This window comes from Labeo rohita, chromosome 24 (genome assembly GCF_022985175.1).
Source record: "Labeo rohita strain BAU-BD-2019 chromosome 24, IGBB_LRoh.1.0, whole genome shotgun sequence".
In the NCBI taxonomy this organism is placed as follows: Eukaryota; Metazoa; Chordata; class Actinopteri; order Cypriniformes; family Cyprinidae; genus Labeo; species Labeo rohita.
The window spans coordinates 17,983,796-18,127,974 of record NC_066892.1 but is presented as its reverse complement, the minus strand read 5'-3'; the positions used below and the strand labels follow the sequence as shown (position 1 = coordinate 18,127,974).

The 144,179-nt window shown below is 34.6% G+C and overlaps 6 protein-coding genes and 1 long non-coding RNA gene across 18 annotated transcripts; 3 read left to right on the top strand and 4 right to left on the bottom strand.

The window, feature by feature from the left end:
* Nucleotides 1-24,451: 24,451 nt before the first annotated feature.
* On the top strand, nt 24,452-29,246 carry ngdn (neuroguidin, EIF4E binding protein). Its single transcript, XM_051098805.1, has 11 exons — nt 24,452-24,540; nt 24,767-24,826; nt 24,944-25,015; nt 25,114-25,251; nt 26,097-26,181; nt 26,279-26,331; nt 27,718-27,832; nt 27,953-28,127; nt 28,270-28,411; nt 28,569-28,629; nt 28,713-29,246. The coding sequence occupies exons 1-11, from the start codon at nt 24,517-24,519 to the stop codon at nt 28,730-28,732; spliced, it is 945 nt and encodes a 314-aa protein (XP_050954762.1). The 5' UTR covers nt 24,452-24,516; the 3' UTR covers nt 28,733-29,246.
* Nucleotides 29,247-33,951: 4,705 nt separating this feature from the next.
* Nucleotides 33,952-44,546, bottom strand: pabpn1 (poly(A) binding protein, nuclear 1). 4 transcript variants are annotated; one of them, XM_051098272.1, is made up of 7 exons: nt 44,069-44,546; nt 42,570-42,678; nt 42,201-42,268; nt 42,004-42,110; nt 38,978-39,065; nt 38,391-38,542; nt 33,952-34,616 (listed from the first exon to the last, which is right to left on the bottom strand). In XM_051098272.1, the coding sequence occupies exons 1-7, from the start codon at nt 44,201-44,203 to the stop codon at nt 34,421-34,423; spliced, it is 855 nt and encodes a 284-aa protein (XP_050954229.1). In that variant the 5' UTR covers nt 44,204-44,546; the 3' UTR covers nt 33,952-34,420. The 4 variants fall into 4 exon arrangements, with proteins under 4 accessions (XP_050954229.1, XP_050954232.1, XP_050954233.1 ...); XM_051098275.1 differs by lacking the exon at nt 44,069-44,546 and adding an exon at nt 43,671-43,834; XM_051098276.1 differs by lacking the exon at nt 44,069-44,546 and adding an exon at nt 43,461-43,634.
* Nucleotides 44,547-46,786: 2,240 nt separating this feature from the next.
* On the bottom strand, nt 46,787-59,210 carry zfhx2 (zinc finger homeobox 2). 2 transcript variants are annotated; one of them, XM_051098124.1, is made up of 5 exons: nt 59,062-59,210; nt 56,374-56,532; nt 56,148-56,208; nt 50,199-54,232; nt 46,787-48,702 (listed from the first exon to the last, which is right to left on the bottom strand). In XM_051098124.1, exons 1-5 carry the CDS (start codon nt 59,065-59,067, stop codon nt 48,328-48,330), a joined length of 4,635 nt encoding a protein of 1,544 aa, XP_050954081.1. In that variant the 5' UTR covers nt 59,068-59,210; the 3' UTR covers nt 46,787-48,327. The 2 variants fall into 2 exon arrangements, with proteins under 2 accessions (XP_050954081.1, XP_050954082.1); XM_051098125.1 differs by lacking the exon at nt 59,062-59,210 and adding an exon at nt 58,691-58,795.
* A 1,810-nt stretch (nt 59,211-61,020) lies between these two features.
* thtpa (thiamine triphosphatase) lies at nt 61,021-65,443 on the top strand. 5 transcript variants are annotated; one of them, XM_051097592.1, is made up of 4 exons: nt 61,021-61,096; nt 61,461-61,536; nt 63,254-63,742; nt 65,095-65,443. In XM_051097592.1, exons 2-4 carry the CDS (start codon nt 61,467-61,469, stop codon nt 65,193-65,195), a joined length of 660 nt encoding a protein of 219 aa, XP_050953549.1. In that variant the 5' UTR covers nt 61,021-61,096; nt 61,461-61,466; the 3' UTR covers nt 65,196-65,443. The 5 variants fall into 5 exon arrangements, with proteins under 5 accessions (XP_050953549.1, XP_050953545.1, XP_050953547.1 ...); XM_051097588.1 differs by having other exon boundaries at nt 63,203-63,742; nt 65,095-65,441; XM_051097590.1 differs by lacking the exon at nt 61,021-61,096 and adding an exon at nt 61,103-61,307 and having other exon boundaries at nt 63,203-63,742; nt 65,095-65,441.
* On the bottom strand, nt 61,682-63,381 carry LOC127155415 (uncharacterized). 3 transcript variants are annotated; one of them, XR_007825596.1, is made up of 4 exons: nt 63,235-63,381; nt 62,673-62,787; nt 62,018-62,150; nt 61,682-61,889 (listed from the first exon to the last, which is right to left on the bottom strand). It is a non-coding gene; the product is annotated as an uncharacterized LOC127155415 (long non-coding RNA). The 3 variants fall into 3 exon arrangements; XR_007825597.1 differs by lacking the exon at nt 62,018-62,150; XR_007825595.1 differs by lacking the exons at nt 61,682-61,889; nt 62,018-62,150 and adding an exon at nt 62,248-62,393.
* A 12,229-nt stretch (nt 65,444-77,672) lies between the features above and the next one.
* On the bottom strand, nt 77,673-123,920 carry jph1a (junctophilin 1a). Its single transcript, XM_051098406.1, has 6 exons — nt 123,251-123,920; nt 120,892-121,654; nt 96,831-96,949; nt 82,179-82,867; nt 81,994-82,090; nt 77,673-78,918 (listed from the first exon to the last, which is right to left on the bottom strand). Exons 1-5 carry the CDS (start codon nt 123,627-123,629, stop codon nt 82,010-82,012), a joined length of 2,031 nt encoding a protein of 676 aa, XP_050954363.1. The 5' UTR covers nt 123,630-123,920; the 3' UTR covers nt 77,673-78,918; nt 81,994-82,009.
* Nucleotides 123,921-127,992: 4,072 nt separating this feature from the next.
* Nucleotides 127,993-137,041, top strand: gdap1 (ganglioside induced differentiation associated protein 1). 2 transcript variants are annotated; one of them, XM_051097527.1, is made up of 6 exons: nt 127,993-128,344; nt 128,742-128,934; nt 130,377-130,550; nt 133,331-133,425; nt 133,644-133,758; nt 136,489-137,041. In XM_051097527.1, the coding sequence occupies exons 1-6, from the start codon at nt 128,186-128,188 to the stop codon at nt 136,836-136,838; spliced, it is 1,086 nt and encodes a 361-aa protein (XP_050953484.1). In that variant the 5' UTR covers nt 127,993-128,185; the 3' UTR covers nt 136,839-137,041. The 2 variants fall into 2 exon arrangements, with proteins under 2 accessions (XP_050953484.1, XP_050953483.1); XM_051097526.1 differs by having other exon boundaries at nt 127,995-128,344; nt 136,486-137,041.
* Nucleotides 137,042-144,179: the final 7,138 nt, after the last annotated feature.

Here is a 144,179-nt window from a genome sequence, read left to right as displayed (position 1 = left end):
ACATTTTTTAGAGTGTAGATGAACATCACAGAGATACAATTTTATCTTTTTGTTAATATTTAAATTAGTTTTCGTTTTTTATTAAAGTCTTAATATTCAATTTGTTGTGCTTTTCTCATATGTCTTATATATACATATAAGATATTTATATTTATATATATATATATTTTTTTTTTTTTCTCTCTCTCTATATACTGTCGTTTTTATTCATTTTTTATTTGAGTTTTAGGTATGTTAGTTTATCAAGTTAAACTTAATGAAACTGAGAACCGTTGTCTCTCAAGTGTTTTTTATTTTATAAAGTTTATTTTATTTAAAGTTTATTGTCAACTGATCAATTAGAAAATGTCTATTAGAAATTAGAAAATAATTTCTGAAAGTATAGAGAAGAAATTGCAAACAACTGTTTCTATATGCATTGCTAAATCTGAAAAAAAAAAATATAGGTAGACGTTTGTGTGTGTAATTTATTTTTATTAAATATGAAAATTAATAAACTCTTTATTATTTTTTTTATTTATTATTTTATTTTATTTTAGCACAAGCCTTGTGCTTTTTGTTAGCAAATTCTCACTAAAATAAATAAATCAGTAAATATTTTGACATATATTAACATTACATATCCATCTATTTATTGTATATATATATATATGTATATATAGTGTGCGTAATTTTTCAAAATAAATATGAACATTAATAAACACTTTATTATTTTTTATTTTATTACCAGCCAAGTGCTTTTATTGTTTCTTAGTAAATTCTCACTAAAACAAATAAATCAGTAAATATTTTGACATACATTAACATTACATATCCATCTATATATTGTATATATATAATAGATAGACGTGTGTAATTTATTTTTTTAATAAATATGAACATTAATAAACACCTTTATTTATTTTATTATTTTATTTTATCTCAAGCCTTGTGCTTTTTGTTACCAAATTCTCACTAAAATAAATAAATCAGTAAATATTTTGATATACATTAACATTACATATCCATCTATTATATATATATCTATTACATCTATTATATATATATATATATAATAGATAGACGTGTGCATAATAATAAATATGAACATTAATAAACACCTTTATTTTATTTTATTTTATTTTATTTTATTTTATTTTATTTCAAGCCAAGTGGTTTTAAGGTTTGTTAGCAAATTCTCACTAAAATGAATTAGTAAATATTTTGACATACATTAATATTACATTTTTATTTTATTTTATTTTCCACCACCCAAGTGCTTTTTTATGGTTTGTTAGCACATTCTCACTACACTTTTTTTTTTCTCTCACATTAATGAAAACATATCTCACAATGTTGTGAACCAGGCCCAAAGCTCATTAAATTTTTCCACTTCTCTTCTACTTGCCTGTTAGGAGAGAAGTTATTGTACTGGGAAAGCAGCCATTAGTTGAGCGTCATGCAGTAAATCTAGAATCCATGAACTATTTGTGTTCTTGTCCAAATGAGGTCATCGCTCTCTGTGTGTGCAGCTCTCAATAGCCGCTCTGCAGGGTAGAGTGAAATATTGCAGATGATGATGGTAGTAATTATTGGTGATTTTCCCAGGCCCTATCTGTCATTAAGCAGAACTGCATCATCTTCTAACTGAGGAGAGACAGACGATCGCTCCTCAGAAACATCTCGCTGATTATTGGCCAGATTCACTGTTCAAACTGTTAAGTCACATGGGGGTCACAAGAGGTAAGATCATACATCTGAAGACACAATTGTGCACAAAAACATACTTTAGGAACACTTTACAGTAAGTTTCCATTTGTTAACATTAGTTTTGCAACATTAGGTAAATTAACATTTTAATACATTATTAAAATAGTTAAATAAAAAGTATCTGTTAAGATTATTTAATGGAACCTGAGCTAACATGATGTTTTATTTTATTTTTATTGAATAACGTTAACAAAAAATAATAAATACTGTAATAAATATGCTGCTCATTGTTAGTTAATTTTAGTTAATGCATTAACTAATGTTAACTAATAGAACATTACTGTTAAGTGTTGCCAACAGTTCATATGTACTGTGTCATAAGAATATGCTAACAAACCATAAAAAGCACTTGGCTGGTGAATAAAATAAAATAAAATAAAATAAAATAAGGTGTTTTATTATTTTTTGATATTTATTAAAAATACACTACACACACGTCTATCTATATATGTACAATAAATAGGTAGATATGAAATATATACAATAATAGTTTATATGTAACACGTAGTGAGAATATGCTAACAGCCCCATGAAATGCATTTGGCTGGTGAATAAAAAATAAAAAATAAATAAATAAGTAAAAAAAAATAAAATAATAAAGGTGTTTATTTATTTTCATATTTATTAAAGAATAAATTACACACGTCTATCTAATATATAGTGTAGAGAGAATATGCTAACAAGCCATAAAAAGCACTTGGCTGGTAAATTAAAATAAAATAAAATAAAATAAAATAAAATAAAATAAAATAAAATCACATTTATTTATTTCACATTTATTCAAAAATAAATTACATACACATCTATCTAATATATATGTACAATAAATAAACAGATATGTAATATATACAATAATATAAATTGTTTATATGTACCGTTTAGTGAGAATATGCTAACAAACAATAAAAAGCTTTTGGAAAATAAAATAAAATAAAATAAAATAAAATAAAATAAAATAAAATAAAATAAAATAAAATAAAATAAAATAAAATAAAGGTGTTTATTTATTTTCATATTTATTCAAAACTAAATTACACACACGTCTATCTAACATATATGTACAATAAATAAATAGATATGTAATATATACAATAATATAAACTGTTTATATGTACTGTTTAGTGAGAATATGCTAACAAACCATAGAAAGCATTTGGAAAATAAAATAAAATAAAATAAAATAAAGGTGTTTACTTTCATATTTATTAAAACATAAAATACATAATAATAAAATAAAAAAACATATATATATATATATAAATAATAAAAAAGTGTTTATATGTTTTCTTATTCTTTTTTTTTATTTTTTAACTTTTTACTTATTTATTGTTTACAAATTATATATATATATATATATATATATATAACATTTAACATATTTAACATATAAAAGATGTTTTCTATGGTAGATCTAATTAATAATCAGCAGGTGATACGTAGTAAAAAAAAAAAAAAAAGTCAGATATTTTTCCTAATATCTGACTATGAAAGAGTCACTTGAGCAGGAATTCTGCGGTTATGAACCTGTACCGCAGAGTCCATTTGCTCTCTAAAACTTTCAGCTCTTTCCCAACATTCACATCACCTCATTGTAAGTTGTGTATTCATCAGTCATTGTGTCATAATTGCAGTGTATCTGTCTCCAATTCATGGCCTTTAACCACAATAATAAGCTCCCCAGGTGAGTCCATGTCCACCAAAAGACAGTTGAGACATTATTAAGATGTCTTTGTCTGTTGCTTTTGAACCTTTGTGACCAGCGGGTCCATGTGAACTGTCCGTGATAGCCCTCCTCTCACGCAGGCCATATACCCCAGTGACCTATTAGATGATGTACTGTCCGGTGAAGTACCTGTTCACAGCCCTCACCTCAATAACACTATAATGATGGACGCCTGATGGGTAATTGCTCCTGTTGTTGCCCTTGAAGCCTTTCTGCAGGTGTGACACAAGTAGCCAAATGAGGTTGCACTTCAGGGTTAGTTAGCGCTGCTGTGAGCCTTTAGCCCTTAGCGGTGGGGAAGACTGACAGGGGACATTATCATCAGCAGTGGTCAGTAGGTGTGAAAGAGTTAACCTAACCACTTTAGGACAGCCATTTCAAATATAGGATCAAATACACAACTACAAAACATGAAGACACATATTACAGTATATACACACTTTCCAGCTCAGACACAATCATGCATACTATTTTTTTTTGTTTTGTGGTAGTTGTTTATGAGTCTTTTGTATGTCCTGAACAGTTAAACTGCCTGCTGTTCTTCAGAAAAATCCTTCAGGTCCCACAAATTCTTTGTTTTTTCAGCATTTTTGTGTAGTTGTACCCTTTCCAACAATGATTGTGTGATTTTGAGATCCATCTTTTCACATTGAGGACAACTGAGGGACTCATATGCAACTATTATAGACGTTTCAAACGCTCACTGATTCTTTCAGAAGGAAACACAATGCATTAAAAGCCGGGGGGGTGAAAACTTTTGAACAGAATGAAGATGTGTACATTTTTCTTATTCTGAAGCATCAGTTAGCATTTTAAACTTCTGTAATAGTTGCGTATGAGTCTCTCACTTGTCCTCAGTGTGAAAAGACGGATCTCAAAATCATACACTCATTGTTGGAAAGGGTTCAAATACACAAAAATGCTGAAAAACCAAAGAATATGTGGGACCTGAAGGATTTTTCAGAAGAAAAGTGCACAGTTTAACTGTTCAAGACAAACAAGGGACTCATGAACAACTATCACCAAAAAAAAAAAAAAAAAAAAAAAAAAAAAAAAAACACAGCTGTGGTTCATTCAGGTGACAACACAGTATTAAGAATCAAGTGTATGTAAACTTTTGAACCGGGGCATTTTTATAAATTCAGCTATTATTTTCTCTTGTGGTCTATATGTAAACATCTTTTGTATGAAATATCGTATTCAGGTCAGTACTAAATGAAAAATAACATGCATTATGTATGACCCCTCTTATTTTGGTAAAATAATTAACATTTTGCAGATTCTGCAAGGTGTATGTAAAACTTTGACCTCAACTGAATTTTATATAATTTTCTAAAAATATACTTATTTTATCAACATTTATTACCAGAATTAGCGGACACAAAGTTTAATATTGTACTTAATTAAATTTTCTAAAAATAGACTTGTTTTATCAACATTTATCATCAGAATTAATGGACAAAGTTTAATGTTGTACTTTATTTTAGTTATTAAAAATAGACTTATTTATCAACAGTTATTATCAGAATTAGTTGGAAAAATATTAGTTGATTGGTTTATTTAAATAAGTATTATAGAAATACAGATATATATTAATTTAAAAGTGTAATAATATAATATAATACAAATTAATAAAAACACTGATTTGTATTTTTTTTATTTTTTAAACCTTCTATTAACATTTTAGAATTATCATATCAGAATGTCTTCTATCAACATGTATTATCAGAAATATGAATATGCTATAATATGCTATAATATGCTATAATATGCTATAATAATATAATATAATATAATATAATATAATATAATATAATATAATATAATATAATATAATATAATAATCCAGATTATAATAGCATTAAACACTGATTTGTATGTTGTTTTATCATTTTTTAAATAGATATATAATAATATAATGTGCTATATTATAATATGCTATAATGTGCTATAATAATATAATATAATATAATATAATATAATATAATATAATAATCCAGATTATAATAGCATTAAACACTGATTTGTATGTTATGCTTTATCATTTTTTAAATAGATATATAATAATATAATATGCTATAATATAACACAATATAATATGCTATAATTAATATAATATGTAATATAATATGTAATATAATAATCCAGATTATAATAGAATTAAACACTGATTTGTATGTTTTGTTTTATCATTTTTAAATAGATATATAATAATCTAATCTAATCTAATCTAATATAATATAATATAATATTTTCTCTGAAATATTGACATTGTATTTTAAGTAAAATATGTTTAAAACAAAGCAAAACTGTATTGTGCATTTAAAAAAAAAAAAGAAAGAAAAAAAAAGAAAGAAAGACATCCAGGCAAGTATGTTGTTACACAGGTAGTTAAGAAAACTACTTTTTGAGTTTAGTAAGTATCCTTATTGGATTTTCCTTTTTAGAAGTTGTCTAATTTTCGACAGCTTTGTCCTACAGCGCATTAGCATGTCTTCATTTTATAGCATTGTGGCCCTGGTGATGATCAGCTATTGATTAGGATGAGGGCTAAAGCTAAACTGTACCTCCCACTAATCATGAGCTGACCCAGTGGATTCAATCCCCTCTCCCATGAGAGTCCACCAAGGTCCCGCAATCCTGCCATTCCTCCCAATCCACGTCATTAAGGCGTGAATCATGAAAGGGTCTGGTCCAGCACTACATCTTTATTTACTGAGGCCGGTGACATTTTATTCTTTACAACCCTTTATGGCTCAACTTGTATTATACCTTATTATAGTATCGCCACTAATAACCAAAGAAAATATTTGACTTTGTACCTCTCTGGAACAATTTTATGTGCTACCATGGTGAGTATTTAGTCTAAATAAGTCGGACATTTTCTCCATTTTGCGTTAGATTAGTCTTAATCTGTCAGATTATCCAGCCCTGTATGCGTATGCATACATGCAACTGAGAAGAGCGTGGATGTTCATGCATAACCAGGGAGGCTGATCAGACTGGGATGGGGCTCAGGTACACCCTCGATCCATTACCTCTCATAGATCTGTTAGTTTGTCTGATGGCCTGATCACTTGATCAATACCACATAACCTCAGATGTTTTATTTTGGTATGCTCTTCTGGTGTTAGTAATATAAACACAGAGCAAAAAGAAACGTGTTGATTTGTTTTATTAGGGATCAGGAACAGATGCATGGCCAGCTAATCATCGGCCCATTGGGCCGCAGCAGAATCCCCACATGGGCCTTTTACACGACCAAACCCAGACATCAGGTCAGATCAATAAGATCCTCGGCAGTGCTTACCATGCCTCTTCTTTGGCTCGCTCATCTCTCTCTCTCTCACACAGACACACACACACACACACACATCTTGAGTTCATTGAATTCTTCCACTGTTTGGAAAACAGATACTACAGCACTGTAAATATAGCCTTATACATGATGAGATATCAATAACACATTGAGTTGAGTTGTCACACTCAAAAGATGAATGAGACCATTAGAAGCTGTTAATAGTGTGTAGGCAAGAAAAAACAAAAACTAACTGAGCTTCACGCTTTGTGGTGATCTCAATGAGCTCAACTAAATTAGCTGCTTCTACTACATGGCTGCGTCCCGTTTCAATGTAAAAATGCATCTTGGTTCAAATTTGTATGACTCTCTTTCCACAGAGCATACAAGAGGACATTTTTAAAAACGTTGGGAACCAAACAGTGACCCTTGACCCCCCAAAAAGCCGTTTTCTGAAAATATCTTCTTTTATGTCTCACAGAAGAAAATTAAGTCATACAGGTTTAAAACGACATGAGGGTAATTATGTAAATTATTTTATTTTCATTTGTTTTTTTTTTTGTTTTTTTTTTATATTAAAAATAACTTTTGAATGCATTTAAAGGCATTCTGTGGTGGCATGAAAAGACATTAAGGTCAATCATAGCTTTTTTTATCCTAAATACATATATTGTCATAAATCTTTTTGCACAATTTGAAAATAATTTGTATCATTTGATCAATAAAAATACTTTTGTCCCCTTGGTATATTGTAAATATGATTTTTTCGAGGTTGTAAAGATTATTGGAGTTACAAGAAAATACTATTTCAGTCTTTTTATTATGAATTTCATGTTTAATTCAGTGTCACTTTCCATTTCTTTGTAGTTATTTGTGAAATTTATTAGCAATTTGATTAATTAAAAAAATGTAAGTAATTTTTCTTTTCACTGTAAAAGTACACTAACTTTATTCATTTTTTTATTTGAAGAAAAATGTTGGCCTTGGTGGATTTTATACAACAATTTGTATAAAATCTCTATATCAATACTTGATATATATATATATATATATATTAATATTTCGTATTTTATGTTTACTGATTTTATGTTTACTTTATGTTTACACAAAAAAGAACAACATAATACAACAGTATATAGAGGAAAAACTAATAATAATAAATAAAGGAAATAAAAATATATTATTATTATTATTATTATTATTATTATTATTATTATTATTATCATCATCCTTATTATAAAAGAAAAGACCATTTACACACACACACAAATAAATAATTTAGTATTAATTAATTCATTAAATTATTTTACTCTATAGTATTTTACTGCTTGTATAGTTTATCATAGTTTTGTAGTTTTAAAAATGTATATATCATTGACAACATATTGTTGATATTTATTGATAATATATATTCACATTTTTAAAAATATTTGTATTTATGTTTACTGAGATGTCACAAAAAAGAACAACATAATACAACAGTATATAGAGGAAAAACTAATAATAATAAATAAAGGAAAAAAAATAATAAATTTAATACTTTTTAAATAAAAATAATAATGATAATAGTAATAATATTAATAATTATTATTATATTTTTATTATTATTATTACAGTTATTATTATTATTATTATTATTATTATTATTATTATAAAAGAAAAGGCCATTTACACACACACACAAAGAAATAATTTCAATAATTGAAATAACTTATAACTGAAATAATTTAAATTATGCACTTTGTAGCATCTTACTCCTTATTTAGATTATCAGAGTTTTGTAGTTTCAAAACTGTAATTTTTAAAAAATTATATATATGGTTGATAATATATTGTTGATATTTGTTGATTATATATATATATATATATATATATATATATATTTTGGATTTTATGTTCATTGTGATATCACAGAAAAGAACAACATAATACAACAGTATATAGAGAAAAACATAATAATAATAAAGGAAATAAAAATATATTAATAATAAAAACTATAAATAATTATAAATAAAATTATTTTTAATGTGTCCTTCATATAACAGAAAAAGTTTAAATCTGTTGAAAATCCACTGGAATTTTACATAATTCATCACTTAATTCATTTACAAACTTGAAACAAAAGTCTTGGCTGAGGAAGACTGACCAAACATTTCTTTGAGTTTGATGGATTTGTCCATTGAGGACCCGGTTTTATTTGTTAGTCTAACTTTGCTGTGGTCTGTTATTCATTTGTCAGCCAACTGTGCCTTTCCATTGATCCTCATACAATCATTGACAGGGAGCTTGGAGTGCTCAATCAGGAACCGCAGCTGAATGACAGTTTAACTTCTCCACATCCATTTGTTAAGCAGCATTTCCAGCTCATAATACTTGTGCCGCTCACAACATTGGCAAAGTGTGCCCTCCAAAACACGAATCACAATAGCCAGCCGCGACAATAGCCGCAAACGACAGCGCCTGTGTTTCGCGGGCGGCACATGGCTGTGGGTTTTCCGAGTGCCGTATACAAGTCCAAGCCATTGTGCTCGGGTTTCCTCTGTTTCTCCTCACACTGGCTGTCAGCCTGCTAATTGTGTCCCTTTCAGGGCTTTGTGGATCAGCACACTTCTGGAGGCCAGTGTGAAAAGAAGAAGGGGTGGGTGGGGGGCGAGGGGGACCCGGATCGGGTAAACTCTGGCCCCCCGAACGAGGGTCGGGCACGTGCGCTCCACAATGCAGCCTCCAGATTAGGGGCTGAACAAAAGCCGGGCGAACTGTAATTACACAGCAAACAGCTCTGAGGGTGAATGGGGGGACTGACACTGCTCCATTGGCAGCTGTGCTTCAAGCAGCCACTTACTGTAAGCAGGGGAGGAGAGGAGGTGGAGTGGACACACGCCGATGAGAGCTGCCCGCTCCATATGCCTCCCCTCCCCCTGCACAAACAAACACAAACACACTCAGCCTCATAAACAAGCACGTACAGTGAACAGGCTCCAAACGGCTCAGAAATGCTTCCGATTTGTATTATTTTAGCATTTAGTGCAATATTTTTAAGTGTAAAGTGGACTTCAGAATGTCTTAGTTGTTGGTTTGTCCTTCTGTAGTGCTGCATGAAGTTTGTATATTTGAATAAAACCTGAATGATCATGTTCGCCTGCATGATGTGATGATATGAAGAGCATCTTGAGCTTCCTTGGAAGCAAGAACATCTGACTGTCTGTACCAAAATTCACATGATCAGTGTCACAAATTAGAAATCATCTAAATGTAAAATAAAGAAATGAAAAATATTCAAAATCCTAGCCTTTTAGTTTGTTTACATGATTAAATGTATTTTTTTTTATTTCTTGTGCATCATTAAATATATTATTTTTAAAGATTTGTAAATATATATTTTTTAAAGTTTTTATTTCTCTCTCTATATTTTTCTTAAATAATAAAATATTATATTAGTATATTTTTATATTTTTATATTTTCGTGTTTTCCCTTTTCCCCTTACTTATTTAAATCCCTAATTATATATAAATGAAATTATAATTATATTATATATAAACTCTATATTTCTCTCACATCATAAAACCTTACATTAGTATATTTTTATAATTCTGTGATTTGTTTGCCATTTATTTATTTATTTCCTTAATGTATATACTTAATATATTATTGATTTATTTTATGTAAAATAAATAAATTCTTGTAAACCTATTCTTTCTGGTACATCCTAAAATATATTAATTAGTATATTTTTATATTTTCATGTCTTGTTTGCCATTTATTTATTTTTGCATATTTATTTATTTATTTATTTATTTTCTTTAATATATATACACATATATCCCTAATATATTTTTTCTCGTACATCCTAAAATATACTATAAACATAATAAATAGTATACTATACTTTAAAATATTTGTATATATCTTATATATATTCTCTATATTTCTTAAACCATAATACATTATATTTGTATATTTTTACATTTTCATATATCGTTTCTGCCCTTTCTTTTTCTTTCTTTCTTTCTTTTCTATAAAATTAATAAATTCTTGTAAAACCTAAAATATAATATAATATAAATATAATAAATAATACACTATACTTTTAAATATTTGTATATATCTTATAGATTTATTTCTCTTTTTCTCTATATTTCTTTTAAATCATAAAACATTTTATATATATTCTTGTACATCCTAAAATATTTTATTAATGTAGTTTTTAAATATTTTTAATAACTTATTTTAATATTTGTATATATCTTATATTTGTTATTTCTATTTTTCTTTATATTTCTCTTAAATCATAAAACATTATATTAGTTTTTATTTATTTATTTACTAAAACATTAATCAATTTTTTTTTATTCTATATCTTATTTCCCCCCTTCATATTGCTTCATTTATCTTTTTCTATATAGATTTTTCCTTTTAAATTTACAGTTTCAAATAAATAAAGACTTTTGGCATTTACTTACTTAATATTTATTTATTTATTTCCTAAAACATTCATCCATTTTTTAAAAATGTATATCTTATTTTCCTTCTTCATTCTGATTGATTTATCTTTTTCTTTACAAATTTTTCCTTTTAAATCCTAAAACATATAATTTATTTACAGGTTCAAATAAATAAAGACTTTTGGTTTTTACTGTATAGCTTTCTTATGCATACCACATAACTATATTTAAAAACACAAATCATTTGCAAAACGCATGAAACCATAAAGTCATCATTAATGCTAAAAAACTTAATGCTTGCATATGAACATGATAAAAAAATATATATTGCTGCAAAATAGAGCATGACATGGGCTTTTATACTTGCAGTATCTACAGAGCAGTATTTAACCAACTGTGAACTACAAAATGTCAATTACATTTTTCCTGCTGTGCAAGAAATTCATACGTTAGTCTGTGAAAGCATAATGTGATCAGTGACAGCTTTCTGTAACAGACTGTAAGCCCCCGGTTTTAATAGGTGTGACTAATGATGGCCTAATATTTCCTACTCAGCGCTAATTTGCAGAGGGTCTTAAGCCAGCACTAGAATCTGCTTAAGCTGGTGAAATAAGGGCTAAAGTTGCAGAGAGGTTAAAGACTAGAGATGAGGCAGCATGTTGGTTAGACGGCACTGAAGCACACTAGGGGAGCTATTGAAATGCAGCGCGACTGGCCGAGGCTAATTAACAGTAGGGTCCAATTTACAGTACAGGTGGAGCAATTAGAGAGATGGAGCCTGTAAGCAGAAACAGGGGTTTTAGGGCTCACAATAAGTCAGTATGGGGCAAATAAAACTGTGGACACATGACGGTGTCATTTAGGTAGATTGGTAATGTGGGTTTCTCTACGCAGGCTGCAAACACTATAAACCAAATGAGCAGCCATTAACTGAAGTGACAACATCAGTCAGTCTGGGAGAAAATCAAACACAAAGCCTGTAAAGAGGATTTTAGCATGTGAGGAGATTAAAATAGTATTTTAATTTTTAATCTGCCTAAATGTTGAAAATTACATTTTATTTGGCTATGGAGACTATTTATAAAAAGAATGATAAACATTAGTAAACATTTTGACATTTATTTACATTACATGTCTATTTATTGTACATGTACAAAAGATAGACGTGAGTGTAATTTATTTTTTAATCAACACGAAAATTAATAAAAACCTTTTTTATTGTTTTTTTTTTTATTTTATATTTGCTTTTTCATTTTATTTTATTTATTTTAATTTATTTTATATTTATTTTTTATTTTATTTATTTCCACCAGCTAAGTTCTACATATACACATATTTACACTATTATAACACTAATACATGACATAAAACAAGCTATTTATTTTAATGTGTGTATCTGATATTATATTCTATGCAAATAAATAAATAAATAAATAAATTCATTAATATTTTGTAGAAAAACTCAATTAGTTTATTAGTAAACATTTTGACATAAATTCATATTACATACCTATCCATCCATATATGAGCATATATAATAGATAATATAATAATATAATAATTATGAACATTAATAAATCAATAAATATTATATTAAATAAAATTCATATTATTTTATTTTATTTTATTTCCACCAGCTAAGTTCTACATATTTACACCATTATAACACAAATACACAACATAAAACAAGCTATTTATTGTAATGTGTGTATCTGATATTATATTAGATGCAAATAAATAAATAAATACATATTTTGTAGAAAAACTAAATGTATGTATCTATATATATATATTTGTAAATATTTTGACATACATTTATATTGCATGTCTATCTATTTGTGCATATATAATAGACAGATCTGTGTGTAATTTATTTTATAATAAACATGAAAATTAATCAATAAAAATTATATTAAATTAAATTAATATTTTTTATTTTATTTTTTTATTTTATTAAGTGCTACACATACATATATTTACACTATTATAATACAAATACATGACATAAAACAAGCTATTTATTTTAATGTGAGTATCTGATATTATATTAGATAAAAAAAAATATTATTTTGTAGAAAAACTAAAATACTGCATGTATCTATCTATCCATATATATCTGTAAACATTTGACATAAATTTATATTACATATATCTATTTATTGTGCTTATAATAAAAATGAAAATGAATAAAGGAATAAACATATTAAATACAATTAATAATAAATTAATTAATTTAATTTTGTTTTATTTTATTTATTTCTTTTCCACCAGCTAAGTGCTACATATACACATATTTACACTATTATAACTCAAATACATAACATAAAGCTATTTATTTAAATCTGTGTGTATCTAATATTATATTAGATACAAATAAATAAATAAATAAATATTTTATTGAAAAAATAAAATACTGTATGCATAAATATTTAAATATGTGTCTATATCTATCTATTTATCTATCTAATTTATTTTATTTTATTTTCATCTATTTATTTTTTTATTTATTCATTTCTGGAGTCAAAATTCATTATAGTCCACTTGTAAAATAACAAACTATCTATTAATTTCAACATTTAGCACTACATCATTTAATATTAACATCTTATTTGGATAATTACAAGATTAATGACAAATATTTTACTATTCTTTTAACTGAAAAAAAAAAAAAAACTGTAAATATGCCCCTAATTTGGGATTAAATAATTGCTAATAATGATTTATTAGGAATAGCCAAACAAATGACATTAAAAGCAACTCTGTCACACGATTAATGGATGGATCATCTAAACAGTCATCAGCGTTTTTGTTAAATTTTGCGTTGTTTCCTTATAGAGTGACAAGGGAAGTCCCTCATTCATTTTCATTAAGCTCAACTTTGGGTTTGACGATCAGATCAGCCCACACCCTCTCTCACATTGTCCAAAGTTCCTCAGGAGATGGACTTAAAGCCCAGCCTTCCCCACCTGATCCTGATCACCATGGCCTGAAGGCTCCATTGAAATAACTAGGCCTTTAAGACTCGCTACTTTAAGCTCCTCTAGAGCAATTAAGCATTCATGTGCGCGTAATTGGCATCCACGAATATGAAATGTTTGGTGGGCCCTTAAACACTGTTAGGATCTTTGGATGTCGCCCTTGTCAGACAAAGCCTGGAGGTGTTACCCCATTTCCATCTATTTAGAGTGCTGGGAAGAGGTTGAAACAGCCCTGTGTTTACAGTAAACTTTAGGGAAAAATGCTGAGTGCTACTGAACTGCTCTTCACCCACTTATTAGTGTCTCCCACCCCCATCTCCCTGCCAGCCATCAATAGCTGGAGACTTAATTAAACAAGCAGATGCAAGAGTGTCAATCATACGCCGAGACAAGATTGTAACAGTCTGATATGCAATGTTCTGCTGGGCATTTTGTTCCCCTGACATTACTGTAAGTTCTGGAGGAGAAATCACGTGAAAGAAATGCAGACGCAAACCATCGAGGTAATCCACCACAGAATACCACTGTATTTACACTTTTTATTAATTCCAATTTGTTATATTTTCTTTATGCATGAACCCTTTCGTTTGTTTTTTCATTTGATTAACCATCCATCCACTTATCTTTCTTTCTTGTTTCTTTCTTAATTCATTCATTCATTCATCCATTCATGTATCCATTTATCTATCCACTTATGTATTTATTCATTCATCCATCATCCATTCATTATTCATCTATCCATCTACTTACTTATTCATTCATCCATCCATCTATCTTCTGTTCATGTATACATCCACTTATTCATTCATTCATTCATCCATCCACTTATTTATTCATCCATTATCCGTTCATGTATCCATCAGTTCACTTATTTATTCATTCATCCATAATCCATGCATTCATGTATCCATCCATCCACTTATTATTTATGTATCCATCCATCCATCCATCCGTCTTCCATTCATGTACCCATCTCTCCATCCATCATCTATTCTTGTATCCATTTATCCATCCACTTTTTCATTTATTCATTAATTCATCCACCATCCATTCTTGTATCCATCTATCTATCCATTTATTTATTCATCCATCATTCATCCATTTGTGTATCCATCTATACACTTATTCATTCATTTATTTATTTATCCATCCATCTATTCATTCATCCATTTATTTATTTATTCATCCATCCATTCATGTATCCATCCTTCCACTTATTCATTCATCATCATTCATGTATCTATCCCTCCATCCATCCATTTATTTATTCATCCATCCATTCATGTATCCATCCTTCCACTTATTCATTCATCATCATTCATGTATCTATCCATCCATCCATCCATTTATTTATTCATCCATCATTCATCCATTCATCCATCCATCCATCCAGTCATCCATTTATTTATTCATTCATCCATCATTTATCCATCCATCCATCCACTTATTCGTTCATTCATTCATGCATCTATCATCCATTTATCCGTTCATGTATCATTCATCCATCCACTTATTCACGTATCCATCCATCTGCTTACTCTTAATTCATTCATTCATCCGTCCATCCACTTATTTATTCATCCATCCATCCATGTATCCATTCACATTATTCATTCATTCATCATCCATTTATCCAATATATGTATCCCTCCATCCGCTTATTCATTCATTTATCCATCATTCATCTATCATCCACTTATTAATTAATTAATTCATCATCCATCCATCCATTCATGCATCCATCTATGCACTTATTTATCTATCCATCCATCCACTTTTTTTCAATTATCATCAATCCAACCACTTATTTATCCATCCATCCATCCATCCACTTATTTATTCCTTCATTCATCCATCCAACCATTTATCCATCCATCCACTCATGTATTTATTCATTCATTCATCCATTACCCATTCATGTATCCAACCATTCACTTATTTATTCATTCATCCATCCATCCATCCACTTATTTATTCCTTCATTCATCCATCTATCCATTCATGCATGCATCCATCCATCCATCCACTTATTCATCCATTTACTTATTCATTCATCCATCACCCCTTTTTTTACATATGTATCCATCCATCCATCCATCCATCCATCCACTCATCCACTCATTCATTCATTAATCTAGCATCTATTTCTCCAACTCATGTATCCATTGATCTTTTCACCCATTTATTTATTTATTTATTTATTTATTTATTTATCTATTTATTGGAGTCATTCGATTTTGGTCAAAATTCGATATAGACTACTTGTAAAATGACATTAAAGGAACTTTATGCAATTTAAAGTATCTTAGTCACTTAAAAACTGATTATTAATATATAACTAAAAATGAAGAAAGAATTTAATATATAATTGAAAATCTGTTCATATACAGATAAACAAATATAAGTAAAACCTCTAAAATGTGTAGAGAAAAAAAGAAAAACAAAGAGTTTTATTTGTGATAAAATAGCTTGAAAAGGGACAAAATAACAAACAAATATTAACTCTCTGTTCTTTATCATTTATATGGGAAAGTGGTTAAAAAGCCAGAATTATGCATGAATTTTAAGCCTTAAATCAAAAGCCTCTTGTCGAAAAGAGAGAGCTCAATTCCCACATCTCCGCAGGATTTTGCTTTGCCTGCATGGTGTCTTTGTCGAAAGCAGTTGTATGTTATCTGAGTAACAGAAACAGCCCTGGTAATCCTTTATGTGGCAGGACGCATAACTGTTAAAACTCCCCTGATAGTCGGTGTGGGGGTGCGCAACGCTCCATTGTCATTGAGCAGCAGCTCACACTGTGTTACCATTGGATTCTTTGTAATGTGCCCTGAGTTTTTTGCATGTCCATGAGGCCAATCTGCTTGGATTGCTGCGCTTGGTAAGGGGCCTATAGGTTTTCAATGAGGTCTGTATTTCACTCACTTTCAACTGTTATACTCCCTGCTTATCTTTGTACTCGGTGTTAGTGTGTCGAGGAGAGGTGAAGGTGTGATGTTATTTTATTAAGAGTTCGACTAATTAGACCACATCTCTAAGAGTTTCATCCAGCTAATGATATTACCACCCAAGACTAATTTAAGACTTACTTAGACGGCACTAAAAAACATCCAATCAGATTGCAGAAAGAGACTCGAAAGCCTCAGAATGACTCGAAAGCCATTTACTGATGAGAGAGGGAGAATGAGCGAACTTTTTATTGCTTTCTTCCTTCTAATCCATAAGAATGGGAACAAACATGACAGCTGTTTAAGAGACAGATAATAATTACATTTTACAAGTGTTCTTACAGCAGCCACAAACATAGACGCAACAGTGTACGAGTGTATGTTCGGGAAAGGCTTTGTCTGAAACACATATGATTTCCTTTAAAGGTTACAGAGGCCCAGACACAGATTCATTAGTGATTCCTGTAAGGTCCATCATGTCAGGAGGGTTAACAGGAAGAGCGTCGGCCCTTAGGTACAGCAGCGGCTGCTCAAGGACACGCTGTTTTTCTCACATCGACACACATCTGTCTCTATCTGTTCTCACTTTGCACCTCTTTCAGCCTGATTCACATCTCATATTATTATTAACACCTTCTTGAATGTATTTGAGCCTCTCTCTTCTTTCATTATGGATGTAATTCTTTCAAGTACACACTCACAACATTTATCATACTGTTTGAAGTGTGCATATACATACATGATTCTTCTGTAACTTTGCTACTTTGCTACTTTAGATGAGGGATTCACTTTTAGTTGCTTATTGGTATGCATATTACTAGGATATTGACTGTTTATTTAGCAATTACTATTATTAAGCAAATATTAATACCTTATTCTACAAAGCCATATATATCCTTTAACCCTAACCAATAACTAAACATAACTACTACAACAACTACTAACTAAAAATAAGCAGCAAATTAGAAGTTCACTGAGGGAAAACTTTTAGGTGATTTTTAGGTGGGGATGCTCCCCAATCTAAAATGTTACAGATTCTTCTATTAGGAGAAAGGATTTGTAAAGAAATAACCATTTTATTTTGAATAAAGTGGATTATAATATCTTCAAACATGTTTATTACAGTTACATTTTCAGAATTACCTTATTTTGGCCTTGTTATCAAGCCAGGCTAAAATTTTTCCTTTATACTGACTAGACAATGGTTTAAAATTTGGAAAAATTGCCATTTTCCACTGTCAGTTGTCCACTATATACTCCATATAAGCCATTCTACAGAATTGGTTCAAAGCTAGAGTTGGAAATGTCTTAAAAAATGTCTTTTTCCACAAATTTTGTATGTATGCAAATTATATAATATGCAAGGTACACATTTCTAGTAATTGTGCAGTTAATTCTCCTGTTGTATTTTCAGAAAGTTTTGGAATATTTGTCCTCTCCCCAAATTTGTCACTACTGAAACACAGTTATATATAATTTAATAAGAAAGGTTACATTGACCTATTAAGATTTTGCTTACATTTTCCTTGTAAATATACAGTGCCCTCCAAAAGTTTGGAAACGCCCTAGAAAAGTGGGGTTTTGGACAATATTGGCATGAATCCTTTTTAATTTGTGATAATTTTGCACTGATAAGGGACAACACAAACTACGAAAACATATTTTATTACATAAACACTTTATACATAGAAAAAACATACATTTTCGATTCATCAAAATGTCAATTTTATTAACAGCAGCTATTACAGCTCTGCATAATCTGGGCCTAAATTCATTGTATTCTAAACTTAACTGGCAATCAGTTGTTGAAGCTATTAAGGTGTGCTGACCCAAACATCTTTTAAAAACCTGGGCCAAGTTTAAACCAGTAACCAGGCATCACAGCTGGGAAAGGGTCTTGTCTGACTTTGACATGTATATATTGCCATTATTATGTATTTAAAATGAAAATTATTATTGCTGGTCTTCAATGATAACGTCAAGTTACTTTAATGTATTTGCACCAAAAAATGATAAGGATTTATGCTGATATCGTCCAAAACCACACTTTGCCAGGGGTGTTTTCAAACTTTTGGAGGGCAGTGTATATTTTTTTATATTTTATTAGGAAATTTAACAACTACAATTTTAACAATATTTCAAGTGTGATTTATAAGATTTGTTGTATTTTAAATCCAAATTTTCTTTCCAAAGACAAAAAGTTGATCATACTGATTTCAAATTTAAGGATTCATTAGTTTGAATATACATTGAACCAAACACCATCATAATATCTTCAGTATACTTTATTTTGACACAACATCCCGTGTTTCAGCAGTGACTGCACATTTTTGATAGTGACAGTAATGCTTTGGCAGCGACCGCATCACATTACACAATTTTAACCAACATACTAAAATGCTTTAATATGTTTTTATTATTTCCCTCAATTAAATGATTGTGTTCCCTTTTGTCACCACTGAAACAATGAGGAATGTTTCACTTGTGGCTGTTATGGTAGTTACAATTTTATGGGATAACACCCAGTAAAAAACAAAGATATCACTACTGAAACTCCACCAAATGTTTTGGTCGTGGCAGTTTCGGTAGTGATAATTTTAGATACTTTTAAACCTAGCTCAAAGATGCTTATCACCACATGGTTAGCTAGCACTGTTCTGAACAGATGTACACAATATAAAAACTAAATTTAATGGAATAACTAAGTGTTTAGAAAAAATGGTGTTTGATAGTGACATTCCTTAAAGTTACACACAGATTGTTCATCCCTGGTGAAAAAAACAACATATGCTGGTAGGTATGTTTTGATGCTGGAATGCTGGTTAGGTAGGTTTTGATGCTGGTTTATGCTGGTCATGTTGCTGGTCAAGGACCAGCATGAACCAGCAAAGGACCAGCATAAACCAGCAAAGGACCAGCATAAACCAGCAAAGGACCAGCTTAAACCAGCATCAAAACCTACCTAACCAGCATCCCAGCATCAAAACATACGTACCAGCATATGCTGGTCTTTTCACCAGGGATACCACTGAACACATTGACCTCAAAATGATGGGGCCTATCTACATCTATACACACACATATTATTATTATATACTCACATTATACATACATTCATCATTCAATGTGCTTCTCTCTCTTTAATTATTAAAAAAAATGAATAATAAATTACATATATTAAAATTATATATCTGACAGACAGAATGACAATTTGAAGACAAGAAATGCAATGTTAATTTTAAAATATCTACATCATAAGTGTACCTTTGTTTCAAGTAATTATTTGAGAATTTAAAGGAGAAGTCCACTTCCAGAACAAAAAGTCTGTTCAAAAGTTTTCACCCAGGTTCTTAATGCATTGTTTTTTCCTTCTGGAGCATCAGTGAGCATTTGAACTTTCTGTAATAGTTGCATATGAGTCCCTCAGTTGTCCTCAGGGTGAAAAGATGGATCTCAAATGTGCTCAGCCCTTTGTAATCCGAGATGTTCATGTCTTTCTTTCTTCGGTCGTAAAGAAATTGTTTTTTGACATGTATATATTGCCATTATTATGTATTTAAAATGAAAATTATTATTGCTGGTCTTCAATGATAACGTCAAGTTACTTTAATGTATTTGCACCAAAAAATGATAAGGATTTATGCTGATATCGTCCAAAACCACACTTTGCCAGGGGTGTTTTCAAACTTTTGGAGGGCAGTGTATATTTTTTTATATTTTATTAGGAAATTTAACAACTACAATTTTAACAATATTTCAAGTGTGATTTATAAGATTTGTTGTATTTTAAATCCAAATTTTCTTTCCAAAGACAAAAAGTTGATCATACTGATTTCAAAAATATCTACATCATAAGTGTACCTTTGTTTCAAGTAATTATTTGAGAATTTAAAGGAGAAGTCCACTTCCAGAACAAAAAGTCTGTTCAAAAGTTTTCACCCAGGTTCTTAATGCATTGTTTTTTCCTTCTGGAGCATCAGTGAGCATTTGAACTTTCTGTAATAGTTGCATATGAGTCCCTCAGTTGTCCTCAGGGTGAAAAGATGGATCTCAAATGTGCTCAGCCCTTTGTAATCCGAGATGTTCATGTCTTTCTTTCTTCGGTCGTAAAGAAATTGTTTTTTGAGGAAAACATTTCAGCATTTTTCTCCATATAATGGACTGATATGGTGCCTCGATTTTGAACTTCCAAAATGCAGTTTAAATGCGGCTTCAAATGATCTCAAATGTGGTTGTAAACGATTCCAGTCGAGAAAGAAGGGTCTTATCTAGCGTAACATTCGGTTATTTTCATAAAAATAATACAGTTTATATGTTTTTAATGTCAAATGCTCATCTTGTCTTACTCTGCCTGGACTGTTTTTTACGGTTCATGACAGTTAGGGTATAAAAACTCCCATCTCATGTTCTCCCTCTACTTCAAAATTGTCCAATATCGCTGTTTTTGTTAAAGGTGTTTGATCTTCTTTGCATGTTCACTTTGCAAAGACTGGGGTCTGTACTTCTGCAGCAATGTAGGATGATTTTGAAATGATTTTTGAAGTTGAGGGAGAAAATATGATTGGAGTTTTTCGACATACCCTAACTGTCTTGAGTCAGAATACACAGAGTTCAGGAAGAGCAAGATCAGACAAGCCTTTGTGATTAAAAAGTATTTAAATTGTATTTTTTTAATGTAAATAACCGATCGTTATGCTAGATAAGACCCTTCTTCCTCGGCTGGGATCGTTTACAACCGCATTTGGGATCGTTTAAAGTCATTTAAACTGCATTTTGGAAGTTCAAACTCGGGGCACCATATCAGTCCATTATGTGGAGAAAAATCCTGAAATGTTTTCCTCAAAAAACATAATTTCTTTACGACTGAAGCAAGAAAGACATGAACATCTTGGATGACAAGGGGGTGAGTACATTATCTGTGAATCTTTGTTTTGGAAGTGGACTTCTCCTTTAAGAACAAACCCCATTATCTTTATCTGCATATTTTAATGCAGTTATAGTTATTTGAGCTAAATAACTATCTGGGCATGCATAAACTAGTCTCTGTGTTAAGATCTTGTCTTAAAAAACTAGCCTGACCAGCTTGCAATTAGCCAATGGGTAACCAGTCTTACTTTTTGCTGATTCAGCTGAGACTAATCCATGTTTTCATGCAACTACATTTAAAAAATATGACCAGTTTTAAAGAAAAAAATAGATGACTAACTTTTAAGACTAATCTAGACCTTTTATGCAACGGGCAGTTTACTTTTTGTTGTACTCACATTCATCACTGGTGTAATTCACTCTTTACCCGCGGACGCGCGGATGTTGGGAGATGTAATATGGAGTCATCCGCCATCTTCTGGTGAATGGCAAAACTGCAGAAAGTTTAAGAAAAGTCACAAATTTAAAATTGTGAATTAACAGCAGACAAATAGATATGTGCAATATGACCCTGCTGTATTTATATTTAAGGTTGTTTGGTTAGTTACCAGCTGAAAATGCCCCCAAAACCCTCTAACCCCGGTGAAAAAAACAGCTTATGCTGGTAGGTATGTTTTGATACTGGAATGCTGGTTAGGTAGGTTTTGGTGGTGGTTTAAGGTGGTCCTTTGCTGGTTTAAGCTGGTCCTTAGCTGGTTTAAGCTGGTCCTTTGCTGGTTTATGCTGGTCCTTTGCTGGTTTATGCTGGTCCTTAGCTGGTTTATGCTGGTCCTTTGCTGGTTTATGCTGGTCCTTAGCTGGTTTATGCTGGTCCTTAGCTGGTTTATGCTGGTCCTTTGCTGGTTTATGCTGGTCCTTTGCTGGTTTATGCTGGTCCTTTGCTGGTTTATGCTGGTCCTTAGCTGGTTTATGCTGGTCCTTTGCTGGTTTATGCTGGTCCTTTGCTGGTTTATGCTGGTCCTTTGCTGGTTTATGCTGGTCCTTTGCTGGTTTATGCTGGTCCTTAGCTGGTTTATGCTGGTCCTTTGCTGGTTTATGCTGGTCCTTAGCTGGTTTATGCTGGTCCTTAGCTGGTTTATGCTGGTCCTTTGCTGGTTTATGCTGGTCCTTAGCTGGTTTATGCTGGTCCTTTGCTGGTTTATGCTGGTCCTTAGCTGGTTTATGCTGGTCCTTTGCTGGTTTATGCTGGTCCTTAGCTGGTTTATGCTGGTCCTTTGCTGGTTTATGCTGCTGGTTCCTTTGCTGGTTTATGCTGGTCCTTTGCTGGTTTATGCTGGTCCTTAGCTGGTTTATGCTGGTCCTTTGCTGGTTTATGCTGGTCCTTTGCTGGTTTATGCTGGTCCTTTGCTGGTTTATGCTGGTCCTTAGCTGGTTTATGCTGGTCCTTTGCTGGTTTATGCTGGTCCTTAGCTGGTTTATGCTGGTCCTTAGCTGGTTTATGCTGGTCCTTAGCTGGTTTATGCTGGTCCTTAGCTGGTTTATGCTGGTCCTTAGCTGGTTTATGCTGGTCCTTAGCTGGTTTATGCTGGTCCTTTGCTGGTTTATGCTGGTCCTTTGCTGGTTTATGCTGGTCCTTTGCTGGTTTATGCTGGTCCTTAGCTGGTTTATGCTGGTCCTTAGCTGGTTTATGCTGGTCCTTTGCTGGTTTATGCTGCTCCTTTGCTGGTTTATGCTGGTCCTTTGCTGGTTTATGCTGGTCCTTAGCTGGTTTATGCTGGTCCTTAGCTGGTTTATGCTGGTCCTTAGCTGGTTTATGCTGGTCCATAGCTGGTTTATGCTGGTCCTTAGCTGGTTCATGCTGCTCCTTTGCTGGTTTATGCTGGTCCTTTGCTGGTTTATGCTGGTCCTTTGCTGGTTTATGCTGGTCCTTAGCTGGTTTATGCTGGTCCTTAGCTGGTTTATACTGCTCCTTTGCTGGTTTATGCGGGTCCTTAGCTGGTTTATGCTGGTCCTTTGCTGGTTTATGCTGGTCCTTGACCAGCAAAAACCAGCTAAGGACCAGCATAAACCAGCTTAAACCAGCATCAAAACCTACCTACCAGCATATGCTGTTTTTTTCACCAGGGAAAACCATAAACATATTAGCCTAAAACCAACAAGAAAAATGAAACACCGTAGGCAGGGTTAAGAATTCTAGCAGGAATGGTAAGCAAAACAATAGTGTTCATTTTTTTAATTTTTGGTATATTTTGATGTATGTCGTACTTACTTTATGTATGTTTTGGTTTGACTTTGTCTCAAACATAGGCGTTTTCCGTCCTTTTAAGTTACCTTTGTGTATGTAATACACTATATAATAATAGAATAGTCTACATAATAATTCAAGCATATTTCAGCACAAAATAGTTCTGTCAAACATGTTGACTTTTGCCTAAAGACATCTTTTTTTTTTTTAAATTGCGTGCTGTGAGTTTTGAACCTACGTGGCATCCGTATCAACTTGGTTAATTCAAGATGGCGGCCACCACAGTTGGAAACGTGAGTTGTTCTTTAACTAAATAAATTTGTCCTTAATAGAACCTAAACATAGATGTGTCGCGATGGAACTGATATATGATCGTGTTTTTAACATGTTGACTTGGAATTGTGTATTATTTCGCGGGTAAATGACCAGATATGGTGAAGGTGTACATTGGCTATCCTGATAGCCTTTATGATTTGTATTCTTTGCCAAATACTAAACTGATGTAGTTGTCTTTTGCAGAATATTATACACAACGACCTCCCTACTGCTGTGCATCTACTCAACAGTCTCACAGAACAGGTTTGTAGTGTCACAGAACCTGAATATTTTGCTTTAGATGATTTAGCACATCATAACATATGTATAATACAAAGATACGACAAGAAGTGATGGTGATTGAAACGGTGTTGTTTTTAGGTTGCTTCAGTAACAAGTCATATCCGGGACCTAATAAAGAAAGTCAGAGAGAAAGCCTATCAGACTTCTAAGGTAAAATTACTTTCATGATATCGTTTACATAATATATATAATAAATACAGTCACAATAATCAAACAAATGTATGACATTTCTCTTCTTTTGGCTCTAGGGTTTGTCTTTTCTCGACTTGAGATATCATCTGTTATTGTTTTACCTTCAAGACATCACTCATTTGATCAGTTTAAAGACAGAAGGAGAAAGTCTGAAGGACAACAGCGCCATCCACAGGCTGGTCACCATTAGGACGGTACGACGCAAACTTCAAGGCACAAAACACATTCAGAAATTAATTTTGGAGTAGATTTTTGGGGGTATTATTCCTGTAATTCATTCCTCAGTTTAATCAGTTTATTCTTTAAGTAAACAAGTTCTCACTCTTTAAAGTACTGGCTATTCTGGCATCAAATATATTAGTACCATAATACAATATAATACATGTTTAAGTAAATTTAAAGGGATAGTTCACCAAAAAATGAAAATTCTGTCATTAATTACTCACTCTCATGTCGTTTCAAACCTGTAAGACCTTAGTTCATCTTCAGAACACAAATTAGGATATTTTTGATTAAATCCGAGAGCTTTGTGACCCTTCATAGACAGCAACGCAGCTGACACATTCAAGGCCCAGAAAGGTAGTAAGGACATTGTTAAAATAGTCCATGTGACAACCGTAATTTTATGAAGCTACAAGAATGTGAACTTTGTCGCACGTTCTCTAGACTATTTTAATGATGTCCTTACTACCTTTCTTGGCCTTGAACATGTCAGTTGTGTTGCTGTCTATGCAGGGTCAGAAAGCTCTCGGATTTCATAAAAAAATATCTTAATTTGTGTTCCGAAGATGAACAAAGGTCTTACGGGTTTGGAACAACATGAGGCAGAATTTTCATTTTTAGGTGAACTATCTCTTTAACTTTATTTTAGCTGCAGTATTTTAGAAATAAACCTTGCCATTGTTATTTCTGACTTCATACATAATGTATATTTGATTAAATGTACGAATCAGGTCGCATCAGTTATAAATCAGTATACACCTTGTCACAGCAGGTTCCTTTAAATGCCTATGCTTAAGGAGATTATTTTGTTGTATAGGTTTTGGAGAAGATGCGTCCACTAGATCAAAAGCTGAAATATCAGATTGATAAATTAGTGCGGACGGCAGTAACGGGCAGCCTTGGTAAGTCTTTCATTATTACACTTTTTGTCAACTGATTGCGCACATTCAAAACACTCATCAACAAGTTTACTGACTTGATTGTTGGTGTTTCTTCCAGCTGAGAATGACCCTCTACACTTTCGTCCTAACCCTCAGAATCTGGTCAGCAAGGTAATGTCCTTGTTATGTAATATAACACATATTAATAGTGTACGTATGTGTCTATATGCGTAAAGCAAAATTCAGTAAATGTTTCTTGTAATGAAAATATTTAATTTTGTTCATAAAGTTGAGGTCAAAAGTTTACATAAACCTTACAGAATCTGCAAAAATGTTAATTATTTTACCAAAGTAAGAGGGATCATACAAAATGCATGTTATTTTTAATTTAGTACTGACCTGAATAAGATATTTCACATAAAATTTGTTTACATATAGTCTACAAGAGAAAATAATAGTTGAATTTATAAAAATGACCCAGTTCAACAGTTACATATGTTTGATTCTTAATACTGTGTTCTCATCTGAATGATCATGAGTTGTTCTTGAGTCCCTTGTTTGTCCCGAACAGTTAAACTGCCTGCAGTTCTTCAGAAAAATCTTTCAGGTCCCACAAATTCTTTGGTTTTTCAGCATTTTTGTGTATTTGAACCATTTCCAACAATGACTGTATGATTTTGAGATCCATCTTTTCACACTGAGGACAACATGAGAGACTCATGTGCAACTATTACAGAAGTTTCAAACGCTCACTGATGCGGCAAAAAAAAAAAAAAAACACGATGCATTAATAACTGGGGGGTTAAAACTTTTGGAATTTGAAGATCAGGCTAAATTTAACTTATTTTGTCTTTTGGGAAACATGTAAGCATCTTCTGTAGCTTTTGAAGGGCAGCACTAAATTAAAAACATATATGATATTTAGGCAAAATAAGAAAAATGTACACATCTTCATTTGGTTCAAAAGTTTTCATCCCCTGGTTCTTAATCCATCGTTTTCCTTCTGGAGCATCAGTGAGCATTTGAACCTTCTGTAACAGTTGCATATGAGTCTCTCAGTTGTCCTCACTGTGAAAAGATAGATCTCAAAATCATAGTCCTTGTTGGAAAGGGTTAAAATACACAAAAATGCTGAAAAACCAAAGAATCTGTGGGACCTAAAGGGTTTTTATGAACAACAGCAGGAAGTTTATCTGTGCAGGGCAAACAAGGGACTCATGAACAACTATCACTAAACAAAAAAACACAGCTGTGGATCATTCAGGTAACAACACGGTATTAAGAATAAAGCGTATGTAAACTTTTGAATGCAGTCATTTTTATAAATTCAACTATGCAACATCTTTTTAGTGAAATATCTTATTCAGGTCAGTACTAAATAAAAAATAGCATTCATTTTCTATGATCCCTCTTATTTTGGTAAAATAATTAACATTTAGCAAGTTCTGCAAGGTGTATGTAACCTTTTGACCTCAGATGTATTTTTAATACATTCTGGTTTTCATTCTTAAAGTGTATACAGTTTACCTAAAAATGCTGCTTTTCTTTCACACATAGCTGAGTGAATCTGAGAATTCAGATGATGAGAATGAAGAAGGAAAATCAAAGGGGGTAAAAGAGCCCTCAACCGGCAGAAAATATGTACCTCCTCGAATTGCTCCAATGCATTATGGTAAGTCTTCTGATTTTGCAGCAGTTAACTTTGGTTATTTCACTTTAGTATTTGGATGTTGAAATATATAATTGTATTAATAGTTAATACTCATCCCAAACCCTCCCTGTCCATGCATAGATGGAGACATGACAGACGCAGACCGGCAAAAGGAGCGGATTGACAAACAGAAGAAAGCGGCACTCCGCAGCTCTCTGATCCAGGAGCTCCAGCAGCAATACAGCGACGCTCCTGAAGAGATCAGAGACCGCAGAGACTTCCAGACTGAACGGGAAAGCAGAGAGGAGCTAAACAGGTACATAAGTTTATGGAATTGCTTTATTCTAGATATTCGAGTTTGAAGTTGTAGATTACAGTAAATCCAGTAGATTATTCAGTACATAAGCACTTGGTAATTTTTTTTCGCCTAATAATTTATGGAAATTATTTCATAAAAGGAAAAAGTATGAGGAGTCCATGATGGTGCGTCTCAGCACGCCACGTGCGAAGAGGAAAAGAGGAATAGTGGGAATGACATCACAGCTTGGTAACATCACACGATTCAGTGACATCACCGCTCTAACAGGGGGAGAAGCACAGGTGAGCTGGCCCATGGCATCATGGGTATTATGTATGTGTAAGAAGTTCCCGTTACCATTGTAGTGACAGTTTTTGTATATGTATTCCTGTAATAGAAAAAAAAATCTACCAAAAAAAATGAATGCATTTTATTTGAGTGCATTTTCTCTTTTAATAGGGTATTGATCATTCAAAACCCAAGAAAAAGAAGAAAATTATCAAGAAAGGCAAAAAGAAAAGTAAGCATTTGTTTTGTTATGTGAGTACTTTCAAAAATACAAATGCCCAGTGTTGTGTATTAACAGATGTTTTATCTTTTCAGTTTTCAGGAAGCGCAAGTAAACCACTGATGCCAAGGAGAGTTTAAGATGCATTTCTTTCCTTGAAATTAATCTTTCCTTGGGACCTTTTTTTCTTTCATGAACAAAAACGTGGAGCCTTATCTAAAAAGGTTAATCGCGGTGCCAATCTTGATTTGCATATGCATTAGGTTTCTAATAAAAAAAAGGTGACTGAGTGGCATGCCTAATTTTTCGCTGAAGTGTATTTAGTGGTAAAACATTCTTGTAAAAGTGGTAGTCATGAGGATTTTAAAGGAATAGTTCACCCAAAAATTAAAATTCTGTCATTAATTACTCGCCTTCATGTTGTTCCAAACACTGAGTTCATATTCTCAACACAAATTAAGATATTTTTGATGAAATCTGAGAGCTATCTGACCCTGCATAGACAGCAACGAACCATGTTTAAGGCCTTGAAAGGTAGTAAAGACATTGTTAAAATGTGACATCAGTGGTTCAACCTTAATGTTTGAAATTGAATAAAGTTGCTATTTTTGTTTTCTTTGCATGCAAAGCTTCATGTTCCAAAGATGAACAAAGGTCTTATGGGTTTGGAACAACATGAGGGTGAGTAATCAATAACAGAATTTTCAGTTTTGGGTGAACTATACCTTTAATATGGGTTCACTCGTCATTTAATATTTAATCATTTAATTGGATCTATTTTGCTCATGCTTCAAGTACTTCAATTCTAGATTATTAATGTTGAAATAAATTGACAAAATAAAATGATCATAATTTAGTCAGATTAAAATATTATTTTTTCCCATGCAGAGTCTACATCTGTTATATCCATTTTGATTGTATTTGGTGTTTTTTAATGATTTTCGTCCCATTTGGATCACAAGGTTGTAATACTAAATGCGGCAAACCTAATCAACCCATGGATTCCATGTAATTTTTGCTTGTTTTTTTGTTTTTGTTTTTTTAAGTATATTCCTTTTAAGATGAAGCATGGTTACCTGTGGCAAGCCAGAAAAAATACAAATCTATTTATATGTTAAAACTCCAGTATACAGGTTTTAAAGTACAGTTGAGGGATGACCTCAAAATCAGGAGATCACAGAACTGTTTTTTGCATAGGATTTGTTCAAAGTTTGATGTTTATTGATAACGGACAGTGTCTCAGTCTAAGTCTAACACTTCAAAGCTTACAGATACATTTTGAGAAAAAGGAACATATCAGGCCATACAATGCCTTATATTAATATTGGCACCCTTGGTAAATATGAGCAAAGGCAGCTGTGAAAATAAATCTGCATTGTTTATCCTTTTGATCTTTCATTACAAAAAATCACAAAACTCTAACCTTTCATTGAAGTAGAACAGAAGGTGGGGGGAAATATCATTATGAAATAAATGTTTTTTTCACAGATTCAGTTATTGCAACGTCCTTTTCCCAAGATATGTTTTTCTCCTATAATGCCTGATAAGTTTGGAGAACACCTGATGAGAGATCAGAGACCGTTCCCTCATACAGAATCTCTCTAGATCCTTCAGATTTCCAGCTCCATGTTGGTGCTTCTTCTCTTCAGTTCACCCCACTCAGTTTCTACTTGCATCAGATGAGGGAACTGGGACAGCCATGGCAGAGGCTTCATTTTGTGCTTAGGGAGATATTTTTGTGTTGATTTTGATTTTTGTTTAGGATCATCCCACCCACGATCCATTATAAAATCTCTTACAGAGACAGTCAGGTTTAGATTTTTCTCTGTTGGTATTTAATAAAATCTATGATGCCATATATCTAAACAAGATGTCCAGGACCTCTGGCAGAAAAATCAACCTCCAACATTAAAGATACAACAGTATATTTAACCGTGGACATGGGGTACTCTTTATCCCTGTTTGCAACAAACCCATCTGGTGCATCCCATCTGATGGCTTTGCTGCCAAAAAGCTTTTTTCGTTTGATCTGACCATAGAAGCCAATCCCGTTTTAATTTCTGGTCATTTCTGACAACTGAATATGCTGGAGTTTATTTTTGGATGAGGAAGGAGGATTTCTCTTGAAACTCTCTCGAACAACATCATGACATAGGGGCTGTCTGGTATTTTAGGCTTTCTGACCCCAAGTCTCAACTAATCTCTGCAATTCTCCAGCTGCTTGGAGAGTCTTTGGCTAGTCAAACTCTTCTCCTCACCGTGCATTAAGACGATACAGATACACTAGATGAATGGAACTTCTTTAATTATTGCCCTGATGGTGGAAATGGTTTTAATGTTTTAGCTATTTTTACATCTTTGATGGATGATTAAGGGAATTCGGTCTTTGTGTTCCTCATATTTACAGTAGTCAACATTTGAAGTGGATCAAAAAAATTCATCAGAGTTGCTCTAAGACAACAACGGGTTTTGTTTTGGTTTTAGGACAACTTTGATGAAAGGTTTTGTTCCACTTCAAATGTTGACTACTGTATAATCCTGTGGAACAGGAAGTCACGGCTGGTCAATTCCATGCTCAAGTCATCCTGGTGTGCTAAAATTTTTTTAAATATGAATGGGAATATTACATCATTATGGAAGCCCATTTCCACCACTAAATAAAACATTTCAAAAAAAGGTAGTTGAGACTTTTTATCTCACAATTCTGAGTTTTTCTCTGAATTGTGTGATGCAAACTCGCAATTCTAACCTTTTTTTCATCAGAATTATGATATAAACTCACAGTTACGAATTATAAAGTCAGAATTGCAAGATAAAACTCACAATTTTGACTTTTTTTCTAAGAATTACATGATATAAACTGGCAATTCCAAGTTATAAAGTCAAAATTGCAAGACAAACTCACAATTTTGAGAAATAAAGTGTGAGTTTATATCTCGTAATTGTGACTTTTTTTTTCTCAGAACTGCAATTTTATAACGGGCAATTGTGAGATATAAACTTGCAATTCTGAGTTAAAAAGTCCAATTTTGAGGGGGGGAAGGGAACTGATATTTTCTCAGAATTGAGAGTTTCTATCACATTTCTGAGAAAGGTCAGAATTGCAACATACAAACCCACAGCTGCGAGAACAAAAAAGGTAAAATTTTTTACTTTCTAGAAATTGTTTATATCATGCAATTCTGAGAAATAAAGTCAAAATTGCACTTTTTTTTATCATGTAATTCTGAGAAAAAGTCAGAATTGTGAGATATAAACACTTTATTTCTCAAAATTGTGAGTTTGTCTTGCAATTTTGCCGTTATAACTTGCAATTGTCAATTTATATTGTGTAATTTTTAGAAAAAAAGTCAAAATTGTGAGATAAAAAGTTGCAATTACTTTTGTCAGTGGTGGAAACAGGCTTCCATACTTATATTAGATATTTTACTTATAAGAACTTCTAGGGGGACCAATATTTGTGGCCAATATGCATTGGAGAACATTTATTTCATAATGAGATTTCCCCCCAGCTTCAATTGTTTCACTTCAATGAAAGGCTAGAATTTAGCGTTTTTTTTGAATGAAAGACCAAAAAGATAAACGATGCAGATTTATGTCCACAGCCACCTTTGCTCATATTTACCAAGGGGGCCAATATTAGTGGAGGGCACTGTATGCGTTTAGAGCAGCGGTTCTCAACGCTGGCCCGCAAGATCCATTTTCTTGCAGAGTTCATCTCCAACCCTAATCAAACGCACCTGAAGTTCATCAAGGTCTTCAGGATCACTGGAAAGTTACAGACAGGTGAGTTTGATCAAGGTTAGAGCTAAACTCTAAAGCTGAGAACCCTTGGTTTAGAGAAATAGATATTTGCTAAATTAGTTGTCACAGCACAAAATGTTAATTTTTTTTTGTTTGTTTGTTTGTTTAAAGGGAGTATGCATAATTATCTGGCTTTTGTCCTTTTTCAGAACATATCTTCTGTGTTTTATTTATTTATTTTTTGTATCATTCATGGTATAAGAATGATACCTTCCTATTTTTCCCAAAACCATGGGATCCTTGCATGGATGTGACAAATGGAGCAAAAATGACCGACTGAAAAGACCAGATAAACACTTAGCACACTTGGATTTTAAAGTCAGAATTCCAAGATAAAACTCACAATTTTGACTTTTCTTTCTAAGAATTACATGATATAAACTGGCAATTCCAAGTTATACAGTCAAAATTGCAAGACAAACTCGCAATTTTGAGAAAAAAAGTGTGAGTTTATATCTCGCAATTGTGACTTTTTTTCTCAGAATTGTGACTTTATAATGGGCAATTGTGAGATATAAACTTGCAATTCTGAGTTAAAAAGTCCAATTTTGAGGGGGGGGGGATTATATTTTCTCAGAATTGTGAGTTTCTCTCGCATTTCTGAGAAAGGTCAGAACTGCAACATACAAACCCACAGCTGGAAAAAAAAAAAAAAAAAAAAAAAAAAAAAAAAAAAAAGTCAGATTTCTCACTTTATTTCTCGAAATTGTTTATATCACGCAATTCTGAGAAATAAAGTCAAAATTGCACATTTTTAATCATGCAATTCTGAGAATAAAGTCAGAATTGTGAGATAAAAAGTCGCAATTACTTTTATTCTATATTCAGTGGTGGAAACAGGCTTCCAAGAACTTCTAGGGGTGCCAATAATTGTGGCTAACATGCATTGGAGAATATTTATTTCATAATGAGATTTCCCCCCAGCTTCAGTTTTTTCACTTCAATGAAAGGCTAGAATTTAGCAATTTTTTTTAATGAAAGACCAAAAAGATAAACGATGCATATTTATTTCCAAAGCCACCTTTGCTCATATTTACCAAGGGGGCCAATATCAGTGGAGGGCACTGTATGCATTTAGAGCAGGGGTTCTCAACTCTGGCACGCAAGATCCATTTTCCTGCAGAACTCATCTCCAACCCTAATCAAACACACCTGAAGTTCATCAAGGTCTTCAGGATCACTAGAAAGTTACAGACAGGTGAGTTTGAGCAAGGTTAGAGCTAAACTCTAAAGTTGAGAACCCTTGGTTTAGAGAAATAGATATTTGCTAAATTAGTTGTCACAGCGCAAAATGTTATTATTATTATTTTTTTTTAAAGGGGGTATGCATAATTATTTGGCTTTCGGCATTTTTCAGAACATATCTTTTGTGTTTTAATTTCTTTTTTTTTTGTATCATTCATGGCATAAGAATGATACCTTGCCCTAAGAATTTACCTTTCTATTTTTCCCACAACCATGGGATCCTTGCATGGAAGTGACAAAAGGAGCAAAAATGACCGACTAAAAAGACCAAAAAAACACTTTGCGTACTTTTTACACAATGTCTTTTATTTTTTTTCTAATTACAGACTCATGGGTTAAAAATAAAATAAAAAAAGGAAAACATCTTTTCTCTTTTCGTCCATACCCACTCCCCCATCTGAAAAAAGAAAACGAACAGAAACGAGAAACCCCTCTCCACACAAATCCCCCTCCCTCCCCCCGAAATAAAAGCTCCGAAGCCCTCAAGTAACCGATACCTGTAGCCCACGCGTTAGTGCTCCTTCGTGCCCTAACTGCACTGTGCACTGAGAAAGACAAGGCCCTAGAAGAACCCTCCCCTTCAAGCCGGTCCTGCCTCTCTCACTCACTCGCAATTTAAGCAGCCATTGCTCTATCGTGGCTCTGCCTTCACGATATATAAACTTGTGTGGTGGATGTGTGCCGTGTATGCCGTGTCTGTATGTCTGTGTTAACATGGGCCTGGTGCGTCTCAGTATATTCATGTTGGGAAAGCTCAGCGCTTGTTATTGTAATAAATGCCTCCCGCTGTGGGCCGGTGCTCGCCCTGTCCCCCTCCCCCGCCCCCCCACACGGAGAGGATGGGGTGAGTGTGCATAGCGGGAGCAGAAAGAGACAGAGACGCCGCCGAGACGGTAGGGGGCGCCGCGGCCACCGGAGGAGGGGTAGTCAGCCTCCACTGGTCCTGAAACCTGAAACGACAAGAAGTGGTCTAATATACAAAGAGAGAGAGCAAGAGAGACAGAAGGGGGGGAGAGGGGGGGATGGGGCAGGAGAAGCAGCACAGGAACAGGAAAAGATGGTCGGGAATGGCATATGGCAGCATGAGACGAAAAACAACTTTTAAAACACAAAAGAAAGATCTCAGAGCACATGCCATCTTACAATAGTCGCATGGTGTGGAAGATGATTCGAGAACAGTAAAACGTAAAAAAACAACAACGCCCAACTCTAAACCGCTGTCGGAATAACAGGTGGAGGAAGTAATCCGAGTGAGGGATGAACGGGAAAGAAACCAGCGCTGGGGGGGAAAAGGGATTCCAGAGAGCACAGACAAAATAATAGAGATAATATGATCTCAAATAGCACAACTTGGTGAAAACAACAACATTCTTGCTATTAAATTGTTCACATGTTCACGTTACAATCATTTAAAATAAAAACAAAAAGTTAACATTTTTTTTCTGTTTGCCGTTGAGCGCAAACATATAAGAGGGGCTGTTTGCTGAGAGAAAAATCACAGCCAGACAAAAGGACACACATCTGCAGCCTGAGATTACATCATCATCTTCTCAAATTTAAACAAATGCCACCAAATCTCCCCGACGGCCATATTGTACCTTACCAGGGCGATCGCAACACCTCCTCACACGCACGCGCACACACAATCGCACACTGCGGCCAGTCAGTCTGTCTTTCCAGGAGATGCTTTTCTCTTTTTTTTTTTTTTTTCTTTTTTTTTGTCTTTTTTTTTCTTCTTTTTTTCTTCCTTTTTTGAGAGGGGTCTTTTTTTCTTTTCTATAGGGATACGGGATGATAGTAAGGGGGGATTTCATAGGGGGGTGGGGAGGTATTAGTAAGGGGAGTACCACGATGTTGTTCGCCCTCGGCCCCTGGAAAAGAGAGAGAAAAAGAGGGTGAGTTCTTTTTTGTGGTTGGTTTAAGAAGACGGACACCAATTCAATTTTTGGGGGGTGTGAGTGTGTCAGTAATAGGGCCTTATGCACTCAGGTATACACATAATAATATGAAATGCAATGTATACCCCTCTTCTTCTGATAAGTAGTGATTAATGCAACCATGTAGAAATATAAAGGGAAGCTGAGGAAGATTCTCCAACAGCAGAATGTGTGTATGTGTGTGTTATGTTCAAGCTTTAGAAATGGTGTAGTGTCCAGTGTAGGGGACAGTGAAAGCACGCTCTCCCTCTTTCTCTCTCTCTGAACGGGGCGGCTCCTGTGGTCTCTGTAAAGGAGAGATCCTTGGGACATGAACCCTCCATGCACACACAGTTACAGTCGACGACGACACACAGCTCTCCACGTATGGACTGGGCCACACACACACACTCATATACACATCGATAAATGCAGGGGCATCCATTCAGGCAGCCAGAGGCGCTCTTCATTCACACAAACCCCCTCCAGGAACAGGCTGTATGGCACAGAATCCTCTGTGTAATCAGTTGAATACTAAGTCAATATCAGGCTGCAGGAATGAACCCTCCATTCTGGAAGTGAACATATTGTTAATCATGCGAGGGGGTGAAGATGAACCAAAATGGGCTTTTCTGAACCAAACTTGCCTGGGGTCAAACACACACTTGCCTTCAGTTAATCAGAGCTGAGCTTGATATCAGCTACAAACTCAACCTAGATTTTGTTTTACAGTCTAATAAAATGGAATCTATAATGACCTACTTAAACTTTTACAGTGCGTTAATCCAAGCTCCACTCCAACAAAAAAGTCAAAGTGTGGCAGCGCAAGATTCTGATTCATAATATGCTTTCACCCTACCAGATCTTTCAATATGTGAACCTGGACCACAAAACCAGTCATGAGGGTTCATTTTTTGAAATTGAGAAAGCTGTATCTTTCCACTGATGTATGTAGGGCCCTATGATTTCCACAATGCAGAAAACACGGACAGAATTGCGGAATTCAGTCATAAAAAACAGAGTTTACTGTATAACGCGGAATTGTGTGCGAATGGCGCAGACGTGCGGTTTTGTTTACTACACACATACTGAAGTGTGCGTGACGCTCGCTGAGATTTCAGCGTCTGCCGTCTCGCCAAATGAAGACATGAACACATGAACAACATTTTCAGAACTGCTCTAAAGTTTCTTCGTTAGTATTTTCACCATTTCTTTTGAGAAAAACTATCATCATATAAACACAGAAATGCGAAGGCATTCACAGCAACCACAAAAGTTTGGTTTAACTTGAAGACATATATTACTATTGCAACTACTATTACTAAAATTGTTAAAACTTTATTTTATTAAGTAATAATCACAATATTTATTTTGTTTTAATTTTAGTAACTTTGTTTGCCAAAAAATAAAGTTGTGTTTAATTTTCATTTGATTAAGAAATAAATTAATATTTTGTCTTCATTTGATAACCAAAAAAGCGCAAATATTATAAAAATACTGTAAAAATAAAATTTACCAAATTACATTGTTTTTATGCATTCAAATAATTAGACATGCTTAAACAAAATTTGGTAACAATAAAACAGAAGGTGAGAAAAAAAAAAAAATCATAGGGCGCCATGTAATTTTTGTTCAATAATAAATTGTTAAATTGTTTAAGTTTCATAATTTTAATTAATTAGACACTTTTTGGTTAATACAATGTAATTTAACCATAAAAAAAAAAAAAAAAAAAAAAAGTTCAGAAAATGTTTCTGAATGTTTTTTTTAAATGGTTAAATTACTTGGAAAAAGATTAAATAAAACTGAACTTGGGAAAAAAAAAAAAAAACTGATTTCATAGGGTCATACGTACGTTTTGTTAGGATAGGACAATATTTGGCTGACATACAATTATTTGAAAATCTAGAATCGGAGGTTGAATGCATTTAAAGTTGTCTAAATGAAGTTCTTAGCAATGCAATTACTAAAAAATAAAGTTTTGATATATTTATGGTATATTACAAAATATCGTCATGGAACATGACCTTTACTTAATATCCTAATGATTTTTGGCATAAAAGAAAAACTGATTATTCTGACCCATATTGTTGGCTACTGCTACAAATATACCTGTGCTACTTAAGACTGGTTTTGTGGTCCAGGGTTACATATAAAGAACAGGAAATATTCAAATCATCACCAAAACTATTAAACCCGACAGAAATTGAGTGCTAAATTTATCCAGAGGGCTTAACAGGATTTGGATTGTGTCCCAAAACAAGAAGAGAACCACAGGCCTGTTTAAAAATTACTTTGTTTTGAGACACAATGCACCTTCATAGTGGGAAGCAGATTGACTTCCACACCTCTGGTGAGTGCGAAGGCTCATTCCATGCTCAGAATCTTACACTGCAGGAGGGAAATGGACAGCGATGATGACGATGGCTGTGCATGTGTGTTTAATGGTTTTTCTTCCTCAGTTTTCCTTTTAACATGACGACACACAGGGGTTTGTACAGAGAGTGCAGACTACAAGTAAGAGTGGTGCAGTTCCTTCTCTCCTCACACCCAGAAGCAAGCATGCATGCATACATACAGATGTAGACTGTTATACAATTACAGATCAGAACAGAAAAAGGTAACAAGTAAAACTTATCTGAACAAAAAAGGGAAAGAAAATAAGCACTGACATTTACAAACACTTATTTTGGACTGTCCCCTGTCCCCCCACCCCAGTGCGTGCACACACTTTCACAGCGGCACTCTCTGTCAGGATGGAGCCTGTGTGTGTCACTATCAAACGTGCAAGGTTGGCACTCAGCTCACCTGAAGGCCCGTCCTCTGCCTCTGGGGGGTGTGTAGCCACTGTAGTAGCGCGCCCGGGACGAGAAGTTTCCTCCCCGTGAGCGGAAGCGGGCCCGAGGGAAACCGCGGTCTGTGGTGCTAATGCCAGGGCGATTTGTTCTCTTGGCCCCAACCTGTATAAACAGAAATTTGTGATTAAAATTTTAAAAGACTCCTAAAAGAATCAAACACTCTACTAGACAAAGTTTTTGAACAGTATGATTTTTTTTTTTTTTTTTTTCTCCTCAACCCACCAAGCCTGCATTTATTTGATCCGAAGTACAGCAAAAAAAAAAAAAAAAAAAAAATTTAAACGTTATTTCTATTTAAAATAATTGCTTTCCATGACTGAATATAATTTAAAATGTAATTTATTCCTGTGATTTTAAAGGTGAATTTTTAGCATCGTTACTCCAGTCACATGATCCTTCAGAAATCATTCTAATATTCTGAAGGATCATGTGACACTGAAGACTGTACCAATGATGCTGAAAAATTAGCTTTGATATTTTCAAATATATTTGATATATTTAAAACACAGTTATCAAGCTTGTAATGCCTCATCTCACCTTAATCTGCCTTCCTCTGAATAAAGACTCATCCAGTGCCATGGCTGTCCTAACAGACTCCTTGTCTGCGAACTCTATATATGCAAACCTGAAACGTGAAGAGGGCAATTGATCAAATGAGGGTAGGTGAGGTCAATTAAAAAGAACAGGAAGGCATCATACACTCAAACCGCTATGAATTATTTATTGTTGTAAGCAAATATATACACATATGCATGCATCAAAAAACGAAATATTCGTATTATTAAAAATGCATTAAGATATGAACAGAACACTGTGTTCAAAGTTGTGATTAAAGCACTGCATCAGAAGTTACCCCATGCAATGTGGCAAATTATTAATGGGAGCAGCTTGAAAATACTGTGCACCAGAATAGCACAAAAGCTGAAGAACAATCTCACACCTCAGTCTCAAGTGCACATATAAATAGTGTAAAATCATGCCACATAACTAAAGGCCATACTAATAACCGAAATGTGCCTATGGATACTGAGTGGCCATTCAAAAAGATCAGTTATTTTTGGTTATTTTCAAAACAAATTGACAATTTTATACTTTTTAACCTCAAATGCTAGTCTTGGCCTGTCTCTGCGATGCAATGCACATGCACAGTCTGTGTAATCCAGGTCAGTACAGTTAGGATATGTCAAAAACTCCTATCTTGTTTTCTTCTTTAACTACAAAATCGTCCTACATCGCTGTTTTGCCTTTTTTTTGTAAAGGACGTTTGATCTTCTTTGTATGTTCACTTTGTAAAACACTGGGTCAGTACTTCTGCAGTGAAATAGGACGATTTTGAAGTTGGGCAAGAAAATTAGATGACATACCGTAACTGTCTAAAACCCTAACATTTCCACATTTTTCTCCATTTAATGGACTGATATGGTGCCCTGATTTTGAACTTCCAGAAAACAGTTTAAATGCGGCTTCAAACGATCTCAAATGCGGTTGTAAACGATCCCAGCCGAGGAAAAAGGGTCTCATCTAGCGAAATGATCGGTTATTTTCATTAAAAAAATATATATATACAATTTAAATACTTTTTATTCTCAAATGCTCGTCTTGCCTTTCTCACCCCGAGTATTTTGGTTCAAGACAGTTAGAGTATGTCGAAAAACTCCGATTGTATTTTCTCGTTCAACTTAAAAAAATAATTTCAAAATCATTCTACGTCGCTGCAGAAGTACTGACCCAGTCTTTGCAAAGTGAACAAGAAAAAAAAAAAAAAAATCAAACACCCTTAACAAAACAGCGATATAGGACGATGTCGAAGTTGAGGGAGAACATGAGATGGGAGTTTTTCGACACACCCTAACTGTCATGAACCGGAACAAAAACATTCCAGACAGAGTAAGACAAGATGAGCCTTTGACATTAAAAAGTATATAAACTGTATTATTTTTATTAAAATAACCGATCGTTATGCTAGATAAGACCATTCTTTCCCGCCTGGGATCATTTACAATTGCATTTGGGATCGTTTGAAGCCACATTTAAACTGCATTTTGGAAGTTCAAAATCGGGGCACCATATCAGTCCATTAAAGGGAGAAAAAATGCAGAAATGTTTTCCCTCAAAAAACAATTCCTTTACAACTGAAAAAAGCCATGAACATCCTGGATGACAAGGGGGTGAGTACATTATATGTGAATCTTTGTTTTGGAAGTGGACTTCTCCTTTAATGGCTAAATAAAAAAAAAAATTTAACAGCAATTTATTAAAAGTTAAAACATTAAAAAAAATAAACAAAAAAAGTACAGCACTATTAAATGTTTTGTTTTTTCCCTTCAATTCAGTTTCATTTTTACCAAATTGTGTGCTTTCCAAAAATTTTCTGAATCCCATTTTAATGTTTTCTTTTTATTTTAATAATCAAAAGCATCTCTAACTGATTTTTTTTTTCCCCCAGAAGTACTGTGGTGTGTATTTAATTTTTTCTGGTAAATGTTCCTTACAAGTTATGCTTTAATAATTCTTATCACTACTAGTAGTACTATCATTACATCAATTAATATATCTTTTAAGTTAACCCAGACTTTTATTCTGATGGGTTACTGTAAAAATCTTAAAGTTTCTGTTTGTATATAATATGACGATAGTTTTGCTCCAAAGAAATGGTAAAATGTTAGCCTGGACCACAAAACCAGTCAAAGGGTACATTCTTTTTAAATATCACCAGAAGGTTAAATAAATAAGCTTTCCACTGATGTATGGTTTGTTAGGATAGGCCTATATTGGGCCGAGATACAACTATTTGAAAATCTGGAATCAGTGGATGCAAAAAAATAAAAAAAATAAAAACTTAAGAAATTCACCTTTAAAGCTGTCCAAATAAAATTCTTAGCAATGCATATTACTAATCAAAAATTAAGTTTTGATATAGCTACTATAGGAAATGTGTGATCCTTACTGAATACCCTTTGATTTTTTGGCATAAGAGAAAAATTGATAATATTAGCCCATACAATGTATTGTTGACTATTGCTTACAAAGTCCTACTTACGCCTAGTTTTGTGGTCCAGGCTCACAAAAACTCATGAAGTGACTCTCAAAGCAGTTCCAGAGATTGCTTATATATTAGATACTATATATTATTATTATTATTATATACTTATATATTGGGGTGGCAGATGCTAAAACATCACGAGCGTAACACACACTTGAGTATATGTGTAGTAAGCGAAACCACACATCTGCGCCATTCATTCACACGCAAAAAATGCAGGATTGACTTCAAAAAGTCATTTTGTGGTTTATATTCAGACACTAGTCCTGATCACATTTTTGATTAAAGTGGATTGACCTACTTTTGATCTACTCATTCAAAATTTGGAAAATTCCTAACATTCCACACTATACAGTCAATTCCATTTTTATGACTGGATTTTGCATTTTCCACTTTCCACATCACGGAAATAATAAGGCCCTACAGATGCTGCACAATGGCAAAGAAAATAAAACGCCCCAAATAAAGACGAATATTGTAGGTTAAGAGAGAAAAACAAATAGAGGAATGCATGAATTACCCTTTGGGGTGTCCTGTAAACTTGTCACACAAGATGGTGACTCTGTTTACGGAACCACAGCCATGGAAATGCGCCTCCAACTCCTCTGCCGTCGCACCATAATCCACCTGTGAAAGTCAAAATCGAATCAGCACCACTTCTAACGTCATTAAATATTATGCGACATTTAAAAGTAGGTATAAGATAATTGCCCGTACATTTCCAACGTAAATAGATCTCCCATCAGCTTCCATCTTCTCTTCAATGGACATAATGACAGGGCCAGCTGCAAAGAGAAAACACAGTATTCCTATGCAAGTCCGACACTCTCATCAATCACCATATGCAAGCATGTGATTTAGCACAGAAACCATTGTCTGCAAGCTTACTGCATAGCTTCACAGCTGAAATCTAGGTTGCGTTCTGTTTCTAGTCACATCTCAATTGACCTCAAATGGTCCAGTGCTAGTTATTCTTCTCCCTCTGATGCAGTCCTATTCATCAGCACTGTCTGTTCTGCAGTGCTCTCCTTTGAGCTCAGACTTGCCCGTTCGCCCTCCCTCATTCATTCATTTAGTCTCACTTACCAGGTGGAGGACTGAGATTCATCTGTTTCTCCACCTCGTTCTGTAGCTCCTTCAGTTTCTCTGCCTCCTCCTCCATCTCTCGCACCCGGGCTTTAATTGCCTCCAGCTCCTGAAAAGGCAAAGTGATGCACATGTATTTACTTCACCCACCACAAAAATGAGTATTTTGCATAACTACATAATTGATTGTGGTGTCCCTCATCGGCAGCCACACTGGATCTATATTGCATCAATATCATGTGTCGCTGCTAAACCCATTTTGAAATGCACAGCCGATTTCTTTCCCAGAATGCATGCTCATTCATTCTTCTCACCAGTGATCCTGGAGACAGCATGCACATGCACTTTCACACGTGATTGTGCACTGAGCTCTTTCAAAGCACCATTTATTATTGTCCAGTCAGCAAGACGCCCTAAGCATGATGCCATCCGTGCACGCATTGTTGTGCGCGAACGAACACACTTTTGGTGTGTGTTCACACGCACGCACACAAGTTTCAGCAGTGCTGCATTGCAGGGCAGTGGGAGTCGCACTGGATCGCGAGTAAAGTAACACAGCATGCATGTGATGGCCTCTTTCAAGCAGTCAAAACAAGCTTTAGCATGCATTTACAAACGATCAGATCCGCAACCAACGGTGGCTAATTGTTTAAACACTACAGATGATCATTGCATGATGAAATAAAGCAGACATGCATTCAGCATGCAAATGCATGACCTATTCTAGCTGCTACAATGTTAACGTGCATGGAGAGAAACGCACCAGCCCAGCCCTAATGCACCATCTCCATCACAAAAATCACAAACAAATGATGCAATACATCACAAGCGACATTTCATCAACGCACATCGAGTAAAATGATCACGGCGAAACAGATGTGCATTACATACAGTGCGCTTCGCCCACCGACAACTCTGTAGTTTTCCTTAATTCGATGCAAAATCGGAAAATAAACGCATCTCACGTCTCTTTTAACATGTGAAACACGTCGCATGAAGATTTAGTCCATTGCAGAGGCCAACGACAATCCCGCGCAGTTACCAACGCGACTTACTTTTGCACGCCACAAATATTACTGATCAGAAAAGAGGCGTGTTTACCGTGAGCCGTCTGCTTCTTTGCGGATGGACCCACACTGCTGCGGCTAATGGCGGCCTGTCCTACCCTCGCCCCTGTCTCTTACATCTCCCGTCTCGCATTTTTTGCGATGAAGATTTTTTTCCCCCGCTAGGTCGACAGATCTGGCGCAGAGGAACCCAGACCGATGTTGCGCCAACATGGCGGCCAGCAGCACGCATGTCACTCACTAATTCTACTGCACTGCGTGAGCCACAATGGCGGACAAACCGACCTGGCAAAACCGATTTCGCGTAAACACAAGTGTTCGCTTTTCGTATGAAATACGCAGATTTCTTTTAAATGGTGACGCTGGAGGTGAAAGCCTATGCTAAAAAATGAAACTAGTTGTTAAAGCGAGTATAATGCGTCCTTCACTCACCGGGTCTTCAATAGCGGCCTCTCCCTCGTCTAATCCCGGTTCTTCATCGCCGACGCCTGGGTCTTCAAGTTCTGAGTGTCCCGGATCTGAGTCCAGCAGAGATTCCTCTGCCAGTCCGTTACCAAACTCCGCCATCGCCTGATTCCCGGTGGTCCGACGCGCCTCGTGGCTGCACTACAGGCCGCGACTCTCACAGGGGGGAGCGAGAGAGAGGGGTAGGGGAGGGAATAAAAAAACGGCGGAAAACGCCGCTCACTAAAGTTAAAATGGGGAATAAAAGCCCGCCTCGCTTCTTCTGGAGCTCAAACGTGTCCTTCAGCGGGAAAAAAACTACACTGTTTACCCAAATATAAATAGCTTTCACTTCGTCAATATGTCGCACTTACTACTATTTACATTAGAAGACAAATTCAGAAAAGCAAATGTGTATTCTTCGCGAGGGCTCGTGTGTTCCAGAACAGAAATGGAAGCCGTAGGCGGGGATTCTGAGCACTGCAGGCACACCATCGACGGGTGATTGGACAATTGCTCACTTTGGACACGCCCCCTTAACGTATCGACAACGGGTATTGGTGTTCGCTGGGGATATTTCTCTGCGCTCACTGCTTAGACTTTACAACAGCGATTGTGATTGGATGAAAGCAGCGTCAATCACGGCTCGCGGACCACCTTTAGATTGAACGGTATTTGTATGGGATTATAGCTACTATGCAATGTTGCCATGTCCGCACAATATAATCCACGTGGACTTGTGTTTTACATAAAGTTTTATATTTAAACTTACTTCCAGAATACAGACCCATACTTAAGTTTCATAGTAACGTTACTTGGTCTAAATAGCACAATCAAGTATGACCAACCATTGAAGGCAGTTCAGTTGTCAAATATCAGGAATAAATTTATAAATGAAGTTGAATAAAGCATGGCCACTAAAATGTCTGTTATTAAATGTTACATACTATACAATTTCTTACTTGTGTGTGTGCACAGAAAAGACCATTTTAATCTTTAATTTAGATGATCAGTAGCTGTAGATGGTCTGTATGTGAGATATTTTAATATATATTTATTTTAATGTACACTATCAGTCAAAAGTGTTCCTAATGTTTTTTTAAAGAAGTCTCTTTTGCTCATCAAGCATGCATTTTTTGATAAAAAATAAAGCAAACGTAATATTGTGAAATATTTTTACTATTTAAATAACCGCTTTCTATTTGAATATATTTTAAAATGTAATTTATTTCTGTTATCAAAGCTAAATTTTCAGCATCATTTCTCGTCTTTAGTCTCACGTGATCCTTCAGAAATCATTCTAATATGCTGATTTGCTGCTCAAGAAACATTCATTATTATTATCAATATTTAAAACAGTTGAGTAGATTTTGTCAGGATCCTTTGATGAATAGATCTGAAGATCAGCATTTATCTGATATAAAAACATTTTACACTATATCATTCAAAAGCTTGGAGTCAGTATAATTATTGTTTTATTTATATATATTTAATTATATATATATATATATATATATATATATATATATATATATATATATATATATATATATTAGAAATTAATACTTTAAAAAGCAGTTATTTTCAATAGTTAAAAGATTTCAAAATTTTACTGTTTTTGCTGTATTTTGAATCAAATAAATGCAGGCTTGGTAAGCAGAAGAGACTTCTTAAAAAAAACATTAAAAAAACTTTCGACTGATAGTACACATATTTAAAGTACATTTTTATAATGCAATGTACTCTTGGTCTAAGATATGATTAATGCAAGAGTCACTTAATTAGGGCTAGTTTTTCAAGTAAGATCTGGCAACATTCCTATGCATGGAGAAATTCCTAAATCTTTAATATAACTTTACCCTGAGGCAATTAAATTTGTGCATATTTGTCTTAACCACAGTGTGACAGGAATATTGATATCTTCAACAAGTAGGCCTACTTTTTCAGTATTTTTTAATTTTGCCTGCCACATCAAGCAACATATAAAGCTCACGCAGTGTTGGATGACACAAGATATATGCTAAAAAATATATGATCAATTAAAATATTAATATGTCTACATAAACAATAAGGGTAATTTACATAATGAAGAGAAACATCAATACATGAACTTCAGTTTATTTGTTTTCTGCATAAGAAAAAAGGAGAACCAACACAAAATGAAGGTACAAGTGAGGGGAAAACAAGCTTAATCAATATTCTATTTTTTCATAACAAGACTGCCACCATTATCGTTCAATATTCATATCAACGACATCTCTAAGTCTGAGATGCCATTAAAACCGTTATGAATCAATAATAATCAAAAGTGATGAAAGTACTGAAAAATAGTAAGTAGTACAGTTATAACAAGTGATAATCAAGTGTCAATGAAAAAGTGAAAAGATAATATAAAAGCATTTCTCCATAGTCTACCTATATACTCTGAACAGTGCAACACCGTGCGATCCCACGTCCTGTAGCACTGCACTACAACCCAGTCCATGTTCATTTCATGAGAGCTACAACTTGACGCTAAGTTGAAGAAAAACAACTTGTATTTGCTGGGATATATATTTCGAAAACAAAACGTTCAAGTGTTCCGAGCCGAGTTGTCTGAAAAGCATTTATCCGTAGCTCATGCTTAAACCCTGGACTAGTTCAAAGTGTCAAGGCATGGGAGCTCCATTTGCGGTTTGCATTGCGAACACTTCCAATCAAGATTGCTTTTTGGTTTCTTTAATGAGACAAAGCAAAAAGTAGAATAACTTTGGAATATCATTTTTCTTAATATAGTTCATTAAAAAAATCTTTTTTAGTTTTGCATTTTGTTAAAGTATTAATAGTATCAATAATATTATACAAAATAAACCAAAAAGGAAAATCGTCTTTAGTATTTCATGTCCTTCAAATCACACCTCCTGCTGCCCTGATGAGTAGTTTCCAGGTCCACTAAAGCACCCTGTCTTCTCTCCTGGTGGGTTTTACGAAAAAATACTTGAATCTACTCAGTATGAGCACTCAACAACACAAAATGATGCTTAATGAAAGAACAAGAAAAAAAGATGACAACTCTCTCCCATAATTCTAAAAGGCTTTTGCTTTTATCATAAATAAATGACTTTTGTGTTTAATTAATATCCACAAGCTGGGGTTACTCCCTAAAAATTCAAACCGAAAAGTTTATCAGAGGGTACAAGGTATGTCATTTCGATGTTCCACAAATCCATATAAAATCGTGTACAGACTTGACTTTGGCTTCGTGCACAGCGGCTAGGTCTGATCCATATATTTTTTTTTTGTTGTCTGTGTTTAACTATGTGCAATGCAAACCCTTTAAAAATAACATTAAAAGCTGATTAATACTTCATTATAGTTTGACATACAGTTCACCATACAACAAAATTAGGTTTATTTTGCGGAACACGAAACCTTAAAAAAACATGTCTGAGACTTTTAAAAGGGTCAAAGTGCTGTATGATGACCATCTGACATCTTTCAACGAGAGCTCTGCTGATGACTACACGATTGTCATGATGGTTGTTCAAAAATAGCATATATCGTATTAACAAAGTCCTCATTTTAATGCATCTGGATTCAGAACACTCTCCCAAAAATCTCCAGACCGCGCATATTCTCAGTCTTACTTGTCATTTCATTGCCATCTGCTGTTAGCGTAGCCTAGTCAATAAATTTCTTTGAGTTAACAAGACGATTGGAGATAAATCAGCTTAGAAACGACTCTTCTATATAGGCTTTAAAACAGGCTAAAGACCACCCTGGCTCAAGCAAAAGCAGTACCACAAACATAATTGAGAACCCAGAGCACTTTGGTTGAGTTTTTGGGTGCTTCATTACCATAGATTCTCCCAATCAAACAAAGTGTTTTGTGTAAATGTGAGTAGAATATTACCCAACGTAATAGGAGTTTAAACCGAGATGAAGTTGTGAAGACGGACCATAATCACATAAGCATTAGCATGTCCATGATTACCATTTCAGTAGATTATTTATAGTAAAATGATGCTGTGGCAATAGGTCATTAAAAGGAGCCCTGTAAGCAAAGACTCTATATAATAACAATAATAATAATGTCTCGCTGATATCCAAGGAGAGAGAGAGAGCGAAGATGGCCAGAGTCAACTGGGCCCACTCCAATTTTAGAGCCTCAAAAGAACATTAGCTTAAAAGACCAGCACCCATCTTCTGTCTATTGAAAGCCAACAAGTCTAGTAGGTCCGCAGACAAAACCAGCTTCAATTCATTGTTTAGCTGGAGCTGCTAGCTGGTGATGGGGTAGAAGACTGGCTGGCAACGCCAGTAGACCCCGTACCAGATCCGTTGCTGACCAACGACGCTTGCTGACCAAAGTTAGTGGTTCTCAGAGTGGCAAGATGTCGAGCCGAGAAGACGTGGTCACGTGCCGCAGCCCTGGATTCGAATTCAACCCCACAGGCGTCGCACTTGCCTCTCAGAGTCTCGCGGCCTGTTGTCTGGCCGATGGTATATGATGGAGTTGGATCCACAACTGTCAGTTGCACAGGTTTGGGCAGGATGGGACGGTTGGCTCGGAGAGCGTTATATTGTAGGTAGCTACCCGAGCTGACGTCTACCTTCTTAGAAGGGTCATTGGGGTTAGGAGACTGTGTGAAAACGTAAAATTATAATGTTAGTTTCTTTAAAATAAAAAATAATGCTAAGCAATATCAAAATTAATAAAGAAAACTGTAAAATTCAATGAGAATCCCTCTGTCTTAAAAGACAAGTTCAGTAAAGAATTAAAAATTTGGTCATTTATTTACCTGATGTTGTTAAATTACTCAATCTCATGTCGTTCCAAACCCGTAAGACCTTCGTTCATCTTCGAAACACAAATTAAGATATTTTTAATGAAATCCAAGCTTTTTGATTCTGCATAGACAGCAACGCAACTGACCCGTTCAAAGCCCGGAAAATTAGTTAGGACATTATTAAAATAGTCCATGTGACATCCGTAACGTTATGAAGCGACAAGAATACTTTTGGTGCGCAAAGAAAACAAAAATAACTCTCTGTGCGTTCACAAGAGTACTAATCATCTGATGTAGAACCCGGATGCAGTCTTCGTATGTCTGAAGATTTCGACAGAGAAGATGACTTGCAATTTTTGTCTAGCCTCACTTATTTGAACTAGAATTTACAGACAATAAACTAAGAGAGATGGATGCTCTACGTCCTGCATCAGCAGCGCCACACGTATGTGTCATGGTACTCTCGTGAAGCGTGTCGAAGACTGATATGGAAGAGAAGAAATTGTTGAATAAACGGATTTGTGTTTTCTTTGCACACAAAAAGTATTTTCGTAGCTTTATAAAACTGAGGTTGAAGCACTGATGTCACATGGACTATTTTAACAATGTCCATACTGTCTTGAAAAGAATGAAAATAAGAAAAAGAAAAAAAGTCGATGTAGGACTATTTTTAAGTTGAAGAAAACAAGATGGGAGTTTTTCGACCTACCCTAACTGTATTGACCCAGATTATACAGACTACGCATCGCAGAGATGAGACAAGACGAGCATTTGAGATTAAAAAGTATAGAAATTTTCAATTTGTTTTGAAAATGACATATCGTTTCGCTAGATAAGACTCTTCTTCCTCAGCTGAGATTGTTTAGAGCCATTTAAAGTGGCATTTAAACTGCATTTTGGATGTTTAAACCCAGGGGCACCATTGAAGTCCACTATATGGAGATAATTCCTGAAATGTTTTCCTCAAAAAGCATAATTTCTTTACGACTGAAGAAAGAAAGACACAAACATCTTGGATGACAAGGGGGTGAGTAAACTGTCTGTAAATTTTTGTTCTCTAAATGAACTTCTTTAATTTAAGCTCCGAAGATGAACAAAGGTCTTATGAATTTTGGACGACATGAGGATGAGTAATTAATGACTTTCATTTCTGGAGTGAACTATGCCTTTAATCATTTTACACCCCTATGACTATGATGACTCTTCATCAGTGCTGCATCTGTCACATATCTTGCATTGGTATGACATGAGAATACATCTGAAGACCTTGAAGGCCAATGACATAGTAGCTAAATGCTAAAATTGACACAAAACCAGCTGCTTTGCAATATTAAATAAAATGTCCTCACCATTTTCTCTTGCTGAAGCCTCCAGCGTTTCTCCTTGGCACGTGTATTTTGGAACCAGATTTGCACGACCTTTAGTGGAAGCCCAAGCTCTGTACCCACCGCCTCGCACTCCAGTGCATTAGGATGAGCACACGTCTCATAGCACGACTGTAGGATGGAGAGCTGAAGACAGTTCAGATGAGTTCGAGGTCGTCTCGGGGTGGAGTTCTGCTGCATGTAACTTGTTTCTTTTTGGCTTTGACCAGAGGATGCTGTAACTGTCACAGGGGATGGCGTGGTAGGGGTGGTGGTGGTAGTGGGCGTAGGTCGCTGTGAGCTCAGGCCTAATTGTTCTCTTGACAGGGTGTTGATCTTGAATGGACTTTTCTGAGACCAGTATTTGAGCCCGTTGTGTTTCTGAGATGCCAAGGCAGAAGACTTGTTAATTGGCGTAGTGGACAGTTTTGGCACCATATGGCTGGTAGTCCCAGACTCGACCCCTCCTTGATAATCATCATCCTCTTCATCGGTGTGGTCTGACTCGGCTCGTACCTCTTCGACCTTTCTTTTCGGAGCAGATCGAGATGTAGGAATCCCACTGACAAGCAGTGGGACTGCAACCGGTGTGGCCACTGTCTTAGGAGCTATTTTAACCATTGTAATGGGAGTTGCTTCTGCTTTGGTCTTGTGAACTAATGAAGGACTGGTGGACACAACAGTGAAAGATGGTGTCTGATTTGGTCTGCTTGGACCTTGAGTGGGAGTTTTCAGGGGCTCCTTGACCTCCTTCACCTTATCCGTCTTTGGAGGAACATTTCCAGTTTGGGTTTTCGCAGAGGTCCAGCCAGTAGAGGGACTTGGGTTAGGTTTAGGTGGGGTTGAGAATATAGGCTTCGAGAGGGGCCAGGTGAACTTAATGAGTGGTTTACCGACAGCTGCCAAAGTGCCATCACTGATAAAACGGACCTCTCCCTTTCGCTCCCTAGCCCTCATATTCTGGAACCAGATCTGAACCACTTTCTTTGGAAGGTTCACCCACTCAGATATTTGCTCAAATTCATGCTTTCCAGGGTTTGGATCTTTGAAATAACATCCATAGAGAATATCAAGCTGGTCGGCATGGATGATGGTCCTGGACCGCCTCATGTCCCTGAACCGTCTGACTTTTGGCCGCTTTTGCTCCCGCTCTTTTTCTCGCTCCTTTTCTTTTTCCCTTTCCATGAGCGATGTGCTAACTTTTTCTGCCGCCCTCATGTACACAGTGCTAGTCTTAGCCAAATTATTGCGATTAGTTAAAGTACTGTTATTGGAAGATGGGATAGCAATGGCAGAATCGGGCTTCACCTGAACTACAATGAGACTTCCATCTGTAGGAACTCCAACAGTTGCTGGTCTCAATCCCAGACCATCAAGCAAATGACTTTTCTGTATAGAGGGCTTGTTAGCTGATGATGATGTTGATGATAATGTAGAGCTGTGGTTTTTCCCCATGCTTAGATCCAAAGCAGACTCGCAATCATTACCGTTAGATAAAAAGGAGTGTGTAAGAGTGGCGGCTGCGGATGCATTAAGGGGGTCCGAAAGTGCTGCTGGATTTCGAGTAACTGCTTGAGTGTTTGAAAAGGCCATTTTACCCCGGTCACCTTCGGAAACACCAACCCCGATAACTGACGAAGGAAGCGAGAGTACATACGGACTGTATAACTGGGTGGAAAGTTGAGTCAAAGATAGGGAAAGGGGCAGTGACTGCAAGATCCCAGCTGGAACGCCCTGATGATCGACTGCAACTGAAAGAGGAGTAGGAGGGTCTGCTTGCGCCTCCAACTGAAGATCGAGATCAACATCTTGCTTCTCCCGCTTGATCTCCACCTCTTCCTTCGCAATCTCACTCTTTCTCTTTTTCCTCTTCACACTCTGTTCATCATCATATTCATCCTCTGCATCCGAAAGGAAGACTGTGGTAGAGCGAAGAACCTTTCCACCACCGCTTGACCTGTCAGATGTTAGCTCTACCTGTGAAGACTGTTTGATTGGGCTACCTGACTCTTCCCTCATAGAGCTGCTTTGACTTTCTTCATCAGTAACAATAACAGACGTATAGAACTCTTCATTTTCAGAATCAGATGTCAACAGGAGTTCTCTTGGGCTTCCCTTACCAATCCTGTGTCTTTCTGCACTACTGGACAGGTCAATGGCATGACTACCTGTCGCTGATGGACTGTGTCCATCTTCACCCTCATCTATCATTAAATTACCTTCTTCTTCCTCCATACTTCTGTCTCTTTCATCAAAGCTGTCTAATCTCTCCCTATCTTTGGATTGCCGGGCATCTAAGAACCACTTGCGTACTTCTTCTCCACTTAGTCCTACCTCCCTGCCGAGGGCTTCGCAGTCCTCCCGCTGAGGACTGGATGTTTCAGCATCATCTCGTGACTCTAAAAAGGCCCAAAGAACCTGAGACTGAAACTCAGTGAGCACAGGCCGTCCTGAAGACAAGAGCGGTTGATCTTTTGCACTTCTGTGGCCTGAAGATCTTAAGGCAAAATTAGTGTTACGAAAGGTACAGTTAGCAGCAGCAGAGCTGTTAACGGTATGTGTATGGCTGAGACCTTGGTTTGGATCCAAAACACATGACAAAGGACTATCACCCTGAAGGACTGGGGCTGCTGTGGATTTCGTTGCTTTGGAGTTTGCATCTTCCTCCTCACACACCTTTTCACCGGTCCCTTCGACTTCCATTTCACTTTCACCTTGCTCTTTTTCATCGCATGTTGTGTCATTGCCCACCATTTTCTCACTTTGCTCCTGTGTATTCTCACCCTTAATACACATCTCTTTTTTTACCCCATCAATTTTCCAGTCCTCTTCAGATTTTATTGACATTTGCTGATCACACGGCTCGACTTTTATCTCACTGCATACTCTCATCTCTGCACCCTTGTCTGGTGTCTTGCTGGCCTCCTCTACCTTCATCTGAGTGGTGGCTGGGAGGCCAAATGCAGCCCACTGACTTTGTAAGCCACTCAGTCTTTGGGCCAAGAGAGCCTGTTGTGCAGCACTGAGACCAAGAACTGGCACTGCCTGCTGCAAAAGCTGGTTTGGAGACTCTGGATTCTGGCCCTGGATTGGGGTTTGGAGTCCATTCAAAACCAGGGGCATGAGCATCTGAGGCTGGGGTATAAGCTGCGGGGTAGCAGCTCCTGGTGTTGCAGACGTCCCGGTTGTGAAGAGAGAGGGAAGAATGGAGTGTGGGAGAGAATTTGGGCTGGAAGTCAGAAGAGTGAGAATAGCAGACATGGCTTGTGCAGAGGCCACCGGAGAAGAAAGTAATGAGGGAGCTAGCTGAGGCTGCACCTGCTCTCCGTCTTTGGTCGTTACTGCTGATGCAGTCAGGTTTGCTTGGGTGACACAATTGCTGGTGGAGGCGTTAACTAACTGTGTGGTGCTTCCAACAGTGGTCGCAGCCAAATTTGTAACCATGGATCCAGTTCCTGTATTTGCGGTGGAACTAGGAGTAGCATTCCCAGCACTCCTGCTGCGACTCTGGTGCAACACAGATTTTAAATGACTTTCCAGGGTGATGGCATGATTGTAGGAGACACGACAGACGGCACACTGGTATGGTTTGTTGGAGACGTAAGGTCGAGCCAGGAAAGGAGTTGAGTCACTGTCTTTTGACCCGGTTCTCATCCTCTGAATATGGGTAGTTGAATTATAATGAACACTTAAAGCCGTTCTAGTGGGAAATGACTCCAAACACGCATTACACTTGAATGGACGGTTATCACCTTCAGAGGATACATTGTTTTTACAGACAGATCTGCCATTGCTCACAGAAGCCTCTGATGTTTTTGTAGTTTGCTCCGCATTGTCCTGGTCTGACTCCAGGCCCACCGCATCACTTTCCTCATTTCTCCCTCCCTCCATCTCTTCATCCAGCTCTTTTTCCTGAGAAGAACCACCCTTGTCACCTGCGTCTGTAGATTCGCTCTCATTTTGGGAAGCCATTGAGGGGGATTTTGTGTTCTCTAAATTTTTCAGCTGAGATGTGTCATCTGATGAATTAAATGAAAATTCAATGTTAGTAAGCCTTTAAAAAAAGTCCAAAAGGAGTTTTGTAACTCTAAACAGCTGGCTAACATTATGTAGAATATGTAAAACAGGTCTTGGACCATTTTTACTCATTTTCCACTAATCATTTTCCCTTTTTTGTTTTACAAAAAAAGAAGAGATGCACTGATTGCAATTTTCTTGGCCGATTCTGATTCTGCCGTTACAATACGATTTTCTTTCTAAGAACCATTATTGACAGCATATATAAACAAAAATCTATACTTTTTTTTCCCCAATGCAAAAAAATTGTTTACATAAAAAGATATTAAACATTGCAATTGCCCCAATTGGGACTAAGTTACAGATGTTCTTTCATTTAAACAACTCTAAAAATAAAGTGCTCTGTGACTGGAAAGAGGTAAAAATAACAGTTAACTGAAAAAAGGTTGCTGTATATAACAAAACAGTCATTTTGAGACCAAATTCTTACATTGTTTAAAATTAATATAGTTAAAATAATAAGAAATTGTAAAGTTGTTACCATTCAAATGAAAATAGTATCAAGAAACTCCATCTTTCCACTGCAGAGGAAACAGAAGTTTCATCTGAAGTGGTATTAGATGTATTTACACACTGTTTGATGAAGATGAGGTGCCATAAATGCATTTACGCCGCAAAATTTCAAATACATAAATAACTTCATAAGATTAATGTTAACATACAAATAAGAAATGTTAGGGAAAAGGCAACGATACTTCTAAATATAAAATCAAACCAGCAAATGACTTGATAAATGATTCGCTCAGAAACAAGGCAAGTGGTTGTATTTATGAAATAGTTACTGAATCATTGACTCACTTGATTCGTTCAAAACCATGGATTCATTCAGTAACGAAACACAGCTCTGTTGCTTGAAGACACACAACAGTTTAGCCGTGGCTTTAATTAGAACTATTTTTGTCAACAAAACTGTGCAAAAACAGTCAATATTGTGTCTAAAATGTAAGTCACTTAATTTTAACTTCTTGTTTATTGAACTATTATATAAAGTCAGTGTCATGTTGCAAATCATGCTGATATTGACAAACATCATGGTTGTGCAATGTTGCTTATATTATAAATTTCACTTTTTTTTTTTTTTTTTTTATACTACTACCGCAGTATGCATCTATAACTTTCTGAGAGTGCTGTTGCACTCATTTGTTTCAATTTCTGCACGAATCTCTCTCACACACTCACTAGGCTGCATAAGCCTCATCTGGCATGAAATAAATAGATTATCAGTCGCCGTAAGCGTGACGTCAAAACGGACCGACTCGGAATCGGCAGACTGACCGGCTGATCACCGGTCTGGGCCGATCATATGGAAAATCGGCCAGTTCTGGTCCATGGCCAGTCGATCTCTAATAAAAATGAAAAGTGTATATCAGAAATACTAAATATATTTAGTAACATTTAGCCAAAGCTAAAGTTAACAAATTTATCCTAAAAGTAAGAAAGTGCAATGTATAAGTATATGAATCCACAAATATCTGTATGCAAACAATGTTGGTTAAAAAAAAAAATAATAATAATAATAATAAATATCTATGACCTTAGAAAGCTTGAAAGCTTTTCATGACTTAAAACCGGAAAAATTAATATAATTTTTCCCCCTCTTTTTCAATCATCACGTCCAGGACACAGCACAAAACTGAATACTTGTGGGGGCCCACACTCAGTAGGCTATAACCTACAGGTGCTTCATTGCCATGGAAACTACTGAAGCGAGGTGGTCACCAACACAGCCAATTGTGCGTCCAGTGGTGCATAACCTAAGCCCGGTATCAATAACACTGGAACCCAGGATCTCAGTGCTGGGATAGCGCTGAACCACTGTGGCACAAACACAAACATCTGAAAATAATCAAAATTCACCTGCATCATTTTGGGCTTTGGATTCTTCATCTTCAGCAATAGAAGGGTGCTTAGGAGCAGCCTTACGAAAAGAGAAAAATTATTTACTTAAAAAACACATAAGCAGACAACACGAAACCATGTCATTACTTTTGTTGATACATACAGAGCCTGCACCATCAAAATAGTATTATTAAACATTTCTACATTTTTTTTTTTTAAATGTGCTGTTTGTAAATATACTCACAATATCCAGTAACTTATCAAGGCAAGCAGGGAGGACACTGTGTTTGTCCGAAAGGTGATGAGAGAGATTCTCACGGTCTGGTTGACTTTCCTGACATAGAGGGCATAACCACATTGACCCCCTGGTATTGGCACCTCCCAGAGTTTCTCCAGGCTCCTCCTTAAATTAAAGTCATATGTAACAATATTCAATCATATTTCAAAAAGGGGGAAAAAAATTATGACTCATTTACTTTCAGAATTCACTCTTTTTAGCAATTTTAGATTATATTTTACTAGTATTTAGTGTTTTTGGAACTGGCCATTTTTTAACACATCGGTGATCTAAAGAAAATTTAAAATTTACAAATACATGAAATAAATGCAGCACTTTCCTAAGCTAAAGTCTTAATGGGCTAGTTCACCTAAAAATTCAGTTCTGTCATCATTTACTCACCCTCATGTCATTCCTAACCAGTATGTAAAGTAGGATATTTCGAAAAACATTAGTGTCCAAACAACATTGGACCCTGATGAGACAGAAGAAATAAATTACATAAAATAGAATGACATGACAATGAGTAAAGAAGACAGAATAATTATTTTTGGGTGAATTAGCCCTTTTAATAAACATAAAAAAGACTATAGTAAATAAAAACACTTTATAGATAGCGTCCAAAGTAAAAGAATTCCTTCTGACAGTGCAAATATGTATAACATACAGTCAGCACTAAAATAGTTGTTCAGATCAAATAAGCTCATTAATTGGCTTTGATATAAGGTGATACAAATCAATAATAAAAAGGACACATCTATCAAACCACCATTTCATCCATTTATAAAGTATCTTTACAACAAGGTATAACATTTTGACTTATTATACAGGCTGTTATGCACTTATAACAGTACTTATGCAAGACATCAAATTTGATTCACAGATGCAGATCTTTCTGCTAGACACAACATAACAAATCTGTACCCCGGATACCTTGCGGCTTGTTTATAATTCATGCATTTGAACATACATCACTTTATATGAGGCATCCCTCATATAACACCCAGAATTATGCATGCATTTATCAGTTCTGCAATAACTAGGCTATTTATCGTCAGAGGAGGCCTAAATGTTGACCTTGACTGGTCTTCTAATATGCTGATGTGAGTGAAATCATAGTGTTGATCTGTCAACATGTTGCCTCTTGTGAATAAGGTGACATGGGCTGTAAATAACAGATAATGGGTGCAAATCCCCTGGGATGGTAATGGCAGTAATGTCTCTTTAAAACAATAACCCAAATAAATAAATAACACACGCGTCCAGAACAGAGACAAAAAAACATCTTAATTGACATCTAAACGACTTGATTTTGCGTGTGCATGCAAAATCATTTAAATGACACAGTTTCCAGCTTCGTTTTTACATGCCACTGTCAAGGAACGAACAGACATCAAATGCCAACAGTGCTACAATGCCACGCCAATTAGCTTCCCTGCTAGACTGAAAACATGCACTGAATCCTCAACACAAGTACTATTAACTTCTCTAAAAAGTCAAAGAGAGACGAACCCACACGCCGCGGGACACTGTCGTTCGACAGCGAGCTCATATGGCCGCCATAACTCTTGATGATTTCGTTAATTAACCCACAGCCTAATTAGCAAGACCCGTGTGCTGTTGAATCAATTGGAAACGGAGAGCTTTAGCCTGGCTCGCTAACACACACATACACACACACACACACTCACCCCCAGTGTAATCATGACAAATACCCCATTAAAGTGCATCGCACTGCAGTCTGCTGCCCTAATTACCCCCTTTTCCAACTTTAATCGCTGCAAAGCGACTGATTTGAGCGATTCCTTACTTGAAGGGTGCTGTTAAAACAAAAGAAGCCGTTTTCCCATAAACATTCGTGGCACTTCACATGGCTAACGCAGCTAACAACACACTCAACAAATTGGTCAACTAATTACGTATCGCGTATCAAGCCACAAATCGCCCACAAACTTCTCAAAGACGCCGAATTACATCTGCGAGAATAAATTAAACGCTAAAACAATCGCAACGCCCGACATGCTGCAGTACAAGTCTGCTTTATCGCACTAATTGAATTGTGTAAATAGGCTTTCGCCTCTCAGATGAAAAACCTCGGTCTTGATTAGTTCCTCGCCCCCCTGATTGTGGCCTGTTGGTCGGGCATTGAGGCATTCCCCGCCCGCCGTCCGCTCCACAGCGGAAATTGCGGCCTACATCGACTAAGCTATTTAATTAATGAATTTGGGTTGCTTCACACAGATGTGTTAAAAACAAGCGTTTCAGCATTTCCCCAAGCCAATACCTTGCAGTTGGCGGTCTAAGTTCGCCGTTGTGTATATAATGTAGTTATTTAGCATTATAAGTGTGTTTTAATAATTGCAGAACGCAGTAATTAACGATGGATGAAGCGCATTGCTGCTCGAAAAGAGCGACGTGCAACACAACGAGCAGCGAAAGGGGGTGGCGGGGCCAAAATGAGAGACCGAGGCAGAAAAGTTGGGATTTTAACACTCGAATTGCAACTAAATATTCGCAGTGAAATGGCATGCATCTAATTATTTGTCGTGCTCGGGACGCGGTGAGATCCGCGTCGCCCCCTCGATCGGAACTTCTTGATCAATTCGGCGTCAACATCGTTTAATTAACACTAAAGCAATTAGCTAAGGCTTTTACCTGCATGGTTGGGACTCCAGCACACGCTTCCTCTCGCTCTTTAAAACTGAAAAGTTTTCTCTCTCTCTCTCCCTCCCTCACTCACTCACTCCCTCCGTCCGTCCTCCCTCTCTCTCTCGCTCACTCGCATTGCTCTCCTCTAGTAAACACACGACAGCTCCCCCAAAAGCTGACTGCTCGCTCTCTCCAAGAATGTTCCTCTTCCCACTAACGGTTTATTAAACGATTTAACACACCTAAAAGCATGTCGGAACAGTGTTGTTATACTGCCATTAATTCACTTATTTCTAACTTTATTTAACATGTTCGCCTTTAGGGCGAAGTATTAAAAAACACACATGCCAAAATTTAAAGGTGTTTAAATGTAGGCGTGTGTGTATATAAATAATAAATATATTTATTTAGGCCTATTTTGTCATTAGCAATGGTGTGGTAATTATTGTATGATATCTAATAACCAAATAAAATAGTTCTAAGTGAACAAATGTAATTAATAATTAAAATAAAAATGCAGTATGATCTGAAAAAATACAAAAATCGTTAAGCAACTTTGATATTTAGCCACATTCATACAGAAATAAATGCTAAAGTACTTTTAGTGTATGAATATTATGCAATGACTTGAAAATATAGTCTATATATAATTTTATTTTTGTTAAGTCACACTTAATGTTTTGTATATGGTGATGTTTTATGTATTTTTATCGATCTATCTATCTATCTATCTATCTATCTATCTATCTATCTATCTATCTATCTATCTATCTATCTATCTATCTATCTGTCTATCTATCTATCTATCTATCTATCTATCTATCTATCTGTCTATCTATCTATCTATCTATCTATCTATCTATCTATCTATCTATCTATCTATCTATCTATCTATCTATCTGTCTATCTATCTATCTATCTATCTATCTGTCTATCTGTCTATCTATCTATCTATCTATCTATCTATCTATCTATCTATCTATCTATCTGTCTATCTATCTGTTTATCTGTCTATCTATCTGTCTATCTGTCTATCTATCTATCTATCTATCTATCTATCTATCTATCTGTCTGTCTGTCTATCTATCTATCTATCTATCTGTCTATCTATCTATCTATCTATCTATCTATCTATCTATCTATCTATCTATCTATCTATCTATCTATCTCTATCTGTCTATCTATCTATTAATCTATCTATCTATCTATCTATCTATCTATCTATCTATCTATCTATCTATCTATCTATCTACGCTTTTACCCAAAGCAACTTACTTTACCTAAACTAACAGGGAACTAAAATTAACTAGGTTTTTGTCTTGATAAAAGAATAGAAAAAAAAATCATTTTATAGTGCTGTTCCACTTTCTTTTATACATCTATCTATCTATCTATCTATCTATACATACATACATACACAGTATATACTTGATTATGATATGAAGAGTTGATTTGCAAAAACATAACTTTATTAATTTAAATCATGTTTTTTATTGTGTTGTCATGTTTTTATTGTTTATTTTGTTAGTTAGCTGTATTTTTGGAGTTATTATTATTTAAATCAAACAGCCCAACTGTATTGATAGTACTTGGAATGCAAATAAATAAATAAATAAAAAATAATAAAAAATAAAACATGATTTTTGAAGTTGTTTTTTTAAACGGAGTTACCTGTTTTTGCAAATGAACTCTAAATATATTATATATACATTTACACTTATATGTATATTTTTGGCCATTAATAACAATTCTACTGAACATGTTATTAGTTTTTATTTTATTTTGCTGTGTAAATATTTAATACAAAACCAAACTGGATAATGTAGCAATATGTGTTATGCAATAACATATATGTGAAATGTGTAATCTTGACAGAAATACAATATTTGTCAAAGTAATGCTTAAAATCATTCTGTTGCGTAGGTTATGCGGAGCGCTTAATGACGCGCAGATATTAGGCTGTCCGTGAATATGCCTGAACGGAAAAGCTCCACAGGACCCCGAATTCCGTGTCTGTCCTCATTACACTGCTGATTGATCAGTAAGCTTCCGTGTTTTTTGTTTGATAGGTTGTTTTCATTCTTTGTTTTGATTGTATCTCAACCGAATTTTAACCGCAATAGTAGTTACAGTATAATTACCACTGTCTGAAATAATAATTTATTAACCTGTTAGTCCGGGCAGTATTCGCTGTTGGCTGTGTTTGGAAACGTACCGAGCTTCCTAACTAGACGGCATTTTTAGTCGGTCACGTAAGCGGAAAACTACTGTCTTACTAGGCAGCTCACTTGGTTTTGAGACACAGCTGATCTTATTTGATTTGGCACAATTACTGCAGTCTTTGATTGATACAAATAACATACCATCGTTCACGTCTTTCTTGTTTTGATTTTTACGTTTCATAGAACAAAATGACTCTAGAGGTTGAGAGAAAATTCGTTTGTGATCCAGAAATTATGAGGAAACTACATGATATTGGAGGTGTGTCAAGATCTTCTCATCCAAATTAACTTTAGATAAATCATATATATATATACATATATATAAATATGTTATATATATGTATATATATATATGATTATATATATATATATATATATATATATATGTTAACTTTATATATATATATATATATATATATATATGTTAACTTTACGTCTTTTTCTTGTATTTTCATGTGTCTGTACAGCTAAATGCACTGGTCAGTGGCAGTTTCAAGACCTGTACTTTGACTCCCCAGATACATATATATATATATGTTAACTTTAAGTCTTTTTCTTGTATTTTCATGTGTCTGTACAGCTAAATGCACTGGTCAGTGGCAGTTTTGAGACCTGTACTTTGACTCCCCAGATACATATATATATATATGTTAATATATTTTATGTTAACTTTACGTCTTTTTCTTGTATTTTCATGTGTCTGTACAGCTAAATGCACTGGTCAGTGGCAGTTTCAAGACCTGTACTTTGACTCCCCAGATATATATATATATATATATATATATATATATATGTTAACTTTACGTCTTTTTCTTGTATTTTTTTTAATGTGTCTGTACAGCTAAATGCACTGGTCAGTGGCAGTTTCGAGACCTGTACTTTGACTCCCCAGATATATATATATATATATATGTTAACTTTAAGTCTTTTTCTTGTATTTTTTTCTTGTATTTTCATGTGTCTGTACAGCTAAATGCATTGGTCAGTGGCAGTTTCAAGACCTGTACTTTGACTCCCCAGATACATATATATATATATATGTTAACTTTACGTCTTTTTCTTGTATTTTCATGTGTCTGTACAGCTAAATGCACTGGTCAGTGGCAGTTTCGAGACCTGAGACCTGTACTTTGACTCCCCAGTCTGTACAGCTAAATGCATTGGTCATATATACTTTGACTATATATATATATATATATATGTTAATATATTTAAGTCTTTTTCTTGTATTTTCATGTGTCTGTACAGCTAAATGCATTGGTCAGTGGCAGTTTCAAGACCTGTACTTTGACTCCCCAGATACATATATATATATATATGTTAACTTTAAGTCTTTTTCTTGTATTTTCATGTGTCTGTACAGCTAAATGCATTGGTCAGTGGCAGTTTCAAGACCTGTACTTTGACTCCCCAGATACATATATATATATATGTGTTAACTTTACGTCTTTTTCTTGTATTTTCATGTGTCTGTACAGCTAAATGCATTGGTCAGTGGCAGTTTCGAGACCTGTACTTTGACTCCCCAGATACATTGGTCAGTGGCATATATATATATATATATATATATATATATATGTTAACTTTAAGTCTTTTTCTTGTATTTTCATGTGTCTGTACAGCTAAATGCACTGGTCAGTGGCAGTTTCGAGACCTGTACTTTGACTCCCCAGATACATATATATATATATATGTGTTAACAGTTTACGTACTTTCTCCCCAGATACATATATATATATATATATTGTGTTTACGTTTTTTCTTGTATTTTCATGTGTCTGTACAGCTAAATGCATTGGTCAGTGGCAGTTTCGAGACCTGTACTTTGACTCCCCAGATACATATATATATATATATATATATATATATATATATATATATGTTAACTTTACGTCTTTTTCTTGTATTTTCATGTGTCTGTACAGCTAAATGCATTGGTCAGCGGCAGTTTCGAGACCTGTACTTTGACTCCCCAGATTTCATCCTCACGTTAAAAGATTTTTGGTTGAGATGCCGAGAAGGACTGTGGGAGCTGAAATGCCCTGCAGTTTCAGGAACTACACCTGACAATGACACTGAGACCCTTTGTACACGATACAGAGAGATAACCAGTTTCCCTCTGATTCAATCAGAAGTCAGCAGGATTATCAGGGAACACACGGCTGAAGGGAGTGAATCAAACTCCTCACAAAAGGAACAAATTGACAAAGTCGCAGAAAATGAGAACGCAGAGGTCTGTTCAGCAGATGACACAAAGTGGCTGAATGACCTCAATCTCGTCTGTTTTGCCGAGTTCAAGACCGAGCGCTGCTCTTACATGCTAGAGAGAGAGACCGGTGCAGTGCGGGTGGATCTGGACCAGGCTGATTTCGGATATTGTGTGGGAGAAATTGAGGTTCTGGTGTCTGAAGGAAGTGACATGAATGCAGCTCTGCAGAGGATTACAAATATTGCTGCAGAACTGGGTGAGACACTGTCATATATACAATACAGAGTGAATTTGCTGCCACATCATATTAAGACCAGTGTTGTTTTAGTATGATTGAGATCCTATTGTAGTTGTTTTATTAATAGTTTGAATTACACTACCAGTCAAACGTTTTTGAACAGTTAGATTTTTAATGTTTTTAAAGAAATCTCTTCTGCTCACCAAGCATGTATTTATTAGATCCAAAGTACAGCCAAAACAGTGAAATACTTTTTTACTATTTAAAATAACTGATTTCTATTTGAATATGTTTTAAAATGTAATTTATTTTTTGTGATCAAAGCTGAATTTTCAGCATCATTACTCCAGTCTTCAGTGTCACATGATTCTTCAGAAATCATTATAATATGCTGATTTGCTGTTCAAGAAATATTATTAATAAATCATTATTAAAACATTATTAGTATTATTATTATTATTGTCAATATTTAAAACAGTTGAGTACATTTTTTCCAGGATTCTTTGATGAATAGAGGGATCCAAAGATTAGCATTTATCAGCACTCAGCATTATATCTAACCATTAATATATATATATATATATATATTATACTTATAATTATAATAGACTAGACTAGAATAGAATAGAATAAAAATGATAGAAATTAATACTTTTATTTAGCAAGGATGCTTTAAATTGATCAAAAGTTATTCATGATGTTACAAAAAAATTCTGTTTCAGATAAATGCTGTTTTTCTTTTTTTTTCATTCATCAAAGAAACCTAAAAAATATACTCAACTGTTGTCAACATAATAATAATAATAATTAATAATAATAATGATAATAATAATAATAATTTTTTTTTTTTTTTTTTTTTTTTTTGCAGCAAATCAGAATATTACAATGATTTCTGAAGGATCATGTGACTGGAGAAAAATTCAGGTTTAAAATCAGGAATAAATTAGATTTTAAAATATTTTCAAATAGAAAATAGTTATTTAAATAGTAAAATATATATATATATATATATATATATAGTTTTTATATTTTACATTTCTGTCATTTTATATTTAAGTTTTACTCATTTTTGTTAGGTTTTATGTGTGTGTGTATACTTTTTATTTATTTATTTTTATTTTTTAGTAATTTTAGTACATCAAATAAATATAATATATAATATAAGGTTAGATTTTCTTTTAGCAACTAGCTGAAATAAAATGAAAATATGTGTATCTATATAAATCGTGTATATATATATATATATATATATATATATATATATAAATAACCCTGAAGAAGCACAGAAATTACAGAAAAATAATGTCACATAAACCTGTTTTCACATCACTTTATAATAAATATTGTATTTTTGTTGTCTCTCTCCACAGGTTTAAGCTGTGAGAAGAAAGTACAGGGGAAAATGCATGTTTACCTTCAAAAATATCGACCTGAACACTATGCAAAGCTTCTTAGTGCTTATATTTTATGAAAAATCTCTTTGTAGATTTAAAATTCTGTTTCATTTATGATTCACCTTTAATGCTCATATTTTAATGAGAAAATAAGCACTGATAATGTATAGTGTATTATTATAAATAACAAATATTAACTTGAAGTGTTTAAGTGAGGTAAAGATTAATACAGAAAATACAGTACCAAATGAAAAAATGATTATATAGCCTATAATGGCAGCTTGGGTCATTTAATCAGATATCTGATTAAAAAAAATTAATACCTTAATAAAAGTCTCTGTCTCTGTCTCTCTTTTTTTTTTTTTTTTTTTTTAATTGCTGTTTCTATATCTATTATATAAATTTGAGTGTATAAGAAGTATATAAGTAAGTTCTTTGTATATAAGTATAATGAGTAATATGAAAACATATTGCAGATACTTTTATTTTGATAGTAATTTGGCAGTTTTCTGCTTTGACCTAAATAGATTGGTAGATCGTTGCAAAATGCAACGTTTGCTCAGTAGAGGGCGCTGTTATCTTTCTTATGAGCTGTTCGCTCAACATGCCAGCAGTTGGCGCAATGTTCCTGGAAAACAACTGACAAGTTCATTAAAATCTGTTTTCACACCAGGTGGTTGGGTAACGTATACTGAACAGATTTAGAAATGGTTAAAATGATCCTAATGATTTATAATGCATCAATTATCTATATATATTACACTGATTCAGAAATAGCTGGAATAGATGTCCAATGCTCACACAACACACAACTGTAACTATCTTATGCTATTCTCAATGCTTTTCTCAATGCTACCATGAAATATGTTATTCATAAATATTTAATTCTACAACCGCAATACATCTGGTGTCAAATTGTTGGCATATTTGAGTGCAAAACACATGTATATTTCAGAACAAAAAAAAACAGATTTTAATCAGGGTTGCCAAGTCTGCAAAACAAAACAAGTCCAATTGCATTTTTTTTTTCCTGTGGTTTTCCGCTCTGGTGAAATCGCTTTAACTTGCAGACTAAAAAACAACCTGCAGCAACAGTGTAAAAGTAGCCAAATTCTGAAGGAAAATAGAGGATTTGGCAACGCTGAATTTAATATATCAAGGATAAAGTATAGAATAGATATTTTTCAACCGAAAAAAATAACAAAATGGCACCCACTCAAGGTAAACGATGACTGGGAAGGTCACGAAGGCTACGAGCTCACGTGCAAGGCTGAAGTAAAAGAGAGCTGGTATGGTAGAGGGATGCAAGAGCTATTTATTTCAGCCCGAGACTTCGGCTTGAGTGTGGAGAGAAGGCTTTTATGAGGAAATATTAGGAGAGGTGAAATATGACGCTGTGTACTCGCTTTAAAGTGCAAGTATCTCCAGCTTTCTTCCCCCCTAACATAAGGCCTTTCAGATTTCTCTTATTTTATATTGATATCCCTGAGAAAATGACTCAGACCAACTCTCTTCTTTGTTTTTGTATTTTTATAGTAATGAAAAGAAGCCATTGTTCAGACTTTTGACAGGATACAATTAAAGTGCCATTATTTCAGAGGAACCTTCAGATGGGAACCGGGTGACAGAGGGAGACAGAGGTGTATTTTTCGCATCAAAACCATTTGGTTGCCTTGTAATTTTTGCTAATAAAAGCTTTAGTTTATCTGCTTACGATCCCACACACATCCATTCGCATTCAAGTTCTCACAGTCTCACAAAAGCCCCCTTTCTCTCTGTCCAAACAATCAGTGACCTTCCTGTCATCTATAACACTTACACAGGTGATCAAATGAAGCCACATGGCGCTGTTGCTTTGAAAGTTCTCACATTTGACTCCCGCAGCAGCTGCTTTACACTATTTTGGTTTGGCTTTGGCACAGCCTGTGACTACAGTCCCTTCACACACACACACAGATCTTGTTTAAATCATCTCTAATGACTAATAAATCTATGTAAAACACATCTGCACTGTGGAACTGGAAGAAAGCACAATTATAAAACAGCATAAAAACCATCAGGTATGCCAAATAAAAAGCATGTTTGTTCTGGATAAAGATCTAAAATTCTTTGTTCTGTTGAAATTTGTCTTCTAAAAATGTGTAGAAAATGTCAAAAAATGTATTTATTCATTCTATATCAAACAATCAAATGTTTTAAAAAATAAAAATGAATTGTGTTTATTCAAAGCTTTATATCTGGAATCTTTCAGGCCCAAAACAAAAACAATGCAACATATGGTTACACTATGTTTTATGGTGTCCTTGTTACATTTAGTACTGACTTATATTAATTAACAACATGTACTTACTGTAGGGTTAGGATTAGGGTTTCATTTATTGCATGCTATTGTGCATTATTTATTGTTATTACGATACAGTACATGTACAATGTTACTTAACATAAAAAGAGGACTTTTGAAGCATGTTAACAAGTTCTTATGTGAGGTATCATTCAAAACTGCTCCAATGTCAAAGGAACTGTATGTAGTTTTGTATATAGGGGACTTTGAAGCCCCCTACTATGGATGCCCGTTTCCGCCACTGAATACAAAAAAAAAAAGGTAATTGTGACTTTTTACCTCAGTTATGACCTTTTTTTCTTGCATTTGCAATTTTACATCTCGCAAAAGACTTTTTTTCTCAGAATTGCGTGATATAAACTCATAATCGTGAGTTATAAAGTCAGAATTGTGAGACAAACTCAGTTCTGAGATATAAACACTCAATTCTCATTTTTTTTCTCAGAATTGCGTTATAAAGTCAGAACTGAGATATTTAAATTCGCAATTCTTACTTCTTTCTCAGAATTGCGTGATATAAGCTTGTAATTTTGAGTTATAAAGTCAGAATTGTGAGACAAACTCAATTCTGAGATTAAAAAAACCTTCTCAATTCTGACTTTTTTTTTCAGAATTGTGAAATATAAGCTTGTAATTGTGAGTTATAAAGTCAGAATTGTGAGATATAAATTTGCAATTCTTACTTTTTTCCTCAGAATTGTGAGATATAAACTTGTAACTGTGAGTTATAAAGTCAGAATTGTGAGACAAACTCAATTCTGAGATAAAAAAACCCCTCTCAATTCTGACTTTTTTTTTTCAGAATTGTGAAATATAAACTTGTAATTGTGAGTTATAAAGTCAGAATCGCAAGACAAACTCAATTCTGAGATATAAACTCTCAATTCTGACTTTTTTTCTCAGAATTGCATGATATAAACTCATGAGTTATAAAGTCAGAATTGTGAGACAAACAATTTGATGTCCAATACCGACGTCAGCTAATGTTGATATTGTGTTGTTTGTAGGTTATGTAATCAAAATCCAACGTTAATTCAACGTCAAATTGACGTCAACCCGATTTTCATTCTGTCTGACGTTGGGGTCCAACATCGACCTGACGTTGCAGTGACATTCGACACCTGCTGGGGCAATTCTGAGAACATATCAGTCTATTGCAGTTTATATCATGCAATTCTGAGAAAAAAGTCAAAATTGAGAATTTACATCTCACAATTCTGACTTCATATCTCACAACTGTGAGTTTGTATCACACAGTACTGAGAAAAAAAATCAGAAATCACTTATGTCATAGTTTGGTCAGTTACCCAGATGTGCGGCCATATTGGAGATACACAGATGTAAACAACAGCATGGATTGCATGGTTAATGCACTGAATGAATGAATATGTTGTTCTGCTAATTTATGCTGTCTAAACCACAGAAAAAATTGTGTGGAAGCTGCTAAATCATATAGAGAAGGACTTGCAAGAAATGGCACAATATTTTGTCAAACTGAAGTTATTAGGTGGAATAGATACAAGACACGTACAAGCAGTATTAATTAACATATTAGCCTAATATTTCACTTATCTGACCGGAAATGATAAGAACAAAAACAAATGTTGTCAAGATTCTTGACGTGGAAATCCAGGTTCAGTTTGGCCAACCACAAACACCTTTTGTTCCTCAGACAGTTTTTTGCACTCTTCTCCTTGATTGGTATAACTTTTGGCAGTCTATAGTACTACAAATGTTTTTCCCGGTCCGACCGATTAGTACAGCCCAAAACATGACAATAATTGACCATTTTCATAAGCAATTAATCAGCAAAATATGCAAGTTTTGTTCGATTTAGTGGTATTGTTTACATTCACAGCCGCCCATATGGCTGATTGATGACGCGTCATGAAATCACTCTATTGTTATCCTTACCTTGATCTCTTGGCTCCATTTCTTGTGTCCCATTTTGATGGTATCCCCATCCCACACCTGCTTCTGTGACCAGATGTACTCTTTCTCACAGGCCTTTGTGGTTTTTGGTCCAGACCACCCATAACCAGTGTGTCATCATTAAAGATATCTATGAAAAGCTGGAACCATATCTCTGAATAATATTCAGTGTTTCTATTCAAAACATCAGCTTTCTGCAGCTTATTACAGAATCGATCCCTCCCACTGTACCTTTGCACATAGATCTGATCTTACAAGTTTTTTGCCTTTTTTTAATATCTCCCCATTCTACGGTATGAGAGATTCAAATCTGATTATGCAGATCCTAGGTTCAGGTCCAGTTCACTAGATCTAGAATTAGGTCTCACTAGACTCTCCTTCATCATTGCTCAAAAATTTAGCAATGGCTGTGTTCACTGACTTCATCTGACCAGCACATTTTTCTAGCAGTGTTATTATACCAAGCAGGGATAGTCACACCTTACTGTTTTACATCATTGTCTCTTTAACTTTTTAAGATAGACACCATTCCCCAATCTCTACTCATCACAGGCTATTTTAGAAAGGAACATTTAAAGGAGAAGTCCACTTCCAGAACAACAATTCACAAATAATTTACTCACCCCCTTGTCATCCAAGATGTTCATGTCTTTCTGTCTTCAGTCGTAAAGAAATTTTGGCTTTTGAGGAAAACATTTCAGGATTTTTCTTCATATAATGGACTTCATTGGTGCCCCGATTTTGAACTTCCAAAATGCAGTTTAAATGCAGCTTCAAAAGGCTCTAAACAATCCCAGCCGAGGAAGAAGGGTCTTATCTAGCGAAACGATCAGTCATTTTTTTTCAGAGAATAAAAATTTGTATACTTTTAGAACACAAAAGCTCCTGTAGCACAGGTTCTGTGATCCGCGTTCACGTACTATTGAATCACATCGAAAGGTCACACGGAACATAGGCGGAACCACAGACCCAGTGTTTACAATGCGAATGTGCAAAGACTAAGAAAGTGCAAATAAGTCAAACGCTGTTTACAAACAAAAAGGTACAACAATGTCGGACGATTCTGAAGTTGTAGGAGAAAATAAGATGGAGTTTTTTGACATACTCTACTTTTTTGAGCCAAAGTACACAGACAATGAACTTAGACATGATTTATAGTAGTGATGGGAAGTTCGGATCATTTTACTGACTCAGACTTTTGTTCAGCAAAATGAACAAATCTTTTTTTCGAGTCATTTCGCCCATTTTGTTAATTTTAGCAAAATATAATTAAAATGTTACGTGTTACTTCCCTAACACATCTACGGCTTACACAAATGTTGATCACACTACAAACATCAAAACTATAATGCTATAAGAAACAGAAAAGATTAATTAATTGTTTACCTGGGTCTTTAGTCTATGATTAGCTCATCTCATCTCTTTTCCGACAAGTTTTCGGGTTTGAGTGGTTCGTTCATCACGTGATAGCCCCATAAGATGAACGAACGACTCGAAAAACCCGAAGACTCGAAACAGGTGAACTAATCCCAGTACAGAACCTGATAGGATGTTGTGCATATGCGACTGAACGAATCACTCCCCGAGACTCGTTCTTCCCGAGTCACATTGAAGATTTGTTCAAAATGAAAGAATCGTTCAAGAACGCCCCATTACTAATTTGTAGCATCGTGGACACGCATCCCAGAGCCTGTGCTACATGAGCTTTTGTGTTTAAAAAGTATACAAATTTTTATTTTTCGAAAAAAAATACTGATTGTTTCGCTAGATAAGACCCTTCTTCCTCGGCTGGGATCATTTAGAGCCTTTTGAAGCTGCATTTAAACTACATTTTGGAAGTTCAAAATCGGGGCACCAGTGAAGTCCATTATATTGAGAAAAATCCTGAAATGTTTTCCTCAAAAACCATAATTTCTTTAAGACTGAAGACAGAAAGACATGAACATCTTGGATGACAAGGGGGTGAGTAAATTATTTGTAAATTGTTGTTCTGGAAGTGGACTTCTTCTTTAAAATATGAAATGAGGAATTAGGGAAAATCAATAAATTATGAATAATTTATTTTGTGCAAATAACATGTAACCTTGTAATCCATAAAAAAGTAACTGTGGTCTGATTACGAGTATTTTAAAATGTAATTTAAATTAGTGCTGTCAAACGATTAATTGCGATTAATCACATTCAAAATACTTTTTTGTTTACACAATATATGTTTGTGCTGTGTATATTTATTATGTATATATAAATAATAATACAAAAATGTTTACATGTATGAATTTATATATATTTGATATTACATATATATTTGATATTACATATATATATATATATATATATTCAATATAAAACATAACATATATTTCTTAAATATGTACATGCATGTGTGTATTTATATATATATATATATATATATATATATATACACATATATATATAGTACACATACACATATATTTTGTAAAAAAAACCTTTCATTTTGGATCCGATTCATTACGATTAATCATTTGACTACTAAATTTAATCTATTTACAAGTACTTTTGAAATTTAATTACGTACTACGCAGTTTTGGCAGTCAGAATGATTTTGAAACTGATATTGATAGTAGGGAAATAAAAAAAAAAACCTTTACATACAGTTTCTTTAAGTATGTTTTTGAACTATTAAGGGTTAGAAGTGTATGACATTGCGAGATGACATGTTGTGCAATAGTTTTGTTAGAGTAAATTAGCGTGACAGAAATAGTTCATGCATTTGATAATATGATACAAGGTCAATAAATCATATGAGTAAATGTTTACATGCAGCTGTTGTGGCTCACCCAAGAAAAATAAATTAATTGATGAAGCAAATTGGAAATACAGAAGCAGTTGAACATTTCACTACTTCGCAATGAGTGATGCTTAATGGTTCTCACTGAAAAAACAGCACTATCTATCTATCTATCTATGATTTTCAGGATGTCTAGGATCTGTTTGGGACTTAAATAAATTAAGGTCATAGGTACAGTATAGAAGATAAGGTGTATAGAAGATAATTTCTCTCTCTTTCTCTCCCAAAGAAAAAAAAAACATGTCATATTTGATTTATCATCACACTCCTCTGAGGCTAAAGCCACATCCGAGCTCCTGTAACAGTTCTGTCACTTCTCATTTCACATGTGTGCATATCTAAAGGAACCAGTGACCCAGGGACTTCAGCTCTCAAATCTCTTATTCTTACGTATCAACAGTAAACCAAAGACTAAGCCATTATTTATTTGTCATAAATTGATAATTCACCCATGTATACCTTAACTATTAGGTGCTTCATGATGCTACAGAAGAACCTTTTTTGTCATAATGGTTCTTTGTGGACCAAAAATAATTCTTATATGGCATCACTGTGAAGAACCTTTTCAAGCACCTTTATTTTTAAGAGTGTATGTAACCATTTTATTGACTTATTGGGATAATGTATATATACTGTAAAGGCAGGGCCATAAAATATAGACAATACAATACAATACAAAACCACAGTCAGCAATTCCATGTTTTAATTAATGATGGCTTATGGCAAATTCCTAGCATTAATTAGACCCAATCACATCCAGTTGGCATTACAAAATAAACACTAAATGCTAGTGTCTGAGATCCATACATCACAATTTCTTTGGTCTAATTGAATTTGTAAACTAAGCTGAATGTGGAATGCTGTTTATTGTATGAAACAATCTAGATGTACGTAATTTACATTCTGACAGCTGTTTATGTCAGGAAAGCAGAGCCCAGGTTTGTTTAGACTACCAGTATGTGAGTCATTTGCCACGTACGCTACACTCAGACGTTGGTTTTCTTAGAGTGCTTACAACTAAGGGTACAAGGGTGATTCACTACATATAATCCATTATATGGTTTACTAAGTAGAAACCAGTTATTCCAGCGGGGCTCAGCTATACACAGAAATATAATTTTGCTTATGTTAACGTCTTAGCGACTCTGTTTTAAGAAAACACATAACCAGCTATATCCCTTCACTGCTTACTAATCTTAATCCAATTTCAGCAACACTTTACATTCGCTTTTTAGAAGCTGGTAGAGCTTTGGCCTCTGAAGAAGTTTAAGATTACACATGTGAAACTGATTCTGTAGTGTGGAGCACAGTGCTCACGCTATGCGTGTCTACATTTAGTCATGCAAAAGTGAAACGCTCAAAGTATTTTAAAAGGTCAGAGGGTTCAGAGCAACATGCTCTGTATTATAACATATAAGTCCAATTTGGAGTAGACGTAGTTACGTCACTTGCAACTACGTTCGCATTGTGGTAGCAGAAAAACACTGGTAACAAGTAGAGAGAAACAGATAAATCCAAGGAATAGGCTAAGAGAAAAACAATTATGGACATCATTTTTATAGAATAATGTCATTAAAGATGCCAAGCTATGGGTCAAAATAATTGATTTTTGTTTTATGCCAAAATCATTAGGATATTATATAAAGATCATGTTCCGTGAAGATATTTTTTAAAATTCCTACTGTAAATATATCAAAACTTAATTTTTGATTAGTAATATGCAATGTTAAGAACTTTATTTGGACAACTTTAAAGGTAATTTTCTCAATATTTAAATTTTTTTGCACCCTTAGACCTTATAATGAACGTTATGTTTTTATTACAGTAGAATGAGTGATTTCTGTCTACATACACCGCAGGTCCCCTTACATGGAAATCGTTATTTTGCGCTGCCATGTTTCTACAGTAGCCTTCAATGGACTACTGTAGAGGGTTCAGAGCAACATGCTCTGTATTATAACATATAAGTCCAATCTGGAGTAGTTGTAGTTACGTCACTTGCAACTACGTTCGCACTGTGGTAGCAGAAAAACACTGGTAACAGTGGAGAGAAATAGATAAATCCAAGGAATAGGCTAAGAGAAAAACAATTATGGACATCATTTTTATAGAATAATGTCATTAAAGACGCCAAGCTAAATGCAGACGTTTACCCTGCTGAAAAAAAAAAAACAGCTAAACCCAGCCTAAGCTGGTCATCCAGGCTGGTCTTAGCTGGTCAGGCTGGAAGACCAGCTGGAACAACCAGATAAAACCAGCTACTTCCAGCTTAAACTTAGGCTGGTTTTAGCTGGGGCGGGGGTTCAGCAGGGTACAGGTGCGATATGTAATATTTAGGATGATCTATTGACAGAAATGCAACATAATATACACAAATGTGACCCTGGACCACAAAACCAGTCTTAAGTCGCTGGGGTATATTTGTAGCAATAGCCAAAAATACATAGTATGGGTCAAAATTGTAGATTGTTGTTTTATGCCAAAAATCATTAGGATATTACGTAAAGATCATGCTCCATGAAGATTTTTTGTAAAATTCCTACTGTAAATATATCAAAACTTAATTTTTTATTAGTAATATGCAATGTTAATAACTTTATTTGGACAACTTTAAAGGTGATTTTCTCAATATTTTAATTTTTTTGCACCTCAGATTCCAGATTTTCAAATAGTTGTATCTCAGCCAAATATTGTTATATCATAGCAAACCATACATTAATGGAAAGCTTTCGGATGATGTATAAATCTCAGTTTGGAAAAATTGACCCTTATGAATGGTTTTTTATAATATGTTTTTAGAGATGTATAAAGACCTTATAATGAACGTTATGTTTTTATTACAGTAGAATGAGTGATTTCTGTCTACATACACCGCGGGTCCCCTTACATGGAAATTGTTTTTTTGCGCTGCCATGTTTCTACAGTAGCCTTCAATGGACAAACTGTTCTACCGAGTGTGTTTCGCCACTATGTTGTTCTTGTGAATAAAACAATGATAAAACAGGTAACAATAGTATTCACAATACTATAATAATATAATTATTTAATTTACCACTGGCTTCTCTCTGCTGTCTCAGACGACGACATCTTTGTCCTGTGTCGGCCCTATGTGCAATTCGCAACCTCACCGCTAGATGCCGCTAAAATTTGCACACTGCACCTTTAAGCGGACAGGCTATGCATGAAACCTGCTATGACTAACGTTACTTTTAAAGCATAAATTTGATTTAAACAATAGGTCTATATAATATTTACATATGCAGTTCATAGGAGACATATGTAGTCCTACAATTATAGCATTACATACTATTTAAATAAATAAATAAATAAAAATAGACCTTTTTTCTCGCAAATGCAAGTTTATATCTACTGAACAATACCGAGCTTGTTAGTTCTGAGGGGAAAAAAACCCAGACGTGTAATTTATCATTCTGAGCCGAGGAGAAAATGATGACAGGTTGATTTTTCTTATCAGAACTGTGAGATATCATTTTGGAATTGTGATAGTAAAGTGAGAATTTTAAAATATAAACTCAAATTTACCTTTTTATTCTTTTATTCCATGACTGTTACTTGAAAACTGTCGTTTTCTGTCACCAGATAGGCTCCGCCCATAAAAACGTCATCACTGTATACAAACACCGAGTTGGTTTGTAATGTACTTCGTTCTAGTGCAAACTAACCCAACAAAAATAAATAAATGTATTGTAAAATAGTGTGGTACCATATTGGTTATCGGTTAACTGTTTCATTATGAATTTTTTTATTTAATCCGCAGGGATTCAAATAATATTTTCTCCACTGTATAGTCCACAAGAGGAAACAATAATTGAATTTATAAAAATGACCCCATTCAAACATTTACATACACTTAAATTTTAATACTGTGTTGTTACCTGAATGATCCACATCTGTGCTTTTTTTGTTTAGTGGTAGTTGTTCATGAGTCCCTTGTTTGTCCTGAGCAGTTAAACTGCCTGCTGTTCGTCAGAAAAATCCTTCAAGTCCCACAGATTCTTTGGTTTTTCAGCATTTTTGTGTATTTGAACCCTTTCCAACAATGACTGCATAATTTTAAGATCCATCTTTATTCACACTGAGGACAACCGAGGGACTCATATGTGCTAGAAGGAAACACAATGCATTAAGAGCTGGGGGGTGAAAACTTTTGGAATTTGAAGATCAGAGTAAATGTAACTTATTTTGTCTTTTGGGAAACATGTCAGTATCTTCTGTAGCTTTTGAAGGACAGTACTAAATGAAGAAAACATGCTATTTAGGCAAAATAAGAAAAATATACACATCTTCATTCTGTTCAAAAGTTTTCACCCCCGGCTCTTAATGCATCGTTTTCCCTTCTGGAGCATCAGTGAGCGTTTGAACCTTCTGTAATAGTTGCATATGAGTCGCTCAGTTTTTCTGGGTGTGAAAAGACGGATCTCAAAATCATAGTCATTGTTGTAAAGATGCTCAAATGTACACTATCGACCTCAACTGCAGATGTGTTATAGCACAATAAATAAAAATAAAAAATCATGGAGAAATCAGACTTACAAGGCATAACATTTTTTTTTTTATTATACAGATAAATACCATAACTTTTCAAATTACAGAAATACGTGGGGCTCTATGGGCTTGAAATGAAACAGAGATGAGTTTTTTTGCATTCAAGGGTTCAAAAAGGATTCCTGCATCCTCAGCATTTCAAATCACACTGAATCATAGGTTTCGAGTCTTAATTCTGATGATGTGTGAGATGCTTGATATAAAGGAGCTATACTGCTTCTGACAAAATACAATTGTGCATTTCTATAGAAAAATATCGTAGAATTCATATTGTAATGGCTGTGCTCTGTAAAAATGCTTATAAATAGAATAAACCTTATATAGTATATAAATGTCTTTTTTTTTTGTTTGTGCAACATTTGTTTTTAGAAAAATAATTCCACGTCCTGCCCTGTTAGCGTAACAGCTCGCGCCTCTCCTTCAGAAAACATATAAAAAGAGCCCGTACACATTGCACTGCATTGTTGCACAGAACTGAAATCCAACCAAACGAAACACGTCCTTCAAGAGTAAATTTTGTATGCCTTAAACACATTTTACCTCAGTTGTTTTAAATCAAATATACAGGCGGTAATGCGTTTAAAGACCCCATGCAAACGAAAACTAAAAGCAGGGTTTGAAGAAGAGAAACTGAGTTTTCCAAGCCCTTGTACACTCACCAAACACTAGAAACGATATCTAGAATGCTATATATAATAAATAAATCCTTAATAAACCTTCTGAAGAGGGAAACTGCACATAAATATAAGAGTAACAAATAAAAGTTAAATTTCAGGATGTACCAAAAAAAACCCAACAACTAATTTTACAATATAGTGGCACATTTAAAATAACTTCCCAATGACTCAGAATTTGCATACTTCGATTTAAGACAAAGACTTCATCTCATACGAGGCTTTTATTTCCTTTTCTGTAGTTTGAGGTAAACTGAAGTACTGTTAAAGACTCTTAAAGGCAACGTCCTACTTCCTCTAGCGCCACCTGACTGTGGCACCACCTGACTTTTGATATCCAAAGCATCCAAGGTCACAAACATGCAAGCAAGCCCTCAACATCATCTTTTTGTTTTTTTTTTTGTTTAAACATCTCACTGCTGTCACACGTCACAAACGTGACGTGAGGCGCAATAACTCTTGCACAACATCGCATGCACAATGGCATAGGCTTAATTTACATAACACGACAAACAGTCGATTCCCAGAATTAAATAAATAACACACTTTATAAGACTTTTTGATGGTTTTGACATGATCTGAGTGGACGTGATCGAAAAGCGAGAAACCACATGTCCCTTATCTCGTACCTGAACTTTTCAACTCTTTGACATTTTTCCTTGGGACAGAACCACAGTGCCCCGACTGGTGAACAATTAAACTCTGTCAGTGTAAAAATAAATCATATTGCACATTTTTAATAAATAATATAATATTTTCTCTTGTCTGGATTTGGCAAAAAAGGTGGGAGTGATTTTGCTTTGCATTAAATTCAAACAAACATAAAGGAAAGAAAGAACGGTACATGAAAACAAAAAGCGAAACGTGATGAGTACAGTAGGGAGCGTCGACTCAAGAGCTTCCGAGAAGAACGTAGGAGATGCTAGAAGAAACTGCAGTGGGTCGGTAAAGGGTGTAAGACGGATGAGTGACGCTGGTGTGCGCGTTCGGTTTCCTCGGGCCAGGCTGGCTGGAACGTACGCCCGCTGCAGCAAAGCCCCCTGAACGCATTCCTCTGGCGCTGCGAGCACATCTCCCAGTTACACGTCAGATGGTAAATGAGTAAGGCAGCTGCTCTTGCCCATCATGCAAAAGTGCATCATCAAACATTTCCAGTTAAGTCTCTGCCAGAGACCTATGGAGTGGCTGATATTAAGGCTTTCCGTCAGCAGATAAGAGTCGCGTTACACTGCATTCTCTTCTTCGGTTTCCACTTTAATGGTGATTTTTTCCCCCAGAATATTTTCATCTCTTTTGCCAGAGCCACATGATATTAGGCCACGTCATTCTCAAGGATGATGCTTTGGGTTTCAAACCCCCAAATGTTGATTCTTCAGCTCCCTCTGCCCTCTGGAGACTGCCTGGTGCCATTTGGATTTCAGAAAGGTCATTGACACTGTGTGGGTCGCCATCCAACGCTAAAGGGATAAATGCAATACAGGGTTAAAAGTTACAGTACATCCATAAACAATGCAGATGGGGTTAGTTGTCACGGAGGCTGTAGCTAGCAGGTGTTCTGGATGTTGGCTTCAAACAAACTGTAACATTATGACAAATATTTGTTGTTCAGAATTACAGGGATAGCTCAGGGAAAAATTTTAATTACCACATGATTTGCTCACCCTCAAGTCATCCTAGGTATATATGACTTTCTTCTTTCAGATGAGTAAAATCTAGCTTTATAATGGTAGTGAATGGCTGTTTAGATTTTGACATACTCCACATAGTTCCGGGGGGTTAATAAAGGCCTTCTGAAGCAAACCTATGTGTTTGTATAAGAAAAATATCCATATTTATAACTTTATAAACCTTAATCTCTAGCTTCCGCTAAATTTCGTACGTGCGTTCATGAGAAGTGGAGATTATTGTTTATAAAGTTTTAAATATGGATATATTTCTTACACAAAAGTATTGATTTGCTTCAGAAGGCTTTTATTTACCCCCCAGAGTCCTGTGGAGTACTATTTATGATGGATGGATGCATTTTATCGGACTTCAAAGTCTCAACACCCATTCACTCCTATTATAAGGCTTGGAAGAGCCACGGCATTTTTAATATAACTCAGATCGGATTCGTCTGAAAGAAGAAAGTCATATACACCTAGGATGGCTTGAGGATGAGTAAATCATGGGGCAATTTCATTTTTGGGAGAACTATCCCTTTAGTAGATGTTTTAGTTATAAATATAGTTAATACAGGGTTATAAAAATTCCATCATAATCTATAATTACCTGTCATTTTAATTTTCATATTTTAATTAGAATAACACATTTAATTGCTTTTATGTTTATTCACATTTTTGTTTTTAATCATGAACCTACAGGACGACAGCGCAGTGTTTAAAAAAACTATAGGGCGATTTCTCGATTTTAATAGATTCTCATTTTAATGAATCAATATTGATTCTTAAATCACAATCGATCTTTTGGTCTGTGCTGTTTTCAGTTGATGAATGGACAGTACATAGTGAGTCTTCCTTCCAATAAATAGCAATAGGCTAGTCTTTGTGTTACTTTTGATATGAAAAAAAAGTCTCAGATTTCAAATTCTGTCAATTTCCTTGGGAAATTCAAGCAATAAATACCATTTTGGCGCTCTTTAATGTGGCGTGATAGATTGTTGTAGCTTCTGTGTACTGTGTACTGTGCGTAATCAAACGCATAAGGAAAAATTTGTGATAGTTTGTTTTTTTTTGTTCTGTATCCCGTGCTCTGCTGCCACACTGGAGCGCACTCACCACCAACTGGACAGGGGTGGGAATTACAGCTAAAATGTACAATAAATCGCCCTCAGTTTAATCTGTAAAAATGACGGACGGCCTTCAGATTTTTCCGTCACTGATAAAAATAAGTTAATGCGACCTCTGGTTGACATATACATATACACATCAACTTTAATTATAGTTGATAAAGGTATTTTTTGTGCAATATATTTTCCAGTCACCATATATTGGTAATAGCTGTTGGTTACACAGTGAGAAAAAAACAACAACAACTATATAATATAGGCAGACTTTAACTCAAAGTAGAATTTAGAATTTAGCAGTTTTTGTACAAGAGTATTTCAGGGTAAAGTTATCACATCTTTATTTTGCTTTTATATATTCTACTTCATTTCTGTAGATAAACTCTAACAATTCTAATGTGCTCATTTGTGAATCCTTTTTTGGCTTAATTTTTCCTTTTATAATTTTGCTGAAAAGTTTATTATTGGCTGTTTGACAGCAGGCTCTGACAACTTAAGGTCAATGGTCAACATTTTAAAATGATCAAGTCTAAATTTTGACTAAAGGCAACTTGCAACGATAAAGCAATGGCAGAATTAATTGCAATGTATTTAGTAAAAAATGTCATTAAACATCCACACAAAGATTATTAAGGAAGTTGCTGAGTATATTTATGTCAGTAATCAAACAATTTCACCTAAATTATTTCATTATTTAAATCTAAATTATTTATAAAATATTTACATTTTTATTACTATCATTGTTGTGCTGCTTAATATTTTTGTGGAAAGCAAAAAACATTTTTTCAGGATTCTTTCTTTGAAAAATCAAACATTTTTGTAACATTACAAATTTATAAATGAACATTTAACATTAACATTATAAAAAAAACTGTATTAAACCTTTAAATGGTAGGGTACAACAGGGGTAAAGGCACACCCTAAGCAGAAACATGATTTACACTGCGCCCAAACTGTGTGACTGCAAAAAAATATATACATTTGTATTTAACATATATGGAGCAACAGATTTTGCGTGAAAATAAATCATACAAGTTGTTTATTTTGTTAACAAATCTTATAAATGTATCCCATCCCAGGAGATCCCATAGTAATTTAATATAGATTTTATTATATATAACTGATATTGACACAAAACATAATATATGATATTTACCATCTAAATCTAACAATGTCATGTCAACAAATGGAAAAGTCAGCCTTCTATTAATTATCATGTTAATTATTTTGCTTATAGCCCCAACAGCAGGGGCGCTTTTTACCCCAAATACCATATTTTTACATATTCTTTTGTTATTTAAAAACTGCTGTTTTAATTATTTTAAACAAAACTGAAAATCATTCAGAAGACTTTGTCTCAAGATATATTCAAGGATTTTAGAGATTCTAATTTGCTACTTAAATCATTTTTAAGAACATCAAATATTAGATCAAGTAAGCACAGTCAAGGATCAGACAAATCTGCACATGCAACTTGAAAAGCAGAAGTTTTGGAAAATACTCCGAAATATTTTTCTGCCATCTAGTGGTTTAGAGGAAAATAATATCATAGGCGCCTTTTACCCCAGTGCACCTTTAGCCCCGTTGTACCCTATATTAAAATAATTTGATGTAGAAACTATTTTCACTCAGAAACTGCTTTTGAATTTTGCAACCAATTGCAAACAGGAAGAAACAGGAATTAAACTTATCGTTTTGAGTTAGAAAAACTGAAATAGTATATTGTATAAAGATAAAAAAAGCTTACCTGAGATGGTAGTGTTTCATGTAAGGAAATGGACAAAAATGATTGCCAATCCAATATTCAAAAGCATCACCATGGCAACCAAAATTGAGTTAGGACCCTGGGTAAAAAGTCACATGATATATAACTCCACAACTCCACAAACAATCTATAAAACACACATCTGTATGTATAAACAAGACACTTACAGATTCTTCCGCTACCGTTTCGTCGGCCATATCTATGCTGGCCTTCTTGGTTTCAGCTAAGCTCTTTGGTTTGATAGACTCTTGTTTCCTGATCTTGGGCTCTGGTTTGGGAGTGGGCGTCCTGACCATTTTGGGTGGCGGAGGCATCCTGGCCAGGCTAGACTGCGTCATCTCAGGCTCTTCATCTTCTGGTTCCTCTGGTGGAGGCAACTGCACCACCGGCTTGACGTAGTAACTGTGATAAGCAGCGTGAAGCTGCCCATTACCTGTACTGGCAGGTTTGGGCTGGGGTTCAAGGGCCTTGGGGGGCTTTGGTGGGGGAACGTCCTGTAGCTTGATGGCCGGTACAGGAGGAGGGGCGGATACTTTGGTGATCTCTGCCACAATCGAGGCTCTCTCTTCTTTGCTTATCTTGCGAGCGACACTACTACTGTCCTTGCTTATCTTTCGGGCTACGCTGCTGTTGTCTTTGCTTATCTTGCGGCTGATGCTGGGGTTGGGCGGCTGGCTCTTATGAGGGGATTGAGGAGGTGACGGGGTTGGGCTCCGGGCAGGAGAGTGGCTTGGAGTCGTGCCGCGCCGATAAAAAGGGCTGCCGGAAGGCTTCTCCTTCTCTTCCTCCTCTTTAGGTGCTTCCTCCTTGATCTCCTCCACCGGCTCACTGAACTTTTGTTTGATGTAGTCAAGTCCTGTAAGGAAGGGAGAAAATGTCAGAGGAAGTCAGAGAAATTGCAAATAACAAAAGGCTGCCAACACAGCTCTGCAAAACCCAAGAACAACCCAAAAGAGATTCAGTGAGTCCATACAAGCGAACCAGCAATTTGACAGCGTTTATGGCATAATTATTACACAAAATCATTTTGACTGGTCACCAAACTTCACACACCTTTGCCAAGTTATAGATCAACACTTTCATCGATAAATAAATAAATAAATACATTTATTTATTTAATAAACTGTTTAACAAAAAGTATATAAAACATATAAACAACATATAAATATAAATAATTTTTTTTCTTTCATTTTATAATTTTACATTAAATATTTTTAATAAGGTGCAAAAACTTCATACACTGTAGCTGAATCCCGGGTCATTGTTGTATTAAAAGTATATAGCCTGTTAGAAATTACACCATTTAATTTTTCTAAATAACTTTTATGTTTTATATTTTTATATAAAATATTTTTATATAGTACAACAAACTTTGTATATTGTATGTATATTTTATTGACACCCAGGTCATCGAGGGGCCATATATATACACACACAAAAATAAAGTTATATATAAATATAAAAAAAATATAAAGTAAACAAATACAATTAATATATACAATAAATATACACATACATCCAAATACAACAAAATAATATGAAATTAATATATAACAAATAAACCTATTTTAAATTTTTATATAAAATCTTTTTATAACGTACAACAAACTTCATATATTGTGTGTGTGTGTATATATATAAACAAACAAACATATATATATATGTTAGATATAAATCTAAAATATAATGAAGTAAATAAATATAATACATATATATATATACATACATCCAAATTTAAAACAAATCAATATAAAATTAATAACACATAATTTTAATTATTTAATATATATATATATATATATATATATATATATATATATAAATAGAAAGTAATATGAAGTAAATAAATATAATAAATATACATACATCCAAATGCATACAAAATCAATAAAAATTAATATATATATATACAGCTTGATGTGTTTATTTACATTTATCTTACATAATTTCACTTATTAAAATGTTTTTTTTTCTGTGGAAACTTTTCAATTCCAATTACAGAAATAATATCTATTTATTCTGATATAGATAGATATTATTTCTCTTATTGGAACTGAAAAGTTTCCACAAAAAAAACAAACAAACAAACAAACAAAAAACATTTTAATAAGCAAAATTATGTAAGATAAATGTAAATAAACACATCAAGCTGTAACAGACCAATGTCACTCTCATTCTTAAAGAAATATTGCACTGTAATTGCACCGGGTTTTAAACAGAAACCTTCTTAAGTCTATTCTGTAAAAAAAAAAAAAAAATACAAGTTTTGTAATGTGTGCAAACCATTCTAATTCTCAACAAAACACACAGTTTGCTCAGTCACCCAGTCAGTGAAAACTCTCTGTCCAGTCTGGATCAATTAACTAGTGAAACTGCTTAACGGGTACCGGCAAAATAATGAATGACGCAGTGCTGAGTTTGCATAATAGAGCTTTCCGGGAAAATCATACGGCTCCAACTAGCTTAAGCCCAAACAATTTAACTGCAGTTTAATTCACTTGACATCTCTGGCATCCAAGATGACCGACTTCAAACAGTGCGAGGGCATTCTTAATGTTTAAAAGGCTTAAATTATCCTCTAAAGATCATTTCTCACAATAACTTGATAAGAGCTGATGCTTTATGGAGGGTCCGTTCTGTTTCGTTCTGTCAGAACACAACTCCTGTCACAAGTTCCTGGCATTGCTTGTGTGATTTACTGATCTGAAGGGACAATGTTAGCTCACTGGGAGCATAATTCACTGCCAAACACACAAGCCTGTTTTTCTATCATTTACAGAAGACACTTACACACTTATATGAGCAGCTATTAACTAACTTAATTATTAAGCATAACACATACTGATGACAGAACACATGTATCTACTGTATTAACATTCAGAATGATTTTAATCTTATGTTGTCTCATGTTACAAGCCTTTGTGTAGAGTGTTATTCTCCACCCAACGCCAAGAACTGTTAATCTTGTAGTTGCGGAGCAACTTAAAAATAAAGTCCACATAATGCTCTAAGATTGCTTTGATCTCTCTTTAATCCTCAAAGCAAAAGTCTGAAAGAAGACTGCTACACTAGGATGCCACAAATACAGTAAAATACTAGTATATGATAAACAAAACAATACAATGTTTAATGTGCCATCTTAATATTAAACCCTACATTACTATAAAGTGAACAAACATTGAACTAACACACATAAATGGAAACAATTGGTGTAGAATTTTAGAATTCAGAAATTGCTAGTACATTTGACAAACAATTGTTGACAAAAATGTGAAATTTTGAAGAATTTCAGTATTTTCTTGTAAAACATACTCCAATAATCTATTTACAACTTCAAAAAATACATTTTTAGAACAGTCAAAAATTAAAATAAATCAAACAATTAAATAATACATACACCGCTGTGTAAAAGTTCAAAGATTTTAATGTTTTTTCTCTTATGCTCATCAAGGCTGTATTTATTTGATCACAAATACAGAAAAATTAGTAATATTGTGAAATATTATTGCAAATTCTAATATTGGTTTCCTATTTTAATATACTTTAAAATAGAATTTATTTTTGTGACGCAGTGCTGAATTTTCATCAGCCATTATTCCAATCTTCAGTGTCACATGATCCTTCAGAAATCATTATAACATGCTGATTTATTATCAGTGTTGAAACTTCTGCTTAATATTTTTTTGGAAACTGTGATTCTTTGATGGACAAAAACTTAAAAAGAACAACATTTATTCAAAACAGGAATATTTTCTAACAATATAAGTCATTGCTGTCACTTTTTTTTAAATCCATTTAACACATCCTTCCTGAACAGTATTTGTTTCTTTAAAAAAAAAAAAAAAAAATTAATTGACCCCAAATAATAGTTTGTATTTCAACATAACATTTCTCTTTTAAATGAAAACTGTTCTTTTTAACTTTTTATTTATCAAAAAATCCTGAAAAAAGTATCATAGGTCCCCAAAAATATTAAAGGAACACTCCACTTTTTTTGAAAATAGGCTCATTTTTCAACTCCCCTAGAGTTCAGCCAATTTCCGGGTCTGGCGGAAGCACTTTTAGCATAGCTTAGCATAGATCATTGCTACACCCATGGCACGGCAGCAAAATTCCTTGATTGTTACGCCAAAATGAGAGTATAGTTCCTAGCCATATCGACCTGGAAAATCGCAACTTTTCATTTTTCAGTGTATATTTAAAGAAATAATTTCACTAAATAAATATTATATACTCATTATACTATATATGTTTTATATACATAAATATTCAAATTACAATATAATATGCATAAGCATAGGGTTCTGCAATTTTATATATCGAATACAGCAACTATGCAATTTGTAATGTTTTATTTGCATCAATGGTCATTCTAAATAATATCCAGTGTAAAATGAGTTAAAATACAAACATTGTTGGTTTCATTTTAATGAAGTGTCACTAATAGAATGTAGAAACTTTAATTTTCTGTGAAGCTGCTTTGAATAAACGTTAATTGAATTGAATTAACAGAGCCGATGGTGGTATGTAAGGCAAAAAGGTTGGTAAAAATTGCAGTGTATTTTGCATGTCAGTTACATAAAGCAACGTCATTGCCTTATTTTCAACATTATACACTACCCGTCAAAAGTTTTTCTCTTCTGCTCACCAAACCTGATCCAAAATACAGCAAAAACAGTAATATTGTGAAATATTTTCACTATTTAAAATAACTGCTTTCTATTTTATTATATATTTTAAAATGAAAATGTATTCCTCTGATCAAAGCTAAATTTTCAGCATCATTACTCCAATAATTCTAATATGCTACTTTGCTGTTCAAGAAACATTTATTATTATTATTATTATTATTATCATCATCATCATCAATATTTTAAACAGTTGAGTACATTTTTTTAGGATTGTTTCATTAAAGATCCAAACATCAGCATTTACTGGAAAAAGTTATAGAAATTAATACTTTTATTTATCAAGGATGCTTTAAATTGATCAAAAGTGATGATAAAGACATTTACAATGTTACAAAAGTTCTATTTCAGATAAATGCTGTTTTTCTGCAGTTTCTATTTATCAAAGAAACATGAAAAAAAAAACTCAGCTGTTTTCAACATAATAATAATAATAAGTGTTTTTAGACCAGCAAATCAAAAAATTAGAATGATTTCTGAAGGATCATGTGACTGAAATAATAATGCTAAAAATTCAGCTTTGAAATCATAGGAATAAATTACATTTTAAAATTTATTCAAATAGAAAACTGTCATTTTAAATATAAAAATATTTAAAAATTTTACTGTTTTGCTGTAGTTTGGATCAAATAAATGCAGAAGAGCAGAAAAGACTTTTTTAATGATGGTGGTAAGGCAAAAAGGTTGGGAAAAGTTGCAGTGTATTTTGCATGTCAATTACATGAAGCAACATCATTGCCTTGTTCTGCAACATTATATGCATAATCATAATCACAATGCATACACCAAATCACTCCAAATGGATTACAAGCACACAATGTGGCGAAACTGCACACTGTAAAAAAGTGTAATATAAAATCTACAACCCCATATATATAAGAATTTATAAGTATAATATGTTTTTTGTATTACCCACAGATGACGGTTATAATGGATAATCCTGGCCATATTCCAGCACCATTAGACAGGCATATGTGGCGGAACGGTCTGTTTAAATCCTCCGGAGCACTGCACTCTAACAGACCTTAAATTAGACTGAGCGTCAATAACGAGAGACATTCATTTGATAGTCGATGGGACGGAAAGGCCCCATCTTCTAAGGTTGTGCCGGAGTTATGCAATCACATCCGCTGCCTTTGTGGATTAGACTATGGCACCTGTGCAGCGCAGCTATGAAAAAATTCAAATTTTTAATAATACAACTTCTCTCTGATTTCATCAAAATCTCTCAATATCCTAATTTGTGTTCTGAAGATGAACAAAGGTCTTACGGGTTTGGAATGACATGAGGGTGAGTAATTAATAACAAAATTTTCATTTTTGAGTGAACTATCCCTTTAAGTGAAATATTTGTAACTAAAGCCAAAAACAAAAAATTATTCCGAAAATATACTGTAACCACAAAAAGCAATGCTGTTTTGTAATTAAATAACAAAATACTGTAAACTACTTGTTACCTTAAAAGAAGATCTCACAACATGATGAGGCATCAAGATGTATAATGAGAACTGTCATGTTGTCATGTGAAATTCAACTCCAAAAATAAGTGGTGGCAATAGAACCTCACAGGCTCAAAATCAGCATAAGGCATTTGACAAAGATCCAAAGGCCTCTCTTATGACATGAGAAGGATTATGAAATCTTTTCACCCACAGTTAAGAGACAACTTAATTACCTCTAACACGAGGGTGGATGACACTGAAGCAGTACTATTGTCTCAGCATGCAACAGATCAAATTCAGAGACGCTACAACGGGGCGCGACAAACATACAAATTCACTCTGTGCAATCAACCTTAACCTTTCGTTTATTATCTACATTGTGAAGAATATTAATAGGCTCCCTAACCTAATAAAAGGAGCATGTGATACAGGAGGCTTTTGAATTTATTAAGCACTTCATAAATTTCATGCCATTGGAGCCTTGTGTGTATTTATGAAACATATCATAATGTATTTCATCATGACAGATCTGATCTGATAGAATAATAATGACTAATAGAATAATAATGATTTATAGTCGATCTATGTATATTCCACTCTAGAACGTTTCCCTCTCTCCACCGCTTTACTTCCTGTCTGTCTGGACTGACCTTTATATCATTAATTACTCACCCTCATGTGGTTCCATCAATAAACCTGGAAGACCTTCGTTCATTTTCGGAACACAAATAAAGATATTTTTGATGAAATCTGAGAGCTTTCTGACCCTGCATAGACAGCAACTGAAACATTCAAAGCCTAGAAAGGTAGTAAAGACATTGTTAAAATAGTCCATGTGACATCAGTGGATCAACTGCAATTTTATGAATTTATGGGAATATAAATACAAAAATAACAACTTTATTCTACAATTCGTTCTTGTCAGTCTTCGCTGCGTGTGCACGAGAGTACTACGACGCACTGAAACAAAAGAGATGAAATTGTTGAATAAAGTCAATATTTTTTTTTTCTTTGCGCATAAAAATATTCATGTAGCTTCAAAAATTAAGGTTGAACCACTGATGTCACATGGACTATTTTAACAATGTCCTTACTACCTTTCTGGGCCTTGAATGCGGTAGTTGCTGTCTATGCAGGGTCAAAAAGCTCTCTGATTTCATCAAAAATATCCTAATTTGTGTTCTGAAGATGAACGAAGGTCTTTCCGGTTTGGAAATTCATTAAGGTGAGTAATTAATGACAGAATTTTCATTGTTGGTCTTAATTGTAAGATAAATTACTACATTACTTATTTAGAATTATATACAGTTTAAGTCAAAAGTTTACATACACCTTGCAGAATCTGCCAAATGTTAATTATTTTACCAAAATAAAAGGGGTCATACAAAATGCATGTTATTTGAAATTTAGTACTGACCTGAATAAGATATTTCACATAAAAGATGTTTACATATAGTCCCCAAGAGAAAATAACTCATATGCAACTATTGCAGAAGGTAAACAATGCTAGTGTTGCTTTCGTCAACGAGAATTCTGACTAAATATCGTCGTCAACGAACCTTTATCACGTGACGAAAACGAGACAAGACAACGTAAATGCTGGTCATGTGACGATGACTATAATTAAATGTATAATGCAGTATTGTTGACGAATAAAAAGGAGACTAAATGTGGTTTACAAAACAAAAACTATGCTAAAATATCTCTTCATTTTCGTTGACCAAAACGAGACGAAATGAAATGTTATAACGTTATTTCTTTTTGTTTAGACGCGTTATTATTATTATTTTGCAATATTTCTGAAGTGGGCTGCATCAGGTTGCACTGCGCAGACGCAGGCGACGTCACTTCCTCAAGCCCCACTCGCGGCATTATTTAGAAGACGACAACAAACAAAGTTAAGTCTGACACAGAGAAAGAGACTGATGGCCGGCCAGCCGGGGTTTGTCTTTGGGAGAAAAAGAAGAAACGATTTAAAATTTATGTGTGTGTACTTCTAACATGTTTGGATGGTAAAATAAATGTTGTAAATTCAAATCAGAGCGTCTTCCGTGTCTGGAATGGATGTATTCTTAAGTCTATAAGGTAACAATAATATAATAACATAACCTTGTTTGAAATGGGATTGGCTAAAAGAAAAGTTTGGTTTCGTCTACACTACTAGGTACTTATACTATATTGACTGAGTTAAATAGAACTGCATTACTAAAAAGAGACTAAAATACAATTTTCATTGACTAAAACTAGACTAAATGTCATCAGTTTTTGTAGACTAAAACTAGACTAAAATGTCATCAGTTTTTGTCAACTAAAACTAGACGAAAATAGTCATGCATAATTCTGACTAAAATAAGACTAAAATGCTCAGACTTTTAGTTGACTGAAACTTGACTAGACTAAAAACAGTATGAACGTCACTAAAACTAATAAAACTAAAATGACAGCTTCACACAAAGACTAGACTAAAACTAAAATTAAAACAGGCTGCCAAAAACAACACTAAACGATGCATTAAGAGCCGGGGGGTGAAAACTTTTGAAAGGAATAAGGATGTGTACATTTTTCTTATTTTGCCTAAATATCATATTTTTTTTCATTTAGTACTGCCTTCCAGAAGCTACAGAAGATACTTACATGTTCCCCAGAAGACAAAATAAGTTAAATTTACCCTGATCTTCAAATTCAAAAAGTTTTCACCCTCCGGCTCCTAATGGATTGTGTTTCCATTCCTTATGGAGCATCAGTGAGCATTTGAACCTTCTGTAATAGTTGCATATGAGTCCCTCAGTTGTCCTCAGTGTGAAAAAATGGATCTCAAAATCATAGAGTCATTGATGGAAAGGGTTCAAAGTTTAACTGTTCAGTACAAACAAGGAACTTAAGAACAACTATCACTAAACAAACAAAAAACAGCTGTGGATCATTCAGGTAACAACACAGTATTAAGAATCTTTAAGAAGTGTATGTGAACTTTTGAACAGGGTCATTTTTATAAATTCAACTATTATTTTCTCTTGTGGACTATATGTAAATATCTTTTATGTAAAATCTTATTCAGGTCAGTACTAAATAAAAAAAATAACATGCATTTTGTACGATCCTTCTTATTTTGATAAAATAATTAACATTTTGCAGATTCCACAAGGTGTATGTAAACTTTTGACTTCAACTGTATGCCAAAATCTAAGCCATAAAGGTTGTACTCAAATGGCATAACTAGAGAAAAAGAGAGGTGAACTGTTGAGGGTCATAAGGTCAGGGTAGCACCTGTCTTCTGTGCACCTTGCATTGAAGAGATGGGCAGTGATTGAGTGATTTAAAGCGAGGTGGGAAGAGGAGGTGCAGTCAAGGTTCAAAACGTCTGACTGAAGGAATGGACAGCTGCAGTTAGAGCCCTACTCGCTGTCCTGCCATTCCAGCTCCCGACCATTCCAACTATCCCTCTGCTAGCTCCCTGTAAAGGACACACTCGCTCCAAATATAGCGCAATTAACGTCACTCTATAAACCTCGTCGGGTAGACCGTTTCAAACAGAGCCTAAAGACAACCATGGTGACAGTGCAGTGTTTTTTCCTGATGTGTTACAAAGGCATACTTAACCTATGCACTAATCTGCCATAAGCCAGAAATGTCAATTACGAGTGCTAGTGTTTACTCTTCTGAGCGTGATGTTTGAGAGCTAGCGGGAGAACCAGGCAACGCTGGGGATCAGGTGGATCAGGCCAGATCACATCAAAAAGCCACTTTGTTTTCATACGACACTTGTCGATTGAAATCTGTTTGTTTCTGCAATGAAAACATCATTATATAAAACAAAACAGCTCATATGAAACCAAGTAAGTCTAAATTATTATTCCTGTGATGGCAAAGCTTTCAGCAGGCATTTCTCTAGTCTTCAGTGTCACATGATCTTTCAGAAGTTTGTTTAGGAGCTTAAAGTGTTTGATGTTACACTAAAAGTGTTGTTTAACTTGTTGCAGCGTTTGTTCAAATAGACTGTGTAGTTACTTATGGGCAGCATACTGCATGTGAGTGCTGTAAAAGAAACCTCGCCTAAAAAAATAAACAGGGAAGTGCTAACACTTGCAACTCTTGAAATGTGAATGTCTGGCCAGTTTTAGCATGCAGGGTATGTACTGAAAACGTATCGTATTAAATAAACACATGGCGGCTGTGACCTCAAGTGTGTTAGCCATTAAATCTAGTGGCACTTATTAAAGACTTATTAACAAATTATATCCTCCCTTGGATTAATCTGTACTATCACAAGCGCTACTATCAAAATGAACCTGTATATGTGAATGAATCTAGCATGACACATCATGTGCACTGAATTCAATTGATCAACAAAAATGTACTATTATTTGCAATTTTTCATATACTACCATTCAAAAGTTTGGAATCAGTATGCTTATTTATTTATTTATTTATTTATTTTAAGAAATTCAGCAAGGATGCATTTAATTACCAAACTTGACAATAAAGACATTTATGTTACAAAATATTTCAAAGAAATGTTCTTTTGTACTTTTTATTCATCAAAAAAAGAAAAAAAAAATCTATTTTATATTTATAAATTTACAATGTAATTAATTTAGTTAGTTCATTAAAGCCAAGTGTGAATCTCATCAAGTTAGTATTTTTAAGCATTTTACATTTATTCCAGAATAATAACTCAAGGCAGTAACAATTTAAAGAATATATTTGTGAACCTGTTACGTTATTTTTTTAATAGTTAACTTTGAACTATTTTTGAATTTTTCAGATCATCAGTTATCAAAGCTTGGTATATATTGGTCACAGACACAGAGATTTACTTTAAACTTCACCTAGATGATTACTCACTAAAAACACCAACATATCATGTTTTCATGCCATTTTTAATCTTATTTTGATGTAACAAAGTGGTTATTTTTAACACCAATAAACTGTTAATTCAGACTGATTTGTGAATGCGTAACGAGACGGAGACTGAGATGGCAGAGAGTGCACCCTGTATATTTTCTTTATTTTACAAAAGCACATTGTTCTGTTGTCATTATGACTATACTCAAATAAAATTAGACTTATTCTTAGACTCTTATTCTTATCTGTACAATCAAAAATAATGGAGTATTTTTAGTTCTTTTTTCGCGTCATCAAGAAAAAAACAGACAGACCACAGTGGTGTGGTTTTCGACCCCAGAAGGTTTAAGTGTTGCCGTGTGATGTTTTTCATGTCCATGGGTTGAAGCCATCCCAGTAACATGATATTTAACCCCTGGAAGGTGCTACAATAGTGTAGATTAGTGTACAATGTTTTATTCATTTAACATATTTAATACTGGGGGCATCCAAGATATTTGAACATTTTTTAAAAAAGTAACACAATAGTTACTTTCCCTGGTAATTGGTTACTTTTGTAATGTAACTCAGTTACTAACTTAGTTACTATTTGTGAGAAGTAACTAGTAGCTATAACTAATTACTTTTTTAAAGTAACATGCTCAACACTGCCTCCTCTCACGTGACTTTCCCCCATTCATTCTCAATTACCCCCCAACAAACTCACTGCACGCTTTAGGGGGTCTGTTAAAACTAAATGGGCTCAGGGGAGGTGAGAGAGACGTGGACTCCTGCTGTAACTTCACTTGCTGGTGTTGCTGTTGGACAGTGTTTCTTTAGAAAAACGAGTGATTTACACACTTTTTAATGTTATATTTTGTAATACTGGTGTTTGGAGTTCTATATATTTCAATAACTCCTTTGCCTCCTTGGAGGAAACGCCCATGATATTGAAGACCGAAATGGCTGCTGAAAATTCATCTTTTCCATTGCAGGAATAAATTATAATACTTCACAATATTACTGTTTTACTGTATTGCTGATTACAAATTGCAGAACTGATGAGCATAAGACACTTAAAAAACATTTTAAAAATCTTACCAACCTCCAAACCATTAAACAGTAATGTCTATATTTTTGATTCTGCTTATGTCCACAGTTACTCAGTTAGTTAAAAAGTGCACAATCTTATGTTACAAATTCTTACAAAACCAGTTTTGCTTCATCACTGAACAAGCCGGGAATAAGGTAGTGTGTTAAACAATCTGGCATTAGATTTCACAAATAATGGATTGTAGTTTAGACAAAAGGGTAAATCAGGTCACTGAGAGAGTAAAAACAAATGGCAGAACAAAGAGAGTGAGTTCTGAGCAAATCTGAGTGACAGCAGTTCTCCAGAAACGGCTCTGTTTAATTAAGATTTTATCTCCCTAGTGGCTTTCGCAAAGATTTCACAGGTATCTGTAAAACCTGATTCATTTGCACAGTCACATCCTGTCTAACATAAGCGTGAAGGTGATTTCCAGTTATAGATCTGCAGAAGGTTATGTACCAGGTCCCTTGTGAGTTTGACCTTTCTCCCTTGACCTCCCTGTGCTCAGCTGGCAGGAGTTTATGGTGTAGTTTGGGTGGGGTTTGCTTCTGAAAACTGAGAAGTGTTTCTGGGACCTTTTCCATGAGAGGTGAGCGGCACAATAGAGCTGTAACTTGACATGCCCACTTCTTATCTGAATCCGCTCACTGATAGCAATGTGCCGTACGCATGGCACACTCAACAAGCCTCACATTCCTCATCCAGAGAACATTCTCGGTTTGATATGGACGACATTCTTTGGCTGCGGTCAGAAGCATTTCCAAAGGGAACGAGAACAATCACAGAGGAACGGTCTACTAATATTAGTGCTCTCTAATGTTGAGTGATAAACATCTTTTGTTTTGAATAAGACTGTCAGTGTATACTGGAAAAATGATTTGATGAACAAGTGTTACTCATCCTCATGTCGTTTCAAAACAGTGAGACCTTTGTCCATCTTCAGAACACAAATTAAGATATTTCTGATGAAATCCGAGAAATCCGAGACCGTACACAACTGACACGTTCAGGGTCCAGAAAGGTAGTAAGGAATGTAGTGAAATGTAAAGGTAGTTAAAATATCTTAATTTGTGTTTCAAAGATGAACAAAGGTCTTACAGGCTTGGAACGAAATGAGGGTGAGTAATTACAGAATTTTAATTTTTGGGTAAACTACCCCTTTAAATCAAGATGCACTGTAAAGCAAAATTAAATAAAATATTGCGTTTTTGTAACAATTCATTAAAATTAAGTGATGTTATGCTCCAAGTTGTTTTACCATTGCATTTAAGTTTTTATATACAGGTGCATCTCAATAAATTTGAATGTTGCAGAAAAGTTCATTTATTTCAGTAATTCAACTCAAATTGTGAAACTTGTGTATTAAATAAATTCAATGCACACAGACTGAAGTAGTTTAAGTTTTTGGTTCTTTTAATTGTGATGATTTTGACTCACATTTAACAAAAAAACCCACCAATTCACTATCTTAACAAATAAGAATACTTCATAAGACCAATAAAAAACATTTTTAGTGAATTGTTGGCCTTCTGGAAAGTATGTTCATTTACTGTATATGTACTCAATACTTGGTAGGGGCTCCTTTTGCTTTAATTACTGCCTCAGTTCGGCGTGGCATGGAGGTGATCAGTCTGTGGCACTGCTGAGGTGGTATGGAAGCCCACCCTTCCTCCAGACTCAGGACATTGGTTTCCAAATAAAATACAAAACTTGCTCTCATCTGAAAAGAGGACTTTGGACCACTGGGCAACAGTCCATTTCTTCTTCTCCTTAGCCCAGGTAAGATGCCTCTGACGTTGTCTGCGGTTCAGGAGTGGCTTAACAAGAGGAATACGACAACTGCAGCCAAATTCCTTGACACGTCTGTGTGTGGTGGCTCTTGATGCCTTGACCCCAGCCTCAGTCCTTTCCTTGTGAAGTTCACCCAAATTCTTGAATCGATTTTGCTTGACAAGCCTCTCAAGGCTGCGGTTCTCTCGGTTGGTTGTGCATCTTTTTCTTCCACACTTTTTCCTTCCACTCAACTTTCTGTTAACATGCTTGGATACAGCACTCTGTGAACAGCCAGCTTCTTTGGTAATGAATGTTTGAGGCTTACCCTCCTTGTGAAGGGTGTCAATGATTGTCTTCTGGACAACTGTCAGATCAGCAGTCTTCCCATGATTGTGTAGCCTAGTGTTTTGAGTTGATTAGCTGATTGGCATGTCACCATATTCTAATTTGTTGAGATAGTAAATTGGTGGGTTTTTGTCACATGTGCGCCAAAATCATCACAATTAAAAGAACCAAAGACTTAAACTACTTCAGTCTGTGTGCACTGAATTTATTTAATACACAAGTTTCACAATTTGAGTTGAATTACTGAAATATATGAATTTTTCCACTACATTCTAATTTATTGAGATGCATCTGTATATAGATAAATATTATAAATAAATACATAGCATGTTTATTTGATGAATATTTACATTACAAAAATCCACAAGGTATGTATTTAAATAATATTTTTACATTAAAATGCTAAAATAAATTTCTCTTGACTCATGTTCACTGTCAAAAAACCTAGCCAGGGAAAAGCATTCATGTCTTTCTGTACTGTTCCCTCAGCAGAGCTCCATAAGCTGAACAAGGTTTATGTGGAGGTAAGTATCTGTTGCGAGGAATGTAAGTGAGGGTGTGTGGTTATAATCTGGTGGCTTTCATCATAGGTATTTAAATCTTATTTTCAGGGTGTGTGTGGGGGAATATAAAAACCTTTTTTCGGTAACTTACCTGGTTGATGGAAGCTTGGAGATAATTCACGAGCCACAGCTCTGGCTAAGTCTGATTCCTGACACGCTGCAAGTGCGGCCTGGTCTGCTGCTTCACTCTTAGTCCTTGCGTGGGCTGTCCTGTACACACATGACACAGAAAAGTTACAGCATACTTTCTGAAACCTAAATGTAAATATATTCTATTTAAGGTTATTAAATTCTTTGAATGAGTGCTTTGCTGAATGCTTGTGCTTGGGTTACTGAAACGAGGACGCATTAACGTATGTATTGTTGAGGCCTGCCTGTAGCTGTGTATAGGGAGGAGGGCAGAGGGGATCAGTGTTATGTGCACATGCATGCTCGATGCATGTGTGTATATGGACGGTGGAGGATTCATCTGTCTAAATAGTACTATGGGGTGTGCTGATCCCCCGTTTTTGTCAAATCCAAATCCTGCTTTTACAAATGGACGGGGACAAAGCATTTAATCTGGTCGGAGGGCACAGACCACAAAAACACATCCCTCTTACTCAGCAGACAACACGCATGGTGAGAAAACTAAGACTTGTGTGTGACTTGAGTGTGTGTATATATATATATATATATATATATACACACACACACACACTACCAGTCAAAAGTTTTTGAACAGTAAGATATTTAATATTTTTAAAGAAATCTCTTCTGCTCACCAAGCCTGCATTTATCTGATCCAAAGTACAGCAAAAACAGTGAAATACTTTTACTATTTAAAATAACTGCTTTCTATTTGAATTTTAAAATGTAATTTATTTCTGCGATTTGAAAGCTGAATTTTTAGCATCATTACAGTCACATGATCCTTCAGAAATCATTCTAATATTCTGATTTGCTGCTCAAAAGACATTTATCATTATTATTTTGTTGAAAACAGCTGAGTCGATTTTTTTCAAGCTTCTTTGTTCAATAGAAAGTTCAGAAGAACAGCATTTATCTGAAATAAAAATCTTTTCTAACATTATAAATGTTTTTATCATCAGTTTAAAGCATCTTTGCTAAATAAAAGCTTTTGAATATAATAGTGTATAATATTACAAAAGCTTTTTATTTCAGATAAATGCTGATATTTGCATATTTCTATTGATCAAATTTTTTTGGAAAAATGTACTTAACTTTTAAATATTGATGATAATAATAAAAATGTTTCTTTAACAGCAAATTAGCATATTAGAATGATTTCTGAAGGATCATGTGACATTGAAGACTGGAGTAATGATGCTGAAAATTCAGCTTTGATCACAGGAATAAATTACATTTTAAAATATATTCAACTAGAAAACAGTTATTTTAAATTGTAAAAATCTCAGAATTGTACCGTTTTTGCTGTACTTTGCTGTACTAGCAGAAGAGGTTTCTTTAAAAAAACATTAAAAATCTTACTGTTCAAATACTTTTGACTGGTGAATTTTAATTAAAATATTTTGTTACAAAAACAATATATAAATATTTTTAATATAAAATGCTAACATGTACACCTAATAGTTGACCATTTTAATATTTAGATATAAAATTATTTAAATCATTTACAGCATATAATGTAAATATTAAAATATTAAACACAATATTTCTAAAATTTGGTATTTATGCCATATTACAATTTTTTTTAATGTATATTTAAATATTTCAGTACTTATGTACTCATTCAAATAGTATAAATTATTAAATAAAATATTAAATATTTAATCAAATATATATTTTTTAAATTCAATAATATAAATCATATCTAATATCTGTATGTGCTTGGTTGAGACATGTATGAGTAAGTTACCAAGATAAAAAAAAATGTTTATTGCTGTGCAAAGCATGTGACATTTCTGATATTTGAAACATTTAAGCTTACAAAAGCAAAAGTCTCCAAATGGAAAAAGGAGGATTAATCATGACCACAGGAAATAATTATGAAGCAAACTAGCACATAAAAAGTAAACATCAGAAAAAAGAAAAAGGTTTATGGCGTGTTTGGATCATGATAGGCTTGGCCTCTGGGTGGCTTTAATGAAGTCTGCATCATACTGAAACACAAGCTTATGGACAGGAATCAAGAGGTGACCTGCTTCTCAAATCCCTTCAAAACCCCCGACGTGCTGCAACACACACACTGTTTTCATCTTCTCACAGAACAGCCAGATTGAGTCTGTGCAGCGTATGCATTAAGCGTCAGGGATTTTTCCCGTCGGTTCAGGGATATTACTATAACTATTACGCAACCTAGCATCAAAAGCACAAGATAAACACTCGGATTAGTCCAACTTGGTGCTTCAGCTAGACCTACCTCCAAATGCGAAATGTCAAAACAAGATGCATCAGCAGAATGCGAATATTTAAGTGTTCACAGAAATGAAAGCTTTTAGTTTGCTATAAAGTATCAGCATCCTGTGACTATGATGGATTGAGATGTTTATGGCTTCGTTAAACCCTTCTTAGACAAAGTGGACGTCTGTTTTAATCATTAACCATATTTAAAATGCAAGAGGCCAGATGCTCTGGGACAGAGTCTGGCTGCCAGTGCAAAAATAGCTTATCATTGAGGGACAAAGAAGTACTTTCTGCTCAGCTTCGGATTCTGACACATATGGGCCTCTATTTCCGATAGTCACATAATAACGATCATTGTAGAATCTGCATGTAGAAGCATGCAAAGGAAGTGATGAAATTTGAGGGAGTTCTAGACGCATCTATTTGGGGTATAAGACAGACTGTGGGATTATGGAGGCCAGGCTTTGAGCTCTATGTGTGACATCACGGCCCATCATAAGACTCAATAAGCAAATCCACATAAAATATATTACTATGATAAACACACCACATAAGCTGGTCAAATCTTTTTTCAGCTATTTACAATAAAACTTTAATGGCACATGACATACTGAATATATACACTACCAGTCAAAAGTTTTTGAACAGTAAGATTTTTTATTTATTTTAAAGGAGTCTCTTTCTGCTCTGATCAAAACACAGCAAAAACAGTAATATTCTGAAATATTTTTACTATTTAAAATGTTTTCTATTTGAATATATTTTTACATTTATTATTGAAATCATTCTAACATGCTGATTTGCTGTTTAAAAAACATTTTTTATTACTATCATCAATATTCAAAACAGTTGAGTACATCTTTTCAGGATTCTTTGATGAATAGAAAGATCCAAAGATTAGCATTTATCTAAAATAAAAAGCTTTTGTAACATTACACACTATACCATTCAAAAACTTGGAGTCATTATCATTTTTATTTTTAGTTATTTTGATTTGAAGTGATGATAAAGACATTAATAATGCTACAAAAGGTTTCTATTTCAGATAAATGCTGTTCTTTTGAACTTTCTATTCATCAAAGAAAACTGAAAAAAAATTCTACTCAGCTGTTTTCAACATAATAAATGTTTTTTAAACAGCAAATCAGAATATTAGAATGATTTCTTAAAGATTATGTAACTGGAGTAATGATGCTAAAAAATTAATTTTGAAATCACAGGAATAAATTACATTTTAAAATATATTCACATAGAAAACAGTTATTTCAAATAGAAAAAACATTTCAGAATTTTACTGTTTTTGCTGTACTTTGGGCCAAATAAATGCAGGCTTGGTGAGACTTTTGATTGGTAATGCACAAGTTTTTAAGGAAATTAATATTTTCGTTCAGCAAGGATGCATTTAATTGATCAGTGACAGTAAAGATATTTATAAGATAACAAAAAATTTCTAAAGATTTCCGTTTCAAGAATTCTTTTAAAAATTCTAAAAAACTAAATTATAACAGTTTCCACAAAAATATTCAGAATGATTTCTGAAAGTCTGATCGTCATGTGACACTGAAAACTGGAGTAATGATGCTGAAAATTCATATTGTATTCATATGTATTTTTTCTATAAATGCAGCATCGATGAGCATCAGAAAAAAAATTGAGGGGAGGGAAAAAAAAAAAAAAAAAAAAAAAATACCCCAAACGAGTCAAAAAATCTGAAACCACTAGTAAAAAAAAATGCTTTTAATAGAATATTTTCCACATCAACATAATTTAGTTAAAAAAGTAATATGAATTTCATAATGTTTTGTTATTTGGCATACTTTTAAGAATCTTAAAGGGACAGTTCACCCAAAAATTACCCCGTGATTTACTCACCCTCAAGCCATCCTAGGTGTATATGACTTTCTTCTTTCAAACAAATACAGTTGGAGTTCTCCAATTGTCTCCTGGCTCTTCCAAGCTTTATAATGGCAGTGAATGGCTGTTGAGATTTTGAATCCCAAAAAAGTGCATCCAACCATCATAAAAAATACTTCACACAGCTATGGGGAATTAATAAAGACATCCTAAAGTAAATCAATACGAAAGCTAGAGATTACGGTATATAAAGTTTTACATATGGATATTTTTCCTACACAAACTATTGATTAACTTCAGAAGTCCTTTATTAACCCTCCAGAGCCGTGTGAAGTACTTTTATGATAGATGGATACACTTTTTTGGACTTCAAAATCTCAACACCCATTCACTGCCATTATAAAGCTTGGAAGAGCCAGGACATTTTTTAATATAACTCCCATTGTATTCGTCTAAATAAGAAAGTCACATACATCAAGGATGGCTTGAGGGTGAGTAAATCATGGGGAATTTTCATTTTTGGGTGAACTGTCCCTTAAATGCTTCTTTGTTTAACACTTTATAATTTTTTAAAATGTATATTATTTATAAAATTAACATTATATTATTTGCAGATTTAAATACCATATTTTTAGTGTGTTCTCAGAGGTTTAGACCTGACTGTACATATATTTTACAACAGCATGTGAAGCATTAAAAAATATGAATGAGAGACTAGCCATTAAAAATCTCTCTCTATTTCATATACACCATCAGTTTCTGTGTGTACTTACTTCAAGAGCTCTGTATATTTAAAACCCCGGTATGCATCTCTGCACCCCTCTAATTTTAATGGTGCACTTGAATTTCACCCCCTCTCTGTGACCTCCTTTCAGGCCAGGGCCGAGACAAATGAGCGTCTATGTGCCTGCGGGATTGGCTGGTCCCCCCTCAGGCCATTGGCCCACATTGAGAGGAGCAAACACAGCTGATCTGAGATCAGTTTTGCAAGTTTTCATATGATGGTTAAGATGAGGATTCTAGTAGCACAGGCTGCCTCCAGATCTCAGCAAAAGGTCCATTTCTACCCGGAGCTATTTGCGGAATCTCTGCTACATTTGCTGACACCGTTTTGCTGTGAGCCGGTGCTTGCAATTGGTATGTGCCCGCCTCTCTCTCTCCTTCTCTCTCTCTCTCTCTCTCTCTCTCAGTGACCTTCTCCCTCCCACATTTCCTCAGTTATACAGGAGATATTTGCATTTTATTCAACAAGCCAAAATCTGCCCTCTAAGATGTTTACGTGGTACACAGACATAAATCAAACTCTAGGTCTCATGGATGAATCATAACAAAGACCTGAGTATTGTGCATTTGAATATCTAAAAAACAGGGAGGTTTTGGTTATATCACTTTGAATAACAAATCCCTCTAGGCTATGAAAAGGGCTGATGAAGCACTGGATAAACAGTATCTAAAAAGCATAGTTCACACAAACATAAAAATCATGCAATTATTTACTCATCCTCATGTCGTTCCAAACCTGCATGACTTATTTCTCTTCAATGCAACATAAAACGAGAAATTACAAGGTATTGATTCAGTCTTTTTTCCACACGGTACACTGTGACCACATCTGATAAGTGCCCAAAAAGCTTAATAAACGTATCATATGCACTACTGATCAAAAATATAAGGCTAACAAGATATAGCAAGGATGAAACTGATCATTTTTTTAATCTATTTCAGCTTTGCCATCACAGGAATATATGACATTTTACAAAATATTAATAGAAAACAATTATATTTCTAATGATATTTATTAATTTATTAATCTTTCAGAATGATTTAATCTTTTGAACAATAGTTTCAACTCCATAGTGTCAATAGTGTATCAACTCAGAGGTCCCCAGCTCAAATTTTTGATTTTGTTAATATTTTTTTCTGTAAAAAGATAAACTTGTATAGTGATGAAAGCCAAACTATTAAATGTCACAGATGTATATTTACTGAGTAATCCACTATTTTGTATAGGGAGGTCTAAATGCAATTTTCACCTGTGATTTAGGGCCAATTTATAGGGGTGTAAAAATGACTGAAAACTGACTGTATCTTTATTTTATTTTAAATTCTACTGTATAAGAAAAAAAAAAAAAAACAGAAAAAAAGATTTGCAAAATCGCTCCGAAATCATGATATGAAACAAATGATTTGCAAACCTGCACCAAAGTCCTGATCTGAATCAAATAATTTGAGATCCATGCTATGAAGATCCAATCTAAAGCAAAAAATTTGCGAACCCGCTCCGAAGTTTCATTCTAAATCAAATGATTCACAAACCATCATTTTAGATCAGGACTTAGATCTAAACTTTTTTTGATTTGAATCATTCAATTCACAAAATAATTCAAGAACCCATTTCTTGAGGCTACCCAAGGCCACGTTCACACTCTCTGTTTTTGGGATTGACAACTGTATTTTCTTACAGGTGTGAGTCTCGAAATGTCCCGTTCACACAGCAGCTTACAGTAACTTTTTGTGAGTTTGGTAATAGAGTGTGAGTTTGGTAATAGAATGCGGTTGTCACACCCATAAATAACCATACTGTGTGTGAACGTAACTGTATTAAGGACTCAAATACAGGACTGACATCCGTATTCTGCTGCTGTGTGAACGTGGCCTAAATTAATTGATTTGTGACCTAGACCTGTACTCTAAAGTTTCAATGTAAAGCAAAAGATTTGCGAACCCACTCCGAAGTTCCAATCTAAATTAAATGATTTGTGATCAATGCTCTGAAGTCCCGATCTGAAAAGAGATTTGTGAACCATCATTTCAGATCAGGACTCGGAGCACGAATGGCGAATCATTTGACTTAGATCAGAACTTTGCATATCGCAAATCATTTGATTTTGATCAGGACTTCAAATCTTACATCGCAAATCATTTGATTTCAGTCATTCAATTCACAAAATGATTCACTAACGCCATGGTTTAACTGATTCAGAGTTTCGGAGCAAAAGATTCACAAACCTGCTCCGAAGTTCCAATCTAAATCAAATGATTTGCGAGCTAGCTCTGAAGTCCCAATCTAAATAGTGATTTGCAAACCATCATTTCAGATCAGGACTCGGAGCGCGGAATGTGAATCATTTGACTTAGATCAGAACTTTGCATATCGCAAATCATTTGATTTTGATTGGGACTTCAAATCTTACATCGCGAATCATTTGATTTCAAACATTCAATTCACAAAATGATTCACTAACCCGTTTCGATCTAAATCAAATGATTCGCGATATGCAATTTGAAGTCCCGATCTAAATCAAGTGATTCATGATCCGATTGGAGCGCTTCGAAACAGTGAATCATTTTGCGACACAATGGTTTAACTGATTCTGAGTTTCAAAAAGCTCAGTTTCACCCATCACTACATGCTTTTTAAAATCATTACAAGTGATGTTAAAGTTAAAAAAATTAATGGCTCTTTGCTAGTGAATCACTTTAAATGACTGATTGAAGTCACAAGTTTGAATCAATCGGAGAGGTTCCAGCATAAATGACTCGATTGATTTGGTTCATCTGGTCCTCTTTTTGCATCTTCAGCCATGTTTACACGACACTGTCAGTACTACTACTTGCTCAGCTCAGTTGTATTCTGAAATTAACAAATAAGCGAAAAAAGTGTTTTTTGAATTGCCTGAATTTTGCATGAAAAGATATGTGCTTATTGTCAAAATTAACAACAATTATTAGATAAATTGTCTTTTAATAATTCAAGCACTTTTCAAGTCAGGAAAATTATTATTTTAAAGTGTTTTCCAGGCCTTAAATTTCAAAAAGTCAAATCCTTTAACTTTAAGCACCTTGTATGAACCCTGCATTAAGCACATAGATGAAGTAGAATACACTTTAAGTAATCATTCAGTTGTTTAAATGTAGTGTTTAGCATGCTTTAAATTGTATACAATTAGCACAATGCTTTTACATACATGCAATGTCTGATGCCGGACTGCCAGCAGGTGGGAATGTGGAATTACGCTGACATAATTAATGGCTTGCTAAAATAAACAACAAAACATAATCATTTATCCAAGTTGTGTTGATTTGCAAACGAGTTGAGGAACAAAACGATATGGCACAACCATGAACATACACAATGATGACAACAAAACAGTCAGCCATTGTGATAATGAAGATGTTCAGTCTTTGATTCTAGGTTAACTAACAAATGTGAAGATATTAAATCTAGAAAAATATCTGCAGCAGCACAAAAACACCCTAATATTTCTCTAGTATGACATGAGAGAAGACTTCAAGGATGAGATAAAGGCACTGAGCAATACAAAAACCAAGCTGTGCTTTATACTTGGGGAAAAAAAGCAGATAGTTGGAACAACAAAAGAAAAGACACACTCTTAACATCACTGCATGGATCCACTCCAAGGTTTTTCAATATGGATCATCTTTTAACATTTGCAAAGATATATGCATTAGGTTTAGTGTAATAATTTATGACGGTAGACTTTCTTGGTCTAGGCATACTTCGGTGAGCAAAAATAAGGTAAAAAGTGTGATCACATATTCCACCTCATCCAACTTGTCACTCAAATCCTGATACACGGGCGGAATAAATTTACACATTTTAGACAAGGCTGAAATAAGAAAAGAAACCTGGTGTTATGTCACAGACAAGTTCATACTCAGGTTAGTGAGATGTTTAATGAGCAGATATACCAAAAAGTCTAAAGAGGCAACATCCCTTCAACATCCATTACTAAAACATAGACAGATGCTTGGCATGGAGAATAGTCAAAATCAGCTTTGATTAAATAGAAAATACCGAGTGCATAGGCATTTCTGCCTGGATTAGTTTTTAATCTGTTTTTGACATACTTTGAGTGGCAGTCATTGACAATGTCAAGTATATCACCTGCTCACAATCATCCTGGATACTTGTTCTCGTCTAAGTATTAATGTGACATCAATGCCAAAAAGCCACATTACTTCAGATTTTACTCAAAGTAAACCTCAAAGTGGAACTAGCTTATGCTTTTACATTTTGCCATCTGTAGAATCTTTAGAACATGTAGTGTTTGAAAATACTGCCCAGAACAAAATATTCACATGCCAGTATCAAAGAAATTGCATGACAGATTTTATATCAATGTTAAAAGTATTGCTTTCATGCCTTTATAGGCTGCTGTCCTGAGACGACCCGAAGCATCTCAGCTCATCGCTTCACAAAATACACTCACTGAAGTGAGCATTATTTGATCTCGTTCTTAAAAAGGGCTTGAAATTGCTTGATGAATAGTTAATAGTCTTTCGTTTCAATACAACTATAATGCATAAACTGTTTGGAATAGCATAATACAAGTCTGTGCTTTTGCTACATTTAAAGTGTATAGTATACTTTGCACATTATACAAATTTCCTGTATGGACAGAATAACCCAGATCAGCTGGGTCATATTGTGTGGAATACTGTATGATGCAATGCACTTGACTTGACTGTCCATTTCCATGTGATGAACCAGAAGTAATGTCAGCCGCAACGTGAATATCTTTCCTTCATCTTGACTCATTTGGTTGGACTGCCAAATGTTAAGATATTCTATTTTGAACATGATTTCTCATTTCATCTGCCAAAACCATATACTCTCTGAATACCTACTTCTTTCAGATAATATTCCAGACATACTACATTTGTCATATTGTTATGTGACCAACAACATAATTTTCAGTCGCTTCACCACCATTCACAAATTCTCTCCCAAGGCCTCAAGGGATAGTAAAATGCTCATAGAGTGCTACAGAAATGGCTTATTGTAGGTCAAACATCATGAAACAAGTTAGCATGTTAGCTTGCTTCCAGTTCCATCATCCTTAAATCAATGTTTTTTTTAAGGGGTTTTTGGCTAAATGCCTGAAATAAGGTGATCTTGAAGTCTTGAAAAAGATGGATGCTAAATGGCTAAACGGGTCTACTGTGGAACCCTGTTTTCGCTACTGAATAAAAAATGAATAAAGGTAATTGCAACTTTTTATCTCACAATTGTGACTTTTTTTCTACGAATTGTGGGATGTAAACTCACAGTTGTGAATTAAATTCACAATTGCAAGATATAAAGTAAGCATTGCAGGACATTGAATCGCAATTGCGAGTTATAAAGCCAGAATTGTAAACTCTACAGCTATAAAATCAACTCTGCAACTCTACAACAGAATTGCAAGATATAAACTTGCAATTATGAGAAAAAAGGGAGATATGAATTCACAATTTTGTGAAAAAGTAAAAATTCATAATTCTGAGGAATCTGCAATTCAGAGGATAAAAGTAGATATAAATTTACAATTCTGTGAAAAGTCAGAATTTGTCAATTTATATCTCATAATTTTGACTTTATTTCTTGCGAATGCGAGTTTGAATCTCGCAATTGTGAATTTCTTTCTGAGAATTGCGAGATACAAATCATACAACTATAAAATCAGTTATAAAATCATCTCTGCAACAGAAATGCACAATATAAACTTGCAATTCTGACTTTTTTTCTCTCAGAATTGTGATATAAACTCATAATTCTGAGAAAAAAAAGGCCCAACTGAGAGATATAAATTCACAATTTTCAGGAAAAAAAAGTCAGAATTTGCTAATTTACATCTCGTAATTCTGACTTTATTTCTTGCAATTACGAGTTTGAATCTCGTGAATGTGACTTTTTTTTCTCCGAATTGAGAGATACAACTATAAAAATCAACTATAAAATCATCTCTGCAACACAATTTCAAAATACAAACTTGCAATTCTGACTTTTTTTTCTCAATTCTAAGAAAAAAAGCCAGAATTTGTGAATTTACATCTCATAATTGTTTTTTTTTTCTCAGAATTGTGAGTAATAAAGCCAGAATTGCAAGATATAAACTCTATAACTATAAAATCAACACTGCAACAGAAATACAAGATATAAACTTGTAATTTTGAGAAAAAAAGTCACAATTGGGAGATATAAATTCACAATTCTCAAGAAAAAGTCAGAATATGCGAATTTATATCTCATAATTGTGACTTTATTTCTGAGAATTGCGAGATATAAACTCTACACCTATAAAATCAACAAAATAATTTCTGCAACAGAATTGCGAGATATAAACATGCTTCTGAGAAAAGTTTTTTTTCCATCAGAACTGGACTTTATATCTCACAATTCTGAGAAAAATAGTCCAAATTGCGAGATATAAACTAAAATAGTGAGAAGAAAGTCAGAATTGTAGAATAAAAAGTTACTTTTTTTTTTTTTATTCAGTGGCGAAAACAGGCTTCCATAGTCGGCAAGTATATTAAACTTCATCACACCAAAATGAAAATTATCAGCGAATTTTTATTTTTTTTATTTTTTTTTTTTTAAATAAAGACTCAAAGAGTTGTCTGAAGCTTAATGGTGATCCCGATGATGACCATCATGTTCTGGTGACTGTATTTGTTAATTTGTGAAGATTATCATTATTTTATGCAGTAAGTAAAGAAAAATTAATATTGGGTTTATGTTGAAGGAACCAGGGTGATGCTAACTTCTTGATTTGGCCTAAAAATATAAACCACCACTGCAGCGCTCCACTGGGTGCACATTAGTATCTTGCCGACATAGTAGTAGGTCATCGGGGTACTTTTCGCTTACTGTTTTATGATAAATAAAATTAAGACAAGCTCTTTTCACATACAGATTTTTGCCTACTGTATAGTATAGTTTTGCCTGTATATGCAGCTCCAATCTGTAGTATTAGAGGGAGGGACATTCTCATCCTAGAGAGCCTTTGATTGAAAAAAATGGAAATTTATGTATATGCTACATGACCTCAGAGTAGATATTAACTAAAAGCCACAAAACTCTTTAAGGTTGAGAATGTATCACTGCTAATCAAATATCACAATGTCCACAATGTCCATTGTTCATCCATTAGCAAACCTTATTCATATCTGCCAAGTTTTGGCAAGATCTTTGCATCCATTCAGTGAGATCTGCATCCTGGTTTTTATCTTGTGATCAGCACACAGTGGCCACGCAGCTATCGCTTTCTAATTTTCGCTCTTTATTAAATTAATGAAATAAATAAATAAACAGGAAGTATGAGCGAACCATCTGCCTCCCTCACAGTAACACTTCTACTGCAGAAAAAGCAGTGCATGGCTGACAGGATGACTGGATGCAATCGCCATGGCAACGCTACAGCACTCTGGCAGGTGCTTCTACACATCATCTGGCCCTGTGTTAACAAATAGCAAGAGCTTTACAAACCGAGCGGAATAAAGACTTTACGGCTACGGCACGCATACAGGATCACATATACTCACTTAACACTGGCGTATACAAACATGAATCTTCCAGCAGCGTGGGATATCGCATGTTGTGCATTCAGGCGAAAGCTTCGTGAGCTTAAACACACACAATCACGTACGTTGTTGAGAAACTTGATGTCTCTTGTACGGCGTTCACGGCACCCTGTTAGAGGAAAGGTCACATCGCCTGGCAACAGACTGCATTGAGCTCCAGCTGCAATTTTAATTAGGGCACCGTTTCCTGCCCTCTGCTTCCTCTTCTTCCGTTCGCGAACGTGCGGTCGATATAAGCAGGTGAAGTGAGCACGTCTTCCACCTCAACGCTTTGATTCACGTTCAAACAAATCCATATGGTCCTAATGGACAAATCCAGCACACATTTATTACTATCTAGGTGAAAGGGGAACAGGACAGTTCACTTCCTAATAATACGTCTTAATGCTATTATATTGTTACTTATGCAAATTAAGACTTCTATTCAGCAAGGATGCTTTAAAGGAGAAGTCCACTTCCAGAACAAAGATTTACAGATAATGTACTCACCCCCTTGTCATCCAAGATGTTCATGTCTTTCTTTTTTCAGTCGTAAAGAAATGTTTTTTGAGGAAAACATTTCAGGAATTTTCTATGGTGCCCCGAGTTTGAACTTCCAAAATGCAGTTTAAATGCAGCTTCAAACGATCCCAAATTCGATTGCAAACGATCCCAGCTGAGGAAGAAGGGTCTTATCCAGCGAAACGATTGGTTATTTCCATAAAAATAATACAATTTATATACTTTTTAATGTCAAATGCTCGTCTTGTCTTACTCTCCCTAAACTCCCATCTCAAGTTGTTCCTCAACTTTAAAATCGTCTTATATCGCTGTTTTACTTTTTTCGTTAAGGGTGTTTGATCTTCTTTGCATGTTCACTTTGCATAGACTGGGTCGGTACTTCTGCAATGATGTAGGATGATTTTGAAATCATTTTTGAAGTTGAGGGAGAAAATACGATTGGAGTTTTTTGTCTTGAGCCAAAATACACAGAGTTCAGGCAGCGCAAGACAAGATGAGCGTTTGACATTAAAAAGTATATCAATTGTACTTCTTTAATGAAAATAACCAATCGTTTCGCTAGATAAGACCCTTCTTCCTTGCCTGGGATTGTTTACAACTGCATTTGGGATCGTTTGAAGTCATTTAAACTGCATTTAGGAAGTTCAACCTCGGGGCACCATAGCAGTCCATTATATGGAGAAAAATCCTGAAAAGTTTTCCTGAAAAAACATAATTTCTTTATGACTGAAGAAAGACATGAACATCTTAGATGACAAGGGGGTGAGTACATTATCTGTAAATTTTTGTTCTGGAACTGGACTTCTTTAAACTGGTCAAAAGTGACAGAAAAGAAATGTATTTTTAGGGATGTAACAATATTATTGTGAAACGATAGGTCTTCCAGGCATAAAGTGTAGTTTTTAAAATATATTTAAACTTCTTATACGAACATAGAAGGTCTAGAAAGTTGTGTTTTGGGCCATTATGTTTTGACACAGTATTTGTCAAACTGTAAGCACAATATGGCTTGATCCCTTCATTATGTCTGTTTCAAAGCAAAGCGCGCACTTCGTTCAGGCGATCAATGCAAAAATATATACTTATGAAATATTCATTTTCATTTATTTTGCAGTGCAGCTGTTTTACAATATATGGCTATTACTGGCATTGTTGTTATTAATATTATTCATTTTTATTTGCTTTCTAAAACACCAGTGTGAACGTAATTTAGACTGAGTCAGTAAATCACAAATAAAAAGAGGGTTGAGTCCCCTTTAAAGTTCAGGTACAAGCCAATTCAATGACTCTTAGTTAAGATCATGTGTTGGAGCTCTTAATTTTGAACTTCCAAACTGCATTAAACAGAACAATTTAACTTTAAAATATACAAAATGTACATTTTTTCCTCTTCACATTTTTGAAGCATCATGTACTCTTGAGATTGTAGTAATGTCTGCTAAAAAATCAGTTTTGCCATCACATGAATAAATTACATTTTAAACTGCTTTAAAAAGGAAAACTGTTATTTTAAATTAATAATATTTCACACAATTACAGTTTTTACTGAATATTGATCAAATAAATGCAGCCTGTGTGAGCATAAAAGACTTCTTACAAGAATATTTTTTTGAATGACCTTGATTTTTATTTTCTTACCCCACTGATTTTTATGCACAGTAAATATTATAAATATAATTTAAATTCAAATATAAAAACTTTATCATTTATATATACTTTTTTTAAAGAGGAAGAAAAAAAGTATCTAATTTTAAAGGACTAGTTCTCTCCAGAATTAAAATTCCCTGATTATTTACTTATTCCCTTGTCATCCAGATGTTCATGTCTTCCTTCAGTCGAAAAGAAAATGTTTTTGAGGAAATTTTCCAGGATTTTTCTCCATATAGTGGACTTCAATGGGGATCAATGGGTTAAAGGTCCAAATTGCAGTTTCAATGCAGCTTCAAAGGCCTCTACACAATCCCAGCTGAGGAATAAGGGTCTTATCTACCGAAACAAAATACCAAATTATATACTTTTTAACCACAAATGCTAATCTTGCACTAGCTGGACTTCACGCATTACGTAATCATGTTATAAAGGTCAAGCGCGCTTAGTTCTTCGTTCGTGTATTTCGGTTCAAAAAGGCAGGGTAGGGTGAAAATTTCCATCTCATTTTCTCCTCCAACTTCAAAATCATCCAACATCGTTGTTTTAACTTTTCTTTGTAAAAGGCGGTTGACTTTCTTTGCACGTTCGCTTTGTAAACACTGGGTCGGTACCTCCGTGTACATCATGCGTGACCATTCCAACGTGATTATGTAATGCGTGAAGTCGTGGACGCAGATACATTTTTATTGTTTTTGGAAAATGACCAATCGTTTCACTAGATAAGACACTTACTCCTCAGCTGGGATCATGTGGATCCCTTTGAAGCTGCATTGAAACAACAATTTGGAATTTCAACCCATTGGCTCCCGTTGAAGTTCACTATATGGAGTAAAATCCTGGAATGTTTTCCTCCAAAACGTTTCTTTTCAACTGAGGGAAGAAAGACATGAACATCTTGGATGACAAGATTACAGTGTGTCACTGTTTTGATTCTTATAATCATTTTTGGTCATATAGAGTTCTATAAGATCTATAAGCGCCTATGATTTAAAATCTTCCGAATTACATAATGAGCTTAGGTAGTGGGTTTGAACAAAGGCCAGAGGTACACCACTGGGAATTGAAGAGAAATGCATTGTGATTAGTGAGCAGCAAGAGATTGTAAAAGCTAATGGATAGTAACAAAAACAAAGGTCTTCGTTTTGCGGTAATTCTGATCAGAGGTGCGGATCAGAGCAGTTTTACGTGCCAATGCCATGCCGTATTTACTGTACACAGAGATCTTACTGTTATTAATACCATGTGATGGGCCGAAAGGGAGGGTGAGGCCGCATGACAAAGCTGGCAGATGTTTTGCCTGACAGTGATACACTAATCTTGGCTTTAAACGCAATTGCTAATATCAATCACTACAGCTGTGGATCATTAGATATCAACATAAATTATGCAAGTGTTCCAATAACCATATTTCGCTTCCATTTGACTAATTAGCCCAAATTAAATCCGAACTGTCATTCTACTTATCCAGTAATGGACTTTGCAACTGTACAAACTAATTATGGCAGCATTCTGAGTGAAACCGAGATGTGATTGAGCGTGCTTTCCATTTTCACCACAGCTGTAACTTATGTGTCCTCATTCCAGAACGCATTAATTAAAAATACGATGGCTGCGTCTATCAGTCTTTTTATGTGTTGCTCATATTAAGCTCTGGTCAGGGGACTTGTGTGGAGTTCGGCATCAGCACGTTTAATTTTAGTGGTCGAGCTGTGCTGGAGTGTACGGTGGCTCTCACGTGGGCCTGCGTTGAGCTGGATGTGGAAAGGCTCTTCACTCATAACCTGTCAACATGAAGTAATCCCTCGCTGCATTTCGACCACAGCAATACACAGACGAAAGAGATTGGGCGGCTCGGGTAACGAACGGCTTCTTGAACCAATCAGAGGTTGTTCTTTGCTGTAAGTGGATTTTTCACACACTGTAAAACACAGTGTGCTTTCAGAGATGGTTCTGTGCCTTCTCTGAAAGCACATCCTAAAATGAATGCTCTAATTACATATTATATTCAACTGCTGGAGCACTTGCTTATGCAATGTTTATTTCTTAGACTTGTTTTGAGAGATTGACCAATATTGTTTTTATTATTTATTTTTTCATAATACAAATCTAGATTAGCTTTATGTTAAGTACACTACAGCTCAAAATTGTTATTAATACTATTATTCAGGTAACATTAACTTGATCAAAAGTGACAGTAAAGACATTTATTTTATTTTTATATTTTTTATATTTTTTATATTTTATTTTTTTTGATCAAATAAATAAAGCAAGCTGAGCATGAGCATGAGAAACATCTTTTAAAAACATCGTAAAATCTGTAAAACAGTATTAAAAAAATATTTTTAATTTTTTTGACACAATTATAACTAAATATTAGACAAACAACATAATGAGAATAGATATTATACATGTTGAAAATAGACATTATTGTTTTAATTATGTCAGTATAGTCATGCACAGGGCCCTATGCAAGATTTTTTCCCAAATTCTTTTGTTTGTTTTTTTATTTTAGATATTCAGGATTTCTTTTTTTTTCTTTTTTCTTTTTCTTTGTACTTCATTTTAATGTTTAAAATAACTTATCTAATGTCTAACATGTCTACTTAAAATAATAATATTTATACAATTTAATAACAATTAATTACAATTTTAACAAAAGTATGTATATTTTTGGGGGTTCCTGTCATTTTTCTGATAAATAAGTAAAGGCATAAAACTATTTAATTTATAATCAAATGAAATTAAAACATAGGAGAAAAATATTTTAATAATAATAATTATAATAGTGCTCTCGAACGATTAATCACGATTAATGGCATCCAAAGTTTTGGTTTACATGACATATATATATATATACACACACACATACAGTATATATTTAAAAAATATTTACATGTATTTACATATATTTATAAATATATTTGCATATATTTATATTCATGTAATTTATATTATATATAAATATATTTAATTCATAAACATAACATTTCCCTTATGCACAGTACACACACATATAGTTATTATGTAAAAAAAAAAACGTTGATTTTGAATGCGATTAGTCGCGATTAATCATTTGACAGCACTAATAATCATTGATATACATTCTACTGTATAGACATATTTCTGTCACAATTTCTTGAAGTTAAACTGAACTTATTTTGATGGTTTGCTGTGAAGATCTTAGGTTCTCTCTGTGTGTAATATGCCAATAGTTCTGTTGGGTGACCCAATAAACAGTAAAATTAATTGGTAGTACCAATACTAATAAAAATCAAAACAAGCATGAATAATGGAAAGCAATATCAGGCAAACCTATTATTTTTCTATTTAACTATCTTTCTATTAATTAAAGCTAGTTCAACCTGTACACTCAACATTATATGTGACCTTGAATCACAAAACCAATCATAAGGGTCATTTTTTCAAAATTGAGATTTATACAACATATAAAAGCTGAATAAACAAGCTTTCCATTGATGTATGGTTTGTTAGGATAGGACAATATTTGGCCGAGATAAAACTATTTAAAAATCAGGAATCTGAGGGTGCAAAGAAATCTAAATATTGCCTTTAAAGTTCTATAACTAATGTTCTTAACAATGTGTATGACTAATCAAAAATTAAGTTTTCATACATGTACAGTAGGAATTTTACAAAATATCTTAATGAAACATGATCTTTACTTAATTTCCTAATGATTTTTGCCATAAAAAAAAACAATAATTTTGACCCATACAATGTATTTTTGGCTTTTGCTACAAATAAACCCCAGCGACTTAAGACTGGTTTTGGTGGTCCAGGGTCACATATGTCATTGTTATTATCATAATTACTGTTATCGCTTGCTAACTAACTGGCTCAAAGTGTGTGTGTCAGTGTGTTTATATCTGTGTGCTTGCATGTGGGTAAGAGACAAATGCAGATGAAGTCATTGTTGTGGCTGACGATAAACATTTGTGAAGTCTTTTGGCACGTAGGGCAGATGACAGCCAGGCAGTGATGGGCTACTGTATCAACTGCTACTGGCTTATGTATTTCTGTCCAGAGCTGATAAGTTGACTCCATCCTTTCCTTATTTAGTCAGCCTGAGTTCTGTGCTGCTGACACACCAGAGAGCATAAGAGAGAAAGAGCGAAAGAGCGAGAGAGAGAGAGAGAGAGAGAGCACAGAGCTGTAGGTTGACTGAACAATTAAATGGTCCTCTATTCCCTCCTTTTTATGGTGAATGACTAATATCAAATGGAGCGGAGTGTGAAGAGGGTGAGAAAAGGTGGGAGGAAAAATTGAAGGGCTCTTTTACCTCTCTCAGTCTCTCATTCATAATCACTAGCATAACCAGGGGCAAAGCTGTCATTATAAATCAGGGAGGAGGGGTTTGTACATGATTCTGCCACTTTTAGAAATTTATATGAATTAATATGTTCGTGCCACCCAACTTTTTGAGAGTTAATAAATATTCATGCCTTAATGAGACCCTCACATTTTTCAAACCGTGGCTAGGATCATATTTCAAGTTAAAACCGAAACATTTTTTTTTTTTTTTTACCCTTCTTAAAGAAAATGACTTATTAAAGCATCCGTATGATGCTAAAATGACTTCATTTTCAAGAATTTCTGCCCTAATTTATCTATTAAAAAAAAACAAAAAAACAAACAAACAAACAAAAATCGCATTTATTCATGTAGTTCATATTTATTTATAAATATAATATGAATATAAAGCTAAATAAAGTTTGTACTGTAATAGTTTTTTTATACAAAAAATGTGTGTGTACTGTTATTATGTATATATAAATACACACACATACAGTAAACATTTTGAGAATATTTCCATGTATTTACGTGCATATATTTATATTCATATAATTTATTTTACATATAAATATATTTAATATATGAAGATAACATTTTTCTTACAATGTGTTAGTGTATTTATATATACATAACAAATATACACAGAAGTAAACACATATTATGTAAACAAAAACTTTTATTTTGGATCCAGTTAATTGTGATTAATCGTTTGACAGCACTATACTGTAAATATTAAACATTGTATTACAATATTCAAAATATAATACACCAAAATACTTTTTTGCGGAGGGATTACTCAAGTTTAGGGCTAACAATTATTTAGTAATCGAGTAATCAGTCGATTATTCTGATGATTAATCGAGTAATCTGATAATTATAATAAATTTTTTCTGTGGTAAGTGAACAATAGTCTTGAAAATTACTTAAAATACATATACAACAGCAACGAGACAATAGTAATAATAAGTATCAAAAGCAAGTAATCATACGGTTTTATAGAACAAAACTGTTCAAATACATAATGTATTTTGAACAGTAGAACTAATGTACATTACGCATTATAACAAATGACTCCAGAGGGCGCTAAAGGCCTGACGATTGTTTTTACACTTTACTGCACAATCTAATCCTTGTTTAATATTGACTAATCAACATTTAACTCAAATGTGCACTAAATTTTTAATATTTGGCCTTTTATTTTCAACAGAAAAGGTACAGCCACTGTAATTTCTTGAATATGTGGATATTAGGGATGTGCGGGTCTAGTCGACTAAGAGTAAGGGTTTAAACTTTTATTTGGAAACCCCGATGAACAGTTAGCATATTGAGAAAGATATTGACATATTCTTCTGTGTTTGCGTAGGTTTACAAATTATTCACCTTACAGAACTGAAGAAATGGCGCATGATGCGTTCCCAGATGAACATTATAATAAACCCAAACTCACTGCAGCATGCATATATGGAGTTCAAGATACTTAAAACATGTAATTAATAGTGCTGTCAAATCGATTAATCACAATTAAGTGCATCCAAAATAAGTTTGTGTGTACTGTGTATCTCTCTCTCCTTTTATTTTGTATGCGATTAATCGCAATTGATCGATTTGTCAGCACTGTAATACCTCTTTGCATGAAGCAGCATTTACTGTGAACAGAGCCGTTCTGATATGCACTTACATTATGTAACCTACATACATTAATAATTAAAGCACATATATTAAACCTGCATCACATATATTTATTTTATTTAATTGTAGCATTTGTGAATTCACAAAAGCATTATGCTACGGTCTAATAATGCGTTTCATAAATTTTCATCCGTGAAACACTTCCGGTGTTTTGCAGGTTACTCGACACGGGCAAATTGCAGTCTGGGATTTTTTTAAATCAAGTCCTTGTATTGGATCCTCATTTATTTTTGAAGCATAGTGTGTGTCACTTTATTTTAAGAAGTCACAACAAGGAAATCCTATTCATTTGTACATTAATAAGACATTTACCTAATAGTAGCTCACTCTCGTCAATAATTTTCTTTGCTAACACCTGTAGTGAACCTTTTATATTCTGTAGCTGTCCTGCCACTGAATCTATCACGTTTCCTTTCACAGCGAGGCCAAGTACGCTAGTTAACCTTTCACACTACCTCCTAAAACAGCAGATTCTGTTGACCGCAGCAACAGCCCTGCCCCTGAAGCAAGGGAGGAGGGGGGGTCCGTAGGATTATATTTACGACCTTTTGAAGGGAATATACTCTAGGGTGGAGTGAAGATAGTGAGGAGTATTACTGTATCAATCTTTAAAGCACTGCTAGCCAGCCAAGACTCTTGCTCAGCTGTAACTGAATGCAAGTAATGCATAGTAAAATGGCTTTACTTTCATTTCGTAGCACTGGTAATGACCCTGGAGCGTAAGCCTTGTAACCCTGACCCACTGCTCACCGAGGGAGAGGTAATCACAGAAGACAGGCCACTCCTGAGAAGGACACATGCCAGATACTCAGCTAATGGTGCCCAGTACGTGCTATGTGGCTTATTCATAGTTAAAATAAATGCAGAACATGTAAATAGCCTGAAAGTGGTACTCAAACCAGCTGTTAACCTGTATGACCCCTTTAAACACTAGCAGCACAAGCGCTGCCTATATTCTGCGTCATGTTATTTATTGATTGGCTAATCACTAATATAAGGTCAGAACATCACGGTCATCAGTCAGCCGAAACACATACATGAGGCAGACGTGCACATATACACATACCAATAGTCACTCACTCCTATCTGGGATCTTTAAGAAAATTAAAAGTTAGTGGGTACATTAGGGTTAAAGGTTACAAAAGGTTCAGCCCCACACTGTGCTGACACAGGAACGAAGAATTTATGCAATTAAACCACTCGAATCCAACGTTTATATTTATACAGAGTGTGTACACATTCACACATAACTCATTATACTGGAATTTGGTTTACTGAAGACCGAGCAAGATTTATAATGTTCAACAAAGTATCTGTTTGGTTGGTCTACGGAAGGAATATGTGCATGTGAGTTTCCTGAGACGTGTTTAGGATGTTATGAATTTGTGTGCCTTGAATAAATGGTTTACACAACACATCCATTAAAATGTCTGTCTAGTTTGGCTCTTGGCAAGGGAACAGACATCATAATAGTGTACATGAGATGCATGACCCCATGACTGCTCCCTGCGCATCTGAGCTATGGACAAATAATAGACACCAATCCTCAAAAAGGTTGCTTGAACGACCTTTCAGAACTCATACTTTCTAACCATTCGAGAAGGATATCTGTTAAAAACACCTGAACATTGTTGGTGTGTGAGGCAACATCTTAAAATAGGTCTATGACATATGGTTAATGAATGACGTCTAAATAAATGCCCCATACCCCATATGTCTGAACCATGCAGACATCACAGCTTAACAGTACAAGCAGTAACAATCTTAGGAATGTTACAGAAGCCTTGATGTGGCAGGTGCACTTGATCACAGCAGTTTCAAGTCAACCTGTCATGACTGACACGATATATTACGAAATTGTGATGATTCTACAGTTGTGACAGTAATATATTCTTGTTATAATGTCTGTCATCATTTACTCACCTTCATTTTGTTCCAACGCACATTTGACTTTTTTTACATGGGCTATGAAAGGGAAAAATTAACTGCCTATATAATGGGGATTCAAGCTGTTGACTTTCAAAATGACAAAGATGCAGTATTAAAGTATCATGAAAGCAATCAATGTGACTGCATTATTTAAGTCTTTTAAAATCATATGACAACTTTGTGTGACTAACAGACCAAAACTGAACCAAAAAAACTTTCTGTACTAAATATGATTATGTGAAACTGCAACTGAGTTATACAAATTAGTGGAGCAGTGTTCATTTAGCAGTATTTATAGTAGTGCTCTAGTGATGTTTTATTAATTAAGTTCATTTATTAAGTTTTTTTCCCCAATGTTTATATTTAGCCTTTATCAATTTTTATTTCAGTTGTAGTCATTTTTAGTATTTTATTTTTTTTGTATTGAATATTTATGTGTTTTAGCGCTGTCAAATCGATCATGATTAATCGCATTCAAAATCAAAGTTTGTATACGTTGTAGTTGTGTATACTGTGTGTGTGTGTGTGTATATATATATATACACAGTAATCAACATTTAAAGTGGATCAAAACCTTTAATCAAAGTATATTTATTTATTTATATATTTATTTTAAGTTAAGTTAAAAACAATAGAATAGAAATGAATATATATACACATTTTCTTTATTATAAATTTAATTTCCTAAATATATACATCTATGTATGTAATTATATATAAACATACACATGCAGCACACACACACACATTATGTAAACACACATATATATAATTTTAGTCAGTTTTATATATATTCAATGCCATTAATTGCAATTAATCTATTTAACATTGTTTTATTATATATATATATATATATATATATATATATATATATATATATATATATGAATATATGCGATTAATCGCAATTAATTGATTTGACAGCAGCACTAATATATACATAATTTTAGTCAGTTGCAAAGGCAAGTTTTATTAAAATAAATAAATATATAAATGTAAATAAATAAAAAAAAATAAAATAAAAAAATATATATATATATAAATATATATATATATATATATATATATATATATATATGTATGTATATAGTTTTATTAAAATAAATAAATATATAAATGTAAATAAATAAATATATGTAAGATATGATATATATACACACATCTATATATAAATTTTATTTAAATTAAGAAAATATGCTTTTAATAATTTTAGCAGTGGAGGGTTTTTTTTTTCCACACAAAACCACTGTATGACTTCAGATGGTTTGAAATATAGCTACTTTTTGGTCATTCTGAAGTTCAGCAGCTCGGATCCCCATTCACTTTATTATATTTATTATATTATTCTTACATTTCTCCTTTAACGTTGCATTGAAGAAGAAAGTCATATGAGTTTGGACTAATGTTAGATTTTGTTAATGATACCAGAATTAAAATTTTCAGCTTTAAAAAAAGGACTTTCAGCAAAGGAGGGGCCCTACCTTGACACTGCTATTTCCACTTTAGTCCTGGCGATAGCTGCCGCCCTTCGAGCCCCCTCCACGGCCCTGTCCACTTTTTCTTTAGTTTTATGGTTTTTGAGAGGAATAAGCTGCTTCCTTATCCCACGCACCAACACGTTATTTTTATACTTTCCCTCCTCTTTGGTTCCATCTGGGAATATAGTGCATCCATATCCATGCCTCTTGTTGTTCATCCATTCCCCTTCGTACTTTAGCCCGTTGGATCGCTCACTGACTCCGAACCCATTGCGTTTGTCATTCTTCCACTCGCCCATGTAGGACTCTGTGGTGGTGGCGTCCACATGGTCCTCCATGGGGGTGTACTCATCGGGCACCTCTCCGTCTCCATAGCTGATGGTGGAGTTGGCGTCGCTGGAGCTGATGCGGCTCATGGTGGCGTCGCTACGTGCCGAGCTCCGTTTGCTAGAGATGGACGTTTTGGAGTCAGATTTACGTAGCTGGCGGAGGCTGCCGAAGAGGGACCCGCGGCGGAACAGGCCCTTCTTCTTTCCGGTGACGACTTCGGTGTCGCTGTGAAAATTCAGCACGAAACCACCACGGCTTCCAACTGGTGTGTCGGGTACCGCGTCCTGCAGAACGGCGCCATTGCTTTGCACGCTTCTTAGGGAGGCCAGGGAGGTGCGAAGCGGAGAGCGAATAATGGTGGCCATTCCATAAGGCACGCTCTGTCGTACACCATAGCCATGCCTCATGCCCCCCATCCACTGGCCTTGATATGTGCCTTTTGAAACAAAAACAGAAAGTAATTTGGATTAAAACATATTCATAATTTCAGCTTTAATGGTAGTCTTAATGATGAAAAGCATACAGCGCATTACCATATCAAACATCAATTAACGTTAGTTAACAACTCATAACTCATGATTAGAAAACCGTAAGAGTGTAACTAATGAAAATTGGATGATTAAAATCTCTTGCCTCTTCAGTGATGCATGACAAATGTGTTTTATGTTCACAGTGTTCATCAGAGTCAGCCTAATCTAAAAATCACTGAGACAAATGACACAGATCCCAAAACTAATGTGGGCTCCAACATGCAAAACATCAGGTAAATGTTGGATGTCAAACTGCAATGCCACGAAATGCATAATAAGAGTAATTTTGTGCATATATGCCAAAAAAATACAAATATTTATCCTGATGTCACCAGCATTTCTTCAGTGTACTTTAAAGACATTAGGTTTTATTTACAGTCAATGGCAATGACCTATGGCCTAACAGTTGGCAAAAACATAAATAGAATCAGGAACCTTGAATCGGCATTTTCATGGTGTTCCATTTTATTAAAGATTCTAAAAATCTAATTCTTATGGAACTTCATTGTATTTAGTGGGAAGACCTTTACTGAATCTACAGCGCAAAAGAAACATTGTTCAATGTCGTCTGTAACCAATATATTCAAAACTACATGTACACATAGTCAGTACAGTGTTTTTTGTTTCGCAATGGTTTGACAGATGTTCATTTTATATTATGTACATACAGATTTATTTTATTGTTTTCAAACGTACTTTACTCATTACTTATTTTATTTTAATACTATCTTTATTGTAATATTGTACATTTTCTTATCATTATTTGTGTGTAATGTTTGCCAATGCTATATGTAAACACAATCATGCCATTAAAGTACTTAAATTAGAAACTGAATTTTAAAAAGTCCAGAATTTTCTCAGATATATTCACAAGCAAGCAAATTTTCAAACGAATGACTCGTTTGATTCGATTCTTTTAAGCGAATCAAAAACATTCTGCGCCATCAACGTGTGTTCGACTCTCGAACGAATGACTCTTATGAGCCGGTTCTTTTTAGTGAATCAAAACCGATCGTGAATCATTCGGAGCGGTTACTGTATTTAATCTGACTCACTTACTGAACCGCAAGTTGTTACTTTCGTCATGTCCGAATCGAAATGAAGCAACAGCTGTTACAGTGTTATGTTGTACTTAAGGCTCCGAGGCTTAAATCAGCGTCGTAACTGTCTGGTTGTTCATATGATAAATTGTAGTCAAAGATAAATGTTTAGCCGTATGCATAAACAAATGAAATACATCCCCATATTTTGGTACGTTTAGGCCTGAAATTATAATATAATGATTGGGACTAACATTTCCAATTGTAAACACAGAATCAAATCTATCCCTGATTTGTTACATCTGTAAAGAAGATCATTTGGTAACAGTCTGCTGTGTTATTTTCAAACATTCTTTCTTAGAACTATTAAATAATCATTAATGGAACGTGTAAGGAATCGACCAGAGGAATCGTAATGGTGCAACTGCTGACGATTCTCATGATATTTGCAGTGGCACTTACCACCATCCCCGTAGGTTTCGACTCCATAGCCATCCTGTAGTCCATTACTCCACGTCCCATCGTATCTAGCAGGTGTATTGGTGCTCTGCCGAACTCCATAGCGACCCTTGAACCCGTGACTCCACTCCCCACGATAAACCCATTTTCCCTTGGTCTCAACACCCAGCCCGTGGCGTTTGCCCTGCGACCAGTAGCCCTGGTACGTATTCCCGCTGGGCCAGGTGTAGACCCCGACTATCTCAAAACCGTGGGACCAGGACCCGGCGTACTCGCCTTGACCCTTGGGTCCCGTGCAGATGCCGTGTCCGTGGGCTTTCCCGTCCTCCCATCCGCCACAGTAAGTGCCTCCATCGTCGAAGTCGAACCGTCCGCCCGTCATTCAGAATGGGATGAAAATAAAAACAGTCGTAACGTTGCCGTGCGCTTCTTCTTGTCTTTCTCTTTCATTAAACCTTCTTTTCTAAGCCGAGTTCAGCAACAACGATTAAACCGGGGTGAATTAATCACACTGGAGATGTTGTTGTTTGGTATTTTTGCTTGGGTTGTGAGAGTATGAATGAGGAGGCAGGTTTAGTGCATCATTGCCGAAGCCGCACACGCTGGAACCGCCGCTGCGTTTCACCGACTCCCTCCGCTCGCAGGCGCTGCGCAGAGCAGACACAACGAGAACCCGGCGCGGCACCGAAAGACGCTGCCAATCGTCCCGCGTCATCGCCGCGGCCCCGCCCACTTCACCCTCACTGGGCTAAATGAGAGCCCCCAGGTTCAGAGGTTGTAAGAAAAGCTCATTGTTATGTCTCCTTTCTTTTCCTGGAGCAGGATATTTTTTGGTCTTTTTTATTTAGTTAAAAAAGGAAAATGCTAAAAAAAAAAAAATACTGCATATGTAAGCATGTTTTGGAAAAGATTTAAGCAGAATTTCATGTACCTGTGAATTTTGTGGACTGGAAAAAATAACAATTAAGCATTTTTGAATTATTCTGTTTACTCAAGATTATGCAGAAACCTAGAAATTTGTGTATTTGCTGTGTCTTAGTGCATTAAGTAATTATTTATTTATTAGAAAAATTCTATATACACTACCAGTCAAAAGTTTTTAATGTTTTTTTACATAGCTGGCTGCCTGCATTTATTTGATCCAAATTACAGCAAAAATAAATATTTTTTCTATTTAAAATAACTACTTTCTATTTGAATGTATTTTAAAATGCAATTTATTCCTGTGATCAAAGCTAAATTTTCAGCATCATTACTCTAGATTTTTTTCAGGATTCTCTGATGAATACAAAGATCCGAAGATCAGCATTTATCTGAAATAAAAAGCTTTTGTAACATTATAAACTATACCATTCAAAAGCCTGGAGTCAGTATATTTTTTAATACTTTTATGTAGCAAGGATGCTTTAAATTGATTAAAAGTGATGATAAAGACATTTATAATGTTATAAAAGAGTTCTATTTCAGATAAATGCTGTTCTGAACTTTCTATTCATCAAATAAACCTGAAAAAGTTCTACTCAGCTGTTCTACTCAACATAATAATAATAATAATAAATGTTTTTTGAGCAGCAAATCAGAATATGTTATAATGATTTCTGAAGGATTATGCGACTGTAGTAATGATGCAAAAAAATTTAGCTTTGAAATCACATGAATAAATTACATTTTTTAATGTTCAAATAGATAATAGTCAAAATATTTCAAAATTGTATTGTTTTTGCTGTAATTTGGATCAAATGAATGCAGGCTTGGTGAGCAGAAGAGACTTAAAAAAAATTTAAAATCTTACTGTTGAAAAACTTTTGACTGGTTGTGTATAAAAACTATGTTTTAAACTCTACATACAAGAAAAGTGGCCTAGTTCAAGAACATTTTGTTTTAGTCTTTCTAAATTTCATTTTCAATTCAGTGTGTTACTTGCCATTCCCATTTGTGATTATTAGTCAAATCTGAGTAGGCTATTTTAAGTAAGGCTTTCTGCAAGCCTTTTTTTTTTTTTTTACATTTTTGAAATGACTTACATATTATAATTGAAAATAGTCATTTTCTGTTTTAATACATTCTAAAATTAATTTATTTTTCAGTGTCACATGGTAATAATAATAATAATTTTTTGCTGATTTGCTGCAATAATACTTTTACTTAGCAAAGATGCACTGAATTTATCAAAAGTGACAGTTCATAATGTTACAAAAGATTTAGATTTTAAATAAACAATATTCACTGAATTTTCTATTCATTAAAATTCTATTCATTCAAGATTATTGGTTAAACAAAAATATAAAGCAGCAAAAACTGATCATTGAGTTGAGCACTAATACTAATAATAATTGCGCAGAAAATCAGCATATTAAAATGACTTACATATTGGAAAAAAACTAAAAACAAAAAAGCATGGAAAATGTCACATTTTTTAAGGGTCAGAGTTTAAAGAGTACTGCTGTAATAGGCCATAATGTCATGTACAGACAAACACTGAAAAGGATGCATTAGCTGTGATAAAAGTAAATAAGAGAGGAAATGTAGACGCAGGCCAGAATTTGTTGAAATCGTCCAACTCTCTAACAACTTTGCCTGCTAATTTGCAACATCTACTCTTTTTTTTTTTTCTAGAAAGTTCTTTACTTTTATGAGACTGGGGACCTGGGAGCCACTAGGGGGCATTAGTATACTTTCAAGGTCATTTCTTTTTAATAAATTACAATAATCTTATTTAATTAAAACACTACAAACTTCCACAAAGTACTACATGACAGCATGTTTCTTAATTTATTTTATATAATTTATTTTTCCTAATTTTATTTTGTCCCCTCAACTTACTTTCTTTCTTTCTTTCTTTCTGAGATATGTCTCTCTATACTTCCTTTCAGCAATTTGGTTGATGCATTTGGACGTATATATTATATAAGCCAGTGTTGGGAAGGTTACTTTGGAAATGTAATAGCTTACAGATTACAAGTCACTCGATTTAAAATGTAATAAATAGTGTAACTTTTCAATTACTTTATTAAAGTAATGTAACTTACTTTTTTTGATTACTTTTCGAAAATTTATATTTAGATATTAATATTTTCAACTGTCAATCATTTTGAAACATTTAAACCAGACAGAGTTAACCTTACAGTAGCACTCAACACTGATTACTGTCAGACTTTTAAAATCCTTTATCACTTGAATTAAATTTAAAATAAGTAAGGAATAATACACAATTTTATTTTGCAATAACAAATGGCTGGATGTACATTATCCCATTTATTACACAGCTGCTTGCCACAAAAACAAATAATTAGACATGAAACACTGATCTGAGTTGAAGTATTTGAACACAAAGCAAAACAAAATGGCAGCAGCTGTTTTTTTTTTTTTTTTTTAAAGAATGAGTTCACAAAACCAGGATGACATAATTAAGAAATTGTACACATAATACTGGATTGAGTTTTAATATCTTATTAGCTAACCAAATGCAAAGTTTCCACTAAGAAAAACTATCAAGCATATAGCGCCGACTTAAGTTTCCTGGATTAGTCTGTGTTATTAGCTTTTACCAGTTGTTATGGAATGTTATGTGTTATGTTGGAATGTCATGACTGACCAATCAGAATCAAGCATTCCACAGAGCTGTGTAATAATAATAATTTAAAGCACAGCCACCAAAATTCAGACTTAACACTTCTTATTTACTTGTTTTTAGATCATATGAGGTTAATTTCAGATTTTAAATCATAACAAGAAATAGTTTAATAGCTATGATACTGGTTGTGAAATCAAATGTTTGCATAGTTATGACAGGAAACGCTGGCATCTAACAATGCCTTGGAAAAAAACAATTAATCTTAAAAACTAAAGTATGTGCCTAAACCAATAAATAATAATAATAAACAGTTATTGAATAAGCATGTGTCCTATTCTGTGTCCTAAACTCCTGAAACATTCGTGTCTCATTTTAGAGCAATCAATGCAGTTTATAAAATAAGTCAATTAAATCTGTATGTGGGTGCGTTTGTGTGAAAAAAATTCAGATGTAACCCCCTTTGTAATCACTGACATTTTTCAAAAGTAACTGTAATTTAATTACATATTTTTCTCTGTAACTGTAACTAATTACAATTACATTTATTTTGTAATTAAATTACGTAATTCCGTTACATGTAACTAGTTACTCCCCAACACTGATTTTAGCCTACAATATAATCAAACACTGGGTCTACTAAATCAAATGGTCAATTTATGTGCTTTAACATCAGGTAACAGTTTATTTTTTTGTACTGGTAGCTTACTTTTTTTATTAGTATACTGCAAATTATAAATTGTGGAAAAATAATAACTCTAGCCTATACACAAGTCGAAATTTTCAGTCTTTAATAAATAAAATAAAAATTTCTCAACATGTTATAGCAGTTTGTAATCACCGGCTTAATGTAATTTGATTGAGAACATAGTCTACAGAGACATCTGTTGGTTCATTTAAAAAGTGCGCTTCTGATTTATACTCTCCAACCATGAAAATGCATATTATAAATGTATTTTAAAAATCTGTTTTTATTTATTTTTTTTATTTGTAAAAACAATAATTAGATTTTTAAATGATTTAAACAGAAAAAAATCAAAACATAAATATCTAATATTTAATATATTTATATTACACTTCATGATTGTGAATGTGGTTGAGTGTCCTTTAAGAAGTTGGGTACCACAACTGGAGGCTGCGCCGTTCGAAACATTGGCTGTGTTTCAAAACCTAGTCCGCTGACTACCTAGACAGCATCTGTGGGCATCATATTGGTGTGTAGCTACCAGTTTCAAGGCGCCTTGAAATACACGGATACTTGCTTGTGAGTTCAATAAACACTTAAGCGTTTAAAGCCCAAGAATGCTGCACACTAGTAAGACGCACGAACATGCCGTCGAAGGCAGCTAGGTTTTGAAACACAGCCAATGACTGATAAAATGGCGGTGGAAAACATCGGTGAATCTCAGGATGAGAAGGAAATTCTTCTTAAGTCGGAGGATAGCGGTGAGGTTGTTGAGAAAACAAAAGACAAAGAGTCCAAACTTATTTTGTATCATTGGACTCAGTCATTCAGCTCTCAGAAGGTAAGCAATCCCATAATTCAACATTACATTGAGAGGCCAAGAGCATCAGGGTGGGTGCAGCATCTGATCTGTTGTTTTGATTATGATATTCACATAGTTTAAACACCGGACATTATTTGGATTATTCCCATTCATGTAGCTGTCTCAGTTAAACAATTGCTGATTGACAGCTTGTTAATTATTCATAAATTATACATTATTAATGATGCAAGTGTGTAGGCTGTTGAATTGCTGTAATCATAACAGACGCCTTAATTACAACTGTAAAACAACAGCGTACCCTGCTGTTGTTTTCTTAAACAAGATGAGAGTGTGAGTGCTAAATAACTGCTGTCTTTCTTTGTTGTAATTTTCTAATGAATCACCCAAACAAAGGAACATTGTGTTTTTGTCGTAGGTGAGACTGGCAATAGCTGAGAAGGGTCTTCGGTGTGAGGAGTATGATGTGAGTCTGCCTCTGAGCGAACACAATGAGCCCTGGTTTATGCGTCTGAACCCCACCGGAGAGGTTCCTGTGCTGGTTCACAATGACAATGTCATCTGTGACCCCACACAAATCATGGACTATTTGGAGCAGAACTTCTGTGATGGTAAACGCGTAGGATTTGGGTTTGATGTCATGTGTAAAACAGTATTTACAATTACAAATTGCATGAATTGCAGTGTAAAATGCTATAAATACAAAAGTTCTGATGGGAATATAATGCTGATGAACCCTCTGACGCATGGTATCCACCACATTTCTTTAAAATCATTCAGTGTGTGATGTCACATACAAATAATAATAATAATAATAATAATAATTCTAGATGACTGCCTCTTTAACTGTCACTGTTTTTTTATTTATTTACTTATTTATTTAAATACTACCAGTCTGATAATTAAGATGTTTTTAATATTTGTAAAAAATAAATAAATATATATATATATATATTATTATTATTATTATTATTATTTATTTATTTTTTTTTTTTGGTAAAGAGATTTAATTCAAGAAAGTAAATAGTAGTATTGTAAAATATTATTATAATTGAAAATAGTCATTTTCTGTTTTAATACTTTCTAAAATTAATTTAGTTTTCAGTGTCACATGGTCCCTAGAAATCATTTTTTGCTGATTTGCTGCAATAATACTTTTACTCAGCAAGGATGCACTGAATTTATCAAAAGTGCCAGTAAAAATCTTCATAATGCTACAAAAGATTTAGATTTTAAATAAACAATATTCACTGAATTTTCAATGCATTAAAATTCTGTTCATTCAAGATTATTGGTTAAACAAAAATATAAAACAGCAAAAACTGATAATTGAGTTGAGCGCTAAGTCTAATAATAATTGTGCAGAAAATCAGCATATTAAAATGATTTCTGAAGGATCATGTGACGCTGAAGACTGGCGTAATGGCTGCTGAAAATTCAGTTTTGCAATCACGAGTAAATTACATTTTAAAATACATTACAATAGGAAACAGTTACAAAATATTACAATAAAATATGTTTTTACTGTATTTTTGGTTAAATAAATGCAGCCTTCATTTTGAGTCTTTTTGACCTGTAGTAATTAAATTTTAAATTAAAATAATGGAAATTGGGAATATTTCTCTTATTGTTCTAAATGAAAAGAAACAAGTTTTATCTTAGTTATTTAATAATTAATGCATTAGAGGGTTCAATAAATGTATGACTAAACAAATTCTAAATAAACTCCTATACCTAAATACACAGTTAATAAATGCATTTAAAACACTCCATTTTCATGATGTCTGTATTAGATGTCAGCTGAATTCTTTGATTTCTGTATTTTTGTGAGCTTTTTCTGTGTTCAGTGCATTTGTTATATTCTTTTCATTTGGTTGCATTTATGTTTGCATGTACCATTTTACGTTCAGCCTGTGCAGACATTTGGATAACATGAGAGGCATTGAAGGGTGAGTCAAAATAATGCCCTGGAGAGCAGCTCAAGCAGATTGCAGCTACATTTTTGGGTCATAATGCCTACTGTATATGTGCTTTGTGCCGTTCTCTGAATCAGAGCACACTCCAAAGCTGATCCCAGAAGAGGGAAGCACCTATTATCATCGAGTTCAGCATTACAGAGAGCTGCTGGACTCCCTGCAGATGGATGCGTACACCCATGGCTGCATCCTCCACCCAGAGATCACCGTAGACTCCCACATCCCAGCTTACGCCACCACCCACATTCGCAGTAAGACGGATAATAATATCTTCATTTGAACCTTCCATTATTGTGAATACTGTGAATTAAAGGAATAGTTCATCCATAACAAAAAAATGAAAATGTACTTAGGACACCTAAGATGTAGATGGCTTTGTGTCTTATTCAAAGAAGATTTGGAGAAATTTAGCATTACATCATTCGCTCAACAATTGATCCTCTGGAGTGAATGGGTGCTGTGAGAATGAGAGTCCGAAGAGCTAAGAAAAACCCACAAGTAATCCACATGTCTCCAGTCCTTTAATTAACATCTTGTGAAGTGAAACGCTGCATGTTTATGAGAAACAACACAATCATTAAGTTGTTAACTTTAAAACATTGCTTCTGGCCATAATACCAGTCCATAATCCGTAATATCACCTCCTCCAGTCAAAATGTGCATCCCCTGTTGTCCTTAAAAAAATCTACTGACATTTGTTTAGAACTGTTTTGGACTGTTTATGCTTGTAAACAGTGCTTGATCTGGATACAGATTCAAACGAGATGGTTTTTTTCACTTGAGAAAGCAATATTATGGACAGAGGGCTTGTAATTTAGCTTGAGGCAAGGGTTTGAAGTTAAAAACATCTTGATGGATTTGTTTCACTTCACAAGAGGTAAATTGATGGACTGGAGTCGTGTGGATTACTGTGATGTTTTTTTAGCTGTTTAGGCTCATTCTGACGGCACCCATTCACTGCAGAGGATCCACTGGTGAGCAAGTGATGCAATGCTAAATTTCTCCAAATCTGTTCCAATGAAGAAAAAAAATCATCTAACATCTTGAATGGCCTGAGGGTGAGAAAATTATTAGAAAATTCTCATTTTTGGATGAACTATTTCTAAAGGAGACATTCAATTCCAAAATAGGGTGTTAATTTACTCACCCCCATATCATCCAAGACAGTCGAAAAAAAATTAAGGTTTTTGAGGAAAACATTCTAGGATTTTTCTCCCTATAGTGGACTTCAATGGGTTTCAATGCAGCTTCAAAGGGCTCTAAACAATCCCAGCTGAGGAAAGGGTCTTATCTAGCGAAATGATCGGTCATTTTCTAAAAAAAAAAAAAACAAAGCAAATTTTTATACTTTTTAACCAGAAATGCTCATCTTGCTCATCTAGCTCAACCTCACGTTATCATGCACGCATGATGTATTTAGAAGTACCGACCCAGTGTTTACAAAGCAAATGTGCAAAGAAAGTCAAACACCCTTTTACAAGAAAAGCTAAACCAACGATGTCAGACGCTTTTGAAGTTGGAGGAGAAAATAAGATGGCGTTTGTCGCCCTACCCCACCTTTTTGAACCTAAGTACACAGACGAATAACTAATCGCGCGTGACTTTTCCAACGTGATTACCCAATGTGTGAAGATGCGTATGCGCATCACAGAGCTAGTGCAAGATGAGCATTTGTGGTTAAATAGTATATCAGAAAATTATTTCGTAATCGAGTATTCTATCGATTATTCCATCAATTAATCGAGTAATCCAATAAGAAGTCATTTTTCTTTATTAAAGAGCAATAGTAAATATACAAGAGAAAATAAGATAGCAAAAAATAACATTTTTATTGCTGAAATTGCATACATTAATAACCCTGAAAACTAAACCCATTTAATGCATTTATCTCCCAAATTACTTTCAACATGCAAATAAATCAATATAATAATTATAATATATATATATATATATATATATATATATAATAAAATGAAAAAAATAGAAATACAAAAATCCATTTCACATTACTTTAGAAAAAGTTAAACATTACAACCTAAAACGAAGGCATAAATCAATCATTTAGATGTACACACTACATTTACACACTATTTAATTCAGCTCAGAGGGACATGAATGCATTTAACTTGCAGTTACAAATGCATAAATAATATTTTGTTATTTTAAACAAAACATTGAATACTGATATTTACATGTATTTTAAAATTAAGATACTTCAGATGTGAAATCAAAGCCTGCTAGTAGGTGACAGCAAGTCACTGTTGAGTAAGTGAGTCATTGCAATTTAACTGAATCATTTAATGGGTGATTCATTTAAGAACGAAACACCTTCATGTTGCTCAAAGACGCAAAACAGTGCTGTGGCTGTGTTTGTAATTTGTTGGCAAAATAGAGCAAAAACAGGCAATATGCTGTCTAAAATGCAAGTCTCTTAATATTAACTTCTTGTTTATTGATGAACTGTTACATAAAATCAGTATCACATTTGTAATCATGCTGAGGCACTCTTCGTTTGATATTGACTAACTTTCTGTGTGTCACAGAGAGAGAATGAGACAATCAACATGAATGGCACAGTCTTTCACAAAACATAGCTAACTTGGGAACATCATAACTAACCACCATTAATTTACGGTCTTAAATATGTCCAGCGTTTATCGCTTTGTGTGTCAGTAATAATGGTCCGTGGGGAAACACAGTGTTCAGTAAATGGACTAAACAAAGTTATTCGAGGAATCGTTTCAGCCCTAAAAATTACCAATCATATTGCAAGATAAGACCTTTATTCCTCGGCTGGGATCGTGTAGAGCCCTTTGAAGCTGCATTGAAACTGCAATTTGGACCTTCAACCCACTGGCCACCATTGAAGACCACTATATAGAGAAAAATCCTGGAATGTTTTCCTCCAAAAATTAATTTCTTTGCAACTGAAGAAAGAAAGACATTGGATGACATGGGACAGAGTAAATTATCTGAAAATATTCATTCTGGAAGTGATCTTCTCCTTTAACTGTGATTTTCTGTCTTGCAGCACAGATTTTAAACACAGAATCCGAGCTTAAGAAACTAGCAGCGGAGAATCCCGACCTTAAAGATGCTTATATTGCAAAACAGAGACGTCTGAAAGTAAGTAAACATTCATGCAGTGTTCAGTTTCAATTATTCATATGATTAGCCTTTCTGGGCATCTGCTGTTGGTAGCACAGTACCCAAGACCTTGGATGAACTGGTCTGAAGTGATTTTATTCCTCTGAGTATGTGCACTTCATTTAGAATGTAGTCTTGTTTAAAATGCCAAGAAAGTGATTGCTGAATGTCACGAAATGCTGTTTGAATCTCTCTAGAGTAAATTGTTTGACCATGATAACATGAAATATCTGAAGAAACTCCTGGATGAACTAGAGAATGTTTTGGATCAAGTCGAGACAGAGCTGCAGAGGAGGATTGAGGAGACACCAGGTGGGAGAATTTTTGGTTAAATAGTTAAGTCTTTTCACCATAAGATACTGTTATGATGTTTTGTTAAAAGGATTAATTCGCTTGCAGAATAAAAATTTCCTAATATTTTACTCACCCCCATGTCATCCAAGATGTTCATGTCTTTCTCTCTTCAGTTGCAAATAGATTAAGGTTTTTGAGGAAAACATTCCACAGTTTTTCTCCATATAGTGGACTTTTATGGTTCCCAGTGATTGAACTTCCAGATTACAGTTTCCAACGCAGCTTTAAAGGGCTCTAAACAATCCCAGCCAAGGATTAAGGGTCTTATCTAGTAAAACAATCGCTCATTTAAAAAAAAAAAAAATACAAATTTATAGATCAATGACGTGACGGCTAAATTTTTTTAGATTGCATTTTTTTAGTTAAAACTTGGTTTAAATGCATTAAAAAGATGTCACATATATGAAGTACATCTCCTATGTATGGACCCACTATAACTTTTCAAAAAAGATAAGTTATTTGTAATTTTCTGTTATGCAAAGTGTCACAATATCATGTGGTACGACCGTCTGGCCATAACTCTTGTTTTGGAAATGTTTTTTCAATTATTACAAAGTGTTTTGTAACCCTGTATAAAATTGCAAAGCATTTGTATTTATATTTCCATCACAATATACAAACAAACCAAATATCATGTGATGCGACCATCAAGAAACTACCATTTTGAGTCTTTTTTTATTGAAATTCATTCAAAGATAGGACTTCATATAGCATCATATAGCAATTTGCCAATGACCCGTGGAAGCATCAAGCAGGTTTGTAACTCTTTCAACTTTGGAAAAAAATAACCTTTTTAATGGCTGGTATGTACACTAAAAAATAAAAAACACAATTTGTTGAATCAGCTTAAAATAATTTGTTACCCTGCTGCCTTAAAATTTTAAGTTCAGTCAACTCAAATAAGTTTAGTGAATTTAAAATGTTAAGTTGTATTAAGTAACAACTTAGATATTTGTGTCTGCTAAACTTAACAGATGGGTAAGTAACCCGCCTGCCTTAATTTTAAGTTGATTCAACTCAAATATCTAAGTTGTCACTTAGTATAATTTAACATTTCAAGTTGAATAAACTTTTTTGAGTTGACTGAACTTTAAATTTTAAGGCAGCCAGGTTACAAAGTATTTTAAGTTGACTCAACACATTGTTTTTTACAGTGTAGTTACCACATTTGGATATCATGTGATATGAATATTAAGTTATATTTACAAGTATTTATTTTTATTATAAATTTCATAGTGAAATTAGTGAAATTCATAGTGCGACCAAATATCATGTGGTGCGACCACTGCAGAGTGTTTTCCGTTATAGATATTTGTCCCAGATTGGCAGTTTTTGTGCTTTTATATTCAATTGATGGTTTATATACATAAAATACTTTATTTTAGTATCATTTGGAACAGATTTTTATGCAATTTGGGTCATTTGTGATGGTTTATGTTTCATCTTTGTACAATGAGAAAATGCAAAAAATGAATTTAGAGCATATAATTATAGTTTGATAATTATGCATTTATTAGTAATTTATTATTTTTTACTAATAACTATTTTAATCTATTTTACCATATTCCACTGCCAAGCAAAGTAAAATGAATGTTTGCCATAGGCAACATGTTAATTCTGACCCTGCAGTCAAGCACAAACTCCAGGTTTCATTTTCTGTAAGAAAGATGTTCATGCTGTGATATTAGAATCTGCGCCAGCAACCTCCTGCTACCCTAATTTGACCCTTTGCAAAGACCCGCCCCCTTAGTTACTGTTGCTATGTCCGAAAAACCATGGCACTTTTATGCCACACATCATGTTCTAATGCAGTGATAAATACATCATGGAGCAAAGCGGCAACAGGCCCACATGTCAATACACACTATTTTTCAAGTTCAAGTCCACTGACTTTAATCTATTCTCTGGTCTACTTTGTTTGTCGGACAAAGCGGTGTATTTGCTGTTATGATTGGTCAGATCACCTGTTAATCAAACTTCCGAAAGGTCTATTTAGCAGCCAAGAATATAAAATAGATTTATAATGATATAAGGCCTTTGCATCATTTGGAGCGACCACTCATAGGAATAACTGTTTTAAAATAAAAATAAAATATCTCATTACTGTGGTTGTAATATAAATCACTGCTACAGCATGCTTAAGTAAAAGATATTTTTAAAACAGATCGATCAGTTTTTGCAATTTAGAGGAAGAATAAGTCTGCTGACTACATTTAAGAAGGCAACTCTCAAACTATAAAACAAAAATATGAGATCATTATTTACAAAAACTCAAAGTAAATGCAAATACTTTGTTTCTAAACACTTTAATTACTGAGAACATCTAAAAAAAGGAATTAATTTCTAAATAAATAATGGTCGTACCACATGACGTTTTTTAAGGCTATGGCCAATTCATCAAGATGAAAAAACTCTAAAATTACTTAATTTTAAATTTTAATATGAATTTATATGTACACAACATTGTTAATGTTTGAACAATTACAACAGATATAATTTTTTTGTATTTTAAAATTGGCCTGTCAAAAATCCTTATACGCCAATGACCCTTATATACTTTTTAACCACAAATTGTCTATTTACTTTTACACATTTTCAGTAGTAAATTTCCATGCCAACTTCCATTTTTTTCATGCCAAGAATTTTTTAAGTCTGGCATCTTAACCCATCTTATCATTTTTCTAGAAGAGGGCAGTCAGCAGGCTTGGCTTTGTGGTGAGTTCTTTAGCATTGCTGATGTCTCCCTCGCTGTCACTCTTCACCGCCTCAAGTTCCTGGGTCTGTCCCGTCGGTACTGGGGAAATGGGACCCGGGTCAACCTGGAGACCTATTACGAGCGTGTCCTGGACCGGCCAGCTTTCCGCAGAGTGCTTGGACATGTCAATAACATCCTCATATCTGCTGTTCTACCCACTGCATTCAGGGTGGCAAAGAAAAAGGCTCCAGCCTTTGTTGGTGCCACTTTATTGGTTGGCTTGATAGGGGGCGCCACTTACCTGGCTTTTACTTATTTTAAAAGGAGATTTCTAGTGTCTTGAAACAGCTATTGGGACTCATTTAACATTGCTCTGTCTTGTATATGTTTATTGTCACATTTGGCTTATATATACTGTAACAGTTTGATGATGGTTGCACAAGAAGCACTTTTTTGCCATTATATGAAGCAAAGCAGTTTGAGAAATAGCCACAATGTATCTTTCCATTGATAGGTTCATTAAATAGGCTTCAATTCATGCTGTAGGTCCTTCATGGCCAATGTGTTTTGTGCTAAAATGTCTGTTTTAATGTCTGGTCACGATAAGTTGTCTGTTCTGCATTAGTATGTTTCATGCTTTTCACTTAATAAGTCAAAGGATATACAATGCTATATGCAACAATTCTCTGCACAGAAAAAGTCAAATATAATAAAGGATATTTCTCAGTTATGCAAGTGTCTGTTTTACAGCAATTACTGTATATGGTATGTGTGTGTGTGTGTGTGTGTGTGTGTGTATTTCTCATCTTTTTAGATAACTGACAATCTCATACAGGTTTGTTAAATAGTAATGGAAAACCTGCTTAAATTGGTTATTTCACATTTATTAAGCTAGTCACAGTTCACATGCACTATGCAGAGGAAAAAATATTTTACGAAAAACTGAATAGAGATTATCGATAAGATGTCAAAAGATTTGTGAGTAATTTATAACACCATAGAATTTGCAGGGTCTTGAAGGGTCTAAAATAGATTTTGCTCAGGCTATATTGTAATATTTATAGGCAGAATTTTTGTGAAAGAAATAACCCTGATTTCATGTGACATGCTGAGATGTCAGTCATGAAAGAAAACAGCTTGGCTATCGACGTTCTGCTCTTGTGAGGTAGATTTTCTGATATAATAATAAGACTTTCATTTATTTAGTATAGTTTTATTTTTATACTTCATTTAAGGTAGGGAATTAATGACCACAGAGGAATCAGACTACTGCATGGAACAGCTGAACTTGGTTTTTCCGCCTTAATAAATCTGCTCTAATAGAGGGGTAGTGCATCCTGACAGACTCAATAAATGAGATCCTCATCCGAAAGATGTTCCTTTTTACAGGGGCCGGTTTATGGCTAAGTCAAAAAGTCACTCCTTTTGTTATACTAGGACTTTTGGACCCATACAGTGCATGCCAGGGAATGATCACTCCCTGCTGACCAGACTAAAACTACCTACAGCAGCAAACTAGTTTTTCACAAAGGGTCTCCCATCAGTGTAGTGACCAGGCTCAAGCCTGCTTAGCTTCAATGAGGAACCAGACTCTGGCAACCACATGGAACAGCTCAACTTGGTTCTTGTGTTTTAATAAATCTGCTCTAATAGAGGGGTAGCGCATCCTGACAGGCTAAAGACGGCCATCAGAATGCGCTACCATCTCAATAAATGAGGTCAAATTCATAATTAAGGTGGGGAATTAATGACCACAGAGGAACCAGACTCATTTTCGTTTACCACGTGGAACTTGGTTTTTCCACCTTAATGAATCTGCACTAATGGAGGGGTAGCGCATTCTGACAAGCTCAATACGGTCATCAGAATGCGCTACCATCTCAATAAATCAGGTCAAAGTCATAATTAAGGTGGGGAATTAATAACCACAGAAGGTCAGGAGGCCGGTTTAATGCCTCATCCAAAATACATTCCTTTTCGTTATAATAGGAATTTTGGACCCATACAGTACATGCTGGCCGGACTAAACCTACCTCCAGCAGCAAACTAGTTTTTCACAAAGGGTCTCCCATCAGTATATTTACCAGGCCTGCTTAGCATCAGTGAGGAGCCAGACTCTGGCAAATGCATGGAACAGCTGAACTTGGTTCTTGTGCTTTAATAAATCTGCTCTAATAGAGGGGTCGTGCATCCTAACAAGCTCAATATGGCCATCAGAATGCACTACAATCTCAATAAATGAGGTCAAATTCATAATTAAGGTGGGGAATAAACTGCCACAGAGGAACCAGACTCTCGCAAACGCATGGAACAGTTGAACTTGGTTCTTGTGTTTTAATAAATCTGCTCTAATAGAGGGGTAGCGCATCCTGACAGGCTAAAGACGGCCATCAGAATGCGCTACCATCTCAATAAATGAGGTCAAATTCATAATTAAGGTGGCAAATTAATGACCACAGAAGTTCAGGAGGCCAGTTTAATGCCTCATCCGAAATGCGTTCCTTTTCATTATACTAGGACTTTTGGACCCATACAGTACATGTCAGGGAATGATCACCCCCTGCTGGCCGGACTAAACCTACCTCCAGCAGCAAACTAGTTTTTCACAAAGGGTCTCCCATCAGTATATTTACCAGGCCTGCTTAGCTTCAGTGAGGAGCCAGACTCTGGCAAATGCATGGAACAGCTGAACTTGATTCTTGTGCTTTAATAAATCTGCTCTAATAGAGGGGTAGCGCATCCTGACAGGCTGACCAACTAAAACGGCCATCAGAATGCAAACCATCTCAATAAATGAGGTCAAATTCATAATTAAGGTGGGGAATTAATGACCACAGAGGAACCAGACTCTGGTTTACCACATGGAACAGCTGAACTTGGTTTTGTGTTTTAATAAATCTGCTCTAATAGAGGGGTAGCGCATCCTGACAGGCTCAATACGGCCATCAGAATGCGCTACCATCTCAATAAATGAGGTCAAATTCATAATTAAGGTGGGGAATTAATGACCACAGAAGATCAGGAGGCCAGTTTAATGCCTCAGGCCAAAATGCCTCAGCCGAAATACCTTTTCATTATACTAGGACTTTTGGACCCATACAGTAGATGTCAGGGAATGATCACCCCCTGCTGGCCGGACTAAAACTACCACCAGCAGCAAACTAGTTTTTCACAAAGGGTCTCCCATCAGTGTAGTGACCAGACTCAAGCCTGCTCAGCTTCATTGAGGAACCAGACTCTGGCAAACGCATGGAACAGCTGAACTTGGTTCTTGTGTTTTAATAAATCTGCTCTAATAGAGGGGTAGCGCATCCTGACAGGCTCAATACGGCCATCAGAATGCGCTACCATCTCAATAAATGAGGTCAAATTCATAATTAAGGTGGGGAATTAATGACCACAGAGGAACCAGACTTTGTTTACCGCGTGGAACTTGGTTTTTCCACCTTAATGAATCTGCACTAATGGAGGGGTAGCGCATTCTGACAAGCTCAATACGGTCATCAGAATGCGCTACCATCTCAATAAATCAGGTCAAAGTCATAATTAAGGTGGGGAATTAATAACCACAGAAGGTCAGGAGGCCAGTTTAATGCCTCATCCAAAATACATTCCTTTTCGTTATAATAGGAATTTTGGACCCATACAGTACATGCTGGCCGGACTAAACCTACCTCCAGCAGCAAACTAGTTTTTCACAAAGGGTCTCCCATCAGTGTATTTACCAGGCCTGCTTAGCATCAGTGAGGAGCCAGACTCTGGCAAATGCATGGAACAGCTGAACTTGGTTCTTGTGTTTTAATAAATCTGCTCTAATAGAGGGGTCGTGCATCCTAACAAGCTCAATACGGCCATCAGAATGTGCTACCATCTCAATGAGGTCAAATTCATAATTAAGGTGGGGAATTAATGACCACAGAGGAACCAGACTCTGTTTACCGCATGGAACTTGGTTTTTCCACCTTAATGAATCTGCACTAATAGAGGTCAAATTCATAATTAAGGTGGGGAATTAATGACCACAGAGGAACCAGACTCTGTTTACCGCATGGAACTTGGTTTTTCCACCTTAATGAATCTGCACTAATAGAGGGGTCGTACATCCTAACAAGCTCAGTATGGCCATCAGAATGTGCTACCGTCTCAATAAATGAGGTCAAATTCATAATTAAGGTGTGGAATAAATTGCCACAGAGGAACCAGACTCTCGCAAACGCATGGAACAGTTGAACTTGGTTCTTGTGTTTTAATAAATCTACTGTAATAGAGGGGTAGCGCATCCTGACAAGCTCAATACGGCCATCAGAATGCGCTACCATCTCAATAAATGAGGTCAAATTCATAATTAAGGTGGGAAATTAATAACCACAGAAGGTCAGGAGGCCAGTTTAATACCTCATCCAAAAGATGCTCCTTTTCACAGGGGCTGGTTTAGGTCTAAGGGTGTTTTCACACCTGCCTCATTTAGTTCGGTTGAATTGCACTAGAGTTTGTTTTCCCTCTTGGTGCGGTTCGTTTGGGCAGGTGTGAATGTAGCAATTGCACTCGAGTGCGCACCAAAAGCGGACCAAAGAGGCATACCGAGACCTCCTTGAAGAGGAGGTACGCTTTCAAACGAACACTGGAGCGGTTCGGTTGTAGTGCGAAAGCAATCTGATCCAGTGGACCAACGAACCAGGCTTTATCACACTGTATAATGGGTAATTACTTTTCGTTATATACTAAGACTTTTGGACCCATACAGTATATGTCAGGGAATGATCACTCCCTGCTGACCAGACTAAAACTACCCCCAGCAGCAAACTAGTTTTTCACAAAGGGTCTCCCATCAGGCATCAGGCATAACCTGATTTTACCAAGTACGACATGTTCCTGGATCAACATCTTTGTTGACCCTGGAACAACATTGTGATTAACCACAAAATATGTTGACCCAGGAACACATCTAGTCCAATTAAGTGCATTCATCCATCACCAGCTCTGGAGGGTTAATAAAGACCTTCTGAAGTAAACCGATGAGTTTGTGTGAGAAAAATATCCATATATCCAAATATCGGTCACTCTAGTCAATGCTTGTGTTTATACCCGCACCGTGGCTCGTTGAAGCATCCTAGAAGTGACTCTCAGCACTGGACTGCTAAAGTTAATCGCTAATACCTCATCCCTACCCATCCCCCAAACATTTGAATTTCAGTAGGCGGGATTTATTTTAATAATATTCTAATGGGCGCGTTCTGACATCATAAAATTAGGAAAACAAACACTGTAGTCCAAAGGAGCCATTCGTTGTAGTTCTTGAAAAGGGATTTTTAAAAAACGGAATATCTCCTATTGAAGTGGACTTTGAGATTTGTAACTTTGTAGATCTTTTTATGCCCAAACATACACACCACAAATGAATAATAGGGATATTTTTCTTACACAAACACATCGATTCACTTAAGAAGGCCTTTATTAACCCCCCAGCGCTGGTGGAGTACTTTTTATGATGAATGGATGCACTTTATTGGACTTCAAAATCTCAGCACCCATTCGCTGCCATTATAAAGCTTTAAAGAGCCAGGACATTTTTATAATATAACTCCAATTGTATTTGTCTGCCAGAAGAAAGTCATATACATCTAGGATGGCTTGAGAGTGAGTAAATCACAAGGTAATTTTCATTTTTGGGTCTAAAATTCCCTCGAAATAACAAGTTTTTATCCTTTATACCCTAAGGTATATCTTTATACACTCTCCACCACTAAATATCTTGGAGTCTGCAAGTCTAGCAGTATTGATGCATGTTGTGTAGAACCACGGTCACCATGAGATGGCAGTATTGCCATGTTAGTGTTAAAACTGTGACTGCAAGGAGGTTATAATGACCTCTGAGTGGACTGAGATGAAGTTAGAGAAACATTGCATTCACCCATGTCTATTCCTCATCTGATTAGACTAGACATCTTGCTACAGGTCTTCCAGAATTTAAGACATGACTTTCCTTTGTGGTTCTTCAGGTATCCAAATCACTTGGTGTTGGGTGCGGTATAATTCCGTCTTATAAATATCACAGATGTGGTCATATCAATGTTCTGGCCAAATGTAAAATATATCTGGATGATTCACACCGAACAGAGTTCACATTTACACTAAGGCCTATTAGGTTGTCATAAAACAAATGGGTCTGGAAAAGCAGAGTCTGGTCTATGAATACACAAAGTGTCTTAGCAAGTATTTTATAAGCTCCGGGCTTTGTGCGTGCCGCTTTTGCTGACGTGGTGCGCTTGTTTGAACCATTTCCCATTCTGAGTGTATACTCCAAGACTAGTTTCATCTCAACAAAAAGACAACATTGAAATCCAACACCACTTCTTTAGTGTCACAACACACTTGACTTGTTTGACCATTAATTGTATGAACTATTGTGTTGCTCACACAACAGTTGCTTTTAAGTAACCATAATACTGGAGGACTGTTGAATTTATACGGGTAAATCGGGTTATATTTAAATCCCATCATGGCATCATTTTCACGGAACTGGCCATGTGTGTGGTTCTATATTCACTGCAGACTGATACAATTTATAAATAAATCTGAACATGGTTAATATTTGGCCACTTTGACTCCCTAGGCTGTCCAGGACCAATTAGTGCGTCTTAAATTTGAGAGGACATCTGTCCTGCTTATCTTTAAGGAGGAGCAAACGCTTGCCCTGCCCTTAAAGAGAGGCAAACTCTGATCTGACGAAAAAGGGAAGGGGAGACTGAGAAAGGGAGGATTTTGGCCTGGGGAATAAGGTAAATATCGTCCCACACAGCTCAATGTGGAGTGGCAGCAATCCCGGTCTCCGAAAGGGGTGGGGTGGATGGAAACTTCCAAGGTGCTTTTTCTCGCCAGTCCATCTTTCGCGGCCCAAGTGTCGTGCGCAAGAGAAAGACAGACGCTGGAGGTGGGCAGAAAATCCAGTTTCCATGGACACGCGTGATATACACTCCTGAGTGCTTCGCAAGATCCCTAGAAATATTGCTTCATGTGGCTCTGTCTGTTGTCTGTCATTGGCACATGAATATGTGCTTGATGCTCTTACCATAGACTCAGCGTTCAGCAGCCTTCTTCGCTGCTATTCTCAGAATATGATGTCAGGTGTTTAAGTTACAGCTTTCATACCATTACTGTGAAATCTGACGTTTGGCCAAACCACCGAACTGACAACCTGCCCAAGCGCTTTTGCAAATGTACCAAGACCAAAGGGTGATTAGTATCATGGTGAGGTCATTTGAGTGACCTTGTCACCGCTTGGCTTCTCTTTTTTTGTCATTTTGTCTGCCAGTTTCATGGGTGCAACGTCATTAATGTGGACTAAATACTAAAAGCCCTCTGATATTGCAGTGGGTTATGGTTGCCCATAAGAGCCACACTATAATTAACTGGATAAATAAGTAAATTACCAGAAAAATGAGTAAACCAACTGAGCAATCAATTATAAATGTGAATAATTAGATTAAAAAAAATCATACAATTAATAAAAACAGATAAATGAAAAATGCAACATTCAAGCATTTTATTTAATTTTTAGTATGCAATTATACAATTGTATTTTTAGTTGTATTTTTACATTTTTATTATGTAATAATATAATTATATTTTTAATTGTATTTCTTTTTTTATGTGATTATATAACTGTTTATCTATATTGCATTGT

Coding starts and splice junctions, on each gene's coding strand:
- ngdn (XM_051098805.1), top strand. CDS start 24,517: ATGGCGGCCACCACAGTTGGAAAC. Junction 28,128..28,269: donor AGCAGAGAGGAGCTAAACAG/GTACATAAGTTT, acceptor ATTTCATAAAAG/GAAAAAGTATGAGGAGTCCA. Junction 28,630..28,712: donor CAAGAAAGGCAAAAAGAAAA/GTAAGCATTTGT, acceptor TTATCTTTTCAG/TTTTCAGGAAGCGCAAGTAA.
- pabpn1 (XM_051098272.1), bottom strand. CDS start 44,203: ATGGCGGAGTTTGGTAACGGACTGGCAGAGGAATCTCTGCTGGACTCA. Junction 42,111..42,200: donor GATCTATTTACGTTGGAAAT/GTACGGGCAATT, acceptor TGACTTTCACAG/GTGGATTATGGTGCGACGGC. Junction 39,066..42,003: donor TTTACAGGACACCCCAAAGG/GTAATTCATGCA, acceptor TTCACGTTTCAG/GTTTGCATATATAGAGTTCG.
- zfhx2 (XM_051098124.1), bottom strand. Junction 54,233..56,147: donor CAAAGCCCAAAATGATGCAG/GTGAATTTTGAT, acceptor TTAATTCATCAG/ATGACACATCTCAGCTGAAA. Junction 48,703..50,198: donor GGCTTCAGCAAGAGAAAATG/GTGAGGACATTT, acceptor GTTTTCACACAG/TCTCCTAACCCCAATGACCC.
- thtpa (XM_051097588.1), top strand. CDS start 61,467: ATGACTCTAGAGGTTGAGAGAAAATTCGTTTGTGATCCAGAAATTATG. Junction 61,537..63,202: donor GAAACTACATGATATTGGAG/GTGTGTCAAGAT, acceptor GTGTCTGTACAG/CTAAATGCATTGGTCAGCGG. Junction 63,743..65,094: donor AAATATTGCTGCAGAACTGG/GTGAGACACTGT, acceptor CTCTCTCCACAG/GTTTAAGCTGTGAGAAGAAA.
- jph1a (XM_051098406.1), bottom strand. CDS start 123,629: ATGACGGGCGGACGGTTCGACTTCGACGATGGAGGCACTTACTGTGGC. Junction 121,655..123,250: donor CGAAACCTACGGGGATGGTG/GTAAGTGCCACT, acceptor TTGTTTCAAAAG/GCACATATCAAGGCCAGTGG. Junction 82,091..82,178: donor AAACGGTAGCGGAAGAATCT/GTAAGTGTCTTG, acceptor CTTTTTACCCAG/GGTCCTAACTCAATTTTGGT.
- gdap1 (XM_051097526.1), top strand. CDS start 128,186: ATGACTGATAAAATGGCGGTGGAAAACATCGGTGAATCTCAGGATGAG. Junction 128,345..128,741: donor AGTCATTCAGCTCTCAGAAG/GTAAGCAATCCC, acceptor TTTTTGTCGTAG/GTGAGACTGGCAATAGCTGA. Junction 133,426..133,643: donor CAAAACAGAGACGTCTGAAA/GTAAGTAAACAT, acceptor GAATCTCTCTAG/AGTAAATTGTTTGACCATGA.